Source organism: Cricetulus griseus (genome assembly GCF_003668045.3).
Source record: "Cricetulus griseus strain 17A/GY chromosome 1 unlocalized genomic scaffold, alternate assembly CriGri-PICRH-1.0 chr1_0, whole genome shotgun sequence".
Lineage (NCBI taxonomy): Eukaryota > Metazoa > Chordata > Mammalia > Rodentia > Cricetidae > Cricetulus > Cricetulus griseus.
The window spans coordinates 37,918,980-38,063,158 of NW_023276806.1; the positions used below are offsets into that span (position 1 = coordinate 37,918,980).

Below are 144,179 nucleotides of genomic sequence, written 5' to 3' on the forward strand. Positions count from 1 at the left end.
AAATTCATCACTGCTATTAGAAATAGCAGTAATCCATTCCATAAAAATACTGTATTCCACATTTTTATCTTTTTCTAAGAGAAGAATTATTGAGTTGTATCCAACAATGGCTGTCTACCAATGGAAATTCCAAGAATCAGTAGCTGTTCAGTCCATGAAGTTTTGACAAAAATACGTTAAGGAAAGAAGGGCTTGATTTCTTCACTATTCAAAGAACAACCACCTATCATGGTGATGAAGTCAAGGCTGCAGGGGCTTGAAGAGGTGGTCACATTTCATCCAAAATTAGAAGCAGAGAGGGCCGAACGCTTGCCAGTATTCTGACCACTTTCTCTATCTCATACAGTCCAGGTTTCCCTGGCCAGAAGTGATTTTCCCCAACTCTGAAAACTACAATGGCTCTCCTCATGTCAATTGACATACATAATCAAGATAATCCAACAAGCATGGCCAGAGGCTCATTTCCTAGCTGATTCTAGACTCTGTTATAAGAATCATATATACATTCCTGACAATGGTGGTGCACAACTTTAATCCCAGAACTCGGGAGTCAGAGACAGGCAGATCTCTGTGAGTTTGAGACCAGCCTGGTCTATAAGAGCTAGTTCCGGGACAGCCTCCAAAGCCACAGATAAAACCTGTTTCAAACTCCCCCGCCCCACCCCCACTCCAAAAAAATATCTTATATATAAACTAGAGGCATGAGGCATGTCCTATGAGATTAGCATTTATTATACAGTGGAGTGATTTCACTGGGCTTCATTTTTACTTTCTACCTTTCTTGGACAAACCACTGTGTATTTCCCTATAACCTCAGTCAGCTATCATAACTACCTGTCATCTTGCTAAAGAAAATAACTACTTTAGGATGCTCAATTATATATGTGTTTGAAATTAATATAGACCCTGAACTCACCATCACTGTTTAATATTTGGTCTCAGTATCTCAAAACTTGAAATAAGTCTGGAGATATAAATACTTATAGTTCAGTTGTAGAGAGGGAGGAATGAAGATCAAAGGGGTCGGTACCAGGCTGGTGAAACCCACAGAAACAGCTGACCTGAACAAGGTGGAGCACATGGACCCCAGACTTCTGTCTGGGAGGCCAGTACAGGCCTGATCCAGACCCCTGAACATGGATGTCAATTAGGAGGCCTCTGCACTCTAGGGGGCCCCTGGTAGTAGATTAGTATTTTTCCCTGGTGTAAGAAGGGACTTTGAGAGCCCATTCCACGTGAAGGGAAAGGATGTACTCTCAGCCTGGACACATGGGGGAGGTTCTAGGCCTGCCCCAAGGTGATATGGTGGACTTTGGGGAGCCCCCTGTCGAGGGCCCTACCCTGCCTGGGGAGTGGAGGGTGGATGGGGTGGGGGTTAGGTTGGAGGGGGAGAGGTGTGGGGGCAGGGGAGGGAGAGGGAGAAGGGATTGAAAAATTAAAATAAGTAAAACCCTAACAACAGAGTGACCATGTCATCCATCAGCTCTATTACTTGATGCATAGCCAAAGGTAAAATCATTGTACCCCAAAAGAGCAGACTATGTACAATGCCTAAAACTATCGGATCAACATAGACATAAGCCGAGTTTTCTTAATGTTTCACAAAGAATTAGGATCCTGTCATTTGCAGCAGTATGTTTGGAACTAGAGATCATTGTGTTAGTCAAACAAAGGCAAACGTCACAGAGAAATGTTTATTTGCAGAAACTGAGGAATGCAATTTTGTAATAGTGATGATTAGAGATTAGAAATAGTGTAGGGGAAAAGTTGAGGTGGAAGAATTATCTGTGGTTCTTTGTTGGAATAGTATTGTGACTGTACGTTAAGATAATTTATGATATATTTTCAAATGACTAGAGGAGTAAGAAATTCTCTGTATATGAAACTGACTCATGTTTGAAGAGATGCTGGTGCCTAGTGCTCTATGTCTTGGTTACATAATAAAATACACTGAAAAAGCCAAATTAAGAAGGGGATTTGTTTAGGCTCATTGTTTAAGGGTTAGGGTTTGGGGAAGCCGAGGCGGTGGTAGGAGGTGCAAACAGTTGGTCACAGGTCACATTGCATTTGCTATCAGAAACAGAGAGCAATGAATGCCTGTGTCTAGCATTTTACATTTGCATGTTATACAGTTCTGGATCCAGATCCAGGGAATGGTACCACACATTTTTAGTATGGGTTTTCTCACATCAATTATTAGTATGGGTTTTCCCATCTAAATTAATCTAATGAACATGATTTATTGCAGGTGTGCCCAAAGGCTAAATAATCCCTTCACAGGTGTGCCTGGAGACTTGTCCTGCCCTATTGACAATTAACTAGAACTGTCACACCATGATTTGATTACTTTATGTTATATACAAATAATGAAATACTCTAATGCACTTGGTAAAAGTGTGTATTCTGTCTCATTAAAAAAGAAATCTCAGAGTAACTTGGATGGGGGGGTAAAGCATGAAGGAAATTATTATTATTATAACACTATTAAATCTCATTAGATGAGAGTTTCTTCAACTGGACTTCTCCCATCATTACCAGGCAGCACAAAGTCTGTGATCAGTTTGAAATATACTAAACTGGGTTACACAGCACACCAGACTTTGGGTCTGTTTGTGAGGGCAGTACTGTAGAAGAAAATGAAGGTATAACCTGGCAGCCAGCATACTGCACTTCTAAATAAGAAACATGGCACACTGTGGTCTTGAGTATTCCCCAAAGTCAGAACATTGATTTCTGAAATAGCCTGAGAATCATGGAGACCCTGCTAGTGTGAGTGCTCACTGTCCAGTCCCAGGTAACGTGCTAACCAATCACAGTCAATAGGCTTCCACTGTAGAAGTAGCTGTTTGTGTGCAATAAAGCAGATGCTGTTCCCTGAAACTGTCTCTGGAGTGGTTTGTCTCTGTGCCCTTTATCTACCCAAAGGCTGTATGGTCTCTTTGGGGAATGTTCAGTAACAATTGCAGAGTATGTACTCAAAATAATTATAGTCAATTCCTTAGGAAGACCCCAAATCATATTGATATTTTTGAATGTTATACTCAAAAATTACAAATGTATATGAAATTAATGAGGACCTTGAAACCCTAGCTATCCTCCTAACATTTGTTGCGTTCAATGTCATATTTGTTTTCCTCTTGCTTTAGGGAGTTAACTTCTTTGTCTAGGTTAACCTAGTTGCTGCCAGTCTGCCTGTGTAAAACAGGTTTTGGTGTGTAACACGCATTATTTTATTTATGCAATTTTAGTTATCAGAAGTTGAAAATTATTTCTTATAAACAGAGTAAACAGAAACGTGGCTGACCCCAGAGGATGAAGCACGTCACTCCTATTAGAAAGAAGAAAATGTATTGCTTTTTGTCTCCACTTTAATGATAAAAGAAATAGTCTTCCTGACACAAATGTTTTGTGAAAATAAAGTTGAGCACGCAGAGGAGAACACTGGCAGGTATGGTTTATGAACCATGACCAACCTAGTCCCTGTGCATTTTAACACATCTTCCCAAGATGACCCAATGTTCATGCTGCCCCAGTTTAATCTGAAATTAACCTTTCATGGTGCCATTTCCTGTGTGGCACCTGACTCTGAAAGTTGTCCTTGTCACACAGAGATTTGGTTCACTAGTTCGTGGTGTTCATTTGGACAAGTCATCACTAATGTGTCTGTGCTTCAGGTATCTTCAACTGTGAAGTTGAAATGACCCTGTTAACAGCACGCTTCCCTGAGGGACAGTGATGGACAGCAGATACAATTATTGTGGAACATTTTACCTGATGCAAAACCAGGAGATTTTATGAGAAAATTATATGACCTTCTCCCTGGCATTACATAATGGTTCAGAGAGCCTGTGTATTGCTTTATGAAAACATTATTTTAGACAGTGCCTTGACAACCTTAAACAACAAGTGTTTTACAGCATAAAATATTAAGACTGCTTTTATTACTTTTGCTCCCATCCATTATTATTATTATTCTTACTGCTGGAAAATGTGGACAGAATAGAACTTTCAAAATATAATGAACCAGCTGAGCCATAATGTACTATTATGGTCCTCCCATTAGCTCAACTGTCCTAAAATCTTTACAGGTGCTTATGATAGATGTGGGAATAATCTCGAAGAATTTTCTTTTCCACAAAAGAATAAGAGACAATTAAATTCACACTACGAAATTGATTTGAGCTGCAGACACCTTAGGTAGCTCAGTTAGACTCCAATAACCCCACTGAATCAGCAACAGGATTCTATTGTCCAGAGTATAATATGTCTTTGATTAACCAGAAAACAACTAAAATCAAAACTTCAATTAAGTAGATTCTTCCTTTTTAGAACAGAATAAATGCATAATTTAAAAAGAATTGAAATGAATGTAGGGAAATTAATAAAAAAGGAAAGAAATCCAAGTTCTAGGAGCCCTGGATGTAAATATCAAATGATGCTGACAATGGAGATGATGAATTGAAGATAAATTAGGATTGTGGGATGTCTACACTAGTAAGGTACTGTGGAGATGCTTTATAGAACATATGTTTATAGAAATGATCAGTACTCACACAAACACCTTTTTATTTTATTTAAAGTTTTTTTTTTCATTTTATATACCAATCATTGTTCCCCCTCCCTCCTCACCTCAGCTCCCAAGCCACCTTCCCTCCACCTAACCCCCATCCACTCCTCAGGAAGTGTAAGGCCTCCCATGGGGAGTCAAGGAAGTCTGACATTTCAAGTTGAGAACCAAGCCTTCCCCGTCCCCTGTATTGAGACTGAGCAAGGTATCCACTATAGGGAATGGGCTCCAACAAGCTAGTTCATGCACAAGGGATACATCTAGCGAGGGCAATAAGACAACAAAAGGAGATCAAGAAACTAAAAACTGGAAAATAAGAAGTTAAACTTCCCCTGTTTGCAGATGATATGATAGTTTACATAAGTGTCCCAAAAATTCTACCAGAGAACTTTTACAGCTGATAAACACCTTCAGCAATGTGGCAGGATACAAGATTAACTAAAAAAAAAAAATCAGTAACCCTTCTGTACACAAACAGCTTGACAGAAGAATGTGGATTCTAGATATGAGAATCCAGGGATTCATGGAGTTAAAACTCATTTATGGCCTTTGGTGAGCTATCAGCTATGTAATGATCTAGACTCTGGTCTGTCTAACCTGAGTTACTGTGCTTCCACAGCACAGGTAGCAGGTTGCATTGGGTACGGCTGCTTAGGAGTTTTATGTAAATTCTAAGCATCATGAGCATTCAGAGACATGAAATAGCATGGATGAGTTTTCTGTGATGTTTATTTCAGACATTTTAATGAGATGTTCTATGACGTTATAAGAGCTGTCCATGATTTATTAGACACATATATAATTAATTACGGGAAGAAGTGAGGGAAGGGACTTCACAAGGTCAGTTATCATGGAAACAAATCATTATATCCAGCTCTGCCCATTCTTATATACAAGGTTTATGCACAAATTCTGAATCGAGCATTGCAGAACGAGGGCTTCTGCAGAGAATGCAGAATCCATTCTTAATTAAGTCTGTGATTCAAATGAACTTCCAATACAGATGTGTCAGTACCTAAGAAAAAATTTTTCTGCCAGTACTTTAAACAAAAGATGTTTCTAGTGAACAAGTGAACAAATAAATTTGATGGCAGTGTGCCTCAGTCATTTAGACTAATAGGTTCTGTTGAGCCAACTTTGTACTTCTCTGATATTAAGGAGTATTCTGGCTTGTATTAAAAATTAGTGTGAAGCATTGGCAGACCTCACTGGTTGGAGGGGGAGATGTGGAGAAACAAAAATACATTAATAATAATCCAAAAGTATTTTAAGTATGTGGATTTTTACATTTGTGTGTGTGTGTGTGTGTGTGTGTGTGTGTGTGTGTGTTTGATTCTTAAGGGCTGGCAAGACAGCTCAATGGGTACAAAGGCACTTGCTGCCAAACCCAAGGACTTGAAGTTTTTCTCCTAAACGTATATGGTAGGAGGAGTAAGATGACTCCTAGAGTTGATATTTGGTGATCACAGGAATGCCTTGGTAAGTTTGAAAGCTGACATGCACACACACACACACACACACACACACACACACACACACACACACACACCAGCATGTGGGCAGACTAAATTGAAAAGTATTTTTTAAGTTAGAAAGAATATTTTTAGCAAACGAAAAAGCAAAATTAATTTTGTTCATTTAAATCCATAATTTAATGAATTTTGAAAATAAAATACAGTCAAATACCACCACATAGGGGTAAGAAACATTGAAACTTTCCTGGGGTATTATTCCATGCCTTCTACAGATTGCTTTTGTGCCTCTCACACCACTGCTGCACACTCATCTGCTTCCAGTGAATCCAGTTCCCTTTTTATTTTCCTTAACATCTTAAAGTAATTGTATTTTAATTTTCTTTGATTTATTTATTTTTTATTAGTTCAAATTAGGAAAAAGCTTGTTTCACATGTCAATCCCTTCTCCATCTCTCTCCCCTCACCCTCACCCCTTCTAACCCCACCCACCCACCCCTTACCCCATCCACCCTCCACTCCTCAGGCAGGGTAGGGCCCTCAACGGGGGGGCTCCACAAAGTCTACCACATCATCTTGGGCTGGTCCTAGACCCTTCCCCATGTGTCCAGGCCAAGAGTGCATCCCTTCATGTGGGATGGGCTCTCAAAGTCCCTTCTTACACCAGGGAAAAATACTAATCCATTACCAGTGGCCTCCTAGAGTGCAGAGGCCTCTTCATTGACATCCATGTACAGGGGTCTGGATCAGTCCTGTACTGGCCTCTCAGACAGCATCTGGGGTGGATGTGTTCCCCCTTGTTCAGGCTAGCTGTTTCTGTGGGTTTCTCCAACCTAGTACCAACCCCCTTCACCCCCTTCGCTCTTCATTCCTCCCTCTCTGCAACTAAGTTCCAGAGTTCAGTTCAGTGTGTATCTGTGGATGTCTGCTTCTGCTTCCATCAGCCACTGGATGAGGGCTCTAGGATGGCATAAAAAGTAGTAATTAATCTCATTTTAGGGGAAGAGCGTTTAAGTTATCCTCTCCACCATTGCCTGGATTGTCAGTTCGTGTCATCCTTGTAGATCTCTGGAAGTCTCCCTAGTGCCAAATCTCTCCTCAGACCTATAATGGCTCCCTCTAATATGGTATCTCTCATCCTGCGCTCCTCTATTCTTCCCCCAACTCAATATTTTTGCTCCTCCATTTCTTCCTCTCCTCTCCTCTGGTGATCCTGTCTAGTGTTGTTGAAGTCTCCTATTATAAGTGTGTGAGGTTTATGTGCAATTCCAGCTTTAGTAGTGTTTCTTTTACGAATGTGGGTGCCTTTGTATTTGGGGCATAGATGTTCAGGATTGAGACTTCATCTTGATGGACGTTTCCTGTGATGAGTATGAAATGCCCTTCTTCATCTCTTTTGAATTCTAATTTGTTAGATATTAGGATTGCTACACCAGCTTGTTTCTTGGGTCCATTTGATTGGAAAATCTTTTCCCAACCCTTTACTCTGAGGTAACTCCTGTCTTTGAAGTTGAGGTGTGTTTCTTATATACAGCAGAAGGATGGATTCTGTCTTCATATCCATTCTGTTAGCCTGTATCTTTTTATGGGAAGGTTAAGACTATTGACATTGAGGGATATTAATGTTCATTGATTGTTTGATTTGGATTTATTGTTGGTGGTGTCATTGTGTGTGGATTTCACCTTCCTGTTTCTTTTCATGTTTGGTAGAGTTGGATTATCTATGCCTATATTTTTGTGAGTGTAGTTATCTTCGTGGGGTTGGACTTTTCCTTCTAGAACTTTCTGTAGTGCTGGATTTGTGGATATGTATTGTTTAAATCTGTTTTTGTCATGGAATATCTTGTTTTCTCCATCTATAGTGATTGAAAGTTTTTTTGGGTAGAGTAGTCTGGGTTGGCATCAATGCTCCCTTAGTGTTTGTAGGATATCTATCCAGGACCTTCTGGATTTCGACGTTTCTATTGAGAAGTGGGGTGTGACTCTGATAGGTCTGCCTTTATATGTTACTTGGCCTTTTTCCTTTGCTGCTCTTAATATTTTCTCTTTATTCTGAAGGTTTGGTGTTTTGATTATTATGTGTCGAGGGGACTTCTTTTTATGGTCCAGTCTGTTTGGTGTTCTGTAAGCTTCATGTACTTTCATAGGCATATCCTTCTGTAGGTTGGGGAAGTTTTCTTCTATGATTTCGCTGAATATGTTTTCTGTACCTTTGAGCTGTATTTCTTCACCTTCTTCTATACCTATTATTCTTAGGTTTGGCCATTTCACGGTGTCCCATATTTCCTGGCTATTTTGTGTTAAGGATTTGTTTGACTTGAGATTTTCTTTGGTTGATGATTTTATATCTTCTAGAGAGTCTTCAACAACTGAGATTCTCTCTTCCATCTCTTGTATTCTATTGGTTATACTCACATCTTTAGTTCCTGATCATTTATCGAGCCTTTCTATTTCCAGCATCGCCTCATTCTGTGTTTTCTTTATTGTTTCTATTTCAGCTTTCATGCCTTATCTGTTTCGAGTGCTTTCTTCACTTGTTTGGCTGTTTTTTCTTGGCTTTCTTTAGATTCTTTGTGAGATTTATTTACTTCTTGAATTCTTTGTTTTGTCTTTTCCTCCATCTTGTTTAATTTTTTGCTTGTTTTTTTCCATTTCTTTAAGGGATCTTCTTGTTTCCTCTCTAAGGGACTCTATCATCTTCCTAAGATAATTTTTGAGGTCCATCTCTTCTTCATGCTCTGTGTTGGGTTTTTCAGATCTTGCTGGTGTGGAATCCCTAGATTCTGGTGGTGTCATATTGGTTTTTCGGTTGTTGAGTGTGTTCTTACTGTCTTCTTCCCATCCCTTCCTCCAGTAAGTGCAGGTGGCTCAGCTTCTGGCAGCAGCGGTATCGAAGAGGGTGTTTGGTGGACAAGGGTGGGTGTGTCCAGACTCAGGGTGGACCTTCCCCGACTGGGGAGGTCCACTCTTTTCTGGGTGGGGTCAGGCAGAAGCGAGAAGGTGTTGATGGAGGAGGTTGGGAGGTGGGCAGAGCAGTGCCCAGACTCACCTGAGACTAGGGCACCCACCGCTGCCAGACAAATTCAGTTCTTTTCTAGAATTCTGTTCTCTATGTCAGCTTCTCATGCTTACCATAATGCCTGTGACTTTTACCTATAGTTTTTGTGTAAATGGATGTCCATTGCTCTTGTTTACTGAATGATATTTCACTGTATGGGAAACCCATACTCATCCACCAGGTGATGTCCATTGGGATGTTTCTGGAACATAGCCCTTACGTATAATGTTAGCAAATGATACAAGCATGTGTCTCAAAACTGATGTCTCTTTTCATTTCTCTTCAGAATAATATCTACTAGTTAATTTTTTGGGATAATTTTGATACTTCCCAACAACATTCTTATTTTATTAATTAGGTTATTCACTTATGGTCTTTTGAGACAAGGTGGTGTTGTGAAGTCCATGCTGGCTGAAACTCTTCATCCGCCTCCCTCAGCCTCTCAAGAGCTTCTGTTATAGGAATGTATCAGTGCTTCTGGCTCAGATAGTACCTGTAAACCAATACTTGGCTGAAGATTGCCCCCCTGGGCACTCATATTTGATATCTCTCTCCTGGAAGAATTGTAAACCACCCCTCATGCTCTGTGGACTCTACATCTGCCTGGAATACTGACTTCTATGGCTCTTCTGTCAGCCTTGGGGATTTTCACACCTTTATGCACAGATCCTTGTTCAGTTCAAAGCTGAAGGGTATTCCCAGGCTCTCACAACAGTGTCTCCTTCCTCTCTCATATTCTAACTTTCTGGTTTGAATGGCTCAGTTTCATGAATTTGGATCTCTGTATGATCCACTCACCTAGGCTGCTGTTTTCTGTCTGGAAACTGCCTGCTGGCAGGCAATTGTTGCCAATGTGGGCTCACTTTGCTTATTCCTCAAGATCAGTCTCACTTCCTTTGTCTGTTGCTTCATCCTGCACCACAGAAGTGTAAGTCTGTATGCCAGTTTTTAATTAGCCACAATAATAGCATAGAGCAATGAACTGGAGAATAAAAGTTCCATGCCTATCAAATAAACATATATGGGAATATGAGGGAAAACCCTCTAATTTACTTCTGACTCTAATGATGAACATTGGCTGATTTGTAGATGGAAAAATTTCAAAAGCATTATGGTTAGCAGTGAGACCAGAATGCCACCATTAATTCAAAAAAATGATTCATATGAATATTAGTAACAGTTTATAATGTATACATAACAGCACCATAGCTTTCATAAGCTTTATCTTTCCTTATCCTCATTACAACTTCAGACTCACTGAAATCTTGGATTTTCACATGTGAAAAGTGACGTCTGAAAACAAGTGACTGACCTGGAGTCACAAGCCAGTAGATAGCTGGAACAGTTATGTTAATCAGCTCAATGCATAAATACTTACTAACACTCACCAGCTCTGAGCACAGGGTAGAGGTGAATATATAAAGATTAATAAGTAATTGCTGCAATCTCAAAATCAAGACTATTCACAGAAACATTCAGAATAACATAGGGTGATGACATAGAAGGTAGAAATGTATTCCTGGGGGAAAGCAAATGTTAGGAAGAATTCCCAGGGAATCAACACATAAGATACCTCATGGCATAAGTGTACATGAGATAAGAAAGTTGAAAACTCAGGACCAGTGAGATGACTTGCTGGTTAAGGGTTCTTAGCACCAATACTGATGACTAGAATTTCATCCCTGGGACCACATGGTGAAAAAGAGAGACCAGACTGCTGAAAGTTGTCCTCTGACCTCTACAGTCTCACCCTGGAAATCACACACATGCATACACATGCACACACATGTATGCAAGCACAAATGAAACATATGTTTAATAAAATTTATTGAAAAGAAAAAATGAAATGAAGTTCTAGTCCATGGTGCTGGCCCAGTTTGCTAGTGATGTGTCTAATAATTTTCTCTCTTGATATTAGGAAAAGGAGAGTCTTTCCCGGATCAATGCCTCCCTGAATTGGTCTATCATTATAAAGCTGTGATTCTTTGTCTACCTGTTCCCAGCAAAGAGTAGTATTGATGTGATGTGAACCCCAGTGCTTGAATGACAACTTCACCAAGTACATGGCCCTGGGATCTTCCCCCACAGAAATAATCCTTATTTTTGTCAAGTTCTTATGCACGTTTAGAAATTTTTATAGTCCAATTTTATAGATATTCTTAATTTCTCATTTGATTGTATATATATATATACATATATATACATATATTCCATATATATATAGAAGCATTATGAATGCATATGAGAGTGTGTGTGTCTGAGAAATTAAGAGTCAACACAGAAATTCCACACAATGCAAAGGGAAATTTACTATGAAAAGTGTGTTACATCCATTGTACTCTTGAGTACTGCTATTGTTGTCATAGACAATTACTGAACAATATTAGTACAGTCTGTTCTTGAGAGAATAAACATTAAATGTTCTCCTAAAGTCTTGTCCAATTATCGATTAATAGATTTAAATCAAGGACAGCATCCCTTGCAACACACATGCACACATTAAAGTTCTTTCAGAGGTTAAGGAGAAAAATGACACATATAACAACCAAAAGACAGGTTGCCTTCAAAAAGTGATTCATGACATTGGAGAGTATGTAATTGATGTGTGCAGTTGTCTGGATGGTAAAATAACAACCCCATCCATTAGAGATGAGAGCTCTAACAACTCAGGCAGGGAGTTGGTGTGTGCTTTATAGGTCATCTGGGTTCCATTTGGAGCTACAGGTTGCTATTCCTTCTCCATACTTGAAAGCATTTAATGGATTATTATAAAAGGAGAAAGATGGTATGCAATAATGTTTTAAATTGAGGCTCTGCGTGTGTATCACCACTGTGTGACTCCTAAATGAGAGCTTCATTTTTAAAATTCTCATCTGGCATGCCTGAAAGTTTCCCAGCTCCTGAAGAAATCAAAACAATGAATTCAACAGCAGGGAAGAAGGTGAAGATACTGGGGAGGAGTGGGCTTTATTCCCCCTCCCCTATTTCAGCATACATGACTATAAATTGTGAAAGCCTATCAGAAATGAAATGGCAGATACAGCTAAACTTCACAAGTGGTAAGTGAGTGATTGAGCCATGCTTTTAAAAGACACATTGATTCAGAAAATGGGGTATTAAAAAAAAACAAAGCTTTTAAAAGACATCAGAAAACAAGCCAGGAGGGGGAGAGGGCTGGGTAGTGATTGTGGGTGAAAATCAAATCAAATTTGATTTTCCAAGTCATCTGGAAATCCTGTCTGCTTTCTGAAATTGAACTGAGCTACAGGGTGGCAATTCCTTTCTGCATTGTTAGCCATGAGCATCAAAGTTTATTTTGGCTTTTAATGAGTAGTATTTGAGAAATGTAATGGAAGATAATTTTACTGAATTTCCCTAAGGAAAAGCCTTAGTTCCCTTATGTAGCCAGCCCTAGATACACCAGCAAAATGTGAAAAGCACATATACCCATGCAGGAAAGTTTTGAGCTAAAACAGAAATGCACTGGTAAATATGGTGGATCAAGTATAAGTAAGTCTATTAAAATACTTCGTCTCAGTGATGCATGTGTCCAAATGATGATCTTCACAGGTTAATATCCAATGAACAGTTTAGGCATCCTGGGTTTTAGAAATGCATGGTGGGGAGATTTGGATGAATATGTCCTATAATTAATAATTTATTTAGGTTACATCTCAACCAAGTTTTGCCCAACATATCACCTGTTAAATTGTGGTGCTGGATTTAGCAATCGTGGATTAATGGCTTTGTGCTTACAGTAAAAACACAGGCAAGTTCTAAATCTTCTTGGTAAGTATGTCCCTTTGCTAGGTAGACTCTTTAGGGTATATTGCACTCTGTTGAAATGTGTCTAATTTCTTTTTATGGAAAACTACTTACCTACAGTACAAGTTCATTACCCTTTATTGACATGTGCCCCAGATGGTAGAATCTAGTAGTTTTTTTTCTTTGTTAAACATATTACAAAATGTCATGTGTTATATAACTTCTTCAGCAGTTTCAGAGGTAGAACTTGTTATTACATGTATTAATACCACCGAGAAAAATATATGAATATTCACACTAAGTGGGTAAAAGTTTATAACTAAAAGTCAATAAGTAGCCTCTCTGAATTAAGGATTAATTTCTTTTTAAAAAATATTTGTCAACTATTCCTGAACATGAGGCCTGCCCTGGAGTGGTTGGTATACCCAGTGTCAATCTATTGTAGAAAACCCATTTTCCCTCTCCCAACAGGCATAACTGTGAGGTCAGGTTTTATTGTCAAAAGAATGGAGGTGAATTTACCTAAAATCTCCCCTTTAAAGCCCTGAAAGATTCAGGGTTGATTTCATTAAATACAGAAATGCCTACATATATGTACATATACAAAATTTTCCAATTAATGCATAATAGAATTTCTAGTACTTAAATGAACTCAGTTCTCTCCAATTCAAGATTCAAAAATGAATGATATCGAGGATGAAGCCCCGTGTCCTTGAAATACAGTGTATTATATTGATAACAATGCCTTTAAAATTTTACCACTTTTTATTAGTATGTGTCTATGTGTTTGTTTGTGCCTGTGTGCGCGCACACACACAGGCACATACATAAGAGACATAGGGCAACTTGTCTAAAGCTTCTCTCGTTCTCTCATGTAGATCCTACAGATTGAGTTCATGTCAGTTTTGGTACTATGCACCTTTACCTGCTAAGCCACCTCACCAGCCTAGGTTGGCATCTTTCTTATGTTAGTAGATTTCTTAGTTCATGTCTTTAGAATTAGTTTGAAAGGAATCGGTGTATGAAGGGAACAGACTTATTCTCCAAGGTGGCATCTGATTGTCTCATTATTTGCTTTCTCTAGCTTTCTTTTTTTTTGCAGATTTTTTTTATTTAATTAGAAACAGGATTGTTTTACATGTTAACCCCAGTTCCCTCTCCCTCCCCTCCTCCCCTACCATCCCCCCAACTAAAACCCTACCTATTACATATCCTTTCTGCTCCCCCTGGAGGGTGAGGCCTTCCATAGGGTGTCATCCAATCTATTGTATCCTTTGGGATAGGGCCTAGGCCCATCCCCGTGTTTCTTGGCTTAGGGAGTATCCCTCTATGTGGAATGGGCTCTCAAAGTCCACACCTATGCTAGGGATAAGTACTGAACTACTACAGGAGGTCCTGTAGATTTCCAAAGTTTCCTCACTGAAACCCATGTTCCTGGGTTCTGGATCAGTCCTATGCTGGTTTCCCAATAGCTCCCCATTGTTCAGGTCAGCTGTTTCTGTGTGTTTCACCAGCCTGGTCTGGACCCCTTTGCTCATCAATCCTCCTTCTCTGCAACTGGATTCCAGTTCAGTTCAGTGATTAGTTGTGGGTATCTGCTTTACTCCACCAGCTGCTGGATGAGGGCTATCGGGTGGTGTTACGATAAATCTTTCTGCCAAAAGCCGCAGAGCCCCACTGCCACATGTGCACTTTATGCCAGCCGCCCGCCTGAGTTAGGGCCCAGATGAATACACAGAAACTTGTATTAGGTTCAGAGCTGCTTGGCCAATGACTAGGATTCTCATCTGTTAGCTCAGCCTTAATTATCATAAATCTATATATTTTATAAGACTTATCTTATTGGACGCCTTATTGGCATCCCTCCTTGCCGGTGGATCACATCCTGCTGCTGGAGGAGGAGCAAGGGGGAAAAGGGACCCTTCCTGTTTCTTCTTCACTTAAATATGGGTCTCCTTACTATGTCACTTTCTGCCTGGATCACCACTTCTCTACTACATTTCCCAGAATCCTCTTTGACTCCTAGTCCTGTCTAACTTGCTGTCTCATTGGCCAAACAGTATTTTATTTAACAATCCATAAGATAAACATACACAGTACATTCCCCATCAGGGTGGCATATAAGTCAGTCATCAATCTCATTATCAGGGGAGGGCATTTAAGGTAGCCTCTCCTGTAATGATTCTATTTCCATCCAATACCAGTGTAAAGTACTCTAACATAAATCCCTATGACTAGCATCCTCCCCACCACTGTAATACATTTAAATACATGCACAGAGAAAGTGGAAAGATGTGTCTCTTCTCAGGGTACTCATGGGATTGTATTGGTACCTTCTCATGGTCCAGTGGTTATGTGCACCAGGTGCTGGTTGAAAGAAAACTGAATTTTATGTAATTCTCAATATCCTTGTGTCCAGCCTAGAGATAGACTGAGCTGCAGGAAACCTTGCATATGTTTCCTCCTGCAGTACCAAATGGATCAGAAACACAACAGAATTTTCCTTTTAAGTTTGGTTCTGGTTCCTTGGATTTAAAGCCTGATTTGTTCCTCTGATTCTCACAGTCAACTTTAATGTAGAAGCCTGGATTTGTGGAGTTGTGGCAGGTGAAGGAGCAGAAAGAACTGATTTCCAGAGCATTCTCTGGGTGGCGGCAGGGGCGGGGGGGGGTGTCTTTTGGCGCAGGAGTCTCTGCCTCATGCACTCAGAATAGCTGCCATTCTAAACATCTGCTTCATTGATGACACAGATGGTATCAAAGATCAAGGGGACAGTATCTACTTCTTTAAGCAGTCTGCCTTTTAATTTCTGATGTCCTGGACTGCAGAACAATGGATGGAATGACAGGAATAATTAAGAGATACAGAACAATTAAAATACTGTGTAACTCTGTCCACACTAGTCAGCCACCTGTGACTCATTTCTTGACTGTTTCTCAGAATCGCTAGTCATATTCACTGTTAACATTTACTGTGTCTGGATGCTGCAAATGATCCAGTTTCTGCATTCTTTTCTTAATAAGGTTTTAGCTATTCAGTAATTTTTTATGAATTAATGTTGAGTAAAATTCTTGAGACTAAAAGTGATACATACAAGTAGACATTTTACACTGGTTTTACTGATTTTGTAATATATGTGCGCATACATATATGTATATATGTGTACATATATATATGCGAGAGAGAGAGAATGAAAGAAACGCCAAATTATCACTAATTACCTTTTGCCAGAAGAGTGGTGTTTTCTGACATGATACTTTAGTGCCAAAATCTTGGAGTTGCACATATTTGGAAATAGAAGATGTCATCATCATTACAGGAGTTAATATGTTTATGCATGTATGTATATATGTGTGTATGTATGTGTGTGCATTATTGCTTATTACCAACAATGAAATGGACTGTTAGAAAACTCGTAGGTAAGCAGTCAGGCATGATAGCATATGCTTCCTATCCTAGCACTTGAGAGTCTTAAGCTTGATGTTTACAGCTAGTCTGAGGCCAGCCACACTACATAGTGAGTTCAAGGCCAGCTACCCTACATAGTAATTTTAAGGCAAGCTTTGGTCACATAGTGAGGCACTTTCTCAAATCAAACATCTACAAAACAGTAACAAAAACCCTTGTAACCGTTGAAAATTATGTTCATGTAATTGCAGCTGTCTTCCCTGTCAAAGCACATTCACCGGGATTCTTTTATGCCTCTTATGTGCCCAGCACCAGAATCAGATTTGGCTATAAATTTAGCAAAAAAAAATATTGATTTTTTTCCTTCAAAGATAATACTAAAAATTTGACCCAGCATGTTTCGCATATAAGAAGTACTTAATTATTTCAAGACATAGTGTTGCGATCAACTCTAGAGCTCAGATTTATTATGGCTCCAGGGAATTACCTCAAGTAATTTCTTTGCCTGCATATTTTCAGACCAGCACAATGGAAGTAGGCCATCTAAGCTCCCAGTGTGGGGACCATTGACTATGGACTGGCTAGATGAGACAGGCTCAATAGTTCTGTGTTATTCAGGGTATGTCCACCTGTTTTTGAGATGTGACATTCCTCTTTTCTTGAAGATGCCTGAATTCTGGACCAGACTCCCTCAAGTCAGTCATCTGTCATCATTATACAATGCTTAACAAATACACACTGATTTCCTGCCGACCAGAGCTATAGTTAGACCTCAAAGTATACTAGCATAGTGCTCACAAACATCATTGCATAGAATAACTCAGCTCTACTGTAAGGATGCTCTTCTGCTCTACCTAGGCACAGACTAGGACTCGGAACTTCAATTCTGAATCACTGGGTCTGCATCCATCTAAGCACCTGCCAGTTAGTAGCCACTGCTAGTTATTCTCCTGTTGTTTATCCCTGGATTAGATTCTTTGGAGCTGTTACCCATGCTAAAAGTAATCTTTTGTTTTGTCTTCTCAAAATCCTTGTCACATTTTGTCTAAATTTGTCCATGGACATATGTAAATATAACAAATGCAGATAGCATTCCTATAAATGGAAATTGAGAAAGTTTTTGGGTCAGAAGAAAGAAATCACTTTTTTTTTCCTCAAAAGTTGTTGAGATACCCTATGGTGTCATGGTACATCCAGGTCTAATAGTTTTGTGAGGTTTTTTTTTTTTTAATGAAAGAATATTCACGTTACACTAGGGGTTTCTAAAATACTAATAGCAGTTTAGGAAGTAGACAATCACAGTCTATGCTGACCAAAAAGAGTTACTATATTGGTTTTGTGCTCCTTTGGGGACCTGCACTCCACTTCCCCATTTTTTTATTTTTGACTTGGGGGTGGGCAATAATCTTGTTTGTGATTTAATAAAAATTGCCCTCAATTCGAAGCTTGGAGGATGTAATCATGCATCTCACCTGAATCACTCATTAGTTTTTAACCTGAGAGCCTCAGGACCTGTAATTCTCGAGGTGAAAGAGTTGTTGCTTTCTGCACACACTTTGCCTTCCACCCTGAGCCAGAGAGCTTGGAGTTTTATCAACTTACTCTGATTGTAAGGGTGAGTTTCCTATAAGATGTATTGCAAGAATTATTCTTCTGGCTTGGATATGTCCTGATCCCTCGTCCTTTTCCTCCTCCCCTAGTCTGCCTTCTCTTTCCTACCCCTCCCACAAGAATCCTCACTATATTGCTATATTTGAAGAGATATAGAAAGGCAGATAAAAACAAAAGCTCCTGTAAATTCAGCAATAGATGATTCTCTGTCCCACACTCGGTAGTTTCAACAGATGGAAACCAGTATCTTTATGGACACTTCATTCTTTTTATCATGAGGAGAGATTTGCACTGAGATGCGAAAATACCTGTGAGCTTTTGCAAGCCTTGCCAGACAGATGAAGCAAAACCCCCACTAGAAAGCCTCCTTTCCGGGTGGAAACCAAAGGTTTGTTTTAAATAAATCCAAGGGGAATTTCAAAGGGTATCGGTGATAGGTCTATTACTTAATGACATTTTCCTTCCTGATTTTTCAACACTGATGCCAAAATGGAAAGGTTCTTCACCAGAAAGTATTCTATGATTGCTATTTCCAGACATAACAATGAACTGAGAATGGAGAGGGAGAGAAGCTGGGGGGAAGGGAGGGAAACGAATGCAGGGTTTTCTACAGCAGCCATGTTGCAGCCAGAACTAAATCCCAGGGGCTCACATTCTGTGTTCTATTTCACTAATAGTACTTGCTTATGGGTACCCTGTTTGTGACTGCCTGTCTTCATTGTGTCTTTGTTCTCCACAAAATGGAGCACCTCCTAGGAGCAAGATCACTATCTAACTGCAATGAATAATGCTATTTTATGATTAGGTTCAATTGTTTTCCAGGGAACTGAAAAAGTCTGGTCTCCCATTGTGTTTTCCTAAGCTCATATGTCTTAAGTAAACTAGTTTCTTTCTCATGCAGACTTAACCATGCTCAAAGCACTTTCCTGTAATTCTTATGCAATACTCAAAACAATTTGTTGAAGTCCTTATTAACATCTCTATTACAGGTTAGAGGGAACTAAGGTTCAAGAAGCTCAATGATTTGTCTGAGATTAGGGAGTGAAATTATGATGCAATTGAAATCATAAATAAGTCTGCTGATAACCAATCACAAAGTCTGGATTCCACGGCACAAGCAAAAAGTCACATGGGGTAAATGGGAGGGGAAAACTATCAGTGTAGATATTTTACCAGCACAGGGATAATAAACAAAGGCATTGATATAATGGCAGGCCCATTTCCCAATTTCATAGATGTTTTTCTGAAAATATGTTTGAAAGCTGATGATCCCAAATTGCAAAAGAGACATTTTTATAGTAAATCAGTGTGCTGTTCCTGGAGACACATATCATGCATGGTGTACAAAGATGCAAATATGAAATGCCTCTTTGTGTTTTAAGCAGCTAAACAGATAAAAACCTTTCGTGATTTCTGGAGTAAGAACTTCTGGTGGTACTCCTACTGAACAGTGAAAATCCAGACAGAGGATACTGGAAAACTTGGAGGTTGGCTTCATTTTTCCAGCTTTTTTCTGCAGTGGACTTGCTTTACTGAGGTACCTGGAAACTTAACAGACATTTAAAGCCTCATATGTGTCCCCTTACATATTCATGTGTTTTTATCTGTTACCTGTTGTCTTCAGACAAACCCAAGGGTAATAATGACTTACAGAAACTTGGAACAGTCCAGTGGCAACTGCTAGGACTGTGCTCATGGGGCATAGCTATCCACCAACCTTGAGAAGTGAGGTACTTATAATCCCAGCTGTGCAACATGGACAACTGATTGCCAACACTGCTTCTATGATTGCCTTAAGAGGACAAGCCAGAAAGCACAACTAACCTACAGACACATGTTAGCATGATCAACCCCTTTACAAGAATCTAACATAACTGAGGAATGAAGGGTTAAAATGTCCCTTCATTTATTGCTACTGAGCTTAGGCCCAGCCTTCTGTTTGCTGTTGACAAAGGCTCTGCCTAGAAAGGTTTTCTCCAGATTTCCTCTTCTATAATTCTATAAAATTGATCTAACCCCTTTCAAGATCTTACTTGATTAGCTAAACTTACCTGACTACCACATTTTTCAAAGATTTATTTATTAATTATTTTATGCATATGAGTGTTTTACTTGCACACACACATACTCATAAAAGCCAGAAGAAAGCATAGGATCCCCTGGAAGTGAATGAAGCTACAGGTGGTTTTGAGTTGCCATATGGGTGCTTGGAAGGTATCTCTGGTCCTCTACAAGAACAGCAAGTGCTTTTGATTCCCGAGTCATCTCTCCAGCTCTCTGACCCCCATATTTAAATTATACATTCATTTTCAACCTGAAGTATACACTAAATCACTATGTATGCATAGTTTTTCAAAGTTTTTCTTAATGTATATGAATCTAATTTTCAAGAGGAGTTGTACCTTATTCATCATTGCTGTATTCTAAATATCAAAAGTGCTTGATAAATATTTTATTGAGGGAATGAACCAATGAGTGAGGTAATGGATTTGATAATTATACAAATATCAAAATACTTAAAATACCAACGCTGTCTGTGTGTAATACACAATAATAGCAAATATATATATATATATATATATATATATATTATATATATATTAGTCCTAAAGAGATAGGCGCCTGATAGGTTTTTTTCATCCTAACATTAAAAATTGAATTAAGTTTAACACTATAATATATTTGGAAAATAAGAGTAAAAATATTGGATTTAAAGCACATTGATAATGCAATACATAGAACATGAATTGAAATTGAAGATGGTCTTTGATTCAAATGTGTACTATATACTATTATTCCTACCTCAGCATGCCTTCTTTTGTAACATCTCGTTATTTCATTTTCTATCCTTCCTTTTAATTATTTCGGTTCAAAAACCAAATTTTATTTGGTTTTATATTTGCTTACAGATATATGTAATAACTGGTAATGTTGATCAATTACCACACACTATCAACACATGATGAACACTGGTGTGTGTGTGTGTGTGTGTGTGTGTGTGTGTGTGTGTGTGTGTGTCTGAGACAGCAAAAGGAAGAAACCTTGGTGTTATAGTCACACTCTCAGTAAGATATCACACCACAAAGTCAAGTCCCAGTTGCCTATACTGGGAGTATAGTCAGCTTTGTATTGGACATTCATTGAAAGCATTTCAACTCTGACATTTGTGGATACAAGGCAAGGTTACATATGGATTATATATTAAATATTCAAATATTTAAAGGTCAAAAACAGTGCAGCAATTTGAGTAAATTATGCCTTCTACTCTGGCCAAAACACATTCAAAATGACATTTTTAAAAGAAGTTACATTATGTTGGGACACATACAAACATAATTGAGAGTAGTATCAATCATACAGATATTTTAGTACACACACACTGAAATGACTGCCACATCAGAGCAGATTAGCATAGCACCACCTGGAAGAGTAACCTCTTTGTGTGTGTGGTAATAACACATAAAATCTAATCTGTTAGCAAATTTTCAATATGCATTGCAACTATTGTGAATTATAGATCTCCACATATCCTACATTGAATGTTTAGAAGTACTCATCTTCATAACTGTAAATATGTACCCTTTGACATACAAAGAACAGCCCAAGTAAATTAAGCCAGTGATTCCCAAAGCTACTTTAACTTTGGATGATCTTGGGAATTTCAAATGTGTAATGCAGAAGAGCTAGGAGTCTGGGATTTAAAAGAATTCGAAGATTATTTTGATAGATTGCTGCTGATTCAGTAGTGGAAAGCAACATCTATGCTGACACCATGTGTCCAGGGTCTCTCAATAACAGTCTCTTCAGAAAAACACAGTGTGCAACAAGGAATAGGTATTCACAAAAGTTAGCTGATTTCATGTATCCAAAGTGCTGCATGAATCTGATGAGATGTGAAATTATGGATTATTTATGCTTCACCTTTTCCCCAGTGATTGATGAAAATTAGCTGCAGAGGCTTGTTTGCAGTTCTGGCTTAGTAAGTTTCTACTTTTGTAAGCCTGGGATAGAGGTGGAAAATCAGCACTCGGAACATTTTTATATATGGTCCCCTCACTACTTCTGAATATTAGCAACTCTTTCTTTGGTGTTTTGGGCATACATAAATTCATACTTCCATTTCATTTTTGCATACTCATTAAAGTATTTTATTATAATCTCATAGGTAGCTATTGTCCAAGATTTTGATGATGCTGATAATAGAAAATAGAAATTGCATTGTGGATAATCTCAAACTTTACTAGTAATTCCTTCTGCTCTTGCACAGGTCACCCTAATGCTTTTCTGTCAAATATTCATCTCACTGTCATGTTTATTTTTAAGGAATCATATTATTCGTAGTTTAATTGATTTTTAGTAAATAGGACAGAGTTGGTTAGTTTTGGTTAACTTGATACACACTAGAGTTACCCAAGAAGAGAGAATCTCAGCTGAGAAATTGCCACTAGTAGATTGGCCTGTGGGCATGTCTATAGGGCATTTTCTTGATTAATGTGGGAAGGCCCAGTGCACTGTGGGTGGTGCCATTCTTGGGCAGAGGTCTTGGGCTGTATCAGAAAGGTAGCTGAAAAGAGAAAGGTGTTCCAGTGTCCAACAGCTTTATATTAGAATGTACTTTTGAGCAGCTGTAGAGTTATACCAGGTGTTTATGCCTTTAATCCCATCACTCAGGAACCAGACGCAGGTGGACTTCTGAATTCAAGACCAGCCTCATCTACAGGATGACATCCAGGATTCTCTGGGCTATACAGAGAAACTGTCTCAAAACAAAACAAAGCAAATAAAGAAAACCAATAAATAAATAAATACATAAATAAATCTCAGTCACTAAAATTGACCATGAAAACTGTATAAATGTATGTAAGTGGAGAGATGGTACTTTGTGCTTGGTTTGCTTTCTACTGCTGTAACAAGACTCAGAAAGGAACTAGGGGGAGGCAGGGGTTAATTTCTCTTGCAGGTTACAACTCATCATCAAGGGAAGCCAGGGAAGGACCTGAGGGAGAGAACAGGGATAAAGCTCTCTTCAGGTTATTGAGCTCTTAAAAATGTCCTCTTTTGTTTACCTGGTACATTGATGCAATAAAATACCCAACAAAAGCAACTTAGGGAAGGGGGGCTTACAACCTCAGAGGACATAGGGCATCAGAGCGGGAGAGAATGACAGCAGGAACAGGAGATGATGTTTATGTTGCCTTCACAGACCAGAAGTAAAGAGTAGAGAAAATTGTGCAAAGCCGGTTTTCTCCTTCATATTCAGTCTGAGTACCCATTCCACAGAATGGTACTGTCCACATTTAGGGTGGGTCTTCCCACTTCAAGCCCTCACATACATGCCAGATGGTATTTTCTTCAGTGTTTTTAGACACTGTCAAGTTGATGGAATTAATCATTACATCTGGTCACCCAGTCAAGTCTCTTAGGCATCTACTTCCCCTTGGATATCAAGAACCATTGAAACTTTGCAGATGTGTGATTGAAATTTCTTTGGGTGTCATTTTCCACTAATTTAATAGCTAAAATGAGCTTTCTGGGGAAAGTTAATAGGCAAAAGTTCACAGATAAGTCAATGGAAAGTATGTTTAAGACTCACTTTAGGGCGACAAAACTGTTACCCTTCTGATTAAAACCAAATGGCACTGAGATAATTTAACCACTGATGACATGTCTATTTGTCCTGATATGTCAAGGACTGTCAGAATATTCCTAACTCTTGGGTAGTGGGCACGATGCTTCTTGTTCCTATTGTGTGATTTGGCCAGACAAATTTGACAGTATCCATGTGTCAGGAGTAATCCAATCCAACACCCAGATTCTAAGATTAAATGCCAAGACAAGAAAGTTGACTCAAAGCTAGACGATATTTTGTCACAGTAGATATTAACAGGAAGTGTCACCCAAACGATCTAGTATTCTTGTTCCATTATTTACTGCTCATTCTGACTCATGTACAGCAATTAACCCTACTGAGCCTTAATTAACATAGGAACAGTAAAACTTAACTTGATATGGCATATGGTAATAGTGCATTGGATTATGCACTTGAAATGTTAAAAAACAATGCCATTGTTGCACTTTTATTCAATGAACATATATTATCTCCAGCCAATTTCAGAATACATTCCAAATTTTAATATCACTTATGTACTTATTAGTGGCATCAATCAGACTTTGTCACTGTGAACAGATACCTGAAATGCCCATTTACAGCAGAGTGAATATATTTTGGCTCACAGTTTCCAGGTTTTATTCCATGGTTGGTTGATGCTTTGTTTTCTGGGCTGTGGTGAGGCAGATCAACTTGACAGAAGATCATGAAGGAAGCCAAGAATTAGGACTAGAAGGGAAAAGTGATGCAGCCTTCAAGATCAAGTTCCAAGTGATCTCTTCTTGAAATCATGCTCACAATTCTACCACTTGGAAACAGTCTGTGTGGACTTTGAATCTACTGATGAAGGTGGAGTGCTCAGGGTCCAATGCACCAGCTTCAGGTTCCACCTCACCCTGCATGCATCAGGGATCAAACCTTTGATTCCATGAGCATTTCGAGAGCCCACTCTATATGCAGTCAAGATGCAGATTAGAGAGATTAGAGTGTGTACTAAAACTTTTATGAAATTTCCTCTATTTCTTTCCTGCATGGAAGTGCTGTGTGGCCTTGTTCCAAGAAGCATAGTAGTTTATCAATAGATCTATGGTTAAATTAAAGATGGGCAAACAGGAAGTTTTTGCCATTAATCACCTAGAAGTAATCTACCACATTTGATTTATCATGAGTAAAATGAATTGTGTGACATATGATTTCAACCCTGAATCAACTTTCTATTTTCTGAACATTCCTTTCAAACATGTGTCAGAGAGTCTTGGGATGAAATAAGAGTCATGCACACTGTATTTAAACAGTTTTAAATATGTTAGCTTTCATACTTATTCTGACATAAGGTAGACTGAGATCTTATAAAATAATAGAGGTTGGTGGTAGGAATGAAAGATTCTAAGTAGGATATTTACATTAAGAGTTTGTAGCTTCTGCCCTTAGGAAGCGGGAGATGTGCTTTAATCAGCTATGTGCCTTGTCTTTGGAGCCACAGTTTCAGCTTCTGCTGCCTTCTACATTTGACATTTCCATGGCTTATTCATCTTGGTGGTTCTGCTGACTCAGTGCCCCCCTCAGCAGTCCTTGCTGTCAGTCATTGACATGTCTGAAGAAGAGCTGACTGGGTAGAAGGTAAAAAAAAAAATGCTTCTTTTCGATGGTTAGATCTCACCACATGGGGTGGGGGTGGGAGTCAATTCCAATATGTGCAAAGCACAAGCTGGAAACCAGTGACTTCAAGGATGGCATGGGAACAGGAAATTAAAAGAAAGAGTATTAAGAAATGAAACATGGCTTTAAAAAGGGGAGGACTTAAAAATACTTAAAGACAGGGGAAACCAGGAAAAAAAATCCATATACACAATGTGCAAAGTAGAATGGGGGTGGGGATCTTTGGGGATTTCAAGACTTGTAATTGCACTTACAAGTCCTTTTCTTTGCAGCACAGAAATAAAGCAGAAAGAATACTTTGTTAAATCAAAAGAGCACCAAAAGGTGATAACCTCCTGATCAATAGAAAAATAGTTTTCCATAAAACAGGTTTTCTATTGACTTGGACTGGTGACATCATTCTCATTAATGTGGAAGCAGAAAGCACTCTCTGTGAAGCAGCCTGCACTCCCAGTAGCTTCTGGTTCACGGTTGGACACTCTTACCCCATGAGGAAGAATGAAGCCATGAAATATCTCATTCTCATTTCCCACCAAAAGTTGCAGAGGAAAACAGCTGTGCAACGAAGTCTCTGCATCATGTTAGACTATGAACTAATAATTACAGAATAAATTAATTGTTTCCAATTTGCCCTCAGTTAATTCCCATTCAGGTGTCCGTATTAATCTGGGCATTTTTCAGCTTTCAACTTAGAAAAGTGTGAATGATTTTATAACAATTCACTGAATGATATGTCTGCGCTCAGGGTAAAAAACAGATTTTCACATACAAAATCTGTTCGTGTTTGGTTACGTCTGTCAGCAACTGTTACTACATAATAGAGAGGAAAACTATAACAATTGATAATATGGACATTCGTTAAAATAAAAATAATGATTTTTAAAAGAAAAACACTGAAATTCTGTACACTTGACATTTACCTACTCAAACATAATGAATATTAATGTAAAGATTTCTCTGCAATGTTATTCCTCTGGTGGAGCTGAGAGCAAAAGCAACCAAAAGAAATACAATCTTAAAGTTTGGTGTCTGCAGGCTCAAATACTGCATTATTTGCTTTCAAAAGGCAATTAAGAATTTATTGTACATTCCTTTTAAACCTGAGAAGTTCCCTGCTATGAGACGACTTTAAAGAGAGCATTCTCTATGGAGTGTGTCCTCAAATGTTACCAAATCTGTTGTATGCAGCCAGTGTATACACTTGGGAACACGTGTGCATTTATACATTTAACAATGGAGTTTATTGACTGGACACCTTTGTTACTTGTAAGCTCTTGGAGAAGTTATCTGACATAACTTCAGATCCTAACTGAATAGCTCGATGTAATGTTTGGTGAAACCCACAGGGACAATGTGACACCTTCTGCACATGCCATCATCCAAGTTGTCATTTTAATCCCTGTGCAGTGCTACTAAATATTCTGCTGTGGTAAATAGCTCACAATTTTTTGGTCACATGCTTATTTATAAAGTTTTATTTGAATCTTCTGGTTAACAGTGATTGTTTTTCACAGTGACTCGAATCTGGACCATTGAATAAAGCTTTCTTAGGAACTTAAGTGGAATGGCCCTATTAGGACCAGATGGCTGCCACTCCAGAAAGTTCAGTTTGTCGATTTATGCACAGTTGACTTTAGTCTAAATTGTAGGTCTCCTGATATACATGACTGACCTTGGTCCTCACAATGGATTGTATGACCACAAACTATAAAAAATGTGAAATTTGTTTTGGTTATACTTGTCATGAACAAGGATATCGAAGTGTTGTAAATCTGGAGTCTTTAAATACCTATAACTACTTAAAGGAAAATCTTTTTCTTGTCTGTGACAGAAGGTAGTTTTCTTTTAATGTATGGGTTCTGGTGTGTTAGGGGAAGCAAAGTCAGCTAATAGGGCTTGATGAATCATTAAAATAACCAAGTTTCCTTTAAGAGAATTTCAATTCTTTGCTGGACCTTATGTCTAGTTATTGTATTTTTTTTTCTTTTGGTTTGCCCTGCTAGTAAAGCCTGGTGTAAGGAGCTAAAATCTTTTGAAGTATTGGACCAAGTCTAGGGATCCAGGCCTCTCCCCAAAGCACAAATACTATTGAAGTAGGACTTGAGGTTCTGTGACAATGACAAGGCATTCTAGGCCTTTTTACTTTAACACATCCCCTTTCTTCACTCTAATCCCCACTGCTTTTGTATTTGCTTACCAACATTGCCTTCACCACTGAACACCCTGCTTCAGAAACTTGGATTTCAATCCTCAGGATAGAGATAGTGCTCTGTCTGGTCTTCCCCTCTCACACTGCCAAGACTGCCATTATTTATTTACAGATGTGCTCCCTGTGTGTGGACTGAGAACTCCTTGAGGACAGCACCAGTGCATTTATTCCAGAGTCTCACCTGGAACAGAACAGGCACTCCAATATGTGTGTGCCCATTGAGCAAAATCACTCAGTGCCTAAAAGACAAAATTGACTCCTCCTCCTCTCTCTCTCCTACAAAAACGAGGATCTGTTGCATGCTATTACCTTGCAAGATAATTTCAAATTAAATATATTATATACATGTATAATACATACACACATGCATACCTACATAGGATCTGTCAGAAGCCCTTGACACCTAGAAATATGGTAAATTCATTCTTCTTTTGGAGATTACCTGCCAAGATTTGGTTCAGAAATGTTTCTTCTTGTGATTCAGAAATATGTCAGGACTGTTGAAAATAGGGAATGAGAGCATTCTCAACAATTGTTGTGACTTCAGTTTCCTGGTATTTGTCTGGCTGATAGTGTTTATGTTGTACTGACCCGTGCTCCCATCCTGTCTTACCTTTGCATAAGTTGATAAGAGAGGCCAGGTTCTCTGTTTGCCATTGTAAGGAACTTCCAATGCTGCATTGGAACCACCTGTCTGATCCATCCCAACCAGTGCCAGTCATTTCCCTCATTAGGGTAGCCACTTTTCAGAACACCTACAGCATTGCAGAGAGCCCTAATATGTGAGAAATGAACATTTTCATAGCCCATTTGCTTCATGAAAGTCTGTCAGTCTCAAGACCCTAACAATGTTTAGAGCAGGAGTGTCTCTTGATGTCTACCCAACAACCTCCCACTAGATAACTGTGCCTTTCAGAGCAAAATACCTGGGAAATACCACACATCAAACACACATAGTATTTCCCCTCTCTCTCTCTCTCTCTCTCTCTCTCTCTCTCTCTCTCTCTCTCTCTCTCTCCTCTCTCTCTCTCATCACTGTCTTTGTTTCTGTTTGTGGTGAGCAGGCTTAGAAGGTTGGTTCAAGGTACTGAAGCAAAGTGTAACAAGTCATGTCTGTCACACAGGTTCACACACTTTGATCAGGTTCTCATGGTTTCAGTCATGGGGTTGCATGCCACACATTGCAATTTCCAACTGCAGGGGTTCCTTTATTTTCGAATGGTTATCCTAGAATAAGTGACCATTTTTGTTCTTGGATTTATTAACTTCATCAAATAACATGGATTGACCTAAAAGCCCTAACATTCAGGTTTCTGAGATTATAATAAATAAGCAGATAATCATTCTTTACCAATTGTTTTGCTTTCAAGGAAACATATTTTGAATAATTGACTGCTTGAAGTATATTTTTCCTGAAGAAAGTTTTCTTTCTTAAATTAGTCTTAATTTAAAGACTATTACTTGATGTTCAATTGGTTGAATTTGATTCAAATATCTCCTGTACTAACTGAGTATATACATCATGCTTGTGTGTATGTGGCATGTGATATTTTATTAATTAGTGGAAACTGAAGTCTTTGTGGTATGAATATTAAACAATTCTATGAATTCATCTCTTATCTTTATCTTGGAATGTCTTTTTTTTTTCAACACAACTTTCTGATACGTAGAGTATACAGTGCAATTCTCAAAAATATGTCACTTCCTTATGAGGGCAAGTTTCTACTTATAAATGATTTCTGTGGCTTGAATTAGGTTTCCATAAGGGTCAGGCACAAGAGAATCTGAAAGAAAAAATGTGTGTGTGTGTGTGTGTGTGTGTGTGTGTGTGTGTGTGTGGTGTGTGTGTGGGGGTGGAGAGAGAGAGAGAGAGAGAGAGAGAGAGAGAGAGAGAGAGAGAGAAAGAGAGAGAGAATGCTAGGATTCTGGATTTGGCAGCTCTAGACTAAGAATCCACCAGCTTGTCTTGTTTTGAATCAGAAAACAGCTGGGTCAGCTGGGAAGTCTGATCAAGTCTGATACACAGGAATTGCTCGAGTTTTCTGAGTAGAAATTGACTAACCAGCAGCAGAGAGCAGTATGGAGCCATTTTTAAAGCAGGGAAGAGGGAGCCAAGGAGCCCAGAAAGGGCTGGGGGAGGGGAAAGAAAAACTCTAAACACTGGCCAAGGCCTTGATTACATATTCTCTTTATCTATGCTTCTTTTTTCCTATAGAGATAACATGTCCATGCTTTGGATAAAAATTCATGTATCTCTCTTCCTTTTGCTTTTCTTGCTTGGATTTACTTAAAATTTTTGAGTGTGTGTGTGCATGTGCGTGTGTGTGTGTGTGTGTGTGTGTGTGTGTGTGTGTGTGTGTGTGTGTATGAACCTGTCTGTGTACACACCCATACACCTATTTTTTAAAAACTAGTTCACGATCCTGTCTAGAGCAATTGAATGCAAAGCTAAGTTGCACTCACAGCAGTTTAGTCCCATGCAGGATATGTTAATCTAAATTTTCTATGCAGCCTATATACCCACAGCTTTCATGTTCTTAGACAAGCTTACAGAGAGAGTGTATCTACACCCTGATTTTCTCTAATGCTTTCTTTTCAATTCCCTTTGGTAACTCTCTGAGTTAGACGATGTTATTATATTGTTGATCTCAGTTTGGCTGAATTTCTATCCAATTTAAATCAGGATCAAAAGCAGTGTTTGAAGAGGAAGCAGAGTGTGTGAACACAGAATGCACTCTCTCTGGCCCTGTCATATTGTCTTTGGATGAGTGTTCTTTCATTCAATTAAATATTCTTTTTCTATATAAACAGAAACCTTTGTTTATGCCAGTGCCCTGCCTGCAAATAACACAATCTGCCCTTCTTGTTCCTTCACCATCAGCACGAAATGCCAACCTTTGAGTCACACTAGCCTTGGGCATCCAATAGAGGTGATCTTTTGCAAAAGCTGGGGCTTTGCTTCTCTCTCTGTCTGGATGACTGTATCCGAGGATGCATGCAGACTAGGAAGGTTAGTGCCAAAAGAAAAGGAGGCTGTGAGAAAGCAGACAGCATTCTTTCCATCAGAGAGCCCTCTTGTCTGCAGCATTGGTGATTTTACTCTCTTGACTGCTGGGCATGTCCGGCAAGGCATGGGTCAGGAGAGTTGGGCGGCTTTTCTCTTTTCATTCTGGATTCTTAAATAACAGCCTGAAATTCTCAGAGAACGGAGTGAATTAAAAGGTTACCCGACTCCTTAAGGCCACCTTCTGACCATGTACACTCTGGGCAGCTTTTCCAAGCAGGGACATTTTTAGAACAAAAACAGATCATCTCCTAGGGCACAGCAACCTAGATTTTAACGAAAGACGCCATGGTATTTTCTATCAAAAAGGTTAAACTCATAGGATTATATGAAAACACTCATTTTAACCCTGCTAACCTGTAAAGATTTCACTCTGCTTCATTTATCTTCTCTCTTACCCTTATGCTAAACCATCCTTGGCTTCGATGAAAGCATCATGTCTCCATTCATTTCCTATCTTGCTGAATTGCCTTCACATTTCCTATCATCTGCGCATAATCCTATTCTCTCCATTATTGTCTTAATACCAAGAACAGCACAAGATAATGGATAGGCACTGTAATAACAGTGTGGCCTGGAGGAGCCCCTCCAGGGAAATATCTTTGATGCTGGTGGAATATTAATGCATCCTAGGTCCACGATCCCCCTCTTTCACTTCATCTTCTGTTTTCTAAACTACATAATGACTTTCATATACATGACAAAAGCATTAGCACAGAAAAGGCCTCACTGATGAGCAGCAGGGCTGTGTGATATTAAGGGGTCCCATTCTTACTTCTTTGTACAGTTTTTGACCACCATCTGAGACTGTGTATGCAGGTAATTTCAGATTTGAATAGATAGCAGCAAAAAAGAGGCATAATCGTATTGTGTTAATGCAAATGCCTGTCAAAGGCACTGCATGAAAATAAATTAAAATATAATTCTTCAATAATGCACGTGTCCATAGGATGGTTTTGGACAGATTAAAAACAAACACCTTGATATCACTTAGACAAGGGAGTGGATTGTTTTCAAGGAGGTTAATCAGCATCAGATTATGAATGAGACAGTAAATGAAAGCCACCTACATCATACTGTGTGGATTGGGTTATGGTTGCAATTTGTTGTACATAATTTTTCAATAAAAGGGAAAGAACTGATTTTTTTTCTAAGCATAAATACTGCAGCCTAGAAAAATTCAGTAGCAAAATTGAAAAAGATGCTCAGAAGGTGACTGGTGGCACCTGGATAGATCCTTTGGTTATCTGGGGTGAGGTAAGGAAACTTTAAAACCTACAAGAAATGCAACTTTTTGAACTCCCATGTTCCTCTACTTTTCCTATTTTGTTTATCTTCCCCTTTTGTGTGTGTGCTAGTGGCCATTGTATTATCTGCACAAAAAAAAACGTTCGCTGTAAGCTGAGATGCTCAGGAAAAGATGTGTGTGCAGGGCATCCTGAAAAGGCATAGATAGAAAAATGCCTCAGACATTTCCCTTAGCTTGAAAGCATGCATCACAAGGCTTCTATTTCTGTATGAAAAAAAAAAAAACCCAAAACCAAGAAAGTTGCTGTGGAAGCTTTTTTTGATTTTGAAGATAATTTTTTATTTACTTAAGTGCCATAGTAAGAGTTGATATCTAAAATTCTGTCTATTGAATAAACTATTCATAATCATTTAATAAAAGGTCACCAAGAAAGGTTATTCGGGCATTATTTGCTTCTGTTGGTATTGCTTGGGTTTTTCCTTTGTTTTGAGTAGTGAGGATTTATTAAGTACCATTCTGTCCCAGGTATCATGTTGGGGAGTTGATAGTAAAGAGGACTAACACAGGCATGTTTTCCTTGAGTTAAAACAAGTCACAGTCTGGTATCCAATGGACAAAATTTGTGTTTATTTATTAGGTAGAGAAATATTTTATGGGTGTTGGAGGGATGGCTCAGTGCCTAAGAGAGCTTAATCTTACTACAGAGGGTCTGACTAGGTCAGATGGCTCACAATGGCTTGTAATCTAGCTCCAGGGGAAACTGTCCTGGCCTCTGAGGCTATCTGAACTCATGGCTGTCTGTTGGGATGTAGCTATCAGATGGTTAGTTGCATAGCGCCCTGAATCTCCCAAAGAACAAAGTAGAGGCCTGAGCTGTTATAACCACTTAGGAAGTATGGAAACAAAACAAAACAGCAAAGATGAGAGCTCAAATATAGGGATCTAGTGGAAAAATGGAAGCAATGATGTCTACACTGCAGCAATCGAATGGCATGCTTACTTTATTTTCTCATGTATGTGTGTGTGCACATATGTGTGCATGAGTATTGGGGTGCCCATCTACATGTGTGTTTCTATGTGTTGAAACTGTACATGTTTCGGTCCATGTGTCTGTTTTTGTGGTAAATCTGTACCTGTGTTTGTCAGAGGCAAATCTCAGTTGTCACTCCCCAGGCTTGTCTTGCATTTCTTTAAGTTTTGCTTGCTTCTTTGTTTATTTGTGTGTCTGGGCTTATTTCTGTGACAGAGTCTACCATGTTCTGGAAGTAGACCAGGAGGCTAGTCTGGCTATCCAAGCAGTTGGGAATCCACCAACCTCCAACCCTGTACCGTTGGGATTACAAATGAATGCTCTAGTACCTCTAGTACCTGGTTGTTTTTTTTTTTTTTTTTTTTTTTTTTTTTTTTTTTTTTTTTTTTTTTTTTTTTTTTATGGGTTCTGGAACTTGAACTCGGGTCTTTGTGTGGTCATGGCAAGCACTTTATAAACTGAGTCATGTTCTCAGTCCTTAGCTTGTGTTATAATAAAAAGAAAACAAACAAACAAACAAACAAACAAACTAGTAAATGGCATAAAGCTCAGCCAGGAGTTTAGGACAAGAAAGAACTGGCTCTGTGAGATCGTGCTGTTATTCAGGAACACAGGTAGACCTCGAGGCCATCATATTAATCTAAAGAATCCAGGTTCATAAATACATAGATCACATGTCTTCTCTTAAAGATGGGGAGAAAAACCAACAACACTAAAGTGAAAGTGGAAATACACTCCTGGGAAGAGGAAGGGACCAGTAAGAGGACAATGGAAGAAAGCTAGAGCACTAGGGTTTGAATATGATCAACTCATGTTGGATACATATATGAAATTGCCACAATGAAACACAGTATTCTGAACAATTAATCTATACTAACAAAAAGCTACTTTTAAAAAGGAATAGTTAAAGAATTTTTGTGTCAGCTGCTCTGGCAAGTGTGAAAATCAGGATTGGAATGGAGGGCGCTGGAGTCCACTGAGAGCATACTAGTGTATTTTTCTCATCACTACGCTGTAAATCTCTTGGCAAAGGGGAGAGCCTTTCCATGTTTCTTATCCCAGGAGTGTTGGTTCTTAGAAAAGCTGTGTCTTAATTCAATTTACAGGGCTTCATCACAAGCTGGCTTGGAAGCCATGAAAAGGATTCTGTCTGCAGAGAGCTAACCAGAGTTAATGTGAAATTCTCAGCTCCATGGAGAAAACTAGAGCCTCTGCTAACCTATCACATCACTCTCTGACCATTGTAACTTCATGTAAAAGCAATGTGGTAATCACTGTGTGTTACAGTTAGCAACACAAGAGGTTAAGGATAAGCCAGGACAGAGAGGGTTCGCAAAACCAGTCCTAAAGAAGAACAAGATTTTAGCACACAGCTTCATGTAACTGAACTCTGGGAACCCTGGTTCATCACTTCAAAAGCCATTAGGGACAATATTATTGCATAGATGTTATAGTTTCCCTTCAGAAGTCCTGCCTTGTGACCTAGACAGATGTCACTTGTAATGTGAGTGGTAATGGAACTAACTGATTAAGACTGTGGTACTTTTGATTTTGGCAGAATGGCAAAGTGTCCAAATAAATTCCTTTCAGTGCTTTCATTTTTGGCTAGCTTTTGTCTCTAATTTCTCCAAAGTCTGAGTGATAAGTCACGACTGCTCCCTTTGAGGTGAAAAGTCACCCAACTTGTTTTGCCTTTTTCTTTCTCTCTCCTTCTACCTGAACCTGGAGAAGTAAGGTGTCACCCAGATCCTGCTTAGGGTGTTAGGCATAACTCTGTTCCATCCATTCATCTATCTTCTGTCTGTCTATCTATCTATCTATCTATCTATCTATCTATCTATCTATCTAAAACTACCATCTACTTACCTATTTTATCTACCTATCATCTGTACCTATGTATCAATCATCTATATCTATAATATATTTATTTATCTTATCTATCATCTACATTATCTATTTATCATCTATCTACCTACCATCTATCTATATCTGCCTCTCTCTCTTTTTATCTCTGTCTCTCTTTCTCCCTCTCTCCCTCATTCCCTCCCTCCCTCCTATTCTTGTTATGTAGTAAGCCTTTTCTCCCACAGAACAAAATTCTTTGGAGAAGATGAAGTGGAAACTCTTTGGTGTTCATGAGTCCATTCTCACAAGACCCTATAAAGCAGATACTATTACCATTATTTCTGTTTGGACAGGAAAATTCAGAGTAAAGCCAAGGTGGGGTAAATTGTCCAATTTGCACCTTGAAAATGACTGAATATGTGTGATCTGATAGCCACGAGACAATGCTGATTTACAAAGTCAATCAATATGTTCAAATGGGGACCCTTTCAAGAGTTGAGGTCTATAGTGTGAAAGTAGTGGACTAGAGTACATGTAGGGGGAAATGACAGAGGTATCCACTTAGGTCGTTTGAATCTACAACATAGGGTAAATGATATGTTAGAGGTTTTGCCTGGGAAGACACAATACACACACACACACACACACACACACACACACACACACACACACACACACACACCTATTCAGCCCAGAAAGGAAAGATAAGATATCAAGGTCCAACATGGGGAACTACTATACTTTTATTTGGGTTACCCAGGGTGTGTGGGTCAGGGGATGCTCAAAGGAGCAAGAATGACTCAAAGCAACCACATCATGCAAAAGTTCACCCCAACATGGGTGACAATACAATATGTGTGATACTGGAGCTCCCTGCACAATTTGCAGGCAGGTTAACAGTAAGAATGTCCTCTAGGCAGCTTCTCTTGTGTGAGTCCCTTCTACCAACTGTTATTTATTCCTTTTATAAAGCCCATAAATCCTACAAATCCAGGGAAGGGCCTTGGAGAGCTTGAGAATCTTTCAAGTTTCTACTCTCCCAAACACTGGGGAACATTGACTGACATTTTGTGCACCCTCTGAATCTCCTGAGTGTGTTATTCTCCCTCCTGGAAGGAATGTTACAATAGGAAGGAACTGCTATACAATAATGACTGAAAGGGGCTGATAGGATTTGCTGGGGAGTCATTTGTGCCTTTCTTCAAACATTGGAAGGGTTTACTTGGGGGTATGACCTAGGAGGTAGGACTAAGCCTATAGGCAAGAAAGGTCTATAGAAGATAGTTCACAGTAGTTAGTACAATAAGGGATTTTTCAAACCACTGAAGTTGCTCTTTGCTCATGCAAGAGATGGCAAATTCTCTATTCAAATATTAGTTATAGAACACCAAGCCAAATATATAGGATTCTTCTAGGAAATATCCATGGGGGGCAGAACATGCAAATCCCATGTCTTCAGGGAATGTATATTTCAGTCAAATGGGTTAAATAAATATAATTCAGTATGTAGGTGCAATGTGATGTGAACCTGAATATATAAGTTAAGTTGTTTCCTTGATACAAGTGCTTTGAAGAGAAGTAAAAATACAGAGGTGATAGTGACTCAGAGAATGTGCAAATTTATGGAGAGTTCAGTACAAATTTATTGACATAATGTTGTTTTGGCAGGATCTTTCGAAAGGAGATGGTCAGTGTCCTCTATTAGGATTCTAGAAGAGAGTATTTCAGACCAGGACACAAAAATGTCTAATAGTCTTTATGATTGCATGCTCTGTGGGTCTTAAGTGTCATGTAGAAGATTGGATTTGCCAAGAGAGAAGGTTTGGGGAGAAAAGGCTAGAAGAGACAAGGCAGGACATGGTAGAATGTGGAAAGCCTTCTATGTAATGTGTAAAAATGACCTGTTGAAAAGAAAGATTTTGAGAAGAGGAAGGATTTAATTCAATTTGTCTTTAATAATGAATCAATGAGAGGCTAGGAAGATGGTTCAGTCCATAAATGCTTGCCATATAGACATGAAGAGCTTAGAGCAGTCTCCAACCTCCTGTAAAACAGTTGGGCACTGAAGGGTTCATGAACTAAAAGCCTCAGGGTAGCTGAGAATCTCCCTACAGGAACACAGATGAGCTGATAACACATCAAGACTGTTGGGAGCTAGGAAGAACATGGCAAAGTCAGCACAGCATCCTCCACTGGTATTTTACACCTTTGAGACTGAAGGGAGCAGAACTGCAGATGGAATGTTCCACCCACAAAGCTCCCTTTTCTGTCCTTTAAAAGCTCCGAGTCTCTCCTTGTGCCTGCATGCACAGGCTCCATTCCTCTGCAAAAATTGACACCCTTCATTGATTGAATAAAGGTCATTCTGTTTCTGTTGAGGTTGCTCTCCTTTTCTTTTCTTTCCTTTTCCTTTGTTTTCATATCCCTCAATCAACCCCAATCAACAAAAACTAGTGGTCACTCATTGTAGATGGAGAACTACTTGATAACCCCAGTGCTGAGGAGGCAGAGACTTCCAGATCCAAGGAGCTTACAGGCAGCTAGTCTAGCCTAAACCAGTGAGCCTCAGGGTGGTAGACCCTGTCTCACAAAACAAGGTGTGCAGAACCTCAGGAAGAATATTATATACACACACCTGTACATACCCATGTGCATGTATACACACGCACTTATGCATAAACACACCCCTATATACACATACTTACAATGTGAATGCTCAATGCACACACCTGAGTACACATACACACATGTGTACTTAAACACACTCCTGCATACATATACATATTTATGCATACATGCACACACACACACACACACACACACACACACACACACTTAACTTTGTTCTTTGTATAGAAGTCATGTGAAGGAAAACTAATTTGGATATCATTGAAGTACTAGAAATGTGGCCTTACACCATCACTTCTTTGTCATATAATCAAAGATGTTCACGGTCTCCTGCAAATTAGAGTACCGTTCCTCCAAGGTCTCTTTTTATTTTAAGATGTGTGAATTTACATTTTCTTTCATGTTTCAAATCCTTTCCCAGTCCTAAAAGGGCCATGAATAACATTTATATTCATGCTCAAAAATAGATGTAGGACTGGAGATGGTAGCTCCGTTGGCAGCATTCACAAACCACTGGGTTCAGTCTTAGCACCACACAAACTGTGGGAAGTGTGGTCCACACCTGTAGCCCCAGCACTGGGGAGGGAGTGGGAGAAGTTTCTGAAGTTCATGACTCTCCTCCAATGAATGGTGAGTTCAGGACAACCTGGGACCCATGAGCTTCTGTCTCAATCAATCAATAAATGAATGCATAACAAATAATTAAAGAGGGTCTAGAAAGATAGCTTGGCGGTTAAGGGTACACACTCCTCCTGTAGAGGACCTGAGTTCAGTATCAGTGGTTAAGTCAAAGGGCTCATAGGCACCTTTAACTATAGCTCCAGGGCTGCTTATACTCCCCCACAGGCTCTACAGCACCTGCACTCGTGTGCACATACCTAAACACAGATGTACATGACTAAAAATGAAAATATCCCTTGTAGATAAAAAGGAATTCTTTAAGAATAAATTTTGTTTATTTGGTGTTTTGGTGACTAGCTTCTTGAGTTCGTCGGATATTTTGGAGATCAACACCCTGTCTGATGAGGTTGGTGAAGAGCTTTTCCCATTCTGTGGGCTGCTGTTTTATCTTGTTGACTGTGTCCTTTGTCTTACAGAAGCCTCTCAGTTTCAGGAGGTCCCATTTATTAATTTTCCATCTCAGTTTCTGTGCTACTGGTGTTATGTTCAGGAAACAGTCTCCTATATCAATTTGTTCAAGAGTACCTCCCACTTTCTCTTCTAAGAGGTTCAGTGTGGCTGGATTTAAGTTGATGTCTTTGGTCCATTTGGACTTAAGTTTTGTGCTTGGCGAGAGATATGGATCTATCTGCAATCTTCTACATGTCCTCATCCAGTTAAAAACAGAGAATTCTCAATAGAGGAATCTAAAATGGCTGAAAGACACTTAAGAAATTGCTCAACATCCTTAGCCATCAGGGAAATGCAAACCAAAACAACTCTGAGATACCATCTTTTACCCTTTAGAATGGCTAAAATCAAAAACACCAACCACGGTTTATGCTGGAGAGGTTGTGGAGAAAGGGGAACACTGCTCCATTGCTTGTGGCAAACTTGTACAGCCACTTTGGAAATCAGTATGGTGGTTACTCAGGAAAATGGGAATCAGTCTGCCTCAAGATCCAGCAATTCCACTTTCAGGCATATACCCAAAGGAAGCACATTCATACGATAAGAACATCTATTCAACTATGTTCATATCAGCATTATTTGTAATAGCCAGAACCTGGAAGCAACCTAGATGCTCCTCAGCCAAAGAATGGATACAGAAAATGTGGTACATGTACATAATGGAGTACTACTCAGTGGGAAAAAAAGCAATGGAATCTTGAAATTTGCAGGCAAATGGATGGAACTAGAAGAAACCATCCTAAGTGAGATAACCCAGTCACAGAAAGGCAAACATGGTATGTACTCACTCATATATGGATAATAGACTTAGAGCAAAGGATTACCAGCCTACAATCCACACCACCAGAGAAGCTAGGAAACAAATTGGGAGCATGGGGGGAGGTGTAGGGAGATAGGAGAAAGAGAAGAGGAGTAGAGGATTGTGAAAAGAATAGGAGGGATCAGGAAGATTGAGTGGGGATAGGAATAGAGGGGAACAAGAAAAGAGACACACCAGCAGAGGAAGCCACTATAGGTTTAAAGAGAAATTTGGCACTATGGAATTGTACAGAGATCAAGGATGACCCCAACTAGGAACTTAAGCCATAGTGGAGAGGCTACCTTGAATGCCATTCCCTATAATGATAATGATGACTACCCTAAATGCCACCCTAGCGCCTTTGCCCAGTAGCTGATGGAAGGAGAAGCAGAGATCTACATCTAAGCCCTGAACCCACCTGCTGGAATCCAGTTTCAGAGAGGGAGGAGTGACCAACAATGGTGTCAAGACCATGCTGAGAAAACTTGCAGAAACAGCTGATCTGAGAAAGTGGGAATTCATGGACCACAGTCCAGCAGCTGGGGAACCAGCATTGGACTGAACCAAACCCTCTGAATTTGGGTACCAATTAGGAGGCCTGAGTAGTCTATGGGACCTCTAACAGTGGAACTAGTATTTATCCCTGGTGCCTAGTCCCTATGGAAGGATACTATTTCAGCCCATATACAGGAAAGAAGGCCTAGACCCTCCCTCAAATGATGTGACCTACTTTGATGATCCCCCATGGAAGTTCTCACTATCCTTGGGGAGCAAGTGGGGGGGGTGGTTGGGGGGATTGGTTGGGAGCATGGAAGGACAGGAGGGACAGGGAATGGGGAATTGATATGTAAAATGATTATTTCTAATTAAAAAAGAAAAGAATGAAAAAAGAATAAATTTTGTTCATTGGATGGTGTAATCCAGCATGTATAAATGACTTTAAAAGACATGAAAACCTTTTTACTAGCATGCAATTCAAAAGCAGACAAGTCCATGGAGCAATTATTGCATGTCTTTAGGTATTATGATATTGACCCTTACTCTACATAATTGTTAAAAAATATGAAGAAGCTAAACTGCTTTGAAACACTGTGTACCTTAAAGTACATTTTAACTCAACTGAAAATACTTTCAGATATTTTAGTGGAGAACTAAAACAATTACATAAACGCTGCTTTGTTCAGTTCTTTTGTGACAAAATATACATATATAATTTAAATTTATTCATTTAAAATGTATTCATGTATACAATGTGTCTTGATTACATCATTTCCTGCCTGCCTACCTCCCACTCATCCCGCATTACCCACAACTACTCTACTTCCTAAGTTTATGTCCTATGTGATTTAGAACCCACTGAGTTAAATTCCTGGTGTCTGTGTGCACAGAGTAGTAGCATAATCTACCAGGGTATGGACAAAATGGCTACATCCCCAAACAAAATTACTCTTCCTCCACAGCAGCCATCAACTTTAACAGCTTCAGCTAGGGGGCGGGGCTTGGGAGCCCATTGCTTATTCATGCTGGAACTTTAAACTGACTTGATCTTGTCCAAGTTTTATGCAGGTAACCACTGTTGCTACAAATTCTATGTCCTCAAATCCTCACTCACCAACTTCTGTGATAGAATATATTTAAATATCTATGTCTAATTCTAGGTATTCAATGTATATAAAGACGTGACATGGCCCAGGAAACTATTTGATAGTATATAGAATTTTGAGCTTTCAATTATTTTAAAGATTTGGAAATCTTTGGAACAATGCTGTTAAGTTAGGTATAGTAGAAAATTATCAATAACTCCCTTTTAAGAGATTTTGGATGCTTTATTTGCATGATGTATAATCCTTACCATATTCTTTTTTGCATTATAAATGTGTGAATTTGTGAAAACAAATACTGTATCCAGGCATTTCTTAAAGCAGTGTCTTAGGCTACTCGGCTATCCTGACAGTGTTAGGCATTTCTCTTGTAGCCTTTCCAGAGCAAGAAGCTTGCTTGTGATCCCATGTTCCACCAGTGACTTCCTGGTTGAGATTGCTAGGAATCAGCAGTAAATACACAAGGATGAAGGAAATTCTATTCTTCCTGGGACAAGGCAGGTCCGTTAGCCCTTTGGGACATCTCCTAAACCAGAGAGTTTATTGTAGAAGGTGAATTTCTTATCTTAATAGTGAGAAAATTTGAGTAAAAGCCAATGGAAAATTTAATTCATGATTAAATTTTTTAACATAGCTAAAGCATAAAATGGTGTGACAATTTCATTCTACAGAAACTTTTACATAAGTCAGGGGACTGTGAGCACATAAAGGTTGTAGATGTGACTTTAACAGAGTGGACCTGAGTCATATAAAGGCTGGCAACTCTTTCAGAGGTCTGTTTATGGGGAACAAATAGCTAAGAAGGCTCCCCTTACCTACGGGCTTTAAGGCTGGGAATGTCTGCACAATTTGAAAATAGAAGGAACATATTAGGGATGCGTTAGGAAAAAATATAAAGTTAGGAGTGAAAGAAAGAATTCTCAAACTAGAAACTGTTTGGATCTGTGATGTCTTGACGAAAAAGCAAACATATTTTCTTCTGAGAGAAGCCAGAGAAAGACAGGAACAAGCAAGCATCCCTTTTCGCCCAGTGAAGACTGACCCACCCCCAAACATAGATAGCATGAATCTGTGATTTGACAATAAATGAAACCAGCCATTCATCACACATGTTCTTTCGTGATTTGATGGCAAAACAACTCTACTTATATAGATATGAGGGGTTGATATTCATCATCAACCTGACTAGATTAGAATAACATAGAAAACACATCTCTGGTTTTGCTTATGAGGGTGTTTATATCTAAGGATGGAAAGCCCACCCTGAATGTGGACATTACCAGCACCATCTTGTGGACTATATGGTGGCATGAGCACCAACATCCACATCCTGCTGCTTCGTGGCTGAAGAAGTCACGTGACCGGGCACATCACCTTACTCTTGTTGAGCCTTCTCTTCCTGATGGACTGTATTCTCAGACCTCGATCCAAAACAAATCCTTGCATCCTTATGTTGTGTAGTGAGATATCCATCCCGCCCACACCAGTAGCACTGACCACGCCTATTTGGGTGTGGTCACAGATGGGAACTTGAAGGAGGACAGGACTAGATCTGGGGTTCCCAAGCCCACCACTCTTTCTTGTTTGCAGTCAGGTCACAGAGGACAGCCTGGGTGGATCCTTGGAGCTGGAACCTGTGGCAGTTAACCACTTCTTGTGTAAGTGTCTTCTCCCTGAAAAAACTTTGCTTAACCTATACTGAGTCTAGTGAATCTTGATCCTCATGCAAGTATCTGGTGCCCAACATGACATGGTCAGTGCTACAGATGTGGGCAGGGTAGATAGTGCTCTACAATGTTGTCTTGGTAAGGTGTTTGTTACAGCAAGAGAAATGTAAGGACTACTGTGCATTACAAAAACTGTAGTAAATAAAATATTTCAGCATGCTATTTTACTATTAAGTATACTATGTTATATTATATTTTTATAGAGACACAACCTTATAAGCTTAACTTTAAAAATGAAGGTGACCTCTCTAGACAGTAACAACACAACCAGATATGACTTGGTTGCCGAAAATTGAGTAAGGGAGGGACCAAAATCTGTCACTTAGCAACTTTCACCTCACAGATGGGCTTATCACTTTTTCTTTTTTCAATGAATCCAAAGGCTTTTGCTGTGTTCATACAAACTTTCTAGTATACAAGGTATTTAAACTTCTTTGTGCTATACCTGAAGTTCACTGATACTCGAGGTAGCCCACACCTCCTGAATCTGTGCTACTCAGATCTGAAATGATTACCCTTACAATATTCAGAAAAATGATTCATTTTATTGCAGCCAAGGAAGCAGCTAATTGTAAAATACACTCTTTTATTTTCTAACCTAATATTGCTGGAATTAGGAAGTAGATGACTTTTGATCGATTCCAGCTAAACAGGAACATGGTCCTGAAAGTTTGACATCTTTCCCCAGCTGCTTCAAAATGACTTTCTGCTATTTCTGTAGGTAGGTCACACCATACATCATTTTACTTTCAGATGCATAAAAATTATGTATAAACAAATCCTCCAGATTTTAGGTAATGTGACATAATAACTGGAAGGTGGTGCATTTTAAACTGATACTGAAAAGTCTCTTCAAACAAGATCCTCATCCATCCCAATTCACAATGCTGCTAGAAGGCAACTCTGGACCACAGACTATTCAAATAAGCCAGAGGTCCCTTTGGGGGGAAGGGGATGCTCCACCATTTTCCCAGTGAGTACAGTCCACTGAGCAGAGTTTTTAAACTATGTAATCTATCACCAAACTCCTGCTAGATAATGGAAAATATATCTGGGACACTTAAAACCCATTTGAGAAGTCTACTGAATAATTCAAAGTGGATATAACCAAATACTTGGTGAGTGACACAGGAATCATGGATTTTTCTTGAGTTTGATTATTTTTTTATTCCTGTTTATACCCACCAGAAGGGAAGAGAATGAAGTGAGAGGCAGCAAAATCTTCCCAGAGTCACACCTAATTAGGGGTTGCTAGAGAAACAGGCCCCATTGATTTTAACACTTTGTAAAATGTTTCTCAAATGCAAACAAAAGAAACTCAAGTGTTGTCTGAGTTAAGTGGATGTGTGTGTGTGTGAGAGAGAGAGAGAGAGAGAGAGAGAGAGAGAGAGAGAGAGAGAGAGAGAGAGAGAGAGAGAGAGAGAGCCATACCAAGTTGTTGTATTGAATACTCTAGACTAGAAGTGGTATTTCATTCATGTGCACTTTCTAAATTTCCATGACAACATAACTCAAAGTCTTGGCAATGAATGCTCATGGTTGATAGTGTATCAGTAGCATTTGAAGATTTGTTTTGTTCCTGAATATGGAAAAAATTGACCAAGAAAGAGTTGCTGTTGTGGTCAAATGTTCCCATTATCATCTTAAAAGTTAGTTCTGTGAGTTTATTGCTCCTAGCTTTAGGAAGACTAATCATTCATTATCTATATGCTGAGAACATCTATCCTTTATTTTATCTTATTTCTACATGACATGTTCTCTGATAATAGTCTAGTGCTACAAGGTGTTTGGTTTCAAATATCTAAATGGGAATATAACCTTCAAATTATTTTAATGTAAAATGCTCTCTATTGAAAATGTCGACATCCATGCATCAAATAATAGCTATGCATGCTTAATATGTTGCTCTATGTCTACTTAATGACTGCTTTTGAAAAAAATTTTAATATGTTATTTCTCCTTTTGCTGACAGAAATGTGTAGTAAAACACCAATGTTTCTTTAAATATTTTATTATTATTTATTTGTTTTATGTGTGTATGTGTCTGGGTGCAAGCATGTTGCTTTGTGTGTTCAAATCAGATGACAACTTAATGGAGTCAGTTCTCTCTTCCCACCATGCGGGTCCCAGAGATTGAACTCGGGTTGTTAAGCAGCAAACGTCAGTACCCACGGAGCCATTTCATCCACTCTGACAAGTTCACTTTAAACAATAACTGTCAGATTGGGATTCATTTAGCATAATACATAAACATTTGAATTTATTATTGTCTATTTTGTCAAATTGTATTTAAAGATCTTCTGTATAAAGTCTTTTACTTCCAGTTTTATTCTGTGTTGTGAATAATAGCTAAAGTATAAATTTGGTTGTATTCATAAGCAGTATGCTTGTGACTGTCTACTTTATAGTGTTCATAAGAAGTTTCCATGAGAATTTTCTCATGTAAAGTTTTTTTAATAGCCTAATGGCTTCATTTCAATGAATCTAGGAATAGTTCCTCATGAATTAGCTAATATGTAAATATATAATTGCGCCTAAGTCTTTTTAGCTTTTCCTCAAATATCATACACTTGTGCAGTTTTTTAATGTTCTTGAGGATAATTTGAAAATGAAGGCACAGATCAGCCCTTGGAAGTTATCTACTCTTTCATGGTGATGCCAAGCCATTTGTCACTACTGTTGTCTACCTTAATGGGAAAACGTTGCATTTGACCTTGGTCCTAAAATATTTTAGTGTTTATATTATCATTATTATTAATTATGTGGATGTGTGTTTGCATGAGGGTATATGCGTGTGAGTACAGGTGCCTACAGAGTCCAGAGGTAGTGGAGTCACCTTGGAGCTGGACTTTTAGACAGCTGTGTGCTGTACAATAAGGATGTTGGGAACGGAACCCTAGTTCTATAACAGAGCAGTAAAGTTCTTAGCCGATAAGCCATCTCCCCAGCTCCCTGAGCCATTTTAAAGAAATCACTCTGCACCTTTTCATTCCTTCAGCTTCTAAGTATGAGCCTAAGCTTGCCTTTTACCATGCTGTTCTACTTCCTGGGATATTTGTTTTCCTTCCACTACTGTGACTTATGTTGACCTTTGGAGCTCCTCTCCAGTTTAATTCGGTGCCATTCTCTATGGTTTAAGACCTGGGTTGTGAGCATTCAACTGCTGAACTAGGGAATGAGACATTGTGATCAGCCTTGCCTTTCACTTCTGTGTTTGTTTTCCTCACAGGAGATAAAAATGCAATCATGGCAGATGCTATGTGTCATAGTCAAAATTTTTGGAAGCATTTGACATTTGGATCCAGTGAGTTCCATGTGTAGTTCACTCTTGAGTTCCCTGAAGGTCTTGAGATTATGGCAGTTTTGGATTCATCAATGCCATATATTGGATCTAAAATGTCTCCAACCTGTGCTGAAGACTTCATTCCCAGACTGTGGTATTGTTGGGAGACAGTAGAAGTTTAAGAAGTAAGGCCTAGTAGGCCAAAGTTAGGTCACCTTTGAAGGAGACACTGAAACCCTATCTGCTCTGTCTCTCAGTTTGCTTCTTTACTGTCATGAGATAGCTAAACCTCCTCTGCCATGCGGCCCTGTCATGGATGTGCTGCCCAAAGACAAATGAGTCAAGTAACAAAGAATGAAAACTTCTGGGACCTTGAGTTCAAACTTACAGAAAGTGAGAACTCACATATTCAGCACAGATAGTGAAGTGATAGAGCAGTAGAGTCACTTTGGAAACATTACTGTTCTTAATTAAAAATACAGAGAAATATTTTATGAATCCTTCTGATGATATCTCTGGCAGTAGGGACAAAAAGGTTGTCTAAATTGCCAATGGCATAAGCACAGCTAAAGAGAAAAGTGTAGCTAAAGAACATCCTCGTGGCCATCATATCTAGCTTCTTTTCTCCCATGTTGTTGCACCTGAGAATATTTATATCCAATTTCTAAACTTTAAATGCTTAGATAACTCTATTGTAATGACAATGAGTTTTCAAAAGCTGACCCATTGAACTGTGTTGATGTATCACAGCCCCTCGTTTGTTTATTCCCCGAAAGACTGCAGTGACTCAGATTCTGTTAAATTGTATAGGAAAGAACCGGGGTTGATTAAAGTGACTCCCTCAACTTTGTGTATTAAGTGGATTTTACGCCTAATAACTATATAAAAATCAAGTCAGACTATTTATAGAGACAACCACTAAATTTCAGTGAGTTCACAGTCACTTGGGAAGGAATGTAGACTTCTAAAATGTTTCTGATAGGGAACAGTACAGAAGTTGTTTTCTACAAAGTTTAACACTGTAGTGGGTAAATTTCTCTGTGAACACCAGCTCTCATCATTTTGTTGGGTGCCCTGCTGCTGCAGGCTTCAGGTTCTCATCAACAAACACTTGTGGTTTTGTCCTCAAACCCTTAAATTCTTGTTATGTTTGTTGTCTTGCATGTAACTTCTGTTTTCTCTGCAATGCTTTCTTACCTAAAATTGGATGTTTCTTCCTCAGATAAGTGCAAACACAGAAGGATTCAAGTATTCCTTTTCTGCTACTGTGGTCCATGGAAGTCTTTGCACTCCATTGTACATTTCTCTTTTGTTTTTCAGAAGAAAACCAGGCAATAGAGATTAGCCTTAAACTGAAGAACCTTGTGGCTTCGTGTTTAAACATTTGCACTCAAACTCTAGTACCATAACTTTTTGGAAGCAATGTCCCTTCTGGTTTATGTACTGCTTAGCTTTCCATGTAACCTTCTAATGAAATCAATCCAAACAGCTGTGAATAATTTGATTTTAGTTATATTATTAATTTATTTCCCAGTTAACTTATACTCAAAACTAAGAATGATACTAATTCTGGCTCCTAGAGCTAAGAGAAAATTAACAACTGCTATTAAAGTCATTCACTACGTGCTGTTTGTCTGCAGCAGTCCCAGAAAACTAATCCATAATGTATGCTAAAACTACTCACATGTATTAATGCACTAAATTCTTACATCAGCTCCATGGTATGTAATCCACATCAAATTATACAAGGAAATTGAGGTTAGAAAAGTTAGCTGTATGGGAAACAGCATTGGACCAAACCAACCCCTCTGAATGTGGGTACCAGCTAGGAGTCCAAGACAGTCTACGGGTCCTCTAACAGTCTTTATCCCTAGAGCACATGGACTTTAGGAGCCCATTCCCTATGGAGGGATACTATTACAGCCCAGACACAGCAAGGAGGGCCTAGGCCCTCCCTCAAACAGTATGACAGACTTTGAAGGTCCTTGGTGGAGGGCCTCACTATCCCTGGGGAAGAGTCGGGGGTGGAGGTGGGGGTGGGGGTGGGAATGGTGGTGGGGGTGGGCTGGGCTGGGTTGGGTAGGGAACATGGGAGGATGAAAGGGGGAGTGGGTGAGGGAATGTGGGGGATGGATATGTAAATATGAGTAAATAAAAATAAACCAATATATAAATAAATAAAAAAAGAAAAGTTAGCTATATTGATTACCAACATACATGACATATGCCCCAAATTGGAAGCCAGATCATTTTCATTTAAGCCATGTTCTTTCAATTTCAACATACTATAGATGCTGTGATACCTACAAATAGAATCATAAAAATCATTATCCATTACAATAACGCAATATTTTTGACTAGAGAGTTGATAAAAACATGCACTTGAATTTAGTGTCACCTCTTTCTCTTTGCCTTTTTACAGTACTAATGAGGCAGAAGAGGAAGACACAGAAGAGCCACAGACTTCGGCATGGAGGATCAAATCAAAACTGCCCACAGAAACTGGTCCTCCTTCTCTAAAGACATTGTGAACAGGGATGAGAAAAATAAATCCCTAAGAGAGACCCCAGTTCTAAACCTATTCTCATTTTCTCAAATCCTGCAGCATGTAAAGGGGAGCCACAGATGTGGACCCTGAAATGTTTGACACAAGTCAAAGTTATCCAAGGTGTTTTTATTATTATTATCATCATCATCATCATCATCATCATCATCATCATCATCATCATCATTATTAGTTCAAATCAGGAACAAGCTTGTTTCACATGTCAATCCCTTCTCCCTCTCACTCCCCTACCCGCCACCCCATCCACCCTCCACTCCCCAGACAGGTTAGGGCCCTCAACGGGGTCTCCCCAATGTCCACCACATCATCCTGGGCCGGGCCTAGGCCCTCCCCAATGTGCCCAGGACAAGAGTGCATCCCTTCACGTGGGATGGGCTCTCAAAGTCCCTTCAGGGATAAATACTAATCTACTACCTGGGACCCCCTAGAGTGCAGAGGCCTCCTAATCGACATGCATGTTCAGGGGTCTGGGTCAGTCCTGTGCAGGCCGCCCAGACAGCAGTCTGGGGTCCGTGTGCTCCCCCTTGTTAAGGCCAGCTGTTTCTGTGGGTTTCACCAGCCTGGTACCGACCCCTTTGATCTTCATTCCTCCCTCTCTGCAACTAGGTTCCAGAGTTCAGTTCAGTGTATATCTGTGGATGTCTGCCTCTGCTTCCATCAGCCACTGGATGAGGGCTCTAGGATGGCATAAAAAGTCATCCGTCTCATCATAGGGGAAGGGCATTTAGGTTATCCTCTCCACCATTGCCTAGATTGTCAATTTGTATCATCCTTCTAGGTCTCTGGAAATCTCCCTAGTGCCAGATCTCTCCTCGAACCTATAATGGCTCCCTCTAATATGGTATCTCTTCTCCTTATCTCCTCTATTCTTCCCTCAACTCAGTATTTCTGCTCCTCCACTTCCTTCTCTCCTCTCCTCCTCTTCTCATTCTGGCAGCTCCCACACTGCTACCCTCATGCTCCCAATTAGCTCAGGAGTTCCTGCCCCTTCCCATTCTTGGGGTCCATGCATTTTTCCCTTAGAGTCCTTCATATTACCTAATTTCTTTGGTGAAGAGGATTGTAGGCTGGTAATTAAGTTCCTGTCTAGTGGTGAAAGCAGAGTGTGTGTGTTTTTATGTGTGGTTTGAGCTTTAGTAATGTTTCTTTTATAAATGTGGGTGCCTTCATATTTGGAGCATAGGTGTTCAGCATTGAGACTTCATCTTGAAGGACTTTTCCTGTGATGAGTATGAAATGTCCTTCTTCATCTCTGTTGATTGATTTTAGTTTGAAGTCTAATTTGTTAGATATTAGGATTGCTACACCAGCTTGTTTCTTGGACCCATTTGATTGGAAAATTTTTCCCAACCCTTTACTCTGTGGTAATGCCTGTCTGTGAAGTTGAGGTGTGTTTCTTATATACAGCAGAAGGATGGATTCTGTCTTCTTATCCATTCTGTTAGCCTATATCTTTTTATGGGAAGGTTAAGACCATTGACACTGAGGATAGTAATGTCCATTGATTGTTGGTTCTTGTTTGTTTGGATTTATTGTTGGTGGTGTCATTGTGTGTTTATTTTGCCCTCCTGTTTCTTTTCATGTTTGGTAAAATTGGATTATCTATTGCCTATGTTTTTGTGAGTGTAGTTATCTTTGCTGGGTTGGAGTTTTCCTTCCAGAACTTTCTGTAGTGCTGGATTTGTGGATATGTATTGTTTAAGTCTGGTTTTGTCATGGAATATCTTGTTTTCTCCATCTATAGTGATTGAAAGCTTTGCTGGGTACAGTAGTCTGGGTTGGCATCCATGCTCCCTTAGTGCTTGTAGTGTATCTATCCAGGACCTGCTGGCTTTCAAAGTTTCCATTGAGAAGTGGGGTGTGATTCTGATAGGTCTGCCTTTATATGTTACTTGGCCTTTTTCCTTTGCTGTTCTTAATATTTTCTCTTTATTCTGTAAACTTGGTGTTTTGATTATTATGTGTCAAGGGGACTTCTTTTTGTGATTCAGTCTGTTTGGTGTTCTGTAAGCTTCTTGTACTTTCATAGGCATATTCTTCGGTAGGTTGGGGAAGTTTTCTTCTATGATTTCGTTGAATATGTCTTCTGTACCTTTGAGCTATATTTCTTTACCTTCTTCTATACCTATTATTCTTAGGTTCAGCCTTTTCACGGTGTCCCATATTTCCTGGATAGTTTGTGTTAGGGATTTGTTTGACTTGAAATTTTCTTTGGTTGATGACTGTATATCCTCTAGAGAGTCTTCAACAACTGAGATTCTCTCTTCCATCTCTTGAATTCTATTGGTTATACTCACATCTTTAGTTCCTGATCGTTTATCCAGCATTTCTATTTCCAGCATCGCTTCATTCTATGTTTTCTTTATTGTTTCTATTTCAGCTTTCATGCCTTGAACTGTTTTGAGTGCTTCCTTCACTTGTTTGGTTGTTTTTGCTTGGCTTTCTTTAGATTCTTTAAGAGATTTGTTTACTTCTTGAACTTTTTGGTTTGTCTTTTCCTCCATGTCATGTAATTTTTTGCTTGTTTTTTCTTCTATTTCTTTAAGGGATTTTATTGTTTCCTCTTTAAAGGACTCTATCATCTTCCTAAGATAATTTTTGAGGTCCATCTCTTCTTCATGCTCTGTGTTGGGCTTTTCAGGTCTTGCTGGTGTGGAGTCCATAGATTCTGGTGGTGTCATATTGGTTTTTCTGTTGTTGAGTGTGTTCTCTTACTCTGTCTTCTTCCCATTCCTTCTTCCAGTGAGTGCAGGTGGGGTCTCTTCCTATCTTCGGTTGCTGGCAGAGGGTGGTGGGTGGTCAAGGGTGGGGTGTGTTGGGACTCATGGTGGGCCTTCCCAGTCTGGTCAGGTCCACTCTTGCCCGGATGGGCTCAGGCAGAAGCAAGCAGGTGTTGATGGAGGAGGTTGGAGAGCAGAGCAGCACCCAGACTCACCTGATGCTCAGGCACCCGCAGCAGGACAGAGAGCAGAGTATTGAAGGTTTTTTTTTTATTTCACTTTTTATTGTTTCATTTCATTTTACATTCCAATCACAGTTTTCCCTCCTACCTCTCCCACCCCTCCCTTCCCCCCCCACACCCCCTTGCCTCCTCCCATCCACCCTCTCTTTCCCTACCTTCCCTCATCTCCCCCATAGCTCACCCCAAGTTCTCTTGTCCTCACTGGTAAGGGCTCCCATGAGGAGTCAACATAGTTCTGGTACAGAAAGTTTGGACAGGGCCTGGCCTATCTCCCATGCATTAAGATTGAGCATGGCAACCTACCATTGGGGAATGGGCTCCAACAAGCTAGCTCATGTACCAGGATAAGGGTATCCAAAGAACAAGAGAGAGAAACAGAGAGACTTCCAACCAAAGGACAACCATTCACTTTAAGGACAAGGGTGCATGCTTCTCATGAGATTGAGACCTGAGAGTCTTGATGATAGCTATTCTGATGATCTTGAGATTTTTGAAGTTACACTGGTTCAGACAGTATAATTTATGTCCATCTTCAAAGTGTAAGTGAAATTTAAACTTTAAGTAAATTTTAAAAATCAAGAAAAAAAAACTATAAGCTACTTTACCTCTTTCCTTATCTGAAGGAACGTTCCTTTGTAAATGAAATTGTATGGTGTTTCTTGAGGGGCATGCTTTTCATATTTAGGGATGAAAGAGGAGTGTTAATATGGAGAAAATCAAAAGTCACTAATATTCTGACTCAAAGCAAATAGTTGGGTTCATTAAGGAAGAAATCAGCTTAAGCCAGTCATATGCTGCTCATTTTTTGTCAATGTTACTGAGATTTGATTTTTGAAATACTTTTTGTTTTCATTTTATGTGTATGAGTGCTTTGCTCTTGTGTGTTTATGAACCCTGTGTGTGTCTGTCACCAGGAGAGGTCAGAAGAGGGCATCAGATACCCTAGAATTGGATTTACAGGTGGTTGTGAACCACCACATGGGGCCTAAAAGCTGAATTTCTGTCTTTTGCAAGAGCAGCAAATGCTCTTAACTACTGAGCCATGAGATATAACTTATAAAAAGAAAAATATATTCCACTAAGTGTATATTTTAATGAATGTTGACAAATATTTTCCCATATATCTATTACCACAATCAAGGTAAAGATTATTTTTGCTACCTAAACCACACATTTATGTTTCTACACAGGAATTTCCCTTCACCTTTCTCTTTGGCATAGGGAACCAGTGTATTTGGTCACAGTTTAAATTTAAAGAGTTCATCAAGCATGGAGTCATACAATGTGTTCTTTCTGTATGTCTGGATTATTTTGGCCAATGATTCATACATTGTTTATTAGTGTAATGATTTCCTCATTTAAATGTTAACTTCTATTGTGCAACTGTATCAAAATTAACTTCTCTTTTAATCAGTTGAGAAATATACGAGATGAATCCAATATTTCAACTATTGTAAATAAAGCTCCCGTGGACACTCACATGAAAATCTTATTGTGAACATTTTCCAAAGTAGAGTAGCATCATTGTATATTGTCTTAGTCAGGATTTCTATTGCTGTGAAGAGACACCGTGACCATGGCAACTCTTATAAAGAAAACATTTAATTGCAGTGGCTTGCTTACAGTTTCTGAGGTTCAGTTCATTATCATCATGATGAGGAGTATGGCAGCATGCAGGCAGACATGGTGCTAAAAGCTGAGAGTGCTATGCCTTTCAGGCAACAGGAAGTCAGTTCACTGTCACACCAAAGTGAAGCTTGAGAAAAGATACCTCACTGACACATTTCCTCCAACAAGACCGCACCTCCTAATAATACCAATCCCACCACATATAATACCACCCACCAGCAACAAATTGAAATTGCAGTTGTTCCCTTCTCTTGGCAATACTTGATTCTGTCTTACCTTCTCACTAGAGCTTTTTTTTTTTTTTCATTTACTTTGCTTTTCTTAAGAGAACTGATGCTGACTGTCTCACAGTACTGGCTCTTTTCTATCTTTTCTGTGACTTTTCCATTCAGATGTCTGTTCATTTGTCATCAAGTAGTTTCTTTCCTATTGTATAATTGCAACAATTCACTATATATTGGGTGCAAGCTTACTTTTATGTCCATGTGGCATGAGTAGTTTCAGTCACCTGTAGCACTTTCATCATCTTAAAATAGCAGGTTTTAATTTTAATGAACTCCATTTTATAATACTTGTAAATATTTTTGACTCAACAAGTGCGTGGCATTTTCAAAATTTCAACTGCTTTTTGCCTTTTTCTTCTAAGTATTTTATTGTTTTATATATTATTTTATTTCAATATCTTACTTTAGTTAATTCTGTATAGTACATGACGTAAAGTTCAAAAGATTTTGGTAATCATGGCTGATCTCCTTTCCTTCTTTCTTCTTCCTCTTTCTCTTGTCTTCCTTCTTCTTCCTCATTATTCCCCCTTACTTCCTGTCCTCTTCCTTTTTGATTTCATCTTCATCTTTGTTTCCAAATATGGATACTTCTTTGTTTTTAGTACCACTTATATCTAAGATCATCCATTGAGGTTTCAATCAATTTGTCATGTAAATAAAACAATCTGTTGACACTATGTTTGTGAGTTTGTTTCTCTTGCTACATGTGATATTTACTTATGTGTCTAGTTTAGTGGTATTAACCTTTCTTGACTATTTCAGCTGTAATTGCAAATATTAAAGCCAGACAGAAAGACCTCAAACCTTACCTTATCCCCTCCAAGATGTCCAGTTATCTGTTAATACAAAAGCTCTTAAAATTACCTCTTCATTTTCTACAGAATACTTTGTTAAGATATAGTTAGTGTTGCATTTCACTTACATCTGAATTAGAGAGGAATTTCCTGCTTTGAAAACTGTGTCTGAAGAGCCTACTACTTCTTGTTGTTTTGCCTTCTATTTTTCTCAATATCATTTTGTATTTTTCAAAGTATAGCTCTTGAAGATACTTAAAGTTTGTCCATGGGTATTTTGAAAATATTGCTGTTTCTGAAAATAATACTTTCAAATGTTTAAAAAGTTCAATTTTGTCATATATAGACTTAGAAGAGAATATTGTAGATAACCATAAACCTTTGTCACAGTGTCTAGAACAGATATTGATCCATCCTCAAAATCTTAATGAAATTTACCAAGGAACCCACGTTTTTCTGTTAGCTGCATGTAGAAAATTTTGAGCTACGAATGTAAAGTAATAGATACATTCTAGGCTTTCAATTTCTTTATGTTTAATTTGAAAATTTGTGTCATTAAAAAAAATGATCTGGGCAGGGGGCAGGGATGGCTCGGTGCATAACAGTGCTTGCTGCGTAAACCTGGGGACCTCGGTTCAAACTCTGAGCACCCATGTAGAAACCCTCTAAGTACGTCACTGGGGGTGGACACAGGTAGATTGGAGGATTGCCAGCCAGCCAGACTAATTGAAACAATGAGCTTCTAGCTCAGTGAGAGATCCTGACTTAAGGGACTGAGGCAGAGAACAAAGCATCTGGTGTGTTTCTCTTTTCTCAACATATGCACACACAGATGCCTGTACCTGCACACATGTGTGCAGCACTCACACACACAAACAAACACATCTTAAACATTTTCATCTTGCAATTTGTCTTGTACTAATGCTTTATAAGAAGTATGATGTTTCATTAAGTTTTAAGCATTCTAAATTTTGCAGTGATTTTTGTTTTTAATTCCTGATTTGCTCATTGGTCTCTCCTCTGTCTCTTCTATATTATTGTATTTAGAGACTTTATTTTCACTGCTGTAGTGTGAGAAAAATCCAGCTTTCTAGATTTTCACAGATTCCATATCCTATTTCTCTTCTGTTTAATTTCTTCTTTCTACTTATATTGGAGTAAACTTCCTTTTTCTTGTATTTGAAGGTGGAAATTTCGATCACTTAATTGAGACTTTCTTTTTTGCCTTTTGTAAGAATTCTAATGCCAGGAATCAGTCTGAATTTCATGTCTTAACCAGAATTAGTCTGAATTTCTTGTCTTAGCCTGAATCTTAAAACTTTCCATACATTGTCATTTCGCTTCCATTGATAAAAAGGTATTTTCTGGCTTCCTGTTGAATAATATGCAATAGTATTGTTTTTAACTTCTAAAAATGTTTATTAAGAGAACTTGCATGATTTCAGTATTTTTGTATTTATTAACATTTCATATTTAAAATATAGTCCATCTTATTGAATATTCCAAGCATATCTGAAAAAATGAATATTGTATTATAGTTAGGTGTCATTAGGGATCAAAGGCGTTCCCTCAAAGGATCTCGTGCAGGAATCTTAACCTCTAAGTTCACATGAGTGTACTTGAGAAGTAGAGGCTTTAGGAAGTAATTAGGATTTAATGAGGTTTTGAGGGTGGGACATAAAATCTACTTGTTTATGTTAATGCAACTCTTCTAGGTATATCTTCATTAGTGATTACATTAATGATTACCCAAGTATCTCACTTCTTTTCACAAGTTATTTCAACAGGAATAAAATATTATGCAGTGGTAAAGACCCACAGAATATTACAGAAGTATAAAATAAGTTTATTTAAAAGCTATATGGCACACATACACTCTTACTAATATGCCTTGGGAGAAAACCCTTTTCTCATTAAATAGTCAATAAATTGATTGTGTCTTAAGGTTTGCCCTAGAGAGATATGCAAAGATTCTTGTCATAGAGCACTTGAGGCTAAGATGTCATTTTACATATGATTACACTCTTAGAACTCAGCTGATGTCAATGTAGATGTCGCCTTCCTTAAATAGCAAAGAGGAATATAAATAAATAGGATTGTTTTTGAAAATAAGTTATCAAGCAGAAAAATCAATTCATTATGAATGTAATCTACAAGCATTTAAGATCACATTTTACTTGAGTTGTTTATGTAATTTACTACAGAAAACAACAACATCATCATTCATCTGTAGGAATACATGTACCAGTAGAGGACATGAGGTATTTGTTCTTTGCTTTCTCTCTAGTGCCTGAGAACTTGTTTTGAATCTGTTCAATAAGTGAGTGAACCTAAAGATCAGTCTTCTAATATGTACTTAACAGTCTTCAGAGAAATAGTTGATTCTCAGCTATGTGTCAAATTATATATGTAATATATGTATAATTAATAATATTATTATTACCTATGATATACATTTTAGTCTCATGAAGCATTTTAGACTAGCAATGAACATATATGAAAATAAATTCCTCTGGGGGTAATGGACAGTACACAAAGTAGGAAGTTGTAAGGCTTTGAAGAAGAATAAATATGTCCCTGAGTCTCATTTGTTTTTAAAGGTTCAATTTCTTGGTCTTTTAAGAATACTTTGTAGGTGGCAAAGAAACTGGTTAGGATATATTACAATAACAGTGAAGGCCCAAAACAATGGGGCTCTAGCCAGATGATGAAAACAATGGTGGTAAGACATAGTTGGGTGCTAGAAATATAGGTGCAAAGTAGACTTGATGGTATTGACTCATAGGTTAAATATATGATATGCAAGAAAGAAATAGGTCAGAGTTAGCACTGAGGTTTGGCCTGGGTAAGTAGAAAATAAAATTGCTCTTCTTTCTAGCAATTAAGTACAAACTAGGTAAAATAGTGGGAATCCCATGCAATGCCAAGAACTCACTGGAGATTGATGGTCAATATATTTCCTGTGTTTATTTTCTCATTAATAAACTATTTCTCCTAGTTTATGCTCAGAGTTGACAGTGTCATTTAATTGTGTTTAAGACATGTCTAGATAAACACCTATAAGGAGCAAAGAAGCAAGAGATTGGAACTTTACACATAGATGCAGTTACAGTGACAATCCATACCATACATGCAAGCTGTCCTGGAGGAATCAAGGTATGAAGTATGCATGAATAAAGACTGTAGAAAGGTGGTACAAGAAACAGAGCAGAACGGAAGATCTAGCGGAAACTTGTGTAAGAGGTACAAAGAACAAACAGAATTGTTCTTGTTTAAATCATAGAGGCAGCACATACTCTGACCATACAAAGCTTGGGTATAACCTTGGATTGGCTTGGCTGCTACATACCCTGCAGCATGATTGGGGCAACAGTTAAATTGAGTGGATAAGTATGCTCTTAGAGCCGACAAGAAGCAATGACAGGCCAGGCGAAGGGGAGCTTGTGTCATAGGCCAGTGGTCCCAGCCACTCTAGAGGCTGAGACATGAGGATCACAAGTTGCCCATGTGGACAGCTCAGAGAGACCCTGCTTCCAAATGAATGAAGCTTAAGATGAGTTGCCAATATATCTCATTGGCACATAGCTAGTGTGCACAAGGCCTAGGCCTCCAGCAGCCCTGTGAAGCTGGGTTTACAGTTTACAGCTCTAACTGCTCAAATCCAGATCATCCAGACATGGTTCATAGCAGCAGAGACAGAAACAAACAAATATTTTTAGTGTCACATGCTTGGAATTTTTTTCCTTATGTGAGAAGAAAACCTGTAGTAGTTAACTCCTGGGAGACATCAAAACAAGCAACAAGAAAGAAACAAACTGATTTCTGCATCAACAGTGAGTCATAGAGAAAGGAAAGTTCGGGATTTAATCATAACATGTTAGTGATAGCTTGCCCTTCCTTGTTCTAATGTGCACACATACTCTCTGAATCAGGTTTATCCTGAAAGAGTTGACGCACTGAAATAACACATAGATGGTGATCAGAAAGGGAGCCACTGGAACAATTTGCTTCCACTTGTCACTTATCACATTGGAGGAATTTATTCTACATGCATGTCTTAGTAGGGTATCTATTGCTATAAAGAGACCCCATGACCACGGCAACTGTTTTAAAGAAGAACATTTAACTGGGGCTGTCTTATAGTCCATTATCATCTTGCTATGGAGCATGGTGGTGTGTAGAGGCAGACATGGTACTGGCTACATCTCGATCATGGTACTGGTAACAGGAAGTGGACGGTCTGTCATATTTTGTGAAGCCTGAGCAAAAGAGACTTCAAAGTCAACCCCCACAGAAACACACTTCCTCCAACAGGGCCATACCTACTTTAACAAGGCCACACCTCCCAAAATTTGTGATCTTGGGGGCCAATTAAATACATATTACCATAATGCATAAAGAATCTGTTCTTGAGACATACAGAAGATGAGAAAATGGACAAGTTCCTTAGCACTTTCACTACAATGGAAAGCCCATAAGAGAAGCATGCAAGAGTGTTCTGGAGAGCCCAAGGAAGGTACACCTGGGTTTCCCAATGGGTTAAGAATCTGCAAGCAAAGGAAGTGAGTAGTAAATGGATCCCAAAAGGATAACACAAGATACTGGACAGAGAACTTTGTAGAAAGGTGCTCCTTAAAAGAGCCACACATTCAGAGGCTGAGAGCATCAAAAGCTTACCACTGGAGGCTGAGGTTATGATCTAGTTGCAGGGGGAGACAGACAAAACTGTGAAAGCTAGAGGGTCAGGTTAGGTTCAAAGGTACAGATGACCAGATTGTAGCAGGTCTGCAAGAACTGCAATTGCTCTTACTAAGTAGGCAAAAAGCCTGTTTCTATAAGACATCCCCTTGCAGGAGAAAAGCAGACTCAATAAAAACCAATCTCTTGCCTCTCTCTGCCTCCCATTCATTTTAACTTTCTCACCCTCTTTACTTAATCCTGAAAAAATCCTTTAAAACTGAAATGTCACAGCCTTCCTCTGGGTTAGTGAATTGAGAGGGGGACTGGAATCCTTTCCCTGTGTCTTTTCACCCACTGTGGTGGGCCATACTTCCTGTCTGATACACTACGGGATATAGGAATTTCAAGTATGCAGTGCATCAGGCAGCTAGGCGCCATCTTGAAATGATTGAAGTGTGTGCTGACTACTACAGCCATGTGCCTTGCGCATATCACTTTGAGAGGGTTAACCTGGATCTTTCCTCTTTCCTTAAATATGGCACTTCTGAAAGCTCCTGGTTTTCTGAGTTGTCACTGAGATGGAATCTGCTTCCCATCTCCTGAAGCGTTCCTTGTACTTCCCTGGTGGTCCTAGCTATAACAAACCTACCATGTTATCCTTTAGTAACAGATTTCCTTCTGCTGAGCTCAGACTGCAGAAAGGCCAGCTGCTATCAATGTCAAGGTAACTGAACTGTCAGGAACTCTCTGTTTTACATGACGCTCTAGCCGTGAGAATATTTGATAGTTTGAAAGTTTGCTTTTGCTAGAAAAAAAAAGAGAAAGAAACCAAAGTGATTCATAAAATTAAATTCTGAGGGGTCATACATAGTGGCCAGTGTGGCTTTGATTCTGTTTTCTCTCTTCTACCATTTGTTGGCAAAGGGTAAAGACATGAATGGATTTAAAATTTGATATGTATTTGTCTTGGGTGCAAAGGCACGGTGGCTAATGAAGCCATGGTCTTTTAACACAATATTCTTTGTTGGAAAGAGTAGAATATTTCACTCTAAGAACACCTTGTGGCATGGATATTTCATTTTCTGGTGAGTTTGAGTCATGCAAGGAATTACTATTTTATTCTGCAAATGAAAATTGGCTGACTCTGACCCTGGGCTGGCTATTAGAAGAACAAGAAAACTAAGCACGCTGTGTGTGTGTGTGTGTGTGTGTGTGTGTGTGTGTGTGCGCGCGCGCGCATGTGTGTGTTTATTATTTTTAATGGAGAGTTTCTTACCACTAATTTGTCTGCAGAATATTTGGAGAAGTTTATTGCTCCTAGGCTTTTGAGGGCAGAAAAATGAGAGGAAGATTCATTAACTCAACTTTATGGGAACCACTCTAACATGGCTGGGCAGAAGGAAGCATGATTTTATGGGGTTTTTCGTGGGTTGCTGTCAACTGGAGTCACAAGGAAGGAACACATTCTGACCTCTGGTTACTCATGGAATTTATTGCTACTTAAGCTTGTCTGGACAATTTGGGCCCTTTTCGATGAGCGGCTAATTTATTTGAAGATGATAGCAAGGTCATCTTAAATACTTCACCGGATGAGAAGCATATGGGATTGCATCATGCCCTAGGACCAAACAGCACAGTTCCTGCAAATGTGAGAGTGTGCTTCCAGAATGGGAATGCAGAGTCCTGCTGGTTAGCACAAGGAAAGCAATTTTAATTGAGTAGTCATGGTATGTCATTAACCAGCTGATACCTGAGTCCTCTGGTAGTGCTCAGCCTTCTTCTGATGCCTAGCATCGTTTGGAACTTAGTTGGGCATGGGGTCATGGCTCAGAGTGAAGACACTGGTTGACAAGCCTGACAATCTGAGTTCAATCTGAACCCACATGGAGGAAGGCAAGATCAGGATCCCATGAGCTGTCCTCAGATCTCCGTAAGTGTACTGTGCTATGCACGAACCCAAGCATGTAAACATACACAACAAACAAATAAAATGAAATTGCCTGTGGAGAAGAAATTAGTCTTAGCTTGGATCAAAATTTAGGCATCCCTATAACATTTCTTGGTCTAGACTTACACCAGATACAATGGCTTGAGAAAGGGCATGGGAGGAAAGCCTATGGCAAACAGTAAGTAGCGTTTCTTTTTGAAAAACTGAGGAGCACAGTCATTTTCAAGGTTGTTTTGTTTTGTTTTGTTGTTATTTTGTTCTGTTTTGTTTTATGGAGAGGAGAAACAGGAATTGTGGAAATTCTCAGGCAGGAAGAGGCACTTAACTTCTTAAACTGAAAAGTGGAAAGCAGTAGTAAGGGGGGGTAGTTGCAGTCCTCAGCAGGCCCCCAGACCCCACAAGCAATTATACGCTGGTTTCAGCAAATACCAGGGAAGGATGCTTTATTTCTTTTGAAGGTAACTATATCTTTTGACATATCTTAAATCAGGAGCAGAGTTTAGGTCCTCGTGTTTTTCTACATCTCAGCAGTTCCCAATTGCCTGTCTGAATTTTACTTTTGGTTTCAAAATGTGGATTACTCTCCTGGTTCACAGGCAAAACCTGATAGATGGGTGTGAAGATTTCTTTCTTGCTTTTTTTTTTTTTTTTTTTTTTTTTTACTTTTATTGAAGCTAGGTGTTAAGTTACCATTTTCATCATTCTAATTATAACACCTTTTTATCCTATATGTATCAGCAAATGGCATTTCTGACATTCACATTTGAATCTAATCTCACTAATGTATATATTGACAGTATGTCTAATTTTAGAGCAATTTTACCTAAAATCTGTGAAGTTGCATCTCGGGGTTCTAGAAATGAGTTGTTGGAGATCAAAGCAAATCTTTTAATATTTGACCAAGAAATAATGGGCCCAGCCAGGGAACACCATGGAAGAGGGGGCAGGAAGATAAGACGCAGCACATGGTCAAGAGTGATGTGACACAGACTTCAGGGTACATCGTGACCACACACACACAGCAGCTGTGTCTGTCTGAACAACACATGCCATACATAAGAAGACACCAGAGAGGAAGCAGGGCTGATTGGAAAGAGGAAGCAGGTGAATAGGAGTCAGTGAGGGGTAAGACAGGGTAAAGGGGTGAATCCAGACATAGCATGTTGTGTACATGTACGAAATTATCAAAAATCAAAAAAAATTAATAATAAAAAGAAACATGAGCATAACAAATTAGTTAACACCCCTTGAGATTATGTCCAATCATTGATTTTCAACTAAGTTCATTCACTTTGTTTTTGTTTGGTTTGGTTTTTCGAGACAGGGTTTCTTTGTGGCTTTGGAGGCTGTCCTAGAACTAGCTCTTGTAGACCAGGCTGGTCTCGAACTCACAGACATCCACCTGCCTCTGTCTCCCAAGTACTGGGATTAAAGGCGTGTGCCACCACTGTCTGGCAGCTCATTCACTGCTTAGACAAACTTTTACTGAATCCCTTCTATGTGCTTGTGAGCAGAAAGATTAAAAATGCACAAAATGATCCCTTCAAGAAACATCTACCTTTCCATATGGCTTTTTATTAGGTGGTCGTAAGACAAGAGTTAATTTGGAGATGATGGAAATGGCTATGTTAAGCAAATGTAAGAGGATTGAAATAGGAATCCAGAAGAATATTTTCAATCCAGGAAAACTTGGTAGGAGAATGCTGAGTTGAACTCTTGACAACAGATGAGAGCAAAGCCTTTCTAGGGAAACAGCAACAACAAACCCTGCTGAGCAGAGAGGCAGAGGTGAGAAGTGACAGTGTATCCAAGGACTGGTTTTGTACTGGATTCTCTTTTCAAAGCACACTTTTCTTTCAGTGCCCTGAGCAAAAGCAAACGAGAATGGGCAGCTTGCAGCTTTTAGGTAAATTCAGCAAATCAGAAAAGACTGGATTCAGCAAATCAGAAAAGACTTTCTTTCCCCTAACTGCATTGCAAAATACTGCATTGGTGCTTTTTTTTTTTCTTTTTATGACAAGAATAAGCATAGAGAATTGTGCTTATAATCCTAGCTCTCAGGAGGCAGAGGCAAGAGGATTGCTTTGCATTTAAATTGAGTTCAGAATATATTGTGCAATAGATCTCAAAATTAATAGTTACTTAGATAGCTAATTGATTAAATTAAAATACAAAAGAAGAGGACAGGCACCCATGTTGCCCTCTGATTTCTACAGTCCATGTACCATGGACTGTACTCACACTTACACACTTACACACACAAACATGTTTATGCATATACACACTACACACACACAATTAACAAAAATAAAAATATGTTTTAAAGCCAAAGAGAAAGCAGGATTCCTGTGATGAGAAAGTGGAATTACTTATTCATTAGACAAAACTGTAGAAGATGCCCAGAGGCATGCTGGTGTAAATCTGATGTAATGGAAAGCATCAAAAGGTAATGAAGCTCACTGCTGTATTTTTTTGAATCAAAACTTGTCCTACATTTAGAGTCCAAAGTCAGTGGGCATGTGTGTTCATGTTGTCCTAGATTAATTTAGAAATTATAATTTTTGCCTCTGACTATCATTCTTCGTTTATGTACTCTTCCTGCTTCTCTGTCTTATCTCCCTCACTTGAGTAGTCACTCATTCATTTCCATGGAGGAATTGAGGAATAACTCCCATTCACTGTATCTCAGTGTGCAATAGTAACTGTCTGTACATGGACGTTTTTGGAGCTTTAAGCATTAAGGCAGCCATAGGAAGGTCTTCTATAAGCTGCTAGACCATTTGCGTTTCTTGCTCCTTAGGCAGATGGCAGGCATCAGGCAATGTGTGGTAGTAATTTGAGAATGACTGCTGAGCATGAGTGAAATGTCAGTCCTTGGGTTTTTCTTCAGTATTTTTGGCATGGAGAATTGTGGAATTCCTCTGGGGAGAAAGAGATGTCCACCCTATGCTATATTCACATGAAGCGTTCACCAATATTAGCGATTGCTACAAAACAAATAAACAAAAACCCACAGACTGCTTCAAATCCAAAAGCACATATCATCTTGCTGTGTTCAAATCCCTGCAGGCTCAAAGACCCATGACTTGGTGCAGTTTTGGGGTTACATTAGCAGCCTTCAAAGGTTATAGTTGCCTCTGCAGGAATGTTCGCAGCACCGTCATTTCTGTGGGTGACACAATATCCCAGACCTCTGTGGTTGAGTTGCCACCTCTAATTTCATGTGAGGATCTTTTGATAACACATTTGCTTCATTAGCTTAGGAATGTCAGCTTTGAAGTTTGAGTTCTGGCGCTGGGCTGAGCAAGATCTTCTGGAACATTTGCTTTATAGATGATTAAAGAGAAGTAACACAGGAAGGAATGTAGTTAACTCTCATTGGGTCTTTGTTAGCCGTATAAAGCTAGGTCCTGTGATGTTATGAATAGGGATTATGCTGTTAGATTCGAATCTCTAATACTACCTTATAGCAGTCAATCATCAGTAAGTAAGGTTTTTGTGAGGATTAAGTTAAATCAAACAAAACACATTAGACAGTAGAATACTTAGGTATAGTAGACATTCAACAAATGGATAATCACTGTAATCTTTTTTATATTTTGTAAATTGATTTTTAAGCAGTGTTTCTTAGCCTGACTAAGAAAGTAAACCTCCCTTAATTTAATGAAAGATGTGGACTTTCGCTTCTTAGAAATAGTTATATGCACCAGTTTTGACATCTTTCAGTGGCATTGTAAACTTTCTTAAATTATCAGATGTTGTGGTCAGTTGTTTGTGCTAACATGGTCAGTTTATGTTGTCAAATCTTGAGTTACCAATCTAAAGGTTTCTATGATATACATATATAATCTTAAAGTATATATATATACTTTAGATTATATATATATATATATAATCTATATATATAATATATATATATATATATATATATATAATCTTAAAGTAGATTTCTCTCCATAATACAGGTTTGTTTCATCCAGAGCATTTTCAGAGGTTTCTGGAAAGAATAGGATTGTGTCTAATCTTTTTTAGGGCTCAAGGCTTCCACATTGGTGCCATAAAATCCAATCTTCAAGATGGTCCTACCAGCCCTTATGATTATATTAACTAAATACTATAGATTATGTGTATATCATAAGCATGAATGACTGATATTCAAGCATACATATTCCTAGTAAGTTTGAGATGCAGGTAATAAATAAAAAACTTGTGTGACTAAGCATTTTATTTTGAAATCAGCTTTGTGTTAGATAGTCTTGCCCAGTGGTAAGCTGTGGTGCTATCTTTCTTGCACAAATAAAGCCTGTCTGGGGGTCAGAGAATGAAGGTTGCCACTAGCTAACCATAGAGGTCTAGAGGTCTCTACAGACAGGCAGGAAGTGACATAGCTGGGCAGTAACAGTGTATAAGCAGGGACAAACAGGAAATCGCTCTCTTCTCTGTGGAGATGCATAGGAGGTAAGGTGTGCTGTGGCTTGCTCCTTCTCCCCGATCTCTCAACATTTCCCTCTATAACTGACTCCAGCCTTTGATTATCTAGACCAATTAATAACTCCTTTTACCGAAGTTACTCTAACTGTCCTGAGTAATTTAAGATAGACTACACTAAGCTATGATCTGCAGTAGGTTTGGTTTATTAAATATAATTTACTTTGGATATTTTCAACTTATAATGGGTTTATTATGATCTAAGTTCAAAGGAAGTTTGGAAACATCTGTTTGTTTTGAAATGAACTTTGGAACATACTCAATAGGATGTGTGACAAGATGGATAGGTACAAGGTGTGTGACACGGCTCAGTGGGTAAAGGTACATGTCGTCAAGCCTGGTGGCCTGAGTTCAAAACCCTGGCACTCACATGGTAGAAACAAAGACTACCATAAGTTATCTGGGAACCTTCTTAATTGTGTTGTGGAACACCTACCTACCTAGACACAGAATAAACAGATAGCATAATAAAGACTGATAAATGAAGATGAAACTTGGTAGATAAGAAATAGAGAAAGTTTCTGTTCATGTTTCTTTGTCTCTATTTTTCATTATGAAAGGTTCTGTTTCTCAATTTGATAGAAATACTATAAACTATTATAGATAGTATCTTCCTATATTTATATCAATTTGTCCTGAGTTCCTATAATTCACTTAATTCAATACATTCATTCTGTTGGTCCTGTTTCTCAAAAAACGTCTTGACTGAAACAATAACTAGTAAACACACCTAGGGAATTCAAGAACCATTCTCTTACCCCATTTTGAATCCTCCACAGCAGAAATTTTGGAAATAACTAATAACTAATCTTTGTACCTTGCATCTCTTATAGAATGAATTTATTGCTCTTCTAGTAATAGTGTGTCAGGAGATAGAGTTTTAAAGCAGAATGCAAACATTTCTTATATATATTGAAATGAATCTCTTCAATTTATCTTTGAAATAAATTTCAGAATGTTTAGGAAATTCAGCAATGTGCAAGGAAGCACTTAATGACAAGGATCACAGTGTCTTAACCTGATTATGATAGGTTCTCTTCCCGCCAAGTACACCAGTGTCTGAAGGCCCCATATGCTGGCTTTCATTGTTTCATATGAACAGATGAGATGGTCCTGTCATAGTTGTTGGGGTAAGGATCAGTGATGGAACCATAAACCAAACTATTTCCTATTTTGAATGCCAATCTTAAGTACCATCTATTTTAAATGTTCACTTTTCAAATTGATGTGGCATGTCTGTAGACATGAAGAAATGCTTATAAATCTTTATAAGTCTCTATGCATGAGAAAGAAGCAAAAATGAAGAGGAAAACTAACCAAAACTTGAGAATGAACTACATATGGGATGACTGGGCACTGTCACCCACAGTTAGATGGATTTTCTGGATATTTGACCCAAGGATCTGCAAGACTTTGGTAGCAATTGCTCAAGGGTATTGGTGAGAAGCAGCCATTGTCAGCACTGCAAGTTGAGGGTGGCGGTCATGTGACTGCTAAGAACACTTTCACTGCTTTGACTGCTTGCCCTGTTCTTAGTGAAGCAATCTATTCATTTTGCAGAAAAGAATACAGATACAACACAGATAGCCTGTTGGTAAAAAAGAAGTGACTCTGTCTGCCCATAGTTTCATATTGTCTCTGACTGACTTCATGATGAATTTGTAACAAGACTTTTCTTTTTCACCTGTGAAATGGAAATATTATCTGCTTATTCTAATAGGAACATTGTGAAGATACATGGGATAAATCATTTGAAGTACTTTTGGCTCCACTGATGGTAAGTGCTATTATTCAAAAGCATTATTATTTACTTCACAAAGTACTTGTCACTATCCTTAATCTGTGTAAAGGACTTTGAATTCCTTAGAGAAAGACTTGGTGTTGAGTGAAATTTTACTAGAAGTAGATAATATGGAACACATGGACTCTATTCTGTTAGTGGCTCTTTACTATTATGATGGAGAAGTGATGTAAGATATAGCAATGTAGATAAGAAGACATATCAGGGTATACATGGCCATTTAATCTTATTTCCTAATACTAAGACCTGAAGGTCAACCGGAGAAACCTACTTAGGTTAGATCATATGAATACAAATACTTGGTCTGTGTAACAAGAGTCTATAAACTGCCAATCTGACCTTCCTAGTGCATTTAAAAACAGGTTGATGGCTGGCAAGATGGCTTAGTGGGTAGTAAGTTCATTTGCTGGCAAAACTGACAACTTAAGTTCAAACCTTGGGAGTTGTATGGTGAAAGAATAAAACAGGTTCCTTCCATAGTTGTCCTCTTGATCTCTAGTTAATTTCCATTTCAAATGGATATGAAAGGTCTCTCTCTCTCTCTATCTCTCCCTCTCCCTCTCTCTTTCACATACACACACACACAAAAAAAACAATAAAAACTTAGTTAGTTGAGTTAATAAACACTAAGCATTTACTATTTGCAACTGGATTAGATTTCAGTGATATAAAAATATTCGAGAAAACTTCTCAGTGGTTATAAAATGAGATAAAAGGAATAACTGTCATATGGCAGCCTAATCAATCAAATAAAAAACACTGTGTGACATTATGACCCTAAAGTGGCCTTTAAAAAAACGTTTGACACTGGCAGCTTCTGAGCACCATGAGCAATGGCAGCACTGAACCTCACCCACTGGCAAAGTAAAGATCTCTTCTTTTGATTCTAGTGAAATACAGTAATGCTTTTAAAGGGAGCTAACTTCAGGCTTTAGATCAGGAGAAAATCTTAATAGATCCATACCATTGCAAACACCATGCATTAATGGGGTGTGGATCCATAGATTTTTAAGAGCATGATTCACTCTGGTAGAGATGCCAACTGGTAAGACCACTGTTAAACATCTTGACAGAATCTAACAAAACCAAACAGACACCTACCTACTTTTCAAAATTTACATTCACTGAGATTAACATAGAAATGTTGAAAACTTATACCTACACAAAAGCTTGTACACAGGTGTTTACAGTATCTTTATTCATGGTTGAAAAAGTTGGAAGTAACTACAGCAGACTTCCATGGATAAATAAATAATTCATCCAGGCAGTGAAATGCCATTCAGAAATAAAAACAAATGAGCTATTGAAATAGGCAAAAGCATGGGAGAGAAACCTGAAATGCAAATTTTTTGTTTTTCAAGAAAGGGTTTCTCTGTGTAGGTTTGGCTATCCTGGAACTCACTCTGTAGAACAGGCTGTCTTCGAGCTCTCACAGATCCACCTGCCTCTGCCTCCCCAGTGCTGGGATTAAAGGCATGTGCCACCACCTCCCGGTTCTAAAATGTAAAATTTAAAGTGAAGAGGCTAAGAAGCATCAAATTCCATATGTCATTCTGTAAAAGGTGAAATCAAGAAGATAGTAAAATAATGGCTATGCTCAGAGGCAAGGGGGTGGCAGTGGAAGGATAGAAAAAATAGAGTATCTTCAGGGCAGTGCAAACATTTCTGTCTACCTCTGTAAGAGGCTGCAAGTACAGCCCACTAATGTTCATGCAAACCTGTAAAATGGGCAACACTAAGAATAAATCCCAATGCATAACATGAACTTTGGGTGAAAATGATGTGTGTATATAATTGTACTGACTTTAGCACATACCACTCTGAGTGCAAGATGCTGACAATGAGGGAGCTATGCACATGGGAACTGTAGCATCTAAATTGTTTAGATTTTGCTGTAAATATAAAACTACTATAAAAATTAAATTCCACATTTTAAGTATATTATATGAATATTTGCATATATATAACATGAAATCCACAAATCTATGTTTATCACATACAAAAGGGAAAAGATTCATAATATAATTTTCTTGTTGGTGATAGTTTAGAAAAGCAAAAATATTCATATAAAATATAATTTCCTTGGTGGTGATAGTCTGGGACAGCAAAATAACTGATTGAAGGAAGACTAGTGAGATAAAGGACTTTATGCAGGTAACAAGAGTGTTATCTATCTGTTCTTATATTGTCTTCTTAGGACAAAGAGGTCACATTTATTTAAGTGCCTATTTTTCAAATAACATCCAGAACATTGTATATTACACTATTATTCTAGTTTTGCTGATGTTACTGACCAATTTATACACTGAGCTTAACGCAGTAGACAACAGAATAGCCTCACCTAATTTAGGACCTGAACTTCTGCATTAGACTTTTCCAAAGGGCCTGTAACTTAGCTTTGCTAGCAAGCCTGAGGGCAAGTGTCACTCTGTGCTAGGTGCAAATGCTCTCCTTCCTACCATTGATTCTACATTGCCCATCCTCAGAGCATTCTGAAAAGGCGAACCTTCCCACTTGCTTTCTCTTCTTCAGTAGCTTTGCGAAGGGTGTCAGGCTGTTGCTTATTTTTGGAATAAGTGTTAATGACTTTAATTTTTTTTTTTTCTGTGTACACTGTTCCAGCAGTGAACAGATTCTTAACAAATCTCCAAAATAAACTCATTTACCAAGGCTTTCTCATAGTTGTCATTTTGGAAGACTGAACAAACATCAGAAAAGCAGTAATCCAAGTTACCGTGCCAAGGAAGTGTATGTCCAAGGCCAGGATTTCTCATGTTTGAGTATGGATATGGAATCTAAAGTGCTAGCTATTTTTAATTTTCTTTTTCTTTCTTTATTTCTCTTTTCACTTATTTTTATTTCTTCTTCCTTACTAGTTTCAGTTTTGATCCATCCAAAAGGTAGGGTTGATGGCTGCTTAAAGAAAGGTCTGCTCTAGCAGACTGAAGCTGTGCTGTTTTGTTTGGAAGACTTGGTTTCAAACCAGAGCCTTACTGATTGTGGCACAGACAATCCCTTTCCAGATGGCTGTAGGTTGATCCAAAACACAAAAGGACCCAACTGGTCTAAAGCTTGGATGAAAGTCCCAGAGTGAACTAGAGGCATGTTAGAGGGAATTCTTTCTGTTACTGGAACTCTGTCCACAGTATCTACAGAGTGAGGCCAAGTGGGACAATAGAATGTAAGACCCCAGGAAGCTCAGGCCTCCAGAATCTTTTCCCAGGACTTCGGGCCACCTCAATCATCATGAGGAGGCCAAAACTTGATGCAAACAGCAAGAGGCTTTAATGAAAGGTAGACGTTTGTACAAACAGGCTCTCTCAGCATGCAGGCTAGAGAGCAGCCCCGTCCCTCAGGCACAGGCGTTTTTAAAGGCAAAAACCATAAGCTTAGAGAGGGGCCTCGACTCTCTGTCCGTTGAATATGTGACCAGAGTCATGGGTTCCTAGGAAGCTCTTTGTCTTGAGGGGAGGCCTGGGAATCAGATAGCCTCCTGACCCCACCAGTTGTAAAACCTGCAGACCTCAGGATGTGCTAACTAATGGTAGCTATCTCTTTGTTTCACAGGGACCCTTAATTGTTAATGATTGACACATTGGCCAGTGGGGCAATCTGTTTCCTTCATGAGCCCCTCGGAGAGGTTGGCCATCTGGGAATTCTTGGTACCCACGTATCTTATGGCCTTGTAAGGGAGTAATTGCTGGTGGCTGGCAAATTCCAGGCACTAAGTCATAGCCTTGGTCAGTTTCTGGGCTATATTTCTTTGCTAATTTTTAAGTTTTTCAAGAAGAGATGCAGCTCTGACCCCTGATTCCTGCTTTATATGCTTTTTATTAAAAAAAAAAAAAAAAGCCCACACAAACGTCTTAACTCTTTATTTTCCTTCTGTAAGACTTTGTTATTCAGGATAAGTGGCGTTGCCTAGCCTTCAGGGCTGCTTCCTCATTATCCTCTTACCATGAATGTATGGAGTGAGGATTCCACATTTCTTCCTTTTCATTCCACTTTTCAGAATACCTTATTTCCCTACATTTTCCATTTTTCTTGCTTTCCTGTTCCGGACCGATGTCTTCAGGACTGTGAACGGAGCCGTACAGTCCCTGGTCCGATTCTGAGTGGAGGTGTGTGGACTAGGGAAGTTTAATTACCCAACGACGCTAATGATGAGACAGGAAACACCATAGCATCTCAGGAGGACTCCCAGCTGACGCCGAGCAGCCACAGTTTATTGAGAAGTTCATTTAAATAGTCCTCCAAGGGCAGGGACAACCTCTGGAAGCATCTATTATAATGCATACCACTAACATCAAGTGATTCTGTTACCTAAACAACTCTTGGTCACTTAGGCAGAGTCTTCAGCCCAGGTATGGGCCTACTCAAGGCTTAAGCTACAGAGATGCAAATTAGGAGGCATATCACCCTGAGGCCATGGTAAACAGTAGCAGCCCTAGTGGCAATTAACAATACAATGGTGACCCGGAACTCTGCTGTTTACAACAGTTAGAGACTGGGACCCAAAATATTCCATAACAGAAATATTCGGTTCCCCACACTTTCCTGTCTTTTAATTAACTCTCTTTGTATGAAATAAAAACACATGCACAGGCCAGGTGAGCAAGAGAGCATTATAGAAAGATGACCAAAGAGTAAAGCTCTACAGTGGTCATCTCTCTGCAGAAACAGCAATATGACATCAATTTATACCAGAAACTACATTTGTGGGAGCTAAAGAAAGAAAGTGAGAAACAATGGTCTTTATCTTGTCACTGTAATAAAGAACTGTATTTTGAAGAAAGCAAGAATAAAAGAAGTGATTCTTATTATCCTCCCTTAATTAAAAAAAAATCAGAATGAAAAACGATATCATTTACTTCAGAGTCAAAGAGGTAATTAAGACTCAGTATTGTTAGACCCCCGAAAACTCAAGTACCCGGGGTCCCAGGCCACGTTCGCGGTCACCCCAATCACCAGGCGGATTCGAGAGCTTGCTGCAAACTGGATGAGGCTTTATTGTAATTTAACGAGCTAACCCCATGTTAGCTCGGGTCTTTCACCCACCCGCCATGGCGGACAGCTAGAAAAGACGGCTCCTTGGGTCTCCCAAAAGATCTTATAGGGCAGCGTAAGGGGAGTGTCTAGGGGTACGCACAGGCTCACGATTGGTGTGCCTCCAGGCTTGGAGGGCTTGCCCTGTGTTGATTGGTCAACTGGTTGTTATGGCTCATAGGCCCTCCCAGGGTGGTTGCTATGCTCTCTACGTCATTGTCGTGCGCTTGTCCGTAAAGCACACCCAGGGTCGTAAAGCATAGCGCCACCAGGTAACTTCTGATTGGCTCCCTGTCACGAGACAGGCATCTGACTTTCTAGTGTCTAGGTCAAGGTCATAGAAGCACATGTTCGACCATTATGGCTGCCAAAAGGGAAGCCGGTTCCTTCAGTATCATACTTTGAACCCACCATGCTGAAATCCAGTACCTAACTGGCCTTTGATACAGGCCAGCACCAATCCTCTGGATCCCCATTGGCTCTACATCCAAAGGACAGAATCCAACACCTATCTATCAAATGGGACCACACAGCACAAAGAAGCAGTCCATCTGCTACAGAACATTTCAGTGAAATACACACCGGACTTTACCTTGAAAATCCATTACAGGGTGGTAAAGTACCAATGTCCCCTGTCCTTAGAACAATGCCTTTTAAATGTAGCTTCTAACTTACCCTGATGCCAGACAGAGCTCTATAGCCTCAAGCAGACAGCTTTTATTCCAGTGATCATGACCCATGGTTGGTTGCCGTGGTGTTGAGGTTGAGTATGAAGGACATGGTAGCATTTGTTTCTGTCCTTCCACTGTGCTACATCAGTCACGGGGCTGTGAGCTACAGGTACAACACTATGTTGCAGCATGTGTGTTCTCAAGAGGGCAAAACCCATACTTTTCCAACTCCACGCTGTCATTGTCCCTGAGAGAAAGACAAGTATATGAGGTACAAAGTCATACCAACTTAGGGCCTGTCTACCCACAAAGAGGAAGGTTTTCTGACATGGTACAACATCTGATTATGACATTGTGTCAGGCTCTGCATTAGCTTCCTGGTGCAGCTTGTAAGGGATATACTGAAATTTTACTTAGGAACTCAAACCAGGTTTTGCAGCCATTTATAGGTATATCAATGAGAATATTTAAACTATGGGATTGTGGCAAAGGCTTGGGTAACATCTATTAACTGCAAGCAGTTATGGGATTTGAAAGGTTCAGGCATTATGCTGGGCTGCCCCTGTTACCTGGTGGAATCCACTCAGGCAATACCCTGGTCAGCCCAAGGTTCCATGGGAAAGAAGTCTGCACGCAGGTGCAGAGGACCCCTTTAAAAGATAGGCCCCTGCACCTTTACGCTCTCTCTGTCTGTCTGTCTGTCTGTCTGTCTGTCTGTCTCTCTCTCTGTTTCTCTGTCCCGCTCTGTTCCTCTGTCCCGCGCTCTGTGCGCTCTCTCTGCCCCTTTACTCTCTCTCTCTCTCTCTCCCCCTGTCTCTCTCTCTCTCTGTGTGCTCTCCCGTCTCTATTTCCCCGCTCTGTCTTTCTATGGCGACTGGCCATGGCGGTCAGCCATTACCCTGTTCCTCTTCTTAGTCTCCCTATTCTATTGGGCCTTATAATAAATTTATAGTCAATATGTCTGTCTCAGCAATTTCTCTTTTCTTCTTTTTAAACAAAACAATAACAGGATTTGGAATAAATAAAGTTTGAGTGTGGAGATACTGGTGCATGTCTACAAGCAATGCAAACTTTCAGGGAGGGGCTGGCAAAATAGATGGCTTAGTGGATAAAGAACTTGTCACAAAGCCTGGAAACCTGAATTTGAGTTCTAGGACCCACACATAGAAAGGATAAATCTGACTACAGACACAGACACAGACACATACACATACACACACACACACATGCACACACACACACACACACACACACACACACACACACTATGAGCTCACTTAATAATGAAATGCAGAAAAATGACCATATAGCATCTGGCATGTCTAAATTCTGTGAAATAGAATATAAAATATCTTTTTAAAGAAAAGTTAATGAGCTTCATACATACAGCAAAACAGTTGGTTATTTCATCAGAGAAAAACAGAAATTTAAATAAATTTAAAAATTAAAAGAAATCTTTGAGCTTACTAGTGTAGTAAATGGGAGGAAAAAAGCCACAGTAGGCACCATTAATGCCAGATTTGGTGACAAAAACTAAGTCAGTGAGCTCAAATATACTTGAAACTGCAAAATTGGAGTTTAAAAAAAAGAGGAGGAACAAATAGAAATGATAATGTTTGGAGGTAATTTGGGAAAGTATTACAAGAAAAAACATGAGGAACAGTGGCTGAGATGGAAATTCAGCATACCAAAGGAGTAAAAGTTTTATTTTAAAAGGTAATAACATAAAATTCTCAGTGGTAGAGAGGGTATATAGATACGGAAAGAATTAAGTTACCTTTCAACAAGGACTATTCTAAGATATTATGATCAAATTCTCAAATACTAAAAGACAAAGAGAACTTTCAAATCATCGAGGGAAAATAAACAACACATAAACGATTTTCAATCTGCTCATAGTAAACTTTCCAACAAAAACTTTACAGGCCAAGATGGAGTGAGATGAATTATTCACAATCTGAAGGAAAAGAAAAGATGACAACGAAAATTATCATATCCAAAAAAGGTTACCTTTTAGAATGAAAGAAGAGGGCCTGGAAACGTGGGTCAGCAGTTAAGAACACCGGCTGCTCTTCTAGTGAAGGGACCAGCTTCCCTTTTGGCAGCCATAACGGCCGAACACGTGCTTCTATGACCTTGTCCTAGACAGTAGAAAGTCAGATGCCTGCCTAGTGACAAGGAACCAATCAGAAGTTAGCTGATGGCGCTATGCTTTACGACCCTGGGTGTGCTTTACGGACAAGCACACAGCAATGACGCACAAAGTATAGCAACCACCCTGGGAGGGCCTATGGGCCATAACAACCAATCAACACAGGGCAAGCCCTCCAAGCCTGGAGGCACACCAATCCTGAACCTGTGCGTACCCCTAGACACTCCACTTATGCTGTCCTATAAGATCTCTTGAGAGGCCCTAGGAGCCGTCTTTTGCTAGCCATCTGCCATGGCAGGTGGGTGAAAGACCCGAGCTAAAATGGGGTTAGCTCGTTAAATTACAAGAAAGCCTCGTGCAGTTTGCAGCAAGCTATCGAATCAGCCTGGTGATTGGGGTGACCGCAGTCGTTGCCTGGGAACCCGGGTACTTGAGTTTTCCGGGGGTCTAACACTAGAAGACCAAGGTTCGATTCCCAGCTCACTACTGTCTGCAACTCCAGTTCCAGGGGATCTGACACCTTTTTCTGGCTTCCTTGCACAAGAGGCACCTATAAGGTATACAGACACACAAGCAGGAAAAACACTTACACATAACGTAGTAGAATAAAATAACCTTACAGAAGAGTAACTTTAAAATTAAAGGGGAGACCATGATATTCACACAATAAGAGAAAGGTAGGAGAACTTATCATCACAAAGCATGCTAAAATTGGACTTAGCTTAAAGGAGACATTTGATGGTCAAGAAGAAAATGTCAGAAATCATAAAATTTAATAGTAAAATAAGTATACAGACAAATTCAGAATGTCATGATACTGCAAGTATGTCTACAAAATGTTTATCTTTAGTGTGAAAAAGAAAATGCCAAATAATTTAAAAGTTACTATATTACTGCATTATGATGCAGACAACACAAAAAGATGAAAAGGAAACATCAAATAATAAAAACTAAGAGGAAAAGTTACTAAGGAAGAAATTGAAACATTACAAAAAAGCATCAGAACAAGATTTGGCTTTCTTAAGAAAGCAAAACCACTAAGGTCTTAGCTTGCTTAAGAAAATAAAAGGAAGACTGAAAATCAGAAACAAAAAGAGTGCAGTAACAGTCAAAGGCTCCTCAGTCACTAATGTCAACGTTTATGTCAAAATGTTGATAGTCTAGAAGAAATCCTCGAAACATTCAGTGTGATAGATTGAATGCAGAGACTGACAATGTCAGAATACCAGTAATAATCAAGGGAATGAAGATGGTTTGTTTCAGTTATAAACATTACTGCATGTAGGGGCACCTGAGAGATAGCCCAAGATGCATAAGGGTTTTTGCAAACAAGTTTATCTGAAAAGGAATGAGCCTCCCTGAATGTGGATGTCACCATCCCAGGGGTGAATAAAAGGGAGCAAATAAGGTAGGAACAAGCACTTATTTTTCTCTGCTTCCTGATTACAAACAGAATGTGATCAGTTTTCCTCATGGTCCTGACACTGTATCATCCATGCCATGATGGATTGTAGCCCTTCAAATTGTGAGCCAGAATAAACCCCCCTTCCTTAAAATGCCATGTTTAGATATTTTATTATACAAACTAGAAATGAATAAAGAGATGGAATCAGTAATAAAAGCTCTCCCACCAAATTAAATGAGAACCAGATAGAGTCACTGCAGATTTCTATTTTTTCCCCCTTGTGATTTTCCAGGTTTTATTTTTATTTTTATTTTTTTTTTACTTTTTAAATTCTTCTCTCATATATTACATCCTGATCACAGTTTTCCCACACTTCCCTCCTCCTCAGATCCACCTCTCCTCTGCCTCCCCATGGAAAAGAACAGGACTTTCAGGGATACCAATGAAACATGGCATAGCAAGCTACTGTGTGACCAGGCACATACCATCACATCAAGGCTGGACAAGGCAACTGAGTGGAAGGAAATGGGTCCCACAAGCAGGCAAGAGAGTCAGAGACAGCCCCTGACCCCTCTGTTAGGAGTCTCACAAGAATACCAAGCAACTCAGCCATAACACATATGCACAGAACCTAGGTCAGCTTTCTATATAAAAAAGGAAATATATCTACTACACCACAGAAATGATCCTAAGATGTATACCAATTTTAAAAACGTCTTCCCCAAGGATGGGGAGTAAATCCTTCTAAACTCATTCTTCAAGGCCACTATTTCCCTGATAGCTGATAATGAAAACCAAACAGACAAGGACACAATAAAGAAGGGGATTACAGACCACCACTCTTAATTGAAAAGAAGTATAAAACCATGTACTAGAAAACATCAAACAGAATCTAGCAGTACTTTAAAAGACGGTTCTTCATAATCAAGTGGCATTTGTCCTAGGAAGAAAAAGGCTGCCTCAACATATGCAAATCAATAAATGCTAGAAACACATTAGCAGAAGGGAGTATGGCACTATATGATTATTTTGATACAGAAAACTATTTAATAAAACTCAATATGCCTCAGTATCTGAAATTATGAATAAGTTAGGCATCCACTCAAAGAAATAAAAGCCACATATAAGCTCATAGAAAACATCATTCTTTCTGAAACTTGCATTAAAACACCAAGGATGTTCACATTCACCACTCCATACATCAAAGTACTGGAATCCCTAACCAGGACAATCTGGCAAGTATAACAAATGAAGAAAGCCCCAAGAATCTGTGAAATTCTCTTAGAACTAATAAGCAAATTCTTCAAAGTTTCAGGGATATGAAATCAGCAACAAGGGCACTTGTTGACACAGCTCTGCAGGAAAATATGCTTGCCACCAAGCCTGACAACTAGAATTCCATCTCCATAACCTCTGTGGTGGAAGGAGAGAAACATCCGCCTGTGCATGTGTGCATCCGTGCACACGCGCGCGCGCGTGCGCGCACACACACACACACACACACACACACACACACACACACACACGCACGCACGCACGCACGCACGCACACACACTCTCTCACGCACGCACGCACGCACGCACGCACGCATGCACGACTATTGCCATTAACCTTGCTTGCCTCTAAGAACTTCAAAGTAAGCCCCTATTGCTGAAGATACCACATCCTTCAGACTCAGGACTTGGAGGAATGGAATTAGAATTGATAAGGAGGCTTCTACCATGAGCACTAGCTCTCATAGTAACAGAAAGTGTTATGAAAGCTGCCAAGGGAGAAAAGCAATCCTACCCAGCTGTAAACCCTACAAACTATAAGAATTGTGAGCTTGGAAAGATGTCCTTAATGGATGCGATAGTGACACTTTTGCCTTGGAAGTAAGCAATGTTATCCAGTTAGAGTGAATGTCTACTCAATAAGAAGAAATCCATACCTGGTAGTGTAAGCCTAGGTATTTACCTATTTACCAGTGTTTGGAGATGTAACAGATCACAGATTCTTAAAGAGAACCTACTACTGCCATTTTCCTAAACCAGTATACTTTTTTCTTGTTTTGTTTTTGTTTTTCGAGACAGGGTTTCTCTGTGGCTTTGGAGGATATTCTGGAACTAGCTCTTGTAGACCAGGTTGGTCTCCAGCTCCCAGAGATCCACCTGCCTCTGCCTCCAGAGTGTTGGGATTAAAGGCGTGCACCACACTGCCTGGCCCAATATACTTTCTAACTGTACTCTCAATGTTTATCCTTATACAAACAGCTAAATACAGCTTTAAGTCTTCATCAAAGACGTTTCTTTTTGCCATAGAAGGAGACTACTGCAGAGAACAATATCTGGTCAAAGTGCAGAGAATATGTTACTATGGAATACTCAGATTCAATCAAACATTTATAATGCAATCCCTATACTTAAGGCTCAAGGAAAGTCATGGACAAGAAGGTAGAAAGAATGTAAAAGCTAGGGGATCATGTCTGCTGCCAGACAGTCTTCAGACATATCAGGGAAACTGCACCCATGAAACCTCAAGAATGTGGTTGACTAAACAAGACCTGAATAATGACAAACCCAGTTGACACTCTAACATGGATAGGGCTACACACCTAGGGGAAAGGCTACAGGCAATAGATGGCATCTGAGACAGAGAAAATTGGATGTTTTCCATGGAAGAGTTCCTGGACATGTTAGTATATCCAATCCTAAATGGTTTGCCCTACAAACATATAACTGACATTAACTCGACTCAGTAGAAGTTTCAGGTGGGGCAAGGGTGGAATTGGAAGTGGAGAGGAAGGTGTGAAATGATGTGGACGAAATATTCATGAATTAAATTATTAAATAAATAAAAATTACATTAAAAATATACTTATATCTAAGATCATTGAACTACTAGAAGAAATCCTAGGAAAATAAATAGTTAAGGATATAGAATGATAAAGGATGTATTTTAAAATAAGAACACAGATGTAAAGGCCCACAAAGCAAAAACATACAAATATAATAATATTATCTAACAGATAGATAATCTAATAGATTAAGAGAAAATAACATCAAACACAAAAGCCTGTGACTAGCAAAAAGAAAAACTAACACAATGAAGTTATAACCTACTGTTGGAAAAAAATTGTAAGCTGTGTATCTGATAAGGGTCTAATGTCCAGGATAAAGAAGGAACTCAGTTTAATAGCAAAACAAGAACAGAAAAATGAAGAAAAATCTATTTAAAAGTTGCAATTGGCCCAATCAGATAGTTTTCAAAAGAAAGTATCCAAACAGTACATGAACAATTATTCAACAAAGTCATCAGAGAAATGTAAATCAAAAAGTGTAGTAAAGGAATGGGGCTGGCACAAAGATGAAAATGATTATCATAGCTATCTAAGTTGAGTTTGGATCCCCAGCACCCATGTGAATGCTAGGCAGGTAGATCTGTAATTCCAGATCCGAGGACAGGGAGCTGTTCTGCCAAATAAGCTAGTTCTAGTACTGAGTGAGGGAACCTGTCTCAATATACAGGATAGAGCATGATCAAGGAGGATAACAAACAATTTCTGAATTTCACACACACATTCACCCATGTATGCAAACACACACACACACACACACACACACACACACACACACACACACACACACACACTATAGTCCATAGGCACATCAACATAAAGTCTCACTGGAAAACAATATTGCCTCACTGTACTTAGAAAGAATTTTTAGGAACAAACAAACAAAAGATAACAAAGTGCTGGGACAATGCAGAGAAAAGGGTAGTATTACACCTTGGTGGGACTTTAAATTAGTGAAGCCATGATGGAAAACAAAACCTTAAAATCACACCATGATTTGATATTAGGTATCTGACAAAAATAAAATCTCAAAGGAGAAATTACTGAGCTCTTATTTATTGCAGTTCAAAAAATGACCAGGAATTGGAAATACCCTGTGTGTTCATCAGTTGATAAATAGATTGAAAAAAATGAGCCAGTGAAAAACTGTAACCAGAAAGATGAAGTCACTCAGAAAATCGTTCTGGAAAACGGCGTAACCAGAAAGAGAATGAAGTCATTCAGGAAATCATCCTGTCATTCCCAACATCAAATAACTGGAATTTATTACAAAGTGACTTAGTCAGACTCGGGAAGACACATGCCACTTGATATCCACGGGCATGGAATCTGAAAAGAAGCTGAGAGCAGTGGCTGGGGAGAAAGTTTGGAGGGAAGAGGAAAAGTTAGCAAAAAGGAGAAACAAGTGACAGAATAAACAAATCCTATTGCTCAGTATGGCATCTACAGGTGAGAACAAACAATACATAGTACTTTACTTTTCTTGGAACCAGAAGAAAGGATTTTGGATGGTTTGACGAGAAGAAGATATAAAATGTTAGAAAAGATAGCTATGCCTACTCTGGGTTAAACATTACAAAAACACTAGTAAGACAATGAAATATATCATGGAGAACCAGTACTCAATAAATTCAAACGCATGACCCACTGCAAAATATCCAATGCTAATGTCTCTCTACCTCTAATCTACTTCCAGGGGTTTATTCTAACCCCTCCCCTCTCCAAGCTCAAATGTAACTCCTTTGTGCTTTTTCCAACAATGAGAAACATGGCATCTCTCACTTCCTCACTACCCACTTACAAAATTGTAGTCAGTATAGTGGCTCCAGAATCACACCAGGTGTCAAATATCCATCACTGTACCCTCTCAGAAGGGCTAATTTGTGCCTCCATGGGAATAAAAATACAGAGTGGAGTATGGACACTTTATGGGCAGCTCCTTTTTGTCTTTGGCCCCATGATTTCTTTACCTTTTACCTGAATAGTAAAGGTTAGCGTTACTGTGAACACACTATTTTACAAGGTTATCAGGACAAGTGTCTTCATGCCCACTTCTTCAGAGCAGACCTGTTACACTTGCACGAACAGTTTAATTCATTTGCCCTTCTACTCCTGGGAGGCACTTTCTTTTCCTTAGTTTGCATGTATTAAAAACTTAGCCTTTTGATGTACAAATCAATGGGTTTTGAAAACTGCATCGAGTAATATAGTCATTACCCAGCTCTACTCATTGTCAAACTCAGTAAAGGTAAGTTCAGGTCCTGATCTCCACCCAAAAGTTCTGCCATCAAGAGACACCTGCTCGGCATCTCCTACCCACAAATCAAATACTTTTATGTCACCTGTGAATGTTCTCCAAAGAGTAGAATGAAAGTGGGTTTTCCTTTGTCTCCACACACCCCAACCGCAGAGCTATTGAGTGGTTAGGCTACTAAAGTCTGGAACTTCGGAGAAGCACATATAATCTCAGACTATCATATCCATATCTTTGAAGTATTCCCATTAAATTAACATAAAAGAAAAAAGCAAGGACTTATCCTAATAATCAATATTTTTGCAATTCTTAAATCTATATTTTCTGTGCTATAACCATAACACACTTAATATATTATGTTGAATAATAGATCTCAAGACATTTTTATAGTCAAAATCCATGTCTTATCATGTGTATTCATTTTAACTAACATTTTCAAAATCAAAAGAATTGCGTTTTACAAAAACACACCATCAAGAAGGCATCATTTTAGTGTCTTTAAAATCCTTAAATATTTCAGTAGTTTTGTATTGATCTGTCCTTTCAGTATAAGCATATTTTCCTGCTAATATTATTTTTTCTAATTGTTTAATTTCAGTTTAGCTCCTATAACATGTTTTGAATATGAATAATTATCACCCTTCACTTAATTGGTTCCCTTGGAGATATAGAACACATAGCCATGGTACCTTATTCATCTTCTTTTGAATTGATAAAGTCTGTGCCTTCCTGGCTTTTTATGGAGATTAACAGAGGATGCCTGAACAACCTTCCGGAAAGCTGACCTGGAACACAGAGCTCTCCAGCCTCTACACTGAACACTGTGTTTTGCATTCAAGGATATCAACATGATGTGTGCACTCCTGCTTCTGCAATTATGTCAAATATTGCTAATAAGTCCCTTTGGGAAATTGTTCTTGGGTTCTTGGGTTTCCTTCTGTGGCCTTCCTCTTACTTAGCCAAGATACTAAAAGAAATACAGTTGCTTTTCATTAAGAAAGAAAAAGAGACAGAGATTACAGGGGCCTTGGTAGAAGGCAGAAGATGATGCTCACAATGAAAAAGAAAGTATTACGGTTAGTTAAACCTTCAATTTTAGGTGAAACCTTGAAGGTCAGGAGAAAGGAATTAGTCAAATTTAAAGTAAGCACAAGTTTAAGCAGAAAAAATTCCAACCAGTTACTTGTGTTATTGTTTTCTAATTTCAGTCTAAAACTGAAGTAAATGACTCCAGATATTTTCTTATGACTCCAGATATTTTTTTATGAGGAATTTAATGTCTTCAACCTAGTATCTTCTAAATGGAAAGAAGTAAGCACAGTTTTCTTCTTGGCTGCCAATTAAAGAGATCCAGAATATGGTTTAAGATGTTTATGCTACTCGCCAAACCTATAAATGAGTGATTGCAAGTGTCTACCACAAACAGCAGCAGTCTGTGATTATACAACATGGCAGACATTACTAATCAACAATGGGATTTCCCACTACACCAATAGAAATTCCCAAATCTTTGTGCTGATAATTCCATGTCAAGCATATAAAATCTCAGTAAATTTAAACTTACTTTCTGTTGATTATGTAACTGCAAATTTCACACTGTCCTGAGGTATCAAACTCATAGGAACTGCTTCTCCAGTTACATCTAGTTGTGTGAACTGATGTAGTTTTTGACTGACCCTGACAAAACTCTCATTAAATACTGTGCAATTGTCCAAGGCTTATCACAGGTATTATTTCAACCTACAGAATATTATAAATTAGCAAAACCTTCCCACTTAATAACATGAAAACCTTTTGAAAAAACTACTTCAACTATATCCTTTTCATAAGTAAGACCTATTTACTACAATGGACAGGACAATGAAGAGATAAAGTCACTTAACCAAATAGTCATATATCCATTTTAACAAAACTCAGAGAATCCAAGAACTATGAGTAAACACATACAGCAAAATAATGAGCAGGATTTACATTTGCTGGGATCTGTGTGTGTTTGTAGTGTGTGTATGCACACACACACACACACACACATACATACATATACATATACATATACATATACATATACATATATATATATATATATATATATATATATATCAAATCAATTGGCAGTAAGTTCATTTAGCTCCATTTTTACACCTCCTAGCTCAGGAATTGTGTAGCCTACAAAACAATTTCTATTTTATCTGTACCATCTAATTAATTAAATGGCCCCAGAGTACCAGACTCACAAATCTCGTTAATAGCTGAATACTGAAATAAAGGCTGCTCACCCCTCCTAGAATAATATTTGCATATCCCCACCTGTGATGGGTAATAAGTACCTGCCACAAATCAGAATTATGAATTTTGTACGCCTAACAAAACCGCAGGGGAAATTATACCTCAGACATTCCATAATAATTGCAGCTAAGCTGTTTAGTGCCATCCACTTATTCTGCCTGAAGTGTTTAAAGCAGCAACAGTTGTAAATGAATTCAGGCACATATTCAAGGGAATTTTTTTCAAAAAGTTTTTCTGTCTTGCCATATGTAATTATCTTTATGGAAGTATTCAGCTGCAAGTTGTAACACATTCACATTTAAAGAAGCAAATTTCAGAAAAAAAAATACAGGCAGTGGTGTATGTGTGTTAGAAGTCTGTCCTTGAAACTTGGGGACACTTTTAGAAAGGTGTGAAGTATCAATAGGAATGGATTTACTAGCTGGGATGGGCTCTCACGTGTTACTTATATCTGACAAAATTGTATTCCAAATAGATGATAAAGTGTATCTTTACAATGGAGCAATCACTGTGTTAGTCATGTTAGTTTTCAATATTAAGTCATATGCCCTTCTCTGAGATGGCTTGTCTTAGCACTAGGAGTATGTTGTGATGTCCATTGGTCCCTTGAAGAAATCTACCCTGAGACTACCACAGTATGGAACCATTGACTGAGAACAGTGGCTATTTCTACGGGTCATATTTCTGTTTGACTCTCACTCCTATGGGGATGGTGCCATGGCAAAGTCCAGCAGGAGAAAATAGCAATACCACAGTATTTCCTGCTAACAGCAATGGTCATGTTCTGTTTAACATTGGTATCCGATTAAATGAAAACAAAAATAGTAACCCCAAGAAGAGGCAATGTTATCCTGTTTAGGATGTATGGTGTTTCCTTAACAATGTTGATGACAGTGAGGTATTTTGAGATTCTAGAAGACCTGATATTAATTTGGCTAAGGATTATACACTTTTTACTCATAAACAAGTCAGAATCTGTGAGTTTCATTTTCTTCATGTTCAAAACATATAAATCAGCTTTATTAGGCTAAGGTTATAATATAGTCAGTGAATTGTTTGCTATGGAAACACAAGGATCTGCGATCCAGTCTCAGAACACATGTTAAGGAACAAAGGACAGTCAGTCTGCTGGTAAAACTTGGGAATTTAATAGAAGAGACAGAGACAGGTGTATCCCTGGGACTCAGCAGCCAAGCCTATTGTTAAATCCCAGCCAACGTGAGACCTTGTCTCAAAAAGCAAAGATGGCCAATAGCACCAGAAGAATGACACCTGAGAGTATTCCTAACCTCCAAATACACAAGCACATAATACATAAATTCATGAATTCTTGGACACACACATGCACCCACATATTCAAAGATGTACACAAAAGTGTTTGCAAGCAAGCACCCCCACACATGCACACACACACACACACACACACACACACACACACACACACACACAGAGTTTTATCCAGCTGATAATTGATCAAAGAAATTACCTACTGCTTGAAATGGTTATGGTTCTCGTAACTACACTGTATACAGTGTAGTGTTGCTCCTACTTATAAATGTTTGTCTCTTTTAATTCTCCACTGAAGTGTGGTATATGAGCTTCTTGTGGCTGGGGCACACTTCTGTCTTGAAGACACTTCTGTAGATGTGAGTGAGGGGTATGAAGGCGCTATGATAGGAGAGCACATAATCTCTTCTGCCGCCTCCCTCTTCCCCTCCCTCTCCGAGAGTATGTGTTTGCATGTGTCCATATACACACTGGGCCTGAATGTGAACATAAAAAATATCAATCTCATTTAGTAGGAAAGTGCTTAAAATAATTAGGATTTATGTATTTTCAAAAGAGTAGGCACAATGGTTCAGAAGTGGCCATGATGTGATTAAGTTGGTTGCTTGAGGCTCCCTACGGTGACAGGATGGTCTGCAGGCTTCTGAAGAAAAGCTTATACAGCCTATTACCATGATGAAGTGAAATTTCAAATTACATTTTATATTTGTAAAGGACTACCAGGCAAGGTCCCTATGGATTGTCAAATACTACATAAAATGCTATAAAAACCAGACCATAATCTCTCACTAACTTACACATTAGCCTCAGGCAGTAAAGATGGTTTTTATTGAGCCAGATTTTGTGAGGGTAAAAAAAAAAAAAGTTACACACCGTTTATCCTGGCTTTTCAGGCACAGCGCTTCTTCCTTGAGTTAACATGATGTATTCCAAGTGATTAAATGAACTTGTCTCACAGCTCTTCCCATGCACTTGAAAGAAAGCAAAGGAGGGATGGATTTACTGTGGGGAAAAAAAGCTCTTAATTCTATCGCTGTTTTATTCAAACTGCTAATACAGAACTCAAGAAAGGCACAAGGTAAATTAAAACTTCAATAAGACATCTCACAGAGACCCACCTGCATTCCATGCTGTGGTTCACTTACCAGACTGTACCTTTTAAAATGAAAAGTATGTCTTGTGGGAAGAAATCCAAAGACAGGGGATAGATCATTCAGCACCATGGATGGTTTGGCGCAAGGAAACCATAGTTTGGACTTTAGTTCATTTACCACCACTGATGAACTGAGTAAGCCTGGTATTGTGGTAGACTGGTATTTTTCCCCATCTCCAGGAGTAGCTATTTTGATCAGTGTATGATCGGATTAACAAGATGTGACAGATGAATGAATGCTGGTCTAGTATTCAGAAAGGTGAGTGTATTGATGTGTTTCATGATCCTTGTATTTGCATCTTTGTAGAGGCTTGAAAGAATCTATATGGAGATGAATCCCTGAGCATTTAAATTTTTGTGGTTTGCCTCTTAATTGGTTATCTGTAAATTCGGCTATTTCCATAGTGAGCTTGAAGAGAAATTCAGATCCCTTATCTTCTTAGTGTTTAGACTGGATCAGTTGAAGAGTAGCCCTTCATGAGTCATAGGTAGTGGATAGAAGGGTGTGGCCAGCCTGAGTCCTGCAAATTTTAAGTAGGTGACCCATATCTAATTGCATGCTGTGCAAAGTCATGAAAATGTGGTATGCTAGAAAGTGAATATGAGCTTCACTCTCATGCTGGTCTTTCCCAGTCCTATGCTCTTTACATGCTCTATTTATAACTTCAGGTAGATAAATATCCAGAGCTTAAAGTATTGTTTGGTTTTGCTTTTCATCTACAAACAACACTTGTCTCAAATAGTGTGATAATGGTTGGGGTTCTCTAGAATGACTTTATATTATAAGTCATGATATGGGCTACTTGTCCAATGGCTATCTGCATGGAAGAGAGGCTGAGAGTTAGATCCCACAGCAGCCTAACTAAATACCTGGAAGATTCTTGGAGACATACTGATTTCAACCCATGAAGAAGCTTGGTTCTGATGGTAGTGAAGGACACCAGAGAGTAGCAAATGAGGCTAGCTGCCCTGGAAGTTCTTTGAGTCTAGCTAACAGCTAGAAAGTACCTCTTCCTCAGGGCAGGGGTCAGAGTGAAGGTGGGTGGGCCTGAGGGGGCGGGGCTTCTCTTCTGGGTTATTCATTTTGGGAAGTGCACTTCTAGGCCTCCCAGAGGCCTGTCTCTTACCTGATTCCAGATCTAATGGAGGTGAGAACAAAGATTCACCAACACAATTATTGAAAAGATTAAATGTACTACCTTGAACAGAGAGAGATAAACCACTTTCCTGGATCTTGGGATTATGGAGCCTAAGAATAGTACATTTTAAGAAGCTAAACACAGAAGAGGGGACTTTAGTGGTCACTTAAGAAAATGCTTTTATAAGGATAGAGGACATTAAATGTCTCATTGACATGAGAAACAGGCAGTAATTTTTGCTGTTAAATCAAAAGAGCTATAAAATTATATGAATTTTTTAAGTCTGTGACTAAAATAATTTTAATTCTTCCAATTTTAACATAGGGATTGGAATTTGGTAATATATTTTTCTATCTAGTTATCTAAATTATTCACAAAATCCACTTATCGTTTATTCTTGTATTTGTAATATATATATGATATATATATATATATATCATATGTATATATATGTTATGTGTGTGTGTGTGTGTGTGTGTGTGTGTGTGTGTGTGTGTGTGTGTGTATCCCATGAGCACTCTTGTGTTTTGGAAAATATTAATTCATAGTAGGAATTATTTTTCAACTGGCAATAAAAGTAAAGATTTTTTTTAAAATACAATTCTAAGCCTAGAACAAAGGGCCTCCTGTGTACTAGGAAGAACTTTCTCACTGACTACACCTCCAGGCCACAAGTGTCACAACAAATGTTGGAATTCTTCCACCACTGTCTTGGCTGATTTATTTAGTCAGAGTTTGCATATGCATGTGAATGAAACAGTCCAGCTGTTCTTGGGGGAAAAAGAAGAAACCAAAAACCTAAATGAAGCCAAGCCAAAATATACTTTGTAAACAGTGGGATACATAGTATCTATCAAAATTTCTTAGATTCCCAAAACAGCTACTTTTAAAAGACATCAGTCCAAAAGCCCAGGTAAAATTAAAAATGGGTTTTATGTTTGTATTAAGGTAGGCCAGCCTTGGAATGGCTGATTTTCTTCTTCTCTCTTCTCAAAGACCTATACCATGTGTCTTCTTACTCTTGTTTCCAAAGATCCTTTTTCAATTATTCTACTTTCACTATCAAGATTCTTTATTGTTTCTGTAATACTTATCAAAATAAGCAATTATTTATTTAATTGGTATAAATTTTTTGCCTATGAAATTTTCCCATCACTTCTTTTTGAGACAGGGCCTACAAAGTATTATACAGGCTTACCTTGACATTGTGGCAATCCTCCTGTTTAAGTTCTTGAGTGCTTGATTACAGACTTGAGCCACCAAACACAAGCTTTTCTTTTGTCTTGTCATTTAGAACTTCTCTGTAACATGCATAGAAAGAAAAATGGGTTGTCCCATTCAAACTGAACACAATGATAGAGAGCCCTACTGACTTACCATTTTCCCCATAGACGAGTGTGTCTCTTAAGCCTCTTCAGAGATGCTTTCTTTCAGAAGATGATGACTAACACAGAGACCCCTTATTAACAAAGAATAAGACTGGGGGATGCTCAGGACTGAATGGAAATCTGTAGCACAATCCTTTCACCTAAAGCTGTTACCATAAATCTTTCTGCAAAAAGCCGACTGAGCCCCACCGCCATGTGTGAGCTTTATGCTAGCCGCCTGCCTGAGTTAGGCCCAAATAATACACAAAAACTTGTATTAGGTTCAAATGCTGCTTGGCCAGTGACTAGGATTCTCATCTACTAGCTCAGCCTTAATTATCATAAACCTATATATTTCATAAGACTTATCTTATCGGATGCCTTATTGGCGTCCCTCCTTGCCAGTGGATCACATCGTGCTGCTGGAGCAGGCAAACGGAAAAAGGGACACACTTCCTGTTTCCTCACTTAGGTATGAGTTTCCTTGCCATGTCACTTCCTGCCTGGATCATCACTTCTCTACTACATTTCCCAGAATCCTCTTTGACTCCTAGTCCTTGCTTGCCATTGGCCAAACAGTATTTTATTCAACAATCAATAAGATAAACATACAAAGAAGTACATTCCCCATCACAAAGCTCCAGCATTACTGCAGAAGAGGGGGTGGAAAATTTGTAAACCAGAGATGCTTTAATGACTACTTGGATATTGTGTTTTCTGGACACAACAGGGAAGTTGTATATATGAACTCACAATGGTGGAGACATAAAACCTGTGCCACCTCAAGTCCGACAGATTCCAGTATGGAAAGAGGAGTTCAGCCTGAAACCCCACCTTTAAAAGAGGATCTATTGGCAATTCATAGTTGCTTCGAAAGGAAGAATCAGTTTTCTTTTGGGGCATGGCCCCTGAGAGGTTGACCATGCTCTAGTAGAAGACCACACATCCAAAAATACATGAGTAGCCCAGGTTGGACTTTATGGGCTTAAGGAAAATAAAGAAGTCATAAAGATGGGTGGGTAGGGAAAGGAGTTAGACCTGAGAGGAGTTGGCAGAGGGAAGAATATAATGGAAATAGAGATTTTTGTCTTTGCTCCTTCCTCTTCATATTTTCTTGTTGCAGGAATTCCATCACATGTGACCAGTTGTGAGAGATGGTTTGGCCCAAGGGGCAGAGTTTTATGGAAGAGTCCGGTGACCCAAATATAGAGCACTGGCTGCCAGTTGCTGCTATTTTGGAAGGTGGACAAACTGGCAGTGAAGCACAAGTCAAGCATAGCTGGCATCTTGGTTTAAGTTCCCTGTCCCCCTGGGAATGAGGAAGGATGGTGGCAATGGAGGTGCCAGAGCAGCTGGACTCATAGCAGCAGCAGCATAGCAGCTTGTTCTGTCTTGTGACTGTCGCTTACTGATTGTCCCTGTTTTCTGTGGCGATATTTCGTTTGTGATTTAACAAATAAACCCAATTAGCTTCCTTCATTGTTTTCTCACCCCCTTTATCTTTTTTCCTACTTATCCCCCTTAATTTTCTATCTTCTTTCTTTTCTCTTTCCCTGACTCCTCTTTTATTTCATCCTTTGTTTTTTTTAAATGTTTATTCTTTTCTATGTTTATAAATGATACAGCATTGCCTTTATTTTCTTTACTTGTATATCTATATCTGGTTTGTTTGGGAGTTGGTACTGTTACTGTGGTTTGTCTTCCCCTGCCAGCATCACTAAGGGTTGGCTCCTCCAGGTTATGCTGCTCACTAGAGTAGGATTGCCATCACAACTGATGGGCAAACCATAACATAGAAGCAAACAAATGAAAAAGTAGGGCTACTTAACACCTTCAGCAGTTCTTAAAGCTTCACTTCCTTCTGAAGGACTTAAGAATTAACAAAGAAATAACTTAGAAGAAAAACAAACCTCTCACCCTAAGAACAGGGAGACCTGACTTAGAAACCTAACCAAGGTCACAATGACCCGAGCCCCTGGAATTTCTTAGCTGGCAGAAATAACTCCCTTACAAGGCCACAAGACAACCTAACTAAATACCAAGAATTCCTAGAGGGCCACCCTGCCCTAGGGTCATGAAGATAAGAACAGACTATCCCACTGAGTCAGGAGACCATCCAGCCCCAAAGATAAGAGATCTCCAAAGGATCTGTGACTCTGGTCACCACCCTAATCCCTAAAAGCCTATGGTTTTTCTCCTATAAAGAAGCCTGCTTTAGAGGAACAAGGCTTTTCCTTTGTCTGTCGGACTGGGAGGCCCCTTTGCGCAAACATGCCACAATAAACTTACCTCTTGTTTTTGCATCAGCTGGACTGGACATTGAGTGTTTTTGGGGGGACCGTCCGATTCGTGGAGACTCCTCGGTCCGAGGGTCTTTCACTTCTAATTACTCTGGAGACATTACAGTGTCTGATTTCAAATTACACTGTGAAACAGTAGTAATAGAAACAGCATGGTTAGCCAGGCGTTGGTAGTGCATGCCTTTAATCCCAGCACAGGCAGGTGGATCTCTGTGAGTTCAAGGCCAGCCTGGTCTACAGAGTGAGTTCGCGGACAACCTCCAAAGCAATACAGAGAAACCCTGTCTCGAAAAATAAAAAAGAAAAGAAAAGAAAATGAATAAATAAAGAAAGAAAGAAACAGCATGGTATTGACCTGAGAAGAAAGATGAAGGCCAGTGGACTAGAGAAAAAAGGAATAAATCCATACAGCCATGTGTGTTAGAAGAAAGACAATGTATTTAGCAGGAATGATGGGGAAACTGAATATCTGCAGGTAGATGACTTAATACAGATCATTACATCCCACCCCATGCAAAAGTCAATTATTGTGTATCAAATTCCTCAGTGAATTTCTTCTTTTGGATTAGAAACAGGATTGATTTACATGACAATCCCAGTTCCCTTCTCCCAAGCGTCCTCCCCTACCGCCCCCCCCAACTAAAACCCTACCTATTACATATCCTTTCTGCTCCCCAGGGAGGGTGAGGCCTTCCATAGGGTGTCATCAGAGTCTATTGTATCCTTTGGGATAGGGCCTAGGCCCACCCCCGGGTTATAGACATGGGCAATGAACTTGTTAATAGGACTCTGATAGTCCAGGAAATAACAGCAAGAATTGACAAATAGGATAGCTTTTAATTAACAATCTGCACAACAATTGAAACAATTACCAAAGTAAAAAGATCACGGATAAAATGAGAGAAAAATCTCCTCTCACTCTTCATCTGACATGGGATTAATAGCCAGAAGAATTTAAAAAAATCCAATAGGCCACACATCAAAACAACAAACAGTTCAATCAATAAGTGGACAAATGAACTGAGCCAGCTCTCAGAAGAAGTGGAAATGATCAATAAACACACACAAAATTGTTCATCATCAGAAAAATGCAAATCAAAACAGCATTGAGATTTCACATCACCAAAGTAAGAATGACTACCCCTAAAACCAACAAATAGACAGGGGAAAGGAAACCTGATAAAGCATTGGTGGGAATGTACACCCTCCAGGCATTATTGCAGTCAGTACGGAGATCATAAGAAATATAAAGGTATCCTGGACATGAAGGCATATCAATGTAGTCTCACCAGTGCAGAGACTGGGGCAAGGGGACTATTATGTGCTTCAGGCCAATCTGGGCTACCCAGAAAGAACCAGAGCAGCCAGAACCTATAAGGAGAGGCCCAGTCTAAAACAGCAAACAGAACTTCAAAACAGAATGGCTAACTATATGATCTAGTCATAGATAATAATCCATTCCCTATGGAGGGATACTATTGCAGCCGAGATACAGCAAGGAGGGCCTAGGCCTTCCCCCAAATGATATGACAGACTTTGAAGGTACCCTGGGGAGGGCCTCACTATCCCTGGGGAGGAGTTGGGGGATGGGTTGGGGGTGTTGGTGGAGAACATGGGAGGGTGGAAGGGCAAGGGAATGAGGGCGATGGATATGTAAATATGAGTAGTAATTAAAGAATTTAAATAAAAGTAATAATAATAAAATAGTAACAAAATGTATCATAGAGATCCTGTGTAATCTCTATGATAATGTAATGACGACATGGCACTACTCAAAAAAGCCAAGCTATGGGATCAGCACGTGAAGATACACACTGGAATATTACTTAGCTATAACACAGAATGAAATCTTGTCAGCTACAGACAAAAAGAGATGAGTGGTAAAACTGGAGAACACGCTTTTAATGGCAATGAAGCTGACTCCAACAAACATTACTGTTTTCTCTTATAGGAAGGCACAAAATTTAAAAGAAAATCAATGAAAATAGACGGCAAAGTTTTGGAGAAGTGACAGGAAAAAGAGTGAAAGAGGGACAGATGTCAATAACTGGGGTGAAAAAAATCAATGGATGAAAATACCCCAGAGAAAGCAGTATTGGTGCAATTATTAAATGCTATTAAAAAGTTCAAGAAACTACAGGCTGTTGAATATTTGCTACAGGCCCAGGATTCATGCTTCTTTGACGTAGCTCTTTCAGACATATTTTCTGTGAATTCCTCATTTTTTTTTTTTTTTGTTTACTTCCAGCTGAACTGACTGCAGGCACTTGGTTTATATGTATTCTGACTTCCTGTCCTCTACTATCCTGGCATTAATAATCAATGTCCACAAAAGGTTCTCTTTGATATCCCAGCTCAGATTACCTCAGCTCTTGAAAATGTCTTTCATTCTGTCCTCACCACCAAACATCCTCAGACATCTTCCATCCCGTGATGATATGGCCTCTTGATTTTTGAGTGAAACTTTTATATAAGACATGCATAGACTTTCATCCTACTGTTTTATGTTATGACCAATGCAGTCTCTTACTGACTTCTGCAGTTTATGGGGCACCAGACAGCACATGGCACATAGTGGGCCTTTAGTAGCGATGCCTCATGGAATGAAGGAATGAATGTCTCATCCATAATTTTGACATTATAAATTGTTAAATGATCTCCTGTTAAAGAAAAATACCTTAGTCTTTTATTTGGATTCAATTTCATGTGTTATTTTTGATTCTTAAAGGAACATAGAGAAAAGGATATATACATATAATTTGCATGGGTATTAACTTCCCCCGACAGTAAGACAGCCAAAGAAAGGATTCTATTTGACTCCTTCTTTTCTCTAAGCCATTATGAAGAGAATAAGCTGAGTGATGAGGTCATACCCCTGCTCTATGAAAGAAACAGGTTGCTTCTTAGTGTCACTCATTTCACACCATTCTCTGTAATCAGCTAACAATTTCTGCTTGATTAAAATGTGGCCAATTTTCCATTTGCTTAATTTTTTAATTAAAATTTTTGGATGAAGCTATCGATGAACATTTTATGTCCTTCTTTTCCCTCAAAAGCATTTTCCATCATAAATGGGCCTGTGATTGGAACGTTAATGGTCACTTCCCAGTGATCATTACTCTGTGGCTGTTACATCAAAGACAACTCTCATTTTCTACTGCTCCTTTAGCCTCATTATTATGATGGCGGCTCCATAGGCTCCATGGCACTTGGCAGGTAAAGGGATCTCATGGAATCATCTCAAGGACCCACAGTTCCGAGCCTCTGGCTATTATGGCTGAGCTGCTACATGTATGCAGAAATTGGTGACTTGTTTGTCCTGCACTCCTGAGCCACCTGCACTGCACACACAAAAAGCAATGAGAACTCAGTCACCCACAATGAGTGTTTTCAAGTTTACTTTTGATATGTGTCCTTTGTGTTTATGAATGTGGTTGTATGTGGCGTGTGTGTGTGTGTGTGTGTGTGTGTGTGTGTGTGTGTGTGTGTAGGGGCACAAGTGGAGGTCAGATGATGTTCTAATTTGCTTTCTGTTGATGTGATAAAACACTGTGACCAAACACAACTTGGCAAAGAAAGGGTTTATTTAGCTTACTGGTTACAGCCCCCAAACTGAGAAAAGCCCATGCAGGAACACAAAGTAGAACTATAGAGGCTGAAAATAAAGTGGAGACTACAGAAGAATGCTGTGTATTGGCTTACTCCCCTAGCTTGTCTTTTCACATGTAGCTCATTCTTACATCTGCTGAGGGATTGTGGCCACAGCGGCCTGGATCCTCCTATATCAATTGGAAATTAAAGAAAATTCCTCAGGGAAATAGCTACAGGCCAATCTGATGGAGACAAGTCTTCAGCTGAAGGTCCCTCATCACAGGTATGAATCCAAGATTAGCCATTAGAGAGGACAACCTCAGGTGTAGGTTCCCACCTTCCACTGTGAGATGAAGTCTCTTATGTTCACTGCTGCAGTGTCCAGGCTAATTGGCCTTTTAGCTTCTAAGAATTCTCTTGCCTCTGCCTCCCATCTCTGCACAGGGGCATGCTTGAGTTATCAGGCTCAGTGTTTTAGCTACTGATATATTCTCCTAGCCCCACTGACATGCATGATTTAATCTGAATTTAGTGTTTGAGCTTCTCAGACCTCTTGAACCTAGCTTCACTGTGTCTATTTGTGTTCACATCACTTTGTATTTGTCCTAATGAAACCAGAGATTGCCAATTATCAAATGGGCAACCAATGGCACACAATCATGACAGTGAAGTCAGTCCCAAATCCCTTTAAGATTTTCTCATTAGCACTCATTTAAAAAAATATTGAATCAGGAATAAATAGACAGTATTTAGTGCTTTCTCTGGTTTTGCTAGTCTCATGTGCTTTAAACATTTCCATTTCAGCATGGCCATTCACTATAACCATGTGTTGAGTTCAAACCGTTGCCACCTCATAAATTATTTATTAAATGTGAATATTGTTGGGTAACAACTTATAGCAATTCCCAAAGATGTATTAGGTATGAACTTCCTGCCCAGGGACTCCAGACTGAAGACATCTGTGACACGTAATGAATAGAGTGTGGATTGTGGTATTTATTAACTAGTGCATACTATTGTTAAAACTACTGCTAGTCTCAAGGCGAGGAAAGTCTTAGGAAAATGCCTTTATTTGAATTAATAGTAAGAATAGTTCAATGTTTTTCTCATCTATACATGGAACTTAGAACTTCATATCTGGTAAAGGCTGAAAAAAAATGAAGAGGAAGACGATATTGAAGAATTAGATGATAAAGAAGAGAAGGAGAAAGAGAGGCAGTAGAGGCAGTAGAGAAGGAAGAGGAAGAGAAGTAAGAAGAGGAGGGGACAGAGGAGGGAGAGGAGGAGAAGAAAGAAGAGGAGCAAGAACAGGAGAGAACTGTCTTTGGAGTTCAACACCATACATGATTGCAGTCTGGTCCTGTCTAGTTAATGAGGACCCTCATCCTCCAGCTATAGAGTAGATAATATTTGCTATGTGACCCTGAATCCTGGGCACTATAAATGTCTAGTAGCATACTTGGTGTCTTCCCATTTGACATCTCCTCATATCTGTCTTCCCATGTTAAATTTTAGAACAAGCAAAAGTAGCAGTATGTCCAACTATACTCCATCCTCTTACGTGTATCTCACCCACTGTCTGAACCTCATAAGCAAACTTCTAGCTTTCAGGAACTTAGAATATTGCAGCTGGATAGATAACTCAATCAGTAAAGAACCTGTTCTACAATCATGAGGACTTAAGTTTGGATCCCTAGCATCCACATAAAGGCTGGCAAGGGTAGCACAGGCCTGTATGATGGATTGGAAATCTAGAAATGGGTTGGCAAAGACAGGTTGGTCTTGGAGACTCACTGGACAGCCAGTTTATCTGAATCTGCAAGCTCTGGATTCAATTAGAGATCCAGTTGCAAAGTTCAAGGTGGAAATTGAAAGAGAAAAACAGTGTCAACTTCTGGCCTCTACAACAGTGTTTCTCAGCATTTTAAATGCTACTACCCTTTAATAAAGTTCCTCATGTTGTGGTGACATCCAACCATAAAATTACTTTTTTTGCTACTTCATAACTGTAATTTTTCTACCTTTATGAATTGTAATGTAAATATTTTTGCAGATAGAGGTTTGCCAAAGAGATAGCAACCCACAGTTTGAGAACCACTGCTCTATAGGGATATGCAACTACATGGTCACAAGTTTTATAACACACACACACACACACACACACACACACACACACACACACACACTGACGCTTGCACCCTCTTACAATGTCATATATTCATGACAAAACAGGGGGTGGAAACAGATGCTGTAGACCACAGTAACACATCTAGCATGCCTCTGGGTTGCTTCTTTGAGGCTCATTTTCCCCTTGGCACTGTATTTTATGTTTACTCACTTATTTAAATACTAGTCAGTCTTTCCAAAAGAACTTACTGAATATGTTGTTGGGACTCTTGGAGGTGCCATCAATTGGTTCATCAAAACATGGTAGTGGAAAAGCAATTGAGTAGGAGTTTAGGAGATGTGATAGACTTGTCTCGTGAATTCATTTGGGTCCCCTTTCACCACCACCACCACACCACCACCCACACTTAACTTCTCTCCTTCCCATCATATTTCTTTTCTGGAATGACCTCCTATGTTGGGTATAGTATTTTAATTATTGGAAATTCTAGATTTATACTCTGTAAACTTCACAACCATACCATTGCTTTTCAGCACAGTGATAGTGAGAACATACCCTTTTTTTTTTAACACTGTATTATGTCTTAGGAAGAGAAATCAGAAATTCTGAAAGGAAAGGGCTCTCTTCTTCCAAGTTAAGATACTAAAAGATATCTGAGTAAGAGATGTGAACTTTAGTTCTCTAAAGTGGGACCATGTACTACTTCTTGCATCAATACTGTGGCCACAGAATGGTGCCTCAGGACTAGTGTAGTAGGATCAAATGTCTAAATACAGGGCTCATTTGGTTAGGGAGGAAGGGAAGTAGCAGAGATCCTGATAGGAGAGATGTGTGATGGCCATTGGGGAAATGAGACAACATTGCCATTTGTACTGGTGACAGCTGTCTACTCTCATCCCTGTGTGTGCTTAGTAGGTGCTGAGGATACTGTAGTTCATGATTAAAAACAAAAGTCCTCGGAAGGTTTTTCTGTGAAATGTAACCCAACAGAGCTGGGTACTCCTGCTTCTGGGATATAAGTTCTGTTTTACATATATTACTAATGTTATTGCTCATATCTATCTTCTTTGGTGGACCTAACATCTTAAAATTGAACCCCTAACTGTAGCATTGAGTTTGCCACATATATGCAACGCCACAAATATTGGTTTGTAAAATTCTGAAAGTGTGAGAGAATAAATGAATGATTAATGAGAGGAATGAATGAATCAATGAGTACCTCCTTTTTATATTGTATCCAAGGACATGGCTTTCTCCTTTCCTGAATCAGCTTTGATGGAGAAGTGAGTCTGGCTTGTTGCAGACAGTGATGGAGGGGCGTCTGACCTTCTCTGACATGTTTCCATTTAGACGGATCCCTCTCTCGATCCTTTGCTCTTCTCATATCTTCTCGACTATGCAATTTTTATTGAATTTCTGATATGTGAATGAATCACCATATAAAATGTGAACTTTCCCTTGAGTAAAATTACACAAACAAAATAATTCTGGAAAAAAGGAAGCAAATTAAGGCTTTCCAGTAGAGGCTGTTTATAAAAGGCCCTCCACCATTACAATTTTATTTCTGTAGCCTTCGTGCTTTTGTTGGATTTTACCGAGACAGACATAGGATCTGTGAGAATGGGTACTTTATCTCGGTTGGTTATGAAAACATTAGAAAACTTACCATGACTAAAAGTATTTTAGGTCAATACATAAAATGGCTTCAGATTTCTCTTATCTTTTTATGGGGTAGGGTGCACAGGGGAGAGCAAGGTGGGTATGACAATGATTAAAATCAATGCATACCACTGCTGGTCTTAACACATGATGACAATATTGCACACCACTGTGGCACATAAAATGATATCACCCATAAATCCTTTGCCCTTTCTGATGCTTCTAAGAAAACACATGAAATCATTTTGACTGATTAACAAGGCTATGCTCTACAGGCACTACAGACCCTGAAGTTATTGCTATTACCTAACTTATCTCAAGCAATAAATCAGAGACTCCTTGCATGATTAGGAGTGGGAAGATGTTGCCTCAGAAGAAACAGAAAGGCAACAAGTATTTAGAGTTAGGTTGGCTATGATTCCACAGTATCACAGTTGGACAGGATAAGAAAATCAGTGACATTCAACTCCTACAAATAGAATTACTGAAAATTAAAGCAGACACCTCAGTTTCAGGGGAAGGTGAACAGCTCTCTGTAGATTATGTTTTACTCATTTGAGGACCCGCTTATAGTCACTTAGCTAGCATTAGACACCAAATGGAACTATTGATTCTCCTCCATACTCCCCTCCCTCACTAGTTGCCCAATTTACTTCTATCCTTGAGACAGAAATGCCAACATTTATTATAGATTTTGTGGTTGTGGCTAAGTACTGACCTGGAATGGAGAAAGATTTAATAGTTTGTGTATTAAAATGAAGAAAAACTACGTTTATTAAAACGATTAAAAAGCAGTAAAGTTTGTACACATTAAAGGGTCTTTATGACTTGGAATATCACAAGTTTGTGTAACATTATTTGAAGGGTTTGAATACCCATTCTACCAAAAATCATGTGAATACTTCTCCAGGGATTCTCATGATTCTATTAGAACCATTCATATGTCCATTCTTCTGTTGACAAACATCTGGGTTCTGTCTATAACTTGTCTATATTTAGGAAAATTGCTATACACACTGATGGTAAAGTAGCTATGTGATTTGCTGACAAAATCCTTTTGGTAAAGTCCCAGGAGTGGTCTACCTTAGTCATCTGGCAGTAAATCTAATGCAATTTATCCAGCCATAAAGAAGAAAGAATTACATCATTATAAGAAAATGAATGAAGCTAAAGATCATTTATATTAAACGAAGTGAAATAGATTAAGAAAGACAAATGTCACATTTGTGGACCCTAGATTTTATGAAGATACATAAAAGTATACTTATTCATACGATATGGAAGTGGAAACAAACTTTCTGGGGAAGAAAAGATTGAGGAAGTGTAGTGTGATCCTAATTTGTTTTAATAATGAAAAGCCAAAGTCAGATTTAGGGGTAAATGCTGAAAGATCAGAGAGACAAAAGAGCAGGCCACAGCACTTCTTACGTCTACTGAATCCTCAGATGAATGGTGACTGTCCTGTCTCAACAAACTAGGATCACACTACAGGGAGGGGAGAAAGGTATTGGAGGGAAATGGGGGACGTTTATATAAAACTGTCCTTATAAAATTCATTACTATGAGAAATGAACACGTGTGTGTGTGTGTGTGTGTGTGTGTGTGTGTGTGTGTGTGTGTGTGTGTGTGTGTATGTACACATACACCTCTCTTGAGAAAATAAAAAACACCAGCTACAAAAGTGACACCTGGTTTTGTAGCCCTTGACATCACAATTCATATAATTATCATTACTAACTCATAATGGCTTAAATTTGGGCATCACATGAAGTTTACAAAAACCTAAACAGAAGCTTGGATCTCTTTGGTATTCTGTTATATTGCTAGAAATACTTCAAATTCTAAATAGCAGACATTTACTTAAACTAATTTAATGAAAATGTTGTTTTGGGAACTTAACCATCACTAGACTCTAGGATATGTAGCTTTCTTTCACCTTTATGTTTATATTCTTTTCTATCAGTTTTCCAGGATGCTGGTGAAATGACAGGCACACTACAGAACTTGTTTTCCATTCGAGGCTCCTGAATTTGGCACCTATATGATTGTTGTTCCTTTAATATAGTCATCTGTCCCAGAAAGTAATAATACTACTATCTCTTAAATTTCTTGAAAGTTGCAAATATTAATCTGGAAATACTTTGTATACTGTAGGATATTGAACACATGTCAGAAAAACATATCTTTTTCTTATTCTTGATTTTACAGGATTAATAAACATGCTCTGGAACCCCCAAACATTTTAAATGATACTCTCATTCTCAGTCTACCCATAGAAAGTGGGATAACTACATATGAGGAAGAGGAGGAATCAGAGGGACTTTAGTGACCTAACCTGAAGAAAGCGTCTAGAATTACACAGTAGGAGGGAGGAAGGATGGGAGAGAGGAAGGGACAGAGAGAGTAGTAATTTCACACAAACTAAGACTGAATTATGAAAACTAGGTGACACAGACATCCTTATCTGTGACTTAAAATACATACATACATATATACATACATACATACATACATACATACATACATACACACACACCATGTATATATTTCAGTCAATTAGAATTCTCTAATTGAATAGAATAAATGAGGCTCAAAAGTTTTCATTTTCAATATTGGTACCTTGATTTTTCACAAAATAAAAATTTATAAACATTTAGTATTTTGATGATGCAGGGACAAGAAGGAAATCATCCTCTTGCTCTTGCTCTTGCTCTTCCTCCTGCTCTCTTCTCTATGGAGCTGCCATGTGATCCTGGCAAGAGGACACCAGTAGAAGGCATCCTTGATAAGATAAGTCTTATAAAATACATAGATTTATGACAATTAAGACTGAGCTAGCATATAAGAAATCCTAGTCAATTGGCAGTAGCTTGTAAACTAATATAAGACTCTGTGTGTTATTCTGGGTACCCTTGTGGCGGTGGGACTTGGGCAGATGGAGTAAACACTTATCGTTACAGGCATTCATCTGTCTCTGATTTCTGATTGTGGATGTGATGTAATCACCTGTCCCCCACTCTTGCAGCCATGCCTTTCATATTATGATGCCTTTTAACCTCAAAGTCTGAGCTGAAATTTCTTTCTTAAGGTTCTTTATGTCAGGTATGTTGTCCCAGCAGTTAGAAAGGTAGCCATGATACTGGTCCATCATTGCTCAGAGCTTTTTGTATATTGGATTTTTATTTAAAAATGAACCACAAAACAGTAATATGTCATATAGAGAAACCAGTGGACTGAAGAAACATTCACTATTCTCTAAGATCAAAGCAAAAAAAAAATGTATTTAAAACACCGACAGAAGGAGAATAAAAGACTTCACTAAAGTGATGCAAGAAACCAGATTTCTTCATCTCTGAGTGTGATTCCTATTCTGCCATCAAGTCTGGATATTGTCTCCAACAAGAAATAATCCTGAAAGTAGACCTTATCAACTTTGTCTCCATAGCCTATTTTATAGTAGCTCTATCAATGGCCTTTGTGTCTCTAATATAGTACCAATGTGGCAATTTTTTTCAGTTCTTCCTCTGGCTTCTCCCACCCACCAGTTTTATTTACTTTGTTTCTACTTTAGTTAGGGATTCTACTGTTGTGACCGTGTGATCATTGCTGCAGTCTTGTGACCATGACCAAATCAACATGGGGAGAAAAGGGTTTATTTTCTCTTACAATTTGTAGTCCATCATCCAGGGAAGTCAGGAAGGAATTTAAGGCAGGGACCTGGAAGCAGGAGCTGATGCAGAGGCCATGGGGGAGTGCTGCTTACTGGCTTATTCCCTATGGATTGCTTAGCCTACTTTGCTGTAGCTCCAGGACCAACTACCCCAGGGGTGACAGTGCACACAGTGAACTGGGTCTTCCCACATCAATTATCAGTCAAGAAATGAACAAGTGAAAATGCTCAACACACAAATAAATGTATGCATTATGTATGCAGATACACATACATATATTTGAATGGAGTATTTTCATTAATGATCCCAGAGATATTTGGATGATAATGCTTTAATAAAATGATAACAAAATTTGTAAATTACAAATAGAAAAAAAATATAAGACTCAGGTAAAAAAAAAAACTTAATGTTGAAAGTGTGAATATATATATGTGAATATATATTTATATATAGTTACACCAAGGGCAATCTATCAAAGAATGATTTGGAAATACTAAAAGGCAACCAGGTGAAATATAAGATAGAAGATAGACAATGTTGTTGATTCAAGAATTTCAAAGGAGCATTGAAAACTCTAGAATACAACTGATAGGTAACTAGAAAGCTGGCAGACTAGGCACATTTGGGGGAAAAGTGTTAGGATGTAGTGAAACTAGTTTTTGGATTTTGCTGTTGAGATTTATGTCACCATTCAAAAAAATGGATGCACTATTGAGCCCTATGAGGAAAAGTTTAGTTCTAAGGTGTTTTATTTGCTGTCTGTTTAGCTGGAGCCATGATATTAGAATCACTAAAACCACTGTCAAGCATACTAGAGAATACACTTTTTAAAATGGATAAAAATGATAGTTCAAAATGTGGAAAATATAAAAGGATACCAATGCAGTTTACTGTTTTTTTTATTTACTTTCATAATACACCTACAAAAATTCATTTAAGACATCAGTGCTATCTTAAAACATAATGTTAGGGAGCTTTTTATGGTGGTGCATACCTGTAACTGTGACTCTAATGACCCCGAAGGAGGATTGCCAAGACTCTGGAGCCAGCCTGGATCATATAGTGAATTCCAATAAGTTTTGGGCTGCATGGTGAAACCCTGCTTCACACCATACTCTCAATGTTTTAAAAGAAAATATAACTCAACAACAATAAAGACACAGACATTTGCAATATACAGTGTGGTGGTTTGAATGAGAAACTTCCCATTAGGCTCAGGTATTTGAATACTTGGTTTCAATTGATAGCTTTGTTAGGAATGTTCTGAAATCTTTGGGAGGTATGGCATTCCTTGAAGAACTGCATTATTGGGGCAGGTTTTTTGGGGAGGTATATAGCATCAACCCACTTCCAGTTTGCTATCTTGTTCCTGCATGTGGGTATAGATAGCATTTCTCAGTTTCCTTTTCCAACATTGTCACACTGCCATGACTCCCTCATTGTTATTGACTACCCCTTAAACCATAAGCCAAAATAAATTGTTTCTACCTAAGTTGCTTTAGGTCATGGTATTTTATCACAGGATAAAAAGTTATGAATCCCTATTTTCTGTGTTCTTTGGTTAGAATATAACATTTAAATCATCTGTCCTCTAATGCACTGTAATGGCATCGAGAGATACATTAAAAAAAAGTGGAAGAAGAAGAGGAAGAAGGACTGTTTGCTACTTTTATCTTTCTATGGGCTGACATGTCTTGTTATATTCAAACTAAAAACCAGGCCAGAAAAAGGCAGAGACAACTTCTTGGGGTAAGGAGAAGCAAGAGATTAAATAATGGCCTCAGAGGCAGCATGGCTGGTGAACTAGAACTACAGAGCTAATTCTCTCTGCTTGCTTCTTCTTCCCCATGGGATTTGGCTTGGATATTTAACATGGAAGCAAAGAGTCTGGGCTGCAAATTAAAGAATCCTCTGTACTCTTACAGGCCTTGTAATGGAGAAGTTATTGCCATACCTACAGCAGAGAACTCAATCTGAGACTATCTGAGTAAGAGGCAAGTTAAAAAATGATCTAAGATGCAGTGTCATCCCAACATAGGACAGCTCATGTTTGGAATGTAGGGTTCTTTTTTTGCATTATTTCCTTATATCTCATAGAGCAAACAATGTTACTTCAGTTTGTATAGTTTTCCTTAATGATATGGGTGGTATGCCATAACCAAGATATTTCAAGGAGTAAAAAAAAAGTTTATACCAATTAAAATAAGACCAGTGACAGAAACAGATTCATGTTTTAGATAGAAAAGTCATTAAAACTGGATATCAAGTATATTAGAGAATGCCCTTTCAAAAATGATAAAAAGATGGAGAATTTGAAATGGTGTATGAAAAGGTGAGTGAAGTGAGCATTTTGAAACTAGAAAGTATAAAGCCTGAAATTAAAAACTAATTGAATGCCCCAAATTTTGGAAAATGGATTCAATGTACTCACTAAAAAGGACCCTATATTCTCACGCAAAAAGAATAAGACTTTAGATAGTATGTAAATAAACAGCAAAAAGAAAAGGTACATACATTAAGATGACTTAAAAGCATGAAGCAAAGAGGTTAAAGCAAAAAACTAGCTCGAAGGCCCTATGCCTGAAATATATTATGGTGGAGAACTTGCTTTGTTTTGGTTTCTTTATTCTGAACGTGGCACTGCAGAAGACATTATCTATCTTGGAAATACAGTGAGTGTGGACAAGAAACAGTGTAGACAAGCTTCAGTCAGTTTAGACCTCTAGCTAAATTTGTTCTTTTTAGGCATTTTAGGCAAAGAATAGAGATAGAGACACTTCTTGAAACAGAGAAATCACCTTACCCTGCTGCAAACACAGAAAACAAGTCAGTAAGTGTGGTGACTCAGACTAACCTCCATCATCAACACAGATGCTTTGTCTGCAACTCTGAGATTGTCAATGATCAGCAGGGAACCTGGATTTCCAATGCCAGAATAGAGTGAAGGGTTAGGGTTGTATATCTGACTCCCAACCAACTGCTTTGATGGACTGCTGCAGAGAAAGCCAAATAAAAGAGAAAATGTAAATACCAGAGACTCTCATGAAATAATACATGAGATAAAAATGACAGGTTATAATTTAAAAATTACTCATGCCCAAGGAGATGGTTAGGTGGCTAAAGTACTTGTCATACATGTGTAAGGACCTGAGTTCAAGTCTCCAGAATCCACATGAAAGCTGTGCACATTGGTCAGATCTGTAATCCCAGAGTCTCTCCAGGAAGGTGGGAGGCTGAATCAGAGCATCCCTCAAAGCTTGCAAGACAGATAGCCTAGATATGCAGCAGTGAACATGAAAAAGATTCTCATAGTGTGAGAACTAATAACTGAAGCTGTCCTCTCACTTCCACATGTGTTCCATGGCATGTGCAAGCCCACACACATTCATACACACACACACACACACACACAGGCACGCAGGTACATGCACTCAAGCATGACACGCGTGTGCGCACGCACACACACACACACATAGGGAGGAGAGAGAGAGAGAGAGAGAGAGAGAGAGAGAGAGAGAGAGAGAGAGAGAGACTCATGATATCACTCAATCAGACTCCATATTTACTAACTTACTGGAAAATCATCAATGTATACAAATAATGAAACAAAAATGATCTTAGAATTATTTTACAATTTTTTTAGAAAGTATAATGTAATTACATCATTCCCCATCCCTTTCCTGCACCAAACTCTCCCATATACCGCTCCTTGTCCTCTTTTCTTTAAAATTTATGCCTCTGCTTTGCTCAAGCTCATGGGAAGCTTGCCACTTTCTGAATGGAGACAGAGGAGTGGGTGGGGAGGGTGTAGATGTGAGTCAGAGGGAGGGAAAGAGAGGAGAGGAAGACTTGTGAGAACCGAATGAAATATAAAAATGTATTATGAGAGTCCTGGAGAAGAGGAGAAAGAAGATGGGGAAACTGATCATTTCCTTGGTTTAAAGCTTTGCATATTTAACCAGAAACGTAGACCCCCTATCCCATCCTCCATCCACTCCCCAGAGAGGGTGAGGGCTTCCATGAGGGATCATCAAAATCTGTCAAGTCTTTTGGGGCAGGGTCTAGGCCCTCTCCCATGTATCTAGGCTAAGAGAGTATCCCTCCTTGGGAAATGGGCTCCTAAAGTCTGTTTGTACACTAGGGATGAAGCCTGGTTCCACTGCCAGAGGCCCCATAGACTGCCCTGTCCTACTAGCCGATGCCCACATTCAGGGAGGCTAGTTTGGTTCTATGTTGGTTCCCCAGAAGATTGTTTCTAATTTAATTAGAAATATATGAATTCAGCAGTGATCAGGAATCACAGAGATAGAAAGCTCTTCCTCCACTTGAAGGATTAGGGACTCAGCATTCCAGCTACTGCTTATTTACACTTGTGTTGTGCTGTATTTGAAACACTTTGCAGATGCAATGGCTGGAGATACCCTGTGCAGGAGCATACTGAAAACACTTTGGGAATTTGAGTATTAAAGGGAAAATAACAATTAACTAATGTGTTCACCTTAATTGCTCTGGTATTAATAAAAACTTGGGAGTCAGAAATTTGAAAAAAGGTTTCTCACCTGTAATTTTGTAACAGATAAACAACAGTTAAAGTAAGTTCCAGGAAAAGATAAAAAAAACAAAACAAAACAGCAATACAAATGGAATGTGGGACTATTAGGAAACACATCTATAAGGAAAACTATGGGTAAGCACTTTTGGATTTATGGGTAAGCACCTTTGGATTTACTTTTCTCTCTTCTCCTTCCTCCTCCCCCTGCTCCTTCTCCTCCTTATTCTCTTAATTTTCTTTTTCTTTTTCTTTTTCTTTTTCTGGCACAGAGACATGGTTTCTCTGTGTAGCTTTGGAGCCTATCCTGGCACTTGCTCTGGAGACCAGGCTGGCCTCGAACTCACAGAGATCTGCCTGCCTCTGCCTCCCGAGTGCTGGGATTAAAGACATGCGCCACCAACGCCCAGCTCTCTTAATTTTCTATATTATGCTTCATGATTGAAGCAAAAACCCTAACACTGTCAAATGTGTCTCTGGTTGCATGGAGGATTATAAATAGAAGAATGTCAAAGGGGTGCAAATTTCTAGACTTCTATCATCCTGGCACAGTCACTACAACTGCAGAGGGTGCCATGTTGTGAAGATACAAAAGAGAGCAACCTATATTAACACCATGAGAAATACATTCAAAAGCAACATCAGGAAAACAGAATCATAAAAAAAATTTTAAAGGTAGACAGGAATGGCATACTATCATGTTCACTGAGTTGTGAATTCTACTTCACATTTACATATTTTCAAAACAAATATTCCCACACTTTTTCTTTACAGTAACAGAGGTCAGCACAAATGTGATGACAGAGCCTAACATAAACATTACTGAAGAAGAAAATGACAGAATAATCTCCTTTATGATTGTACTCACAAAAATCCAAGTAGGGTAGTGAGTTTCAGTGCATAAAATGAAGAAATCAATCTGAGCAATTGTTTTTTATTTCTAAAATTCAAAGTAAGTTCAGCATTAAACAACATTGATAAGAATAGTTCACTACTCAAGTAAGAATAGAGAATTATTTTGACTAACGCAGAAAAATGTAATTTTACTATCCATTCAGACAAAAGCAGAATTTATTTAATTTGAATTTTTCAACAGCTTACTAAAACCCTGGATCCAATAATAGAGGTACTGATAAGATATTGAGAGTGAGCTCCCTAAAAAGTTGTAAATGTAGTTAATATTTTCATCACTTCCACTGTTACCCAAAATGTCAAGATAAGCCCCATCCAACATTGTAATGCAGGAAAAAGAAATACAAGTCACAAATACTGGAAAGGAAAGAGGTGCCTTTATTCACAGATGATATGACTGCATATGAAAAAAATCTGATATCCACAAATAAGGAGAATTGATCAAGGTTATGTATGACATCGATACATAGATACATAGAAACCAATTGTACTCTTTTTTTTTATGATGGCAGAGAACAAGTAAGAAGTAAGTAACTTCTAAAATAACATTTTTTTTTGTGAATTCCTTGGCATGAATTTGCCCAAAGGCATCTTTGCCTCACATCCTGCAAACCATTTGAGAAAATTCTCAAAAAGTGACCTATGTAGTCAGAGTAATGGACTGTGGAAATTGAGAGGCACCTTAAGATTTCTATAAAATTGTAAAGGAACTTGGGGGAAAAACAAACTTCAGTATATTAATATTACTGATTTTTAATTGCCTTTTTCCCTGCGACAATCTCATGCATGTATACAATGCATCCTGGTTACCCTCTCCCAATAATCTCTACCTCCCTCTCACCCCCACCAATACTTACCCCACTCCTTCAAAACCTGTACAGTGGTTTCTTTCTAGTTCCCTGGTTTCCGTAGAAGTGCAAGGATCAGAACACGAGGGACAACACTGTGGTAGTTGTTTTTCTGTGCCCGAGTTAACTTTCTCAATATAATTTTTTTTCATTTTCATCCATTGTTCTGAAAATTTTATAATTCTACCTTTCTTTGGAGATGAATAAAATTCCATTGTGTGTATAAACCACATTTTCATTATTCATCATCGGCTGATGGGCATCTAAGTTGATTTGCTTTTCTAGCTATTGTGAAAAGAAAAGCAACGAGCAGGCACCAGCATGTATCTCTGTGGTAGTGTTCAGAGTCCTTTGGGTATATTCATAGGAAAGAAATATATCAAAGTTCAATTGTGAATAAAGATTCCTCTTTCCAGCAAACTTACATGTTTTTTTGTTGTTGTTGTTTTGTTTTGTTTTTTTTTTGTCATTTAATTTCTTGAAAACAGTTACTCTGATGGGGATGAGGAATCTCAAAACAGTTTTAGCTTTCATTTCCTTGCTAGCTAATGATGTTGAACTTGTGAATCATTGTTTGTTACCCATTTTTACCCATGTTGTCTGCCTTGGGGTGCAAAGGATCCTCATTCCAATGAAGTTAATTACATTTTATCTCATCCCAAGCTTCAGCATGCATTTCTCAAAATTCCATTATATGTTATAATACTTAAAGTATATTCAATTTATATGCTATAGTTTATGGTTAAGTTTACTGCTGTTACTATGTTGAAGACTTGGAGGCCAGGAAATAATCTTTATTTTCTCCAACTCTTTACTTTCCTGGTCCTAGTTCACTGTCTTTTCCATCCTCAGGTGGCTTTTATTCTTAAGTTTCTAGTAGTTTTCATCAAAAGTCTTAATCTAGAGTTTATGGGAATTCTGAGGTTTGCTTTTTTGTTTGTTTGTTTTGTTTTTATAAGAAATGCAAAAGTATTGAGAGAATATTTTTTGTTTTCATTCTATCTATCTGGTAGTACTCTTGGGCTAATATTCCAGTCACACATTTCCAGCAAACTTCTAGAAATAGTTCCATTCCCTTCTGACTGTAGAATATAGCTCAGAAGTAGTTGGAAGTCAGTCTAAATTTTTTTTCGTTCTTGACTTTAATGTGCCAATTTATGCCAAAGTAACTGAAGACATGCCTTCCTTTGCAGATTTCAGTGATAAGGAGACTTTGTCTCAGAGTAAACTTTTGGTGAAGGATCTGTCATTGCCAAGCTGTCACTTGTGCTACAATGTTTTTTAAATCAGTCTTTTGATATACCCTTTACACACTCATTTCCCGCCCTTAATACATCAAATTTAGACAATTAGTTGACTGCGGGAAATGGCTCAGTGGGTAAAATGCCTGCTATAAAAATGTGAGGACTTGTCGTCAGATTCCCAGAACCCACTTGATGCCTGATGTGGTAGCACGTGTCTGTAATCCCAGAACTCCTGTGGGAAGGTGGGAGGCAGAGACAGGAGAATCCCTGTGAGTCCACTGGCCAGATACCCTGGCATAGGCAGCAGCTGGCAAGATACCCTGTCTCATGCAAAGAAGAAAGCATAAACCAAAGCGGGAAGCTGTCGCTTGACCTTCACATGCTTTCCCTGGTACAGAGCTCCTGGGTGTGCATGCACACACATTTGTGCATGCAAGTCAGGTCATTATTTAAAAACTTTTGAGTGTCATCCTTTATGCCACTAACACAAGAAAAAAAAGATGGGAAGCTGTTGGTAGTAACTATAGAAACAGTTATCAACAAAGAATTGTATAAAAAGTATAATGGAGTGACTTCCTCTAGGGGACACCAAGAACTTAGAGATAAACACATGTAGCCTAGTAACTGCCTTCATTTGTTATGCTTCTTAAAGGTACAACCTTTGCAATGTGTGTCTGAGACAAGCCTGGAGGCTTGTCAAATGTGGAGATATACTGCTGTCTCAGATGACCTAACTGAGGTCAGGGGAACTTCAGTGATGAATTCAGGGTAATCTCTTCAGATTTCTTAAGAAGAGAAAAATACAATCTTTGACAACATACCAGAGAGCTTATTTAACTATTTATTTAAAACCATTGTAATGAATGGGACTCATCTTTCGCTTGAGAAAACATCTTCAATGTTAATTATTTTACATCTGACTTTACACTGACCAGACATTTGCTGACATAAATTGATCGAACAATTGCCAGTTCTTTTAATTTATGAATTGCTAGTACTTGCAGAATGTGCAACACAGCTGTTACTCAGTCTTAGAAGGACATCTTTAACATTGGTTTTTCTCCATGATTAAAGACTATCGAGGAAGTCACATAGAATGAATAAAAGGAAAAAACTCAAAACCCTCCACTCGAAAAGTAAAAGCTAATGTATGTATGTGTGTATGTATGTATGTATGTATGTATGTATGTATGTATGTATGTATGTATATGCAGAGGACCTGTTGTAGACCTATGCAGGCCATGTGCTTGCTCTCTCTGTCTCTGTGAGGTCATATGAGCTTTGCTCATGTTTATTTTGAAGACTGTTTTCTTGGTGTGTTTCATCTCTGATTCTTACACTCTTTCTGCCTCTGCTTCAGCAGGGTTGCCTGAGCCCTGAGGCAGGGGATTTGATGGAGACATCCTGTTTAGTGATGAGTATTCCAAGGTTTCTCACTCTCTACATAATGTCTGGTTCTGAGACTCTGCATTTTGTTTTACAAAATTATAATCACATGTCAATCCCTTCTCCCCTCTCCCCAGCCCCCCAGCCCCCCAGCCCCCCTCCTCCCTCCCCCTCCACTCCCCATAGAGGGTAGGCCCCTCTATGGAGCCTCCCCAAATTCCACAACATCATCCTAGGCCGGGCCAAGGCCCTCCCCCATGTGTCCAGGCTGAGAGAACATCTCTTCACTTGGGATGGGCTCTCAAAGTCCCTTCTTATACCAGGGAAAATTATTGATCCACTACCAGAGGCCCCATAGGTTGCCAAGGCCTCCTGGTTGACATCCATTTTCAGGGGTCTGGGTCAGTCCCGTGACAGCAGACTGGGGGCCATGTGCTCCCCCTTGTTCAGGTCAACTTTTCTTTGGGATTCATCAGCCTGCTCCCGACACCCTGGATCTTCATTTCTCCCTCTCTGCAACTGGGTTCCAGAGTTCAGTTCAGTATATACCCAAGGGTGTCTGCTTCTGCTTCCATCAGCCACTGCTTGGATGAGGGCTCTAGGATGGCATATGAAGTAGTCATCAGTCTCATTATAGGGGAAGGGCATTTAGGGTAGCCTCTCTGCCATTGCCTAGATTGTCAGTCTTTCACTATTTGCAGATGATATAATAGTCTACATAAGTGACCCGAAAAACTCTACCAGAGAACTCCTGATAAACAGCTGATAAACACCTTCAGCAAAGTAGCAGGATACAAAATTAACTAAAAAAAATCAGTAGCCCTACTCTATACAGATGATAAACAGAATGAGAAAGAAATCAGAGAAACATCACCCTTCACAATATCCACAAACAACATAAAATATCTTGGGGTAATGCTAACCAAAAAACTGAAAGACCTGTACATCAAGAACTTTGAGTCTTTAAAGAAAGAAACTAAAGAGGATACAAGAAAATGGAAAGATCTCCCATGCTCTTGGATAGGTAGAATCAACATAGTAAAAATGGCAATCTTGCCAAAAGCAATCTATAGACTCAACGAAATCCCCATCAAAATCCCAACACAGTTCTTCACAGACCTTGAAAGAACAATACTCAACTATATGTGGAAAACAAAAAACCCAGAATAGCCAAAACAACCCTGTAAAATAAAGGAACCTCTGGAGGCATCACCATCCGTGACTTCAAGCTCTATTACAGAGCCATAGTCCTGAAAACAGCTTGGTATTGGCACAAAAACATACAGATAGACAAATGGAATGGAATTGAAAATCCTAATATTAACCCACACACCTATGAACACCTGATTTTAGACAAAGATGCTAAACCTATACAATGGAAAAAAGATAGTATCTTCAACAAATGGTGCTAGCATAACTGGATGCTGTAGAAGACTGCAGATTGATCCATATCTGTCACCATGCACAAAACTTAAGTCCGAATAGATCAAAGATCTTAACATAAATCCAGCCACACTGAACCTTCTAGAAGAGAAAGTGGGAGATACCCTTGAACGTATTGGTACAGGAGACCGCTTCCTGAACATAACACCAGTAGCACAGACATTGAGATCTACAATTAATAAATGGGACCACCTGAAAATGAGAAACTTCTGTAAGGCATAGGACAGTCCGTAAGACAAAATGACAGCCCACAAAATGGGAAAAGATCTTCACCAACCCCACATCTGACAGAGGGCTGATTTCCAAAATATACAATGAACTCAAGAACTCAAGCTAGCTACCAAAACACCAATCAATGAAATTAAAAAGTGGGGCACAGAACTAAATAGAGAATTCTCAACAGAAGAATCTAAAATGGCTTAAAGACATTTAAGAAAGTGCTCAAAATCCTTAGCCATCAGAGAAATGCAACTCAAAACAAGTCTGATATACCATCTTACACCAGCCAGAATGGCTAAAATCAAAAATACCAATGACAATCAAAGCTGGAGAGGATGTGGAAAAAAAGGAACCCTCCTCCATTGCTGGTGGGAGTGCAAACTTGTAAGACCACTCTGGAAATCAGTATGGCAGTTGCTCAGGAAAATGGGAATCAGTCTACCTCAAGATCCAGCAATTCCTCTTTTGGGCATATACCCAACATATGCACATTTATACAACAAGGACATATGTTCAACCATGTTCATAGCAGCATTGTTTGTAATAGCCAGAACCTGGAAGCAACCTAGATGCCCCTCAGCTGAAGAATGGATAGAGAAAATGTGGTACATTTACACAATGGAGTACTACTCAGCAGAAAAAAGCAATGGAATCTTGAAATTCGCAGGCAAATGGATGGAATTAGAAGAAACCATCCTGAGTGAGGTAACCCAGTCACAAAAAGACAAACATGGTATGTATTCACTCATATATGACTTTTAGACATAGAACAAAGGATTACCAGCCTACAATCCTCTTCACCAAAGGAACTAGGAAACAAGAAGGACTCTAAGAGAAAAATGCATGGTCCCGGAAGACTGGGAAGGGCCAGGAACTCCTAAGCTAATTCGGAGCATGAGGGTAGGGGAGAGGAAGCTGGCAGAATGAGAGGAGGAGAAGAGGAAGGGGGAGGAGGAATTGGAGGAGCAGAAAGGTTGAGTTGGGGGAAGAATAGAGGAGAGCAGGATGAGAGATATCATACCAGAGGGAGCCATTATAGGTTCAAGGAGAGATCTGGCACTAGGGGGATTTCCAGAGATCTACAAGTATGACACCAACTGACAATCAAGTCTCTGTATTTTTTTACATAATAATTTTTTAAAAATTTATTTTACATACCAACCACAGTTTCCCCTCCCACCTCTCCTCCTGTTCCCTCCCACCACCTCCCTTCTATCCCACCCCATCCACTCCTTCAGACGGGATGAGGCCTCCCATGGGAATCAACAAAGCATGATCTGCTCTAGATTCAGTGCAGTAACAAAAATGTATTATATACTTACTCCTTTCTAGGCACTAGTTTGGACAATGGTGTCATAGGCAAACCTGAAACTTTCAATTAAATTTATTTGGAGGGAGTATATACTTGATTTAAATATGGATTTGTAAAGTCACAGAATAACTGACACGGTCCAGGTGAATCCAGTATAATCTTTTATTTTACAAAGTGGTATTTTTTTCTATGTTATAGAAAGCCTATAGCAATTTTTAAAAATAAGGCAATGACTGAGTGAGTCTTTTGTTCTACATGTAGAAACAAAAGCATAGCTAAATGGGGCTTGCCACAGGATAGTAACCTGCTCCTTATTCCAATTTCTTTTCACTTTGCAGGTAAGTTTCTATATATATTGCTTATAAAATGTTTATAAGAACCTTGATGGCTCTGATGCCTGAGTGAGGAACCCCAGTGTTGTTCCCCGTAGGACAGGCTGATGACAGCATCCGCTGGATATTTGTAATGTGTTATACCAGAGAGCTTGTCATCAACTTTTACAGAGAAAGGAAGAGGCCAGTCTTCACTTAGGGTGATTTTCTTAGAATTGCCTGTTACAGTAATAAGCCAAAGATGTGATTTCCCACTACTTGGTTGTTTTGTTCTTGTTTTTGTTTTAAAGAGACAGAGTGCACTCTCTAGGAATCTGATGGACTAGATTCAGTCCTTTCCTGGGGGACTTCCAATCTGTTCATTGTAAGTTTGAGTAAGAAGGGCCCTGGAGCCATCACTGGGAGAGATGTCTACTTTGATTCTACATGAAACTTTCAGGTGATCAGAGGGGTTTCAGTGTAGTCGGCATTTCCTTTGGGCCACCAACCAATTCCCAAATAAAGACATGGGGGAGACTTATTATTAATTATGAATGCTCAGCCTTAGCTTAGGCTTGTCCCACTATCTCTTTTAAGTTAATCTAACCTGTTTCTTTTCATCTATGCTTTACATCGGAGATTTTTACCTTTCCTTAATTCTATATGTCCAACTTTCCTGCTTCTTTCATGTTTGTTTGGGTGGCCCCTGGCGTCTCCTTTTCTTTTGTTTTCAAACAAAATTACTAAATTCCCCTTCCTACGTATTCTCTCTGCCTTGAATTTCCTTTTATTCTTCCTCCCTTGCTATTGGCTATTCAGCTTATTAGACCAACCAGGTGCCTTAGGCAGGCAATGTAAAACAGCAACACATCTTTACATAATTAAACAAATGCAACACATCTTTGCATAGTTAAAAACAATATTCTGCAACAGCTCAGCAAATTTGTGCCATTTGAACTGCAAACTTAAAAATTACTGAGGAGAGAATCCTTGCTTTGTCAAACAATGAGAAGATGACTAGAAAGAGTAAGCATTGGCAAATACCAAACCTGACACACTTCTGGATTCCTGAGCTCTCCCATTTTTTAGGATAAATCAGTCACTTTTTTTTTTTTTTTTTGGTGAGGGGGGATGGATAAAGTTTCTTAACCTTTTTTCTAAGACACTGAAGATTCCTTCAAGTTTTTCTTTGAAAGCAGCTACGAGCTACCCTATGTACAAATGTCCTTCCTGTTGCTTTTTAATGTCATGCCTCAGATATGCTAAACTCAACTACAATATTAACCTAGATGATTAAAAAGTTCTGTATCACCAACCTCCCATATTTTTTTGCTCTTAAAATAAATATTTATTAAATTCTGACTATCCAAGAGACATATTCAATATTAATGAAATTATATACTTTCCTGGCTCTTATGAAAAAAATAGGCATCAAAAGAATACTTTTTTATAAATGCTTTCTATCTTGTTGCATATACTTTTTAGAGGAGGGAGACCCAAAATAGTACCATGTTTTGAACCAAAAGAGTGAGAGATTATGTATTCTTTGCAGTCTCATAAAACACTGGAACAGTTACAGTTTGGGTATGTTCTAAATTAAAATTCAATTGTACACAAGTAAAGTGTCTCACATGGGGAGGTGTGTGAGAATGAGATTTCTACAAAAGACTGGTAAATCCTCATCTCTTTGCTTAGAATGGATTGAGAATTACCTTGATTGGTGCTGTCAGGTACACATGCCTTCCTTGCATCCCAGTGGGAACTCAGAAACCCAATTCAATGAAGCAATTAAAGCCCCACAGGAGAGCCATTCAAGAACCACCCAAAGCAGCTGATCTCTGTCTCCTATTGGGTCTACTTCAAGTCGAAGTCATAGGCTACTTCAAGAATAAAAGGAGTATAATTTGGGACTTTAGGCTCCCAGTTATGTATTTGAGGCAAATAGCAGGGTAAGATATCTATTTTCATGTGAGTGTATATGTACACGTGTGTGTGTGTGTGTGTGTGTGTGTGTGTGTGTGTGTGTGTGTGTGTGTGTGTGTATGTATACAAGCTCCCATGTCTGTTTTTGTATGTGGAGGCAAAGGTCAAGGTCAGTGTCTTCCTCAGTCATTCCCCACCTTGTGTTTTGAGAAGGAGTTTCTTATTGATCCTGGAGCTCACTAATTAATTCCTACAGACTGGCTGGCCCAGGCCTTCCTGGCTTTGCCTCCACAGGACTACAAACTTGGCTGCTGTACCTGGCGTTTACAGCAGTGGTGAGTTTCTAAACTCAGGTCTTCATGCTCACAGGGTGTGATTCCCCAGCTGAGCAACCTCCTCAGCCACTAGATAACATTTTAAAACCAAACCAAACCTAAATCTCATCCCTAGAATACTTAAGAAAAAAGCTATCACTTTTCAGAAGTCTTAAAAGTAACTCTACAAGCATTCCTTTTTATCAAAGAGAAGAAAAACAAATAAATTAGTAGACTGAATTCAGAAATTAGCATTGAGTGGAACTTCCTCATCGACCCTAAAATTTGGGTGATTTCACTAGAGTTTCTTTCAGCAAGGAGGAAAGTAGAGGCAGTTGCCTTCTTCTTCTTCCTCTTCTTTCCCTCCCCCTCCTTCTTCTCTTCTTCTTTTTATTTCCTTTTTTTTTTCAGTTTCTAAATAAGAAAAGGATTTGGTCCAGAAGTCTCTGGCACTTCACAATTTAACAGCAGCTAAAATATTGGTAATGGGCCAAAGTCCTTTAGCATCAGTGAGCCTTTACTGGCTACACACACACACACACACACACACACACACACACACACACACACACACACACACACACACACACGACTCAGAGGAGCCCAAGTCTGTGTGCAGCAACCTAATCAATCTAATGCAGTCATGCCAAAGCCATCTTTGTCTTTCTGTCAAACATGCTAAGCCAGCATCTTCCTTTTAGAAAAATTTCCAGATTCCTGGTCCATGACAAAAGCATCTCATATACATAGGGACCAGCTTCAGGACTCTCAATGGCTTTCTGTTTTACAGTGGTTAATTTTTCATTTATATGTCACATTATTGAAAAGAAGTCACAGATCACAGAATTACCAAAACATTAGGCAATGATAAAATGCATTCTTGACACCTGTCTGACCAGAGATCCTCTGGTTATAAAATTTGGCCAAAAAATCAGCTGATTCTGGGTCTGGAGCAAAGCTGTGTAGACAAGTGGGTGAGAAATAAGCAAATGACAGTTATTTCTTCTCACTTGGCCTGTGGAAAATGAGAATTTCCACCATCCCTCCCACCAGCTGCAGTGGCACTATGTAGGATGTGGAGCTGATTACATTGGTTAGAGCCAACAACAACCAAAAGTGGTGAATGGCATTTTGACCCTGGCAGGCACGTCTATAGTACCACCTCTCCTGGGCTTCACAGGCTGTTACCTGTAGAAAAAGTCCAAAGACCCAAAGTCTCCAACAAAAGACTTAAAGAAGAGAAATGAAACAAGAGTAAAAGAAAATAATAAATCATAGTCATTTTCAAAAAAACCACATTTGACTGGATATATAATCTGCACAATTTAAATGTTTTATTTTCAGTGCAGATCTGTGCAAAGCTTGCGTTGTTCCTGCTTTGTAGAAGCACAATTTTTAATAATATGCTCAATCATCACTATCAAATAATGACCCATACTTTAATAGGCACTCCAGGCATTACTTCCCATTTTTGTAAACTCAGTAAACTCTAATAAAGGTATTTTATGGGCAGAGGGGTTATTTTTTTTTAAGGAAGATATATTATCTAGATTTCATCAGCACATAAAAATGTTATCTTGGGAACCCTGGAAGATTCATATATTTCTAAATTATAGCACATTGCTGTCACTTTCACATGAGATCATTCTAATTTTCTGAAATATATATATAGCAGCTTGGACTGGGTCATGTTTCACACTTTATTCTATTTGAATTAATGATATTATTTACTCAGAGCTTGGCTGCTTGCTGGCCTCACATCTGATGAGGTAGTTCATAAAGAGGCAGCAACATAATAAATGAAGAAAATGTTATTTACTCTCTTGCCCAATTCTCAAGAGCTTGGTGTAAATTCCACTCAATAAAATGTGTTTGGTTTGCTTCTGTGTTCCTTTAAGGCTGGAGAGACAGGAGCAGACGGCGGGAGTTCTCAGCCTCAGCCTTTGTAGGACATGCTCCTGGGCACCTGCAGTGCCTGCCCTTGATCTAGGAAACAAACGTGTTCTCAGCTCTGGAACTCCTTGATCCCAGAAACAAAACTATCTCCTGCCATAGAACTTCAGCGCCAGGAGTTCCGCTTTGCCTCCCTAGCCCCAGGAGAGGCCAATAATACCAGACAGCAAGGACTCCAGTTGAGTTGTGCACAATGATTTCTCAGAGCAGCTTTACAATAAATGGGAATTATGCACAGAATGAAAACTCCAGTGTGTCCAGAAGTACTCAGTTTGGAATCTAGCAGCCATATCTAAACCTAAATAAGAACCCTGTGTAAAGCCTGAATGAAATTTGATGAGAATAACTACATAATGAAAGAGTTCAGGAAAGAGAAGAGCAAAATTTTTGGAGCAGCAGAAAACCAGCCTTCTCTTGTCATTTCAACCCTAAATGTTCCTGACAAGACCTTTGGCATCACAAGAAACACTGTGGTCGTCAGCACAAGGCTAGCATGTGTGCCAGGAGCCCAAGGCAATGCTTATTTATCTTGTTCACCTAGGGATCTGTGGTTTCCATGGCTCATATATCAGAGGAAGAGAGCATTCTACTCCCTTATGTCTTTGCCTCGATTCCAAGACCCTAGTGGAATATCAAATTAGTATTTTAAATACCTATGAGCCACAATGGTACAATGTTCAGGGTGAACTTAGAACTTAGAAATTAACTTTCTACCATGAGGACCAACTATGAGTGTAGGGGAAGCTGTAGCCATGCCTACTTAGGGGCTGGCTACAGGTGTGCCTGGACCACGCCCTCACAAGCTTGCCAGGGCGTGGTCAGGGGACATCGGGTGACTGCATTTTCGCTTTCGGTTTCTCTTTTGGGCTTGCATACAGACAGTTGCCGGCTGGCTAGGTTGCTCTGTAAGTAAGGCTTTTCATATTAAATACCCTTATATTTCTACCTGACTCCGTATTGGTAATTTCCCACTATATATGAGAATAAAGACTTAATGGTCCTTGGAAAACCTAGGCAAGCTAGTTTGGGTCTGTCTTTATCAGCTTCATAGAACTCAAACACTAATAGGAGAGCCTTTGGTATCAAATGAAGTATGCCCAAGGAGAAGTCCAGAGGTTTCTATTGTCTTCTTGACATGTTGGGAGAAGATATATAGTTTACCTTGTTCTTCAAAGCTTGTCTACCTGGAATTCTGTAATTACCTCCCACTGTCTGAGCTGCCACTACTCTACATTAAACTGGACATGGAATTTAGTTCACTTGCCTTAATACAAAAAAAAAAAAAAAAAAAAAACTATCACAATTGTAATTCAACACCAGAATAACAGTAAACAAATATCATCCCAGAACAGACTTCAAATAATATAAGTATAATGCAAACAAACAAAGAAAAAACAAAATGAACAGAAAAACTACTCACAGTCAATTTTATGATGCACAGAATTTAACAAATACTTGAGGAACACAAAATACTGCAGGCTGGCTGTACCCTTCCCAGCTCTGGCTCCCAGTCATCTTGTTTCCCTTTCTTTGGTTACTCTGTCTCAGCCTGCAAAAGAGCCAAAGGATAAAGTCAGAGACTCAGCCACTCACAGGTTGAACAGATTTATTAAAAATAGAATAAATTATGTTCTAGAAAGTTACAATGAAGAACTAGACCTTGACGTATGCTTAATGGAACACTGAATCCAGGCAATGCAATCTAGTGCAGGATACTTGGTTGTAACTTGAAGCATTTCCCAGATTCTTCACTCCCCAGGCCCATGTTCATATTGTACCCATTTGGATATTCTTTTTAAAAAGGTTTTGTCACTTTTTTCCTTTTATTATTTAGAAACAATCATTTTACATATCAACCCCCCTTACCCTCTCCCTCCCATCCTCCCATGCTCCCTACCAACCTCCCCCACAAACCCCCACCCACTCCTCAAGGACTGTGAGGCCTTCCATGGGGGATCATCGATGTCTGTCACATCATTTGTGGGGAAGGCCTAGGCCCTCCTCTGTGTATCTGGACTGAAATAGTATCCCTCCATAGGGACTGGGCTCCCAAAGTCCATTTGTGCACTAGGGATAAGTACTGGTTCCACTTTTAGAGGTTCCATATACTGTCCAGGCCTCCTAACCCACACCCACATTCAGAAAGTTTGGTTCAGTCCAATGCTGTTTCCCAAGCTTTACAACTGGGGTCTGTGTGCTCTCACTATGTCAGGTGAGCTGTTCCTTTAGGTTTCTCCAGCTCCATCTTGAATCCTTTGCTCATCCCTCCTCCCTCTCTACAACTGGATTCTAGGGGTATGGCTCAGTGCTAAGCTGTGGGTGTCTGCTTCTGCTCACAGACTGGCAGGAATTGACATAGCTGGGCAGAATCAGTATATAAGCAGGGACAAACAGGAAATCGCTTTCTTCTCTTCTCTGCTGAGATGCTGAACAGCAGAGATGTAGGACGCCAGAGTAGTAAGAGGTCCCTGGACCTTTCTCTGGTAAGATATGGAAATACTTAGATTTATAGAAATACTTGGAAATACTTAGATTTATAGAAATGGGTTAATGATTAAGAATAAGAAACCTTAGCCAAAGGCCAACAGTTCCTTAATTAATATAGAGTCCGTGTGCTTCTTTGGGGCAGAGAAGGGTGGTGGGACTTAGCCTGGCCAAGAAAACCTCATGTTACAAAATTATGTATATGCATAGTTGTAAGTGACTTGGGATGCACATGTAGGTCAGAGGACAACGTGCAGAAATTGATATTCTCCTTCTATCATGTGGGTCCCAGGTATTAAACTCAGATTCTCAAGCTTGGATGCTGGGCCAACTTTCCTCCAGCCTCTCCCATTTATATTTTTTTTTATAATTAAGTCTATAAAGGTTGAATCTGTATCCAAAATGCATTATGTTTTTGTGTCATTATTCCATGATCAGTATAGTTGCACAGCACTTACATTGTATTAGGCATTATAAATAATCAATAATAGTTTCAAATGTATGGAAAGATTTTTCTGGTTATGTGCAAATAGTACTTCATTTTATATAAGAATGTTATTATCCTGTGTTGTGCAATATTACTTTAACTGTGTAAAGGTGTGTTACATTTGTTTATGTTGTATTTGTTTAATTATTTAAAGATGTCTTGCTGCTTCACCTTGCCTGCCTAAGGCACTTGACTGGTCTAATAAAAAGCTAAACAACCAATAGCTAGGCAGGAGAGGGATAGGTGAGGCTAGCAGGCAGAGAGAATAAATAGAAGAGAGGATAGAAGAAAACCAAAGAGAATGAGAGTGAAAAAAAGAAGAAAATCTCTGGAGTCAGAAACAGGCAGCCTCTAGCCAGACATGGAGACAGTAGGAAAGTAAGATATACAAAAAGAAAGAAAGAATGAATGAATGAAAGAAAGGTAAAAAGTCCAGAGGCAAAACATAGATAAAGAGAAACAGATTAAAATAAGAGCTAAACTAAAGGCAGAGCATTCAAAACTAATCATGAATTACATGTCATGATTTGGGAGCTGGATGGTGGCTCAAAAGAAAAAGCCTGGTACAATACTGGAACCATCTCTGGTGGATAATGAGAAAAGTGATTATTTATGAACATATACCTATACATAAATATGATTATATATCTACAAAAACTTATAAATATATATACTAGCATAGAGTTATAGTCTAAGCTCAGTTTCCTTCTGCTGTCCATAAAATTAATAATCTCTTCCTAAGAACAGTCAACATATTCCAATACTATGTTTGTTCCTACAGATGCAGTCTATAAATACTTGGTTTCTAATGTTTTTCTGTTTCTTTTTATTTTATGTAATATGAGGCAAACAAAATTAAAATTCCCAAATACTTTAGTAACTTATGAAATACATCATTTAGTTTAAGGTGGGGTCTTATCATGAAACCCTGGCTAACCTTGAGCTCATTACATAGACCTGCCTAGCCTTGAACTCACAGATTCTCTTGCTACTGCATTCTGAGTTCTGGGATTAAATGTGTTCACAACTTTTTATTTATAATATATATATTATATGTAATATATATCGATATATCATATGTGTGTATACACAATTCCTAAAAATTGGCTAAATCTTCACAGAAATAGAAGCCACTGGTTGGGGAGAGATGAAACACTAAGATGTGTATGTGGGTAAGTTGTGTGCCCTTTTGGCTTTTAATGTTTAGGAATAAAATAACTAATTTGTAGGTTTGGGCCTGTGATTTCTTCCATTGATCAGTGGCCATATTTCCTTTAGTTATGAACATCAAATGTATTTGAACAGGACTTGCCTCTAGGTGCTGGTCCAGCAGTCCCATTCACACCATCAGTAATTTGCTGAATTTATGACTAAGTGTAAAATACTTTGGTAATGTGTCTGAAACTAGAAGAGCCCAGGATTGAATATGTTCATTCATAGGATAGAGAAATTTAACTCTAGGTTGCAACCTATGATGACAGTGGAAATCAACTATCAGTCTTCAAATGCCCCATCGATCTTTGCTTCAAGTTATCATGTGATGACTCTAAACCCTGGTTCTTGGGGGCAATATTGTTTATCTCATTTGTGGTTGTTTGAGGAGAACATCTATATATTTCTAACTTATTCTTTTATATTATTAATAAAAATACAATGGAGACAATTTTTAATTATGTGATGTCTTAGGGTTTTTTTCTGCTTTGAAAAGTCACCATGACCACAGCAACTCTTACAAAGAAAATATTTAATTAAGGTGGTGGCTTATAGTTTCAGAGATTCAGTAAATTATCATCACGGCAGGGAGCATAGCAGCATTTAGGCAGACATGCAGTTGGCTACATCTTGACCAGAAGGCAGCAGGGAGTCACCTGATAGTCACCCTAAGGGAAGCTTGAGCAAAAGAGACCTCAAAGTCACAGTGACACACTTCTTCCAAGGAGGTCACACCTCCTATTAGAACAACAGCCTTTGGGGGGGGGGTTCATTTTCTCTCAAACCACTACATTCACAACAGATTTATTTCTTTTAAGACAAACTATAAAAGTTTGAGAATGGGTGAATATTTTCAATTTTCATACAGTAGCATAATAATATATGTCCTTAACATTACTTTGTTGGGCTAGATGCCTAAAATTACTTTTTAACATTTAACTCATTCACAAGCATCATGTTATTAGGCAGTTTCAACAGTTTGACATAGCCATGTATGTGTTTGGAGATTATGGAAACATTTGACTGTATAAACTATTTTTTTTTCCATCTCACCATCAATACAATCATTGGAGGGGAATACTGGATAAGAATGATACTTAACATGATCTGATACATAGGATGCTATTTTTTTAATACAATACAATCAAAATGTTTGGGATTTACCACTAAAGACATGTAATACTACCATTAAAGACAGAGAGGATGAGGATCCAACCATTTCATATGCTCCCTCAGTTGCCTCTACCTTTTCTTACAATAAATTGCTAAGCTTATTTTCTCCCTTGGTATAAATGCAGAGTAATAGTTTCCCAAGGTTGCTGTGAGAGACACTTTCAGAGACTAAGAAAATTCTTAGGCACAAACTTTACTTTGTGGATTTTAGTATGACAATATCATCTTTGTGTGCCTCTCTGTGTCTTTCTGTCTCTCAAAGTTCACCATACGAATCACAGTCCTCTCATTTGGTATCTGGCTAAATAATTGTTCTTCTGTCTTGCGATTTTCCGCCTTCACCATCAGTAGCATATATAACAGTTTTGCCTCACCAATCCCATACTTACTTAGTTTTCGTCCTTCCTCCCTTCCTCCCTTCCTTCCTCCCTTCCTCCCTTCCTTCCTTCCTTCCTTCCTTCCTTCCTTCCTCCCTCCCCCTCCCTTCCTTTCTTTATATCTATCTATCTATCTATCTATCTGTCTGTCTGTCTGTCTGTCTGTCTGTCTGTCTGTCTATCTCTTTTTGGTTTTTCATGACAGAGTTTCTCTGTGTAGCTCCCTCCACCCCACCTTGTAATTCAATTACCTCATGTCTTCATTGTTCTTGCCGAATACAATTTCTAATGTGTCTTTATACCTCTGGTTTCAGACACCCAAATGGAAACACTATTTTCCTGAATCTTAAACTGGATACAGAAAGGCTAATTTTGGGCCTTCCATAACATACTTTCACTTCATGTAAATGGATTAGTTCTTGGTGGTTGTATTCAGATCCAGTGACTATATATTTATGTTAAATGATTTTGTAAATGCACCTTTCCTATCAAAACTTTACTTTCCATATGTCTAAGAATCAAAATTTTCAGTGCTCCCCCCTTTCTCTCTGTGTCTGTGTATGTGTCTGGGTGTGTGTCTGTGTGTGTCTGTGTGTGTGTGTATAGAAGATTGAAAACCAGATGGTAGAGATTTTTGGACCATATCCAATATCCATTCCAGTATCTAACATTTGTATAACTTCCAAAGTGTTTTTATACACTTTTTATTTTCCTTTCTTAGCTCTGTATAAAGTTATGCTATTTCCATTTTATGAACTAGAAGACCAAGTTTTTGGAGAGTTTCTTGAAACTGCTCCTGGTGATAGAGGGAGAAATGAAAGAGCCATGTCTTTTAAGGTCTGGTGTCTCTAAATTCAGCAATCTTTAAAATATGAAACGTGACGTAAAAGACTGAAGAGCAAGCATGGGGTCATATGTGCTTGATTCTTGCAAAGATTCTAGGCAGCTATGAGCAAATTGGATAAACCCTTTGAGCCTGAGTTTTATCATTTGAAAATGAAGAGGCTTCCAGGGGAGAATGAGAGGTAATGATAAGATGGCCAATGAAGACTTGACTAATTAAGTAGAAACACACATTGACTCTCCTTTTGTAGCTACTACCCACCCCAGTGATAGTATAAAACTAGGTATTCTTTTCTTTTCACACTTATGCTGTGTGTGTGTGTGTGTGTGTGTGTGTGTGTGTGTGTGTGTGTGTGTATACACAAGAGTGCCCAAGGCATGCACATAGAGATGAGAGGACAACTTGCAAAATGTAAACCTTTCCTACCACTGTGTGTGCCCCATGTATTGAACTCAGGTCATCAGGCATTTTATTGCCCCTAAGTTCCTCAAATGCTCCATAGCTACTAAAGACTTGGCATAGTGTGAAAGAGATTTCCACAGTGTTCTATGAGTTTTAGATATACCTTAAAAAAATAGGAGACATAGAGTAAATGCATGTATTGTTGCTTATTGCATCTTTTCAAATTTAAACAGTAAAAACAAAACTATCAACTAAATCTCGATACTAGGGTATCGAGACCTGGACCCAGAGAAATTGTCATGGGTATTCCATGCTTGAGGAGGATGTGCCTGAGACAAAAGACAGAATAAAGTGTTTCAAGTTTGAGTTTGCATCTCAACAACTGCACTTAAGTGATCATTCAAGTCCTGTAGATTCTTTATAGCCAAGGAGGTTTTCTTACTTGTTATGGCTTTGATGCAACTGACAAAAGCTTATGTGTTAAAAACCTAATCTCCTAATGCATGTGTGGATGGTATTCAGAGGTGAAGCCTTTGGGAAGTAATTGGGAGGACAGCTGAGGTCAGAATGCTGGTTCTCCCATGATGAGGTCTGTAGCATTAAAAATAGAAGAAAAGAAGCCTGACTGTTCATGTTCTTGTGACTCCCCATGCTTCCTGACATTTTATAACCTGATAAGGGGTCATGTGACTCCTCCACTTGAATTCCTAGAGAACCATGAGACACACATATTTCCGATCTTTATATATCACAAAGTCTCAAATAGTCTACTAATAAAGTTTCTGGTTCTCAATTAAATTGCCTCCTATGGTGAATATTTTGGAGTATATTAGCTTGGAATATCTGTAGCCAATGCTGATTAGTTCCTTATTCCTCTGATTTAAATTTTATTATAGCATTTGTGATCATAGAGCAGCTTTCCCATAGTTGACAGGGTCAAGAGATGGTGAAAGCCACATGCAGAGGTATGGATAGGGTAAAGGAGCATGGGAGGAATAGAGGCGGTGCTATAAGTCCAGCAGTAATGAGAACCTGTGATCCCTAGGAGGGATCTTTATCACTCACAGTAATAATAAAGTGTTTTAAAACATCACAAGATAAAAGGCTCAAACAGAAACATGGATCATCCCCAATAGAGAGTATAGACTGCCATCAATTGTTTATTAGAAAGACTTCTTCAAAACAGTGGGACTTAAAATACATATGTGTCTCCTGAAACTCAGCCTTTTTCTCACCCCTTCTAAGGCCTACATCCTACAATGTAGATGATTTTTATCTATGGGTGCTTACATTTCCTCCTGTTTTGGTATGGAATCCTAATGTTTACACTTTTCCTACTTAGGTCTAATTTGAAGGGTCCATATGAATAAACAGAGCTTGCTGTGCTTCCAGTTCCCACCTCATTACCCCAGTACCAGAGGTTATCAGTCTGCCCTCCTAGAAGTGACCAACTCTCTTTTCATTTTGCCTAATTTCCTCAGAATTCAGTTCTCAAAAAGCAGGGATTTAAACAAAACATTTCAAAAGATACTTCATTTTGCTGAAGATCCCAGGTATTGGTCCAAATATTTTTGTTCCAATTCCTTCAAATTCCCATACTAAAATCTCAACTGAATGTGATGCTATTAAGAAATAAAACTTCTTCTGGGGGACCGAATAGGTTGTCATAGTTCTGCCTTCATTGAGAGACTACTGTCCTTATCACAAAGAACTAAAGGACCTGTGCCACCAGAGGAGGACACAAAGAGAAGGTACCATTTATTAAAAAGTAAATGGAAGGAGTCTCATCAGACTCCAGATCTGCTGTCACCTTCATCTTGGGCTTCTCAGTTTACAGAGCTGTGACAACAGATTTCTGGTATTCATAAGCTACCCCCTACTGTACTTTGTCAAAGCAGCTGAAATGGCCTAAGATACTAGTTACAGGGTTTTGCTCCTTCAATGTGTTTTCTGGCCCAGTGTGTGCAATAGAGTCTTCAGGCTTAAAGAGAACTAAGATACCCAAAGTAAGTGCATAGACCAGGTGATTAAGTCTTCAAAGTCATCAGTGTCCTTTTCTTCTCCCTTTTGCCAAAATGTTGAGCTGTGATTGGACATCATTGTTGTTCCTTTGGAACAACTGATCGGTGACCTAATAAAACTGGTAAGAAAATTCTACAAATGGACTCCCTAGAACGTAGATACCAGGCTAGGCTCTTAACAGATGAGTCAGATATAGCATGACTAGTGGACTAGGCTTTCTCCCCTCATTGTTTTACATACACTGCTGGATTTGTAGCATGGCTGGATCTGTAGCATGATTCACACACACTCTCTAGCATGTGGGATCCTTATACTATATAATGCTGTGGTCTAGGAAAGGGTTTATGAGTTGAGAAATTCAACCACATCACACCTAATTTAAAAAAAAAAACATATAAAGGCCATTATGAGTAGCAGGAAGTCACAGTTGGCAAATCCTGCAACTGATGCTAGCTGGCAGTGGAGATTAGTTGTTAGGTTCCTTTTAACTCCCTTTCAGAAAGCAAGTATTATGAGTGGCTCATCAGTTTTACAGGTCAAAAGCTTTCTATCACTCTGCTTCCAGAATTTACATTGCTATCAAACTTGCACTGATTCTGAGGATATAATTTCATACATACATACATACATACATACATACATACATACATATCATACACAAAGATTTTGAGGTAATGCTAGTCACATTGCAACTCAACAATACAATTATCATTAGTACTACTGTTGATAGCAGGCTGTTTATCCAGGATTCACCTTTTTTGGAGAAAAAAAAAACATATTTGGGATGAGGCGTCATGGTTTTGTTAGTAAAGTTGCTGGGCACACGAACTTGAGGCCTTAGCTCTGTTGGACAGCATCCAACCACACCCTCACACGGAAATTTGGCAAGGGTATAATCCTAGCACTGGGGTAAAGATGGGAAAATCATGGAGTTCATTGGTCAGCCAGCCTAGTTAAATTGATGAGCTCATTTTCAGTGAGATACTTTGTCTCAAAAAGTAAGGTGTAAGTTCTGTATTAGGCCTGGCAGAAATGACAGAACTCTGGAGACATCATGTCTCTCAAAATGACTATCAGGGACAATCAAAACACAAATAAATGGGAATTCCCCAGGATTCTAATGCCTGAAGAAGAAAATGGCACTAGACAGAGGGACAACTTATATCATAGAAAGCGATTCCATACATTTCTAATAGCTTGTCTGAACATCTTACAGGATGTGGCTCAAGCCCAGATATTGAAAGTTGAGGGGGGAAGGTATAGCTTGAGCAGCACTACTTGGACATGCATATTCTTTGGCCACAAGTTTAAACCTTGATCTCATTTCAGGGCCCTGAAGAAGGACTTGAGGGCTTTGCTGGACCTTTCTGTTTCATTTTCCAATGTGGGCACATATAATAAATAACTCCTGCCTGCTACTTTTCGTTTGACTCTTTTGGTCATCTTATTGAGTGTGGGTAGCTAGATGTGACTTGCAGCACAACTTGCTACCAAGCTCCATAACAGTTCCAGCAAGATGACTCAGTCAAAGTGCTTGCAGTCTGAATTCAATCTCAGAAGCCCATTGTGGGAAGACAGAACCAACTCCCCAAAGTTATTCTCCGAACTCCACAAACCATGGCATTTGCACAAATACATCACACACACACACACACACACACACACACACACACACACACACACACACATTAATAATAATAGCTCTTAAGGAGGAGAAGAACTGAGAAAGGCATCCAATGTTCTCACATTCCTGAACATATATGTGCATCAGCATGTACATCTGCACACATTCAGAGGAACATGCATATTCACCATACATACATACACTCACACACATGCATGTACACACACACACACACACACACACACACACACAGAAAGAGAGAGAGAGAGAGAGACAGAGAGACAGAGAGAGAGAGAGACAGAGAGAGAGAGACAGAGAGAGAGAGACAGAGAAGAGTAACAAATCAATCTTGGACTAAAGTCCAAATGGCCACTGTGGCCATGCTCAAACATGAAGTATGTATGCCAGGCTGACGAGTCTGTGCCCAAGACAACTGTTAAAATTGTGCCTCCTTATGTCTTATTTCTTACCTAATTTCTCGGTGTTCAGCATGGGAGAAAATTTTCACAAGTACAAAAACTGCATGTTTTCATTATGCACTGAAAAATGCATGTTTCTAAAGAGCTCGATGATGTTCTTATGTGTTCAGAGACTCTTGTCATCTGTACTAGGATTTGACTTCATAGGAGCAGACAATTTAGAAATTGCTTGCAAGAAAGCAAACAAAGAGGAGAGAAAGCAACTTGAAGTGTGCAGCAATAGTGTTCTGAAAAGAGAGCTACCACATGAATGGCTGCCACAAAAGAACTGCCACCCATCCCAGGGAGCGGCATCTAAGGGGAGCAGAGATGCTTGCTGAAAGGAGCCCTCTCATTCCTGCTTCTCTCCGGAGAAACTCTTTCCCCCTGGCTGATAGAGACCTTTAAGGCTTCATTTTCCTTGTGAGCCCTTTTGAATGTTAATGTCTTTGCGACTCATTAACCTGGGGTGGATGTTTGGCACTCTGAGTACCAAGACATCCCATCAGAATGAACTGGGGCAAGGCAGCTCCAGAAACACACCTGGGTCTCTGGCCAGTCATCTGTGGGCGATTGCCTCCAGGTGTTTGCCAGTGGGAACCCATTGAAAGTCAATGCAATTTAGAGTAATTTTTCTGGGAAAGGAAATTAACCTGCAGGAATCTGCCTGCAACAGGTGTATTTTGGGGCAGTCACACCAGCACCATGCACTGTGGAGACAGGACCTTGACTACCAGGTGGAGTGCAGGAGACTGAGTAATAGGAGGAGGCAGGAAATCAGTGCAGAGAAGATGGCCAAATTGCAGGTCAGCATGGGCTGGTGTAATTATGGATTAACCCTCTACTGCCTGTTAACCAACAATTATTTGTATGCTGGAGGGACCAGGAAATCTTCACTAACAGGAGAATAATCATCACCCATGCCCAAGTTGACTGATTATTTTAAAAGCTGAAGTTTGAAGCAAATTTGTTTTGGGTTAGTTTTTGGTACTCAAAATAGAAGACTGTCAGGAAGCACAGTCCTTCAGGACGGCACAAGAAGGAAATTTTAAGTGCTTGAAAGCCTTCTGCCTCTGAAACAAACATAATTTTACCTAGTGCTTTTGGCCCTTTCCACTTCTTTTGAAAAGACACATAGAGAGAAACACACAGACTAAAGAGCAGGAGGCTGCTCCCTGCTTTTCATTCTTCTTTGCTCTTGGAAGTTCTTATGTTCTCACAGTTTGACTCCTTGTAATTCTCTTTCCTTGGGAATGTTGATGTTTATTGTTCCTTTCAAATGAACTAATTGGTTTTGAATGAATTGAAATTAAATAAATCCAAAGTCCTATACTAAACAGATTTCTCCTTTGGCATAGATTTTGTTAAGAATCTTAATATTGACATAATACGTGCGGCAAGTGCCAATTGAGGTTGAAGGATGGGGAATTTGGTTTTATTCTCATCTGAAGTTTATGTCATTCTTAAAAAATAATGCTGAAATGTGTCTTATTGCCAGAGTAAAGTGCTGCCATAATTGATGTTGATTGTGAGGGCAGAGAAACAATCATTTGCCATTGTCTAAGCATTGAGCAGAGAAATTGATTGTTCTGATGAATACTAATAAAACATTGTATAAATTTAGGAGGAAAATACTTTTAAATCAACATGTACAACTTATAAAAATTATATAATAAAGGACAGAATGACTGAGACTAGAATAAACCACAGTTTTGATAATTTTAATCCTGTTTGAAAGAATACTTATATTAATCAAAATTATACCTGAGCATTTTATGACATTTATCTATCTCATCATATGGCAAGAAATATCAAGGGAAACTTCTATTCTCCAAACTTCATGACTTTGGAGAATTAGTTGAAAGCAAATGTCCATTTTGCCACCCCAAAATTTTGAAGAATACGCAACCATTTTTGTCAGGAAAACAAAAATAAACACTTGAGTAAGACCAGCAAGGAGAATGACAAATGAACATAAGAAAATGCTTCCACACTTTCTCACTCATCAAATTTCAAAACAACAGGCATTAGGGGGCAAGCAGAGGAAACAGTTCTCTGTCTTTAAGAGTCTAAATCAACTAGAGGGCTATTCTCTCAGTCTAGACACACAGGGGAGGGCCTAGGCCCTGCTCCAAATGATATGACAGACTTCAGAGCTCTCCAAGTTCCGAAGGCCTCACCCTCCTTGTAGAGAAGAAAGGGGATGGGATAGGGGGTTGGTGGGTTGGTGGAGGGCAGGAGAAGAGGGGAGGGAGAGGAAACTGGGATTGACATGTAAAACAAACTTGTTTCTAATTTAAATTTTTTTAAAGTAAAAAAAATAAAGAGTTTAAATCAAGGTTAGATGTGCTGCTGGGCATTTGTCAAACTGAATGTCCCAATCCACTGGCTGTTAAAACTGTGGTTCCTCATTTAGAGGGCCCAGCACCACCCAGGTCAAGATGCCAACCTTGGATGGGGTTATTAGAGGCTGGCCAGGAACCCAGTCAGCCAGGCAAAGTCTTCAATGCTGAAGGCTGCATTTTTAGTCAGGAAGGGAAGATTATCAAAAGTTTTCTTAGCTATAAATCAGAGGCATGAAGTTTCTTTTAGAAAATGTTGGAAATATATTTCTTTTTTAAAACCAGTTTTTAAGGTTCATTTTTTCATCTTTTTTTATAGAGCTATAGGTTTACTCTACTCCCTTTTCCTCCTCCCCTCTCCCCTTCAACTCTTCCTCCTGCCCCCATGCTTCCATTATATTTCTTAATTTCTTTTTCTTTTCTTTTTTTTGCTGGATGCAAAAATGTTGGAATTATCAGATGAAGTTGTTGGAATGCAGCATAATTCACTATGGTCACCGTGCATCCCAACACCTGAAAATCTTAAAAATAATCATTCTCATTGACATTTTCAAATCTTAAAACTCATCTTTCAAAGTTTTAACAATGGCATTTATAAACATAGCCAGATATGTCTGGGGTTTCAAATTCTTTCCTGTCATGAGTTTTCTTCACAGAGAATGTTACCTTGTACTCGTAGGTGACTCCTGATTTTAACAAAAGCCTTTCTCCAAAAGACCATCCCAGTAACTTGGTCCCCTTCAAAAAATGCATTGCAGGAAGATATTTCTAGGTTTCTTTCATTAGTTTAACTAGGCCCCTTTGTTACTCTTCATCGTGTCTCTTCACTTCTTTCCTTCATACCTTCTTTTGCAATTTCAAATTTAACAGGTCATTTGTCTCTTCTCATTGACACCAGTCTTGTAAGATACAGATATCTTTGTTCTTTCATCCCTAAAGATATGAACACTGGTTTACAGTTGACACTCAGTATTTGAATTACTGCTAATAAATGATAATGGAACTTCTAAAGCTGAACTGGATATATTATACATTTTATATTATAAGATGAATATGAGCTGATGAGAACAAAGGATGGAAGATATGGCTTTAAAGTGATATTCTTGGATGTCAAAGTGACAAGGGGTGGTATTGTGATGTCAACCTGATACCTAGGAGACAGCTTCTGAGAACTCCTGTGAGGGCTGATTTAGATTGAGGTTAGCCTCTAAGCATGTCCACTGATTACATTAATTCATGAGTGAAGACCCATCATAATTTTGCTCTTGACCATTCCCTGACAGAGAGACCTATACAAGGGAAACGAGCACTAGCATACATGGATTAATTCATTGCTTTCTGCCATTTCTTCAAGACTGTATGTGCAATGTCAACAGTTCCATAAAGCTCTTGCTGCTATGACTTTTCTTCAATGATGGACTATCACAAGGAATTCTGAGTCAAATAAACCCCTTCTCCCAAGTTGCTTTAGTCTGGATATTGTAACATGACAACAGACAATGAGACCAAGAAAATACAGAATTGGTGCATATATGAATCAACAATTTAATATATCTGATATGAATGTACTTGAAGTTTACTGTACAGAGGAAATGCAAAGTATATGAGCAGTGCTCAAGAAGGTTCCTCAGCATATAGAGTCAGACTAATTCTAAAGTTATGGATTCGATGGTTTCCACCAATGACAACATTTAACATTATATTGCTCTTATTTTATTCAACTTCATTGCTTTCATTATTTTGAAACATTTACATTCTGATTCTGAAAGATTTTTCTTTTAAATTAAAAAACCATTTCTTATTTTAAGCACAGCAATATTGCAGACATATTAAATTGCACTGCAATGAAATGATCTGATACAGGTTTCTACAGAAGAAGAAGGGGAGATTTTTCATTTTACAAAACTCCTCCTTCCACAACATTTTTTAAAATCACCTTTAAGACAGGACTGTACCAATCATAAACTTATAGCATCTGTGGTTGCCTGTATAAAATAGTCACAAGATTAATCCAGTAAACGTCCCAGAATGGAGGAGGAGAGAAAGATAAGCAATGGTACCATTGAAGCTTCTTGGGGAGAGAGAGCCAGTTTTCTCTAAGGGTATGGTCCCTGGCAGGTAAACCCTAGTATATGGTTCCACACCCAAAAGTATACAAACAGACTGGAATTAGCAGGTTCTAAAAATAGAGGACATTAAATTGGGCAAGGATGGAGAGGTAGGAGTGGATCTGGGGGAGTTAGGGTGGAAAGTAGGAGGGAAGTGGGAGCCAAATACATTGTACACATGTATGAAATTCACAAAGAATAATTAAAATATGCCCTTCTAAAAATGTGATCATTTTTCAAAGTGATTATTCAGTGACAAGTCATGCCTAGTGCCTATTGTAGCAATGGTCAATGGAATTAAAAAGAAAGCCCAGCTTCCACAGTCATGCCCCAAAGGAACACTTGCTGGATTATTTTGGATGCAAAAAAAAAAAATAGTTCCTGCTACTTCAATACACAGAAAGTTTCATTCATATATCTGAAACTGAAAAATATGATGGAACTGGAATTAGAACAATAACAATTTTAGTATCTTCTTTCATGACTCATGTGTCTTTAGGCTGACGTTACTGTCTCGGACACTCCTTTCCAAACTGTAGATTATACCCACACTTAAACCTATTTACATTTGGAAACAAACTCAGAAAGAAAACAAAAGGCATGTCCTCCTTCATATGTGGAAGCTAGCCTATAACATGTGTGTATGCTGCAAACTGCTATTAAAAGGTTTATTTAGATCCTTCTAGAAATCTTGATCATATCCTGAGGTTGACCAATGACCTCCTTGCCTCCTGCATTAAAGCTCCTGTGGGCATGCGAAAAGCATCATCTGCCAACCATAGTACTACCAGGCTGTGCACACACACAAAAAAGGGGTGGGCATTACAAATCACTAGTATGGATGCCTATTTTATTATCCTTTTGCTTTACCCCACTGTTCAAGGTTGTGATCACAAAAAAAAAATAAAATAAAACAAAATCATACCCCTAAACATGGGATTCCACAGCAAACCAAGTTCTGGTGACGAGATACTAGAAGAGATTTGGACAATGAGGTTTAGAATCTCGACCTATAGAAAGGACTAGTGAGTTCTCGGTGGATCAATTCATAATCGAGCCTCTTTGGGAGACCAGAAAAGGGTTTGTCTTTCAAAAACAGATACATTAACCAAGTAAAGTGTAACCACCGAAGTGTGATAAGCAAAAAGGAAAAGATATTGAAGAGGACTGACATAATCTAAACTTCATTTGATACATTCTCCTCCACAGCTTGCAGTGGGAACCGGAGGAGGCAATTTCATGTTCAAAATCTGAAACTAGTTAGCATCAGAATCAACACACCATGAATCATACCTCAAGAAAAAGTCCTTAGATTTCCACTGCCTCCATCTGACTTACTCCCAACCCATTTTTTCAGAAGCATACTCTATTTTTCTTTTGTTCATTCAGCAAAGCTTTTCTGAACATCCACGAGAGGCACCCTGGTCTACTTCAGGGGTTAGTACCTTGAACCCTGGGGTCAGATTGCATAGTCCAATTCCTGACATCATCCCTAGTTATACTATGAATTTGAATGGTTTAGTCTCTGTACTTCAGGGTCCTGACCTGCAAACTGGGCTTAATGGATCTCTGATAGACAGCATGGGGATTATAAAGTTAGATTACAAAAGGTACACAAAATAGTGTCTGAGATATGATGAAAGATCACTAAATGTCAGCTATTATTATATATCTTGAAGAAACTCCCAGAGTAGGTGGCCTGTGGCTTAAAAGTGGAGATAAACAAGACACAAATTCTGTCCTGAAAGTATGAGGTCACAGTTTAATGGCAAAGCTCAGATAAGAAAACTAAAAATTACCCCGTGGGGCAAAAGCACCAAACACAGAGGCTCAGCCAGCTCCACTCAGGTGACAGACTCTATTCTATTCAGGTCAGCAGATTCTTCTAAGGGGACCAGCTCCAGGCTCCTGAAGCATGTTGGGTATAATGGTGGCATGAGGGAGGGCAGGGAATGTTGAAGTGGGAGCTAGCCTCAGAGAGAGATGAGAGGTTTGGTGAGTTGTAGGTTTGCCTTTGGAAAACTGTCAGCAAGTTCTATTTAGTGGAAATCGCTGTGTTGTTATTTCCACATTTCTGGAAAGAAAGACTTCATGATCCTTCACCAACACAGCTGAGATTTTTAAATAGCAGAAAGACATGGAGAAAAGTATTTACAAACAGGGATTTAGAACATAGAAAACAGTCATAGTCTCAAAACAGGAGGGCTCTCTATTCTCTCTCTCTCTCTCTCTCTCTCTCTCTCTCTCTCTCTCTCTCTCTCTCTGTATGTGTGTGTGACATAATATGTATGCATGAGGTATTATTTTCTCCTTCTCTCTGCTCTCCTCCCTCCTTTTCTCTTCCTCATTTTTCTTCTGGAGCCTGGTGCTGGCACTGGCACTGTATAGCCCATGCTGGTCTCAAACTCTGGGTCCTCCTGCCTCAGTCTCCTTCCTGATTGCCAGGAATAGACACATGTCTAACACAGAATAAGATGCTCTGTGAGAGTGCCTGGCATAATACGGTGGTGACGCTGAAATCATTTGACCTTCTCCTCTACCTCCAAAAGCTTTTGTTTTCCAAATACAGAAGTGTTGTAAAGATCATCCGTCAATGCAACCACTGACTTCATTTCATTGGCAACTTCTTGAAAGTATGATTTCCAGAGACTTTCTGCATTATTTTAGTATCAGAGGTGAAAGTTTAATCATAGAGGGAAATGAGAGATGGCAATGTGGGTAACGGTGCTTGCTGTGGAAGTATGAGGATCCTTATAATTTCCAGGGCAGGGATGCAGGCACTCAATACTTAAGGTCTGAGGGAAACAGATGTGGACATGGCCACACAGCTGACTGTCCTGCCTTGCTGAAAAGTGGTGGACTCCATGTTTAGTGAGAGACCTTGTGTCACTTGAATAAGGCAAAGAGTGATATAATAGGGCACTTGATGTCCTATTCTGGCCACCATGCATATATACAAGGGCATTTGTTCTCACACCCACATGTGTATACTATCTACATATACACATAATGTGTGTGTGTGTGTGTGTGTGTGTGTGTGTGTGTGACACACATAAGAATTTAACAGTGGCTATAGTAAGAGAGGAAAATGAAGATTTCTATAAAGAAGGAAAGAGGAGGACAGAAGAGAAGACAGAGACTGCATCAGCACATCCTATTGGACACATCCTATGGGGATAACTTTTTGACATTCCACCACACTGTGATGACACAGAAAATTATTCCCCCCACACAAATCTTATTTGACATCAGTAAGCACAGATCTACTCTTCTTACTCTCACAAAGCTTCAAAAACCAATATCTTATCACACAGCTCTGAAATCTAAAAGATATTATTTCCCTTAAAAGGAAAAGATGACATATTTGGAACACACTACATGTTTCATTTAGTCCCACCGGACTGTTCTCTTAGAATCCACCTTACACACTGTCTACTATAGTCGCACTACATTTCTCTGTAACACTGAGGCAGCCCATAACTCCCTCTGTCCTTTAAACATAGTATTGTTCCCATATACTATAATTAGTTGCTGAACTAGAAGTGGTAGACATCCCAGCTGTAATCTGTTATCTTACTAAAGGAAGCCAGTTTCAGAAATATCTCTCAATGGCTTGAGCATTGTATTTCATTCATCTCCTTCTGTCCACCCCACAGACAGCTGTCTTGCAAGTGATACCAAAAGGCGCTGCGATCAAAAGACCATAGATAGACTCGGCGGCGGGGGCTGCTCATCAAGTTGCCCTAGGATTTACTTGTAGTGTTTTACATCTCTCCTCCTTTTCCTGGAAGAGCATGCAGATTCTCCAAGTGCTGAGCTCAGTTAAAAATAATTGTGGAGTGAACCACAGAGAAGAAAGTAGAGAGTGTTATCTGCACACACAATTCTTCCAGGAGGCATCAAACTGGAGCATGAAGGATGTGCTCACTCCAAGCACTAGGATGTTTTCTCTTTGTACATCAAGTTCAGTAAACTTGGAAAACCATAATCCTCCTTTAAAAGTAAGAATGATAATATTGAGAGTCACACACACACACACAATATATATATATATATATAATATATATATATATATATATATATATATATATATCAAGCTGTTTTCTGGACGTTTTCTGACTAGTCCCTGGACAGTTAGCACCAAGTGTTTCTTTTTCATTTATTCACATTAAATATCCATGTAATATTTACATCTATTTGCACGCATTTATGTGCAAACTTGTACAGGTGCCTGTGAGTGGGTGTTAAAGGCAGTTGTGTGCAGCTCCTTGTCAGTGCTAGAATCAGAGCTCTGTTCCTCTGCAAGGGCAGGAAACACTCTCATCTGCTGGACAGTCTCTCTGCCCCACAAGGGCTCCTTATTTCAGTGTGACATCGCTGGAGTAGAAAACACAACTTGTGTCTGTGTTAAGGTGGTACTGAGCCTGTAGAGTGACCAGCTTTGGGTGCCATAGAAGGTGGTTATTGTGTAAGGTCCCCAGATGCCATAGGATAGTAAAACAAAGGCTACCCTTTTCTTTCTTAATTAACTATTGGAAGATAAATTATTTTCCTCCCTAGCTCCAAGAAGAATCAAGCAAAAAATCCCTGTGTCCTTTAACTTCTCCAAACTGCTGCATGGAACATCACAGGCAGCCATTTTTGAAAAGCAACTTCTTTGTGATTTATTAATTTGAGATAAATGGTTCTGCTATCATAACCTGTCAGCCGCGTAAAGAAGAAGGAAATCAGTGGTGGCACATGTGTGCGGGGCTGCAGCAGAGCCAGCCGTGGACTCTGGAGCCGGCCTCTCGATGAGCACAAACTTCCCACCAGAAAGCAGCCCACCAGTACGTTTCTCGATCATTAACTTTCTAAAGACATCTGTATTCACAGACTCTCCAGTGCAGCTGAACATGATGTATGAGAGAGAGCCTGCCCACCTCATGCACAAAGAGCCGGGGAGACAGCCAGTCGTGTTTGCTGGAGACAGCAACATCGTGTTTGGAGCTTCGGCAGACCCAAACAGCCACTCACACATAAAGTTGCAGGTTCTTTCTGTATTTCAGTTTTCAAAATTGGATTCGGTTTCCCCTGAGAATGAGTTTCCTAAATCGATCAATGAGCCACATCTTATTAGCAGTAATAATAAAAAAGCAATATTCCCCCAACAGGGCCCATGCTTTGCTGCTGAGATCACCAAAACTTTGTGTAGAGCCTTATAGCTTTCCGTCAGTAAACCTGGAACATGTATAAACACATTAACTCAATCCCCAGCACTATATAAACTAGATGTGGCAGTGTGTGCCTATAATTCTAACACAAAGGAGTAGAGGTAGGGCGAGCAGCTGTTCAAGATGATCTTGGGCTATGATGAAAGGTACGGGTTGTCCTAGACTAGAGACAGTTTAGTGGTAAGAGTTTTTGCTGTACTTTCAGGGAACTGGGGTTCAGTTCCCAGTACCCATGTTTGGTGGCTCATAGCCACATGTAAGTCTATCTCCAAGAGGATCCATTGCCATCTTTGGGCTTCCATGGCCTGTACCACACACACACACACACACACACACACACACACACACACACACACCCCAAAATCAAAATATCAAAATCTTTAAAAGCAGAAGGAAGGACTAATGTACCTGTGGCAGTTGCATCATTTTTTTTTTTATTTAACTTTGCATAGGCGTTTTGCTTACATGTATGGGTACTATATGCATTCAGCACCCATTGAGGCTGGAAGAGAGCAATGGATCCTGAAGAACTTGGAGTTACCATGTGAATTCTGGGAATTGAACACCAGTCCTCTGGAAGAACAGTACATGCTCTTAACCACTGAGCTACCTCTCCAGCCCTAAAATGTCTTGATTTTTATTCATTTTGGTTGCAATGGCTAGTTTTGTAATGAGATTTAAACAGAAGACATTGTCTTTAATCTCTTGTGGGATCACCTACATACCAGAAAAAAAATCCCCACCTAACCAGCATCATTCAGGGGCTAAAATGCCTTCACCAGTGCCTGTGTGTGGACCACATGAGTGAAGTTGGAATTAGAAACTCCATCAACAGTAACTTGCATTTTTCTTGAGTTTGTTCTTATTAGCCACTCAATGCATAACAACTTTCTTAACTACTTGGAGTTCCATATCCTGCTGATAAACATTGGAGGCTATTTTGTGATCAGAATGAACCCATATGTGCAAAGCCATTTTCAAGTTGTATGACTTATAAATAGCAGGTAGTTTAGATGTTTGAGGAAAAATTCATTAGTGCATCCCTCAAATATAGGACAACTACAAGACAGATCAGTGTTCTTGAAGAAGAATGATGATAAGGTCACTAAGTGTGAACTCTGAGCTTCCACTGCCTCGATTCATATCCAGGATCCTTCATGCCATCTGGAAAATACTGAGAAATTTTCTTTACCTCTGTGTGTGTCAGCCTTCTGCTCTTCAAAGTATGCTAATTGGAGTGCCTATCATAAAGGGCAGTTTGAAGGGTTTAATAAGTGATCTATCTAAACTATTTAGAATACTTTCTGACATAGAATGTGTGCTTACTAAATGTTAGTTATTATTATTTTCATTATCATTTGACGTGACATTTGAAGACTGAATGGAAATGATGGAGCTATTTGGAGGAGAGCATGGCTTTCGCCCTAGGGTTTATTTCTCTATGCTGTGGGGAACAGAACATCTACATAGAACATTACATTATGACTGTATTTATTAACTATTAATAGTTATCACTACATGAGATGTCTGAGGCTTAGACATGAATGTTGTCAATTAGAACACAACTCTAGACTACTTTTTTCCTCAAACTACTGTGAATCTATTTTTTTTTCCTGAAAGAAAACTAGCTCAGACAAAAGCTTCTATAACCTTGTGCTCCCAATTCCCCATCCTCTGTCAAATTCTACAGCTCAGTGGGACTCCTGTATAAAGAATTAAGGCACTTACGATCCCCACCCGTAACTTTATCCTTTAAACAGTGTAGCTTCCTTTGGCAAAAATCTTAATAATGTTCAGTAAATAAGACTCATAAGTAGTTGCTGTGTGGGATTTCTATCAATGTTTATAATTGTCCAATTTGGTAATAAGTTAGAAATTCTCTTTCCTGAGTTAAACTTAAACTGGCCAAAAATATGAATGTCTCTTTTACCTTGCACTATAATTCAATCAAGACACATGTTGGAGAAGCTGTCTGATCTATTGATACTCCTGATACATAAATAGGGTGGAAAGCTAAATTGAAAATTGGATGAAATGCTAAGATCTGCCTAGAGTGTGGTATAAGATTTTAAAAAAGCAAGTAACATAGATGTGATGGTATTAAAAACCTTTTAATAGAGAAAGTTCTCCTGGTACATAAAAATGATACCATTTACCAACAAGTACTAAGACATGGATCAGTTTTATTTGTGTTCTTACACATGACAAGAATTTCAAATTTTCTATTAGTAATATGCATTAAGGTAATTATCTAGAATAGAAAGTAGACATGTCACAACAGCAATCAACTTTTTTATGTTTGGTTTTAACAAGTAGAGGAAAAAAAAACTATATATACAATGCCTAAAGTCTCTGTCTCTGTCTCTGTCTCTGTCTCTGTCTCTCTCTCTCTCTCTTTTGTTTTGTTTTTCGAGACAGGGTTTCTCTGTGTATCTTTGGAGCCTATCCTGGCACTCGCTCTGGAGACCAGGCTGGCCTCGAACTCACAGAGATCCATCTGCCACTGCCTCCCGAGTGCTGGGATTAAAGGCGTGAGCCACCAACACCCAGCAAAGTCTTTCATTTTTAATTTTTTAATTTAATTTAATTTTATGTGTGTTTTTCCTCCATATACATATGTGTACCACATGTGTGCTTGGTGCTTGAGGAGTCTAGAAGAGGATCTCAAACTCTTTTAGAACTAGAGTTATACAGATTGTGAACTACTTTGTGAATACTGGGAATTGGACTCCCATCCTCAACAACAACAGCTAGTGCTCTTAACTGCCTAGCCATGTTTCCAGCCCTAATTCTCACATTTCTAAGCCAACTGACCAGCTCCTTAGTTAGCCAATGAGATGGGATGATATTTGGGATTAGCACTCTTTTAAACCATTTTCTGACATTATAATTGAGTTCAAACAAGATTTCCCGATCCGTCGGGCATGTGCTCCAAGGAAGTGGTTGCAAGGGAATTTTAACAAACCTCCACAAGCTAACACACTTCTGGAAAGATTAGGGTTTTCTAAGGAAGGTTATTGGGGAAAGTGTCATTTGGGAGTTGGGTAGATTTCTGATATTGTGTGAATACAGAACAGTCACACCCTCAAAAGGAGAAACAGGTTGTTGTAGAAGACAACACAAAGAGACCTGCAGAGCTAACCAGAGACAAAGGCACCCGACCTTTCCCCCATTCTTCCCTTTTCTTTCACTCTCTGATCAAACCAACATATGCTACTGAAACAAAGGTTCTCCAGCTTTGGCATCCTTCTTCCTTCCCTTTTGCAAAAGTGTGGTGATACGGATTTAATGTGAAAGACAGAGAAGATGAAGGGCACCTCCTCTGTCTCTTCCTGCATCTGATTCAGCCCTATTGTGCAATCCTGGGATGGCTGGATAAAAGAATATAAAATAGGAAAGGGCTGTTTGGAGAGGACAGAGTGTGCCCCCAAAAGGTCAGTCCTCACATAGATAAGCTGGGAAAAATACAAAAGCAAACCAGCCAACAAACAAAAACCCCCAAACCCAACAACTACGAGACATGTTTGGAAAGGAAACAAAGATAGTGACTTTTGGATAGGAAATAAAACCCTTTTAAAGGGAGAACATAGGGCAACTTTCCCACTTCTATTGCGTGAGCCTGAGGTGGTCTACAGCCATGTTCAAGTAGAGAGAGCATGGTGATGCTCCCATCAAATCAATGTCTTTCTGGCTTGAGAAAGACAGATTCTATGACAGCTCCAGCTGCTGGCCAGAGAGGGAGTATCTTAAAAGAGGGAATCTCTGGAGTACACAGGACTCTGTAACTGTGTATAAAACTTTGCCTAGTTCCCTGGTCACACTGTGTGTTTTGCATGAGCATGAGAAAGAAGAATGTAGACTACAACAATGAAAAGGAAAAATAATGAACTAAAACATGAGCAGCTGGCACAGCAGCAGCAAGAGGGATAGGCAATGGCTCTGTTTTCTCTTTTCTTAGAGGGGATCAGAAGGTGCTTCCATTCTTCCCATAGAGAGGGGGTGTACATGAGGTAGTATCAGGGAATGTGAGCTTCTGGAAGTCCTAAGAGAGGAGTTGATGTTGTCTCCAGTCAGAGGAGGACCTGTGTGGTAGAGTTCTGTAATATTTGAAGAGGATCATGGAAAGAAATGACCAGATGGAGAACAGGTAGAGGTGAGTATGCCCGTCCTCCTCATGTTATGTATAAAAAGAGGGATACTTTTTCTGAAGACCAGTAGTCAGTCTTGGGCCACATCTCATACCAGGTCAAAGAAGGCAGCCTTCAGGCAAGAGGCGTAAGTGGGCACATAGAAATGGAGCAGAACTCATGTGAATGTTGGGAAGAGGACATGTTGGGACACACATTATGTTTCTACAAGGAATTAGCATTCCACAACTGCCATGCACTAGACATTGCCAGCCAAGAGACATCTCAGTGCAGCATCAATTAAGGGAGTCATATCTGTCCATTTCCTGTATCCTTGCTCCCTCGCTACTGGTAAAGAGCAGAAACTGCCACAGAAGTATGCTTTCAATAAGAAATAATAGATGGTATTGATATATTTGTTTCAGTGTTCAGATGGGTAGTGGTAGGAATTCAAGAGCAGGATAGTCAGGAGAGAAAGAGTTATGGCCCTTGTAATGGGACCTGATGGATGTGGAGTTGGAAGTGTGACCTCTGATGGGATGGCAGGAGAGGGCTGTGTGGACCACAGTCCAGCTGGGCTGGCTTCACAAAGCTCTTTTGCGTCAGCTACATGCCAGCCCTGCCTCCAATCCTAGACAGACAGAAACCTCAGACACAGAGCCTTCTTCCCTCCATTTCTTTAATGTTCTCTTTGTAAATAGCTGTTTGTGGTGGTCCCAGCAAAAGACCTTAGCATCACTGCTGTATTAGTAGCATTTTAAAAGATGGCATTTTTATCTTGCCCACAAAATATTTGTACTTAAACCAAGCTATCTACACTTAGAGTTTTAGTCACAAAGGAAAAATATTCTTATTAAATTATCATTTTATTGTTTTTTTCTTAATTCAAAATGCATGCTCATTGTATAAATATTTGGAATTATTCTGTAGCAGGACATGTGAAGCCCCCAGTGGCATCTTCATTGTTCCACACAAACCCAGAGGATGCCACATGTTTAATGAGTAACCACATCACCCAGATACCCACTGGACTATAGTCTTGATTTTTCCATGTCTATTTTTCCATTCATGCATAGATAA

General features: G+C 39.0%; 1 long non-coding RNA gene and 1 pseudogene across 8 annotated transcripts; one reads left to right on the forward strand and one right to left on the reverse strand.

Annotated features, from left to right (window-relative positions):
- Positions 1-20,967: 20,967 nt before the first annotated feature.
- LOC103159211 lies at positions 20,968-88,753 on the reverse strand. 8 transcript variants are annotated; one of them, XR_004771861.1, is made up of 5 exons: positions 88,474-88,751; positions 88,295-88,397; positions 85,678-85,775; positions 24,073-24,218; positions 20,968-22,637 (listed from the first exon to the last, which is right to left on the reverse strand). It is a non-coding gene; the product is annotated as an uncharacterized LOC103159211 (long non-coding RNA). The 8 variants fall into 8 exon arrangements; XR_004771862.1 differs by lacking the exons at positions 20,968-22,637; positions 24,073-24,218 and adding exons at positions 27,840-27,854; positions 27,971-28,132; XR_003481224.2 differs by lacking the exons at positions 20,968-22,637; positions 24,073-24,218 and adding exons at positions 72,477-72,830; positions 85,004-85,280 and having other exon boundaries at positions 88,474-88,753.
- A 28,384-nt stretch (positions 88,754-117,137) lies between these two features.
- Positions 117,138-117,541, forward strand: LOC113831900 (annotated as a pseudogene).
- Positions 117,542-144,179: the final 26,638 nt, after the last annotated feature.